This window comes from Coregonus lavaretus (assembly GCF_964263955.1).
Source record: "Coregonus lavaretus genome assembly, chromosome: 2".
NCBI classification, from domain to species: Eukaryota; Metazoa; Chordata; class Actinopteri; order Salmoniformes; family Salmonidae; genus Coregonus; species Coregonus lavaretus.
In genome coordinates this window covers 10,022,556-10,166,734 of record NC_139989.1, presented here as the reverse complement: position 1 = coordinate 10,166,734, position 144,179 = coordinate 10,022,556, and the positions used below count along the sequence as shown (strand labels likewise).

At 41.9% G+C, this 144,179-nt stretch overlaps 3 protein-coding genes across 6 annotated transcripts; all 3 read right to left on the bottom strand.

The window, feature by feature from the left end:
- Nucleotides 1-55,112: 55,112 nt before the first annotated feature.
- On the bottom strand, nucleotides 55,113-72,945 carry LOC311101971 (myosin-7-like; the record flags this gene model as incomplete). Its single annotated transcript, XM_084143200.1, has 36 exons — nucleotides 55,113-55,133; nucleotides 55,451-55,585; nucleotides 55,683-55,778; nucleotides 55,892-55,996; nucleotides 56,141-56,437; nucleotides 58,144-58,347; nucleotides 58,448-58,756; nucleotides 58,844-58,968; nucleotides 59,080-59,245; nucleotides 59,604-59,787; nucleotides 59,966-60,162; nucleotides 62,029-62,147; nucleotides 62,236-62,362; nucleotides 62,470-62,859; nucleotides 62,940-63,030; nucleotides 63,108-63,253; nucleotides 63,369-63,545; nucleotides 63,633-63,875; nucleotides 64,135-64,390; nucleotides 64,481-64,617; nucleotides 65,527-65,650; nucleotides 65,750-65,955; nucleotides 66,151-66,224; nucleotides 67,329-67,638; nucleotides 67,813-67,983; nucleotides 68,066-68,215; nucleotides 68,396-68,514; nucleotides 68,614-68,752; nucleotides 68,846-68,949; nucleotides 69,373-69,471; nucleotides 69,561-69,624; nucleotides 70,374-70,466; nucleotides 70,839-70,990; nucleotides 72,018-72,174; nucleotides 72,256-72,399; nucleotides 72,745-72,945. The coding sequence occupies 36 exons, from the start codon at nucleotides 72,943-72,945 to the stop codon at nucleotides 55,113-55,115; spliced, it is 5,832 nt and encodes a 1,943-aa protein (XP_083999326.1).
- Nucleotides 72,946-87,973: 15,028 nt separating this feature from the next.
- LOC311101939 (myosin-7-like) lies at nucleotides 87,974-114,884 on the bottom strand (the record flags this gene model as incomplete). Of its 4 annotated transcripts, none has more annotated exons than XM_084143179.1 (37): nucleotides 87,974-87,994; nucleotides 90,606-90,740; nucleotides 90,834-90,929; nucleotides 91,040-91,144; nucleotides 91,289-91,585; nucleotides 91,923-92,126; nucleotides 92,236-92,544; nucleotides 92,630-92,754; nucleotides 92,866-93,031; nucleotides 105,143-105,326; nucleotides 105,497-105,693; nucleotides 105,782-105,900; nucleotides 105,999-106,125; nucleotides 106,229-106,618; nucleotides 106,699-106,789; nucleotides 106,867-107,012; nucleotides 107,123-107,299; nucleotides 107,378-107,620; nucleotides 107,851-108,106; nucleotides 108,196-108,332; nucleotides 109,263-109,386; nucleotides 109,486-109,691; nucleotides 109,887-109,960; nucleotides 110,065-110,383; nucleotides 110,558-110,728; nucleotides 110,833-110,982; nucleotides 111,177-111,295; nucleotides 111,724-111,862; nucleotides 111,956-112,059; nucleotides 112,427-112,525; nucleotides 112,616-112,679; nucleotides 113,104-113,196; nucleotides 113,648-113,753; nucleotides 113,845-113,872; nucleotides 113,954-114,110; nucleotides 114,205-114,348; nucleotides 114,684-114,884. In XM_084143179.1, 37 exons carry the CDS (start codon nucleotides 114,882-114,884, stop codon nucleotides 87,974-87,976), a joined length of 5,823 nt encoding a protein of 1,940 aa, XP_083999305.1. The 4 variants fall into 4 exon arrangements, with proteins under 4 accessions (XP_083999305.1, XP_083999306.1, XP_083999307.1 ...); XM_084143180.1 differs by having other exon boundaries at nucleotides 110,074-110,383; XM_084143181.1 differs by having other exon boundaries at nucleotides 109,887-109,951; nucleotides 110,074-110,383.
- A 21,287-nt stretch (nucleotides 114,885-136,171) lies between these two features.
- LOC311100041 (myosin-7-like) lies at nucleotides 136,172-142,513 on the bottom strand (the record flags this gene model as incomplete). Its single annotated transcript, XM_084140783.1, has 9 exons — nucleotides 136,172-137,477; nucleotides 139,046-139,152; nucleotides 140,163-140,236; nucleotides 140,345-140,654; nucleotides 140,829-140,999; nucleotides 141,099-141,254; nucleotides 141,441-141,559; nucleotides 141,666-141,804; nucleotides 142,412-142,513. The coding sequence occupies 9 exons, from the start codon at nucleotides 142,511-142,513 to the stop codon at nucleotides 137,153-137,155; spliced, it is 1,503 nt and encodes a 500-aa protein (XP_083996909.1). The 3' UTR covers nucleotides 136,172-137,152.
- Between the last annotated feature and the right edge of the window lie 1,666 nt (nucleotides 142,514-144,179).

Here is a 144,179-nt window from a genome sequence, read left to right as displayed (position 1 = left end):
AACCAAGAGTTACACAATTTGGCAAGGTCTGTAAAAGCATGTACAGAACATATGGCCAAAATGCTTTTAATTGCTTTTAAGTATCTATCATTCCAGTGTTAATACTAATTGGAATTATTTTGCACTATGGCCTATTTATTGCCTTACCTCCATAACTTGCTACATTTGCACACACTGTATATATATTTTCTGTTGTATTTATGACTTTATGTTTTGTTTTACCCCATATGTAACTCTGTGGTGTTGTTTTTATCGCACTGCTTTGCTTTATCTTGGCCAGGTCGCAGTTATAAATGAGAACTTGTTCTCAACTGGCTTACATGGTTAAATAAAGGTGAAATAAAAATAAATAAAGTAGCCAGATCTGGATGTACTACATGGTGGCGCTATACCAAGTACACATTTGTATCTCTTGACTTGACCCATTTGCCCTAAAGACAGATGATATGTAGTAAGCATGTTCAGTGGTATATCAGCAGTTATTTCAAGAGGCATTGCTCAGGTTGACCTGATCGTGGTTGTCACGTACGTTGAAGGACGGGACAGAACAAGGCGCAGCGTGATATACGTACATGTTTATTAAACCAATAAACACTCGACAAAACAATAAAAACGAAACGTGAAGTCCAAGGTAGCACACACAACATACCTCACAAGGAACAAGATCCCACAACTAGACAGTGCCAATAGGCTGCTAAAGTATGGTCCCCAATCAGAGACAACGAGCGACAGCTGCCTCTGATTGGGAACCACACCGGCCAACATAGATCCACACATACTAGAATACAACATAGAAAACGCACAACAAAGAATATACACACCCTGACTCAACTTATAAGCGTCCCCTGAGTCAGGGCGTGACAGTGGTGTTTTGGTAATATACTGCTTGGACCTGGTAATTGCTGCTGTTTTTCCATCCTGGTCCAACAGGTCTTATTGCTTTTCATCTATTTAAATAATTGACCTTAGTGTGTTATAATCTGTAATGGGTGTGGTCAATGTCCAGAGAGCCCAGGAGTTTTTCAGCTGCCTTCATGTTGTCCATGAACTGGCCATCAGGGGTAGCATTTGGATTGAAGATGTGGTATCTTAACAAAAATTTAAATAAAAAAGGAAATGCATGATTTCTACCTTTGTTTGAAGTCAGCATACAGGATCCTGTTGTGGAAACCCTTTCTGCAGAGCCTGATGCCTCCCAGCACACTGTTACAGTGCAGCTGGTGCATGACCAGAGGATTCTCCATGGCCCCAAATCAAATACAAATCACATTTTATTTGTCACATACACGTGTTTAGCAGATATTATTGCGGGTGTAGCGAAATGCTTGTGCTTCTAGCTCTGACAGTGCAGTAATATCTAACAAGTAATATCTAACAATTTCACAACATATACCCAATACACACAATCTAAGTAAGGAATAGAATTAAGAATATATACATATATGGACGAGCAGTGACAGAGCGGCATGGAGTAAGATACAGTAGAATATTATAGAATACAGTATATACATATGAGATGAGTAATGCAAGATATGTACAAAATATTAAAATGACTAGTGTTCAATTTCTTAAACTGGCGAGTGATTTCTAGTCTATGACTATAGGCAGCAGCCTCTAATGTGCTAGTGATGGCAGGAGTCTTGTTCTCGTTGGGGATGAGGCAACGCACAAAGTGGGGGTGAGTAGACCTCAAATTGGTCATGAGTTTACCCAAGTTCTCCTGTGAGTATGACAAATGTAGAATTTTCCATCAGGGAATGAGTCTCCAAGTACCTCACGATTCACCACAGCATTTAATGCGAACATGCCAATCCAGCACATACTGGCATCTCAAATATAGTGCAAATATAATACATTTGTTAATAATCTTCCATGTGAAAACATCTGAAATATATTGATTTAAGCTCAGATTTACCCTGTGCAATGCAGACACAGTCTGGAAGGAAGAGCCTTTCTTCTTTTTTCCTCCAGCTGCTTTTTCTTCAGGTGCTGTTTGATAATGAAATAACAATTCAAATATACTAATATTACTACTATCATGGCGATTGTTATTTATTTTAGTGGTTTGTAGTCTTTACAGATAGAAACACATAGTACCTCCTTCTGCACCAGCATAGCCCACAAAGAGGTTGGCCAGGAACTTAAGACCTGACTTCTGGAACAGTCCGACCACAGTCTCATTCAGGGGGTCCTCGTTCTTCACCAGCCAGTTACCAATGTTGTAGTCAACAATGCCAGCATAGTGAACCAGGGAATAATGTGCCTCTGGTCTACCCTTAACAATCCTAGGCTTCTGGAAGCATGCATTTTTGCAGATATGCGTATCATACAGCTTAGCTTTGAATGTAGAATCACTGGCCTTGGGGAACATGCACTCCTCTTCAAGGATGGACATGATACCCATGGGCTAGTGGAAGGAATATATTAAAATAAATTAGTGCTAAGGGAAAAGCATAGTGAATAAATATCAGAATAATTTCTGGTTGAAGCACATTTATAAAGATTGCTCTTGTAATGTTTGAAATCTCAAAGAATACTCTGTACACATCATATAAACTACTGCACAACTGAAGACACCAACCCTTTCAATGAGGTCAATGCAGGCAGCCAAGTCCATGCCAAAGTCAATGAACACTTTCAGACGATGCCCTCTTTCTTATACTCTTCCTGCTCCAGCACAAACATGTGGTGGTTGAAGAACTGCTGCAGCTTCTCATTAGTGAAGTTGATGCACAGCTGTTTAAAGGTGTTGAACTGGAAGGGAAGTTCACAGGTACTTTAATTTGTCAGCTGTGATGTTTTAGATTATTTGTTTCATGCTGTGTCCTTTTTTAAAACAAATTTACATCAAACACTCATATCAAAGATCTCAAAGCCAGCAATGTCCAGCACACAAATGAAGAGCTGGCGAGCATTCTTGGTGTCCAGAGAAAGGTTGATTCTTATCACCATCCAGAGGAACATGTTCTCGTAAATGTTCTTTGAACGTGCACCAATAGAGTAGTACACCTACAAAATATTGAGAAAATAAATTACCAAAACATAGCCTCAACAGAAATGCATAGGGACAGTTTCCTAGACACAGATCGGACATAGTCCTGGCCTAAAAAGCATGTTCAATGGGGAATCACAGGCATGAAAATATTAGCAACTCTATACAGAAGTTTTATGTTCACATTTCTTTTAAAGAGTCACCTGGTTGACACTCTGACCTTTGGTGACCCACTCATTTCCTACTTTGACCCTTGGGTGACACAGCCCCTTGATTAGGTCAGCAGAGTTCAGGCTCATCAGATATACGACTTTGTCGACATCTAGAAAGGGAAAGTTTTATGATTGGAAGAGGCATGCTAACTAATTTAGGATTTTTCAGATTCAACTGTATATTGAAGTGAGAGGTTTTAAATCCTCAGCACTCACCCTCAGTGCCATCTGCCTCTGCTTGCTCCTCCCGCTGCTTATTCTTGAACTTCGGGTTGCCGTAGTGCATGATGGCACCAGTCAGCTTATAAATGCCATTCTTCTCCTCTTGGGAGAAGCCCAGCACATCAAAGGCATCCTAGATCCAAAAAGGCCATTGTTTTGTATTGGAGAAAGAGTTGGATACAAGTGGAAAATTATCGTATGTACAGTATGTATATACCGTATTTTCCGCACTATAAGGCGCACCGGAGTATAAGCCGCAGCAGCTAAATTGAATGATATTGAATGATGTGTACATATATAAGCCGCACTGGACTATAAGCCGCAGGTGTTTTAATGTTTAATTACCATATGCAAGGGTTCGTGCACAGAGGGGATTGTCGGGAAAGAGACAAACTGTCTCGCTCTCGTAATGTCTGTCTGTCTTGCTCTCGTTCTGTCTCTCGTTCTGTCTCTCGTACCACTCTCGGTTCCACTTTTACTTTTGCGCGCTACCTGTCTCACTCTTTTCCGGCCTCCAGCTTTTCCTGCTGGAGCCCGCCGCTTAAAGGTGGGAGGCGCGGACCGGTCATAGAGCCCATAGAGTTAAAGTTGGTGGACTGTAACCTGTAAAATCCATAGATTTAGGAGGTCTTCTAGTGGCCGTTAGCTGTAAAAATCCATAGATTAGCCGCACCGTTATATAAGCCGCAGGGTCGAAAAATGGGAAAAAAGGCGCGGCTTATAGTCCGAAAATTACGGTATTTTACTCACATCAGTAGCCATTAGCTCATCTGCATCATTAATGGAAGTTACAGCAATCTCTCCTTGGGAGATGAAGGCATAGTCATAGGGATAGCTGGTGATAAGTAACATCTCTGAAAATAATTGAACAGCACAGTTTAATTTGTGTTTGGGCTGTGGTATAGGTCATAACATAAACAGTTATTTATAAATAGACAGGACGGCAAATTAGTCCTGATCATGTTTTGAAAATGTGGAGATTGTTTTGTGTGCAATGGATCTCAGTGTGGCATTTAAATAATTGCAACTTTATCATGGACAAACTTAGCCTTACGTAAGGCTTTACTTTGGAATGTGTCTCAAAGGAAATGTTACGACATAAATCACTCTATATTGTGTTGTGTGGTTTACGGTGGGGGATAGGGGTAGCACACTGCCTGGGCTGGCTGCACTGCATCATCAGAATTGAATTGGAAACTACAAAAGTTTCATTCAGAATTAACCGCAACCCAATCAGTTCGATGTTTCAATACTCACCCAGCAGTTCTGGTTTCTGTTGGGACAGGATCTGGTAGAAGATGTGATAGTCTCTCTCAGCCTTGAGCTGGAAAGTTACACGTGACTTCTCCAGAAGATCTGAGAAGTATGGAAAAGTTGTTTTGGTATTAATGTGTTCCCTGTCAAATAGATCTGTTCAATGCTGAGCAAATTGAGTATTGTACTCACAAGTCTCAATGTCAGCAGACGAAAGCTTCCCACTGACTCCAAAATGAATTCGGATGAATTGACCCTGTAAGGTATTGTCAAAGCAGAAATTAATGAGCACCCCAGTGGTGGCCGGTGCCGTTTAAGATGAGGGAGGACAATTTTAAAATATATATATATATATATTATGAGCATGGCCTTATTTCTATTACAGCATTATGGATGACTGTCATTCATATTCTATTCACCCAGTTCAATGTAACAGCAATAGGTTTAGGCTACTACATGATACTCAAATTTTCCCTATACCCATCATGAGGTTGTTACAACCTAGCCTATGAATGGAAGTTTACAACGTAGGTGTACACAGGTGGAGAGAAAACTTAGAGGTGACACGGACAGACAGTGAGTGACACATTCAATAATGCCTTGCACACTCTTGCCTGCATCTAGCTGATCTAGGGTGTAATCATTAGTCCAACAGTTGCAAACGAGAGTTTATATTCGACAAATTCAGGTATGTTTATCCCCATTTCATTTGCTTCTGTTTTAGAAATGTTTTTCAACAGAATCGGGGGAATGAATACACCCCTGTTCAAGCGTAAACACAGTTCACTTTTATAGCAGCCACTTTGTATTCCTTCTCGCATCTATGCGCTCTCCTCCTCTCACCTTTCCCATTCGCAATGCACAACACATCAGCAGTATGTGACCAAGGCGGAAAAAAAATCCAAGCCAAACCATATCATAACTGCTACACACAGCCTACATTGTTGTCACCATATTAGCTAAAGTAAAGTCATAGTCAACATAGGTAATAGAACTAACGCGTTAGTAAACCAGCTACAATCATGCAGTAACATTACAGTGTACAGTCAGTAAGCAGTTTAGCACTTACACCGGTGGGCCCCGGTGGCAATACATTTGTAAAACAAAAAGCTTACCTTGACTTGGAAGAGTTCCAGTGTTGTGTTGGATAGTCATAGCCAGCTAGCTAACATAGCATCCCTCTGTTCGAGCAGGGTGTTTGAGTAGGTTAAACTAGCTATCTGTATTTGCTAGCTAAGTAAGTGAAACTGAAAGTGAAGAAAAAATTATGAAATCTCTCTCTCTCTCTCTCTCTCTCGCTCTCGCTTCTCCTTCATTTTAGAAGAAATTAATTTGTTCAAAACTGTTCAACTTTTGTCTTGCTCTCTCTTTGAGTCAACTAATCACCACATTTTATGCACTGCAGTGCTAGCTAGCTGTATCTTATGCTTTCAGTACATTCTCCGATCCTTTGATTGGGTGGACAATATGTCACTTCATGCTGCAAAAGCTCTGATTGTTTGGAGGACATCGTCCGGAAGTTGTTATAATTACTGTGTAAGTCTATGGAAGGGTGTGAGAACCATGAGCTTCCTAGGTATTGTATTGAAGTCAATGTACCCAGAGGAGGACGGAAGCTAGCTGTCCTCCGGCTACACCATGTGCGACCCTACAGAGTGCTATTGAGGCTACTGTGGACCTTAATCAATTATTTGGTGATGTGAATATATTTAATATAGTTTTATCTAAAAAGGATAACTTTTTTAATGTTTTACAATTTGTATTTTTATGAAATTCACTGAAGAAGATGGTCCTCCCCTTCCTCCTCTGAAGAGCTGTCATGCCCTGACTCTGGGGACTCGTATATGTTGAGTCAGGGTGTGTATGTTCTATGTTGTGTATTTCTATGTTGGGTTTCTATTATGTGTACATCTATGTTGGCCGGTGTGGTTCCCAATCAGAGGCAGCTGTAGCTTTTTGTCTCTGATTGGGGACCATACTTAGGCAGCCTATTGGCACTAGTGGGTGGTGGGATCTTGTTCCGTGTTAGGTATGTTGTTTGTGTACCTTGGACTTCACGTTTCGTTTGTTGTTTTGTCGTTGTGTATTCGTGTCAAATAAACATGTATGCATATCACGCTGCGCCTTGGTCTGACCCGTTCCTTAACGAACGTGACAAGAGCCTCCACTGGAGCACCCCAGATCTGGGTCCAATAAGTATTTGTTTTCTTTTTGAATACCTTAGGTGTGCTCGTATAGTGTAATGGAACCATATCTGTTAGGCTCAATCAGGCACTGAAAGTATTATAAATAAAACAAATACTTTCTAAACCCAGTTCTTTTGCACACATACTCCCAAAGGGAAGATTAGCTGATGGACCTGAGAAAGAATAGCTGACGTCATGAGTGACAACTTTTCATTGAGGAAAAATGTACAACGACTGTGATATGTGGTTGTCTCACCTAGCTATCTTAAGATAAATGCACTAACTGTAAGTCGCTCTCAATAAGAGTGTCTACTAAATAACTACAATGTAAAATGTAATGACATCAACTAATGGGGATCCTAATAAAATGCAGATCCTAATAAAATTATAATACTGAAGTTAACAGATAAGATTAACCTTTATGATAAGATTTGAATGATATTTGACTGCAAACAAAGACAAAACTTACGAATCGGGAGGAGTTGTTATTCCTGATGGTCTTGGCATTACCAAAAGCCTCCAGGGCAGGATTGGCCTGGATGATTTGATCTTCCAGGGTCCCCTATAAACCAACAACCATACAGTGTTAACATGCTGCAATGAAAATCAATACTCTATGAACAAAAATTACATTTTGTCAACATATGCTCATCCAGCCATGAAGAATGTTTAATTTAGGATCGATAATAATGAACATTTGCATTCTATTTGACCTTTTTTTCTTCTGCTGCACTTTTCTTTCCACTAACAGCAGCAATACTGGCGAAGTACTGGATGACTCTCTTGGTGTTAACAGTCTTTCCAGCACCGGATTCTCCACTGGGATTGAAAATACAAATGTTGACGTATCAGAATTCCTCTTGATTTGAAATAGTCTCAAATGGATATAACCTTTGGTTGATGTACTTACGTGATAAGGACAGACTGATTTTCCCTGTCTGTTGAAATAGAAGTATCAGTAAATGTGACATTATCCAAATATCATTTGATTTCTGTAGATGAAAAGGAAAAGTGATATTTTACCTGACAACAAGTACTGGTAGGCATTGTCAGAGATAGAGAATATGTGAGGAGGAGCTTCTGTCCTCTTCTTGCCTCTGTATGCATTGACAACAGACTGATCATACACTGGCAGCCACTTGTATAGGTTGACAGTAACACAGAACGGCCCTGAGTAGGTCTGTGGAAGACGAGGGAGTTTGATTTAATGGAGATATCAGCAGGCAGGTCATTACTTTTGTAGATCATCCAGGCTGCGTAACGCTCTTTGAGGTCAAACAGTACAGGGGGCTCGTGCAGGAAGGCGAACATCACCATGTCCTCAATTTTAACGAACTTTGGCAGGTTCTGAGCGTGGACGTCGTCCTCCTTCACAGTAATAGTCGGAAAGAAGAGCAAATAAAAAAATTTTGTATCATTTTCAAGGTGCAGAGGTATTCACTTTGAGACCAATCTTAATGTGAGATTGCACACAATGTTGAATTTTAACAAATCAACTATTTACAGGTAATGCCAGATTTGCATGAAAGTTAAAGATCTCAAGTTAGGATTCTGCTCTTTGTTGTCTCTTGTTAGAAGGATTATAATAGTAAACAGTAAAGCGTTTAACTCAATTTAGTTTATAAATAATTGTTATCCTTGTATAAACATCTAGTCTGGCATTCCATACGCTCCTTGTCTGACTTGCGCAGATAGGAAGCTGCAGCGCCAAACTCTGCCATCAAACTGTCCCCCATTCTTAAATCTGTACTGAACAGAGCATTTAATACATACTTATGTACATCATTTACACACAGTGCCAGGTTTGAGTTAATGCCACCCCAAACTCTGCCATCAACACGTCCCCCATTCTTAAATCTGTGGATCAGAACATTGAATACATCCATGTACATATTACACAAAGTATCAGGTTTGAGATGCATGGGCATTTGACATTTTTTGACTGTTCGAGTACTCTTATTATTATTTGTTTGAGTATTCGAGTACCCGAAAATGCGCCATATACACTGAGTTTAAAAAACATTATGAACTGCTTTTTCCATGACATAGACTGACCAGGTGAATCCAGGTGAAAGCTATGATCCCTTGTTGATGTCACTTGTTAAATCCACTTCAATCCGTGTAGATGAAGGGGAGGAGACAGGTTAAAGAAGGATTTTTAAGCCAATTGAGACATGGATTGTGTATGTGTGCCATTCAGAGGGTGAATGGGCAAGACAAAAGGTTTAAGCGCCTTTGAACGGGGTATGGTAGTAAAAGATTTAAATGCCTTTGAACGGGGTATGGTAGTAAAAATACATGAGTCAAAGCAGAACACCAGTAGGCTACCAGATTTAGAGTCATAGATTAATAAGAGTTTATCTGAACAATATAAAGGTCAGTAAACCGAAAGAACATTGAAAATAAACCAAAACGTGAGGTTCACAGCAGACCAAAAGTTTCTGGGTCCACTGTAGCTGAAATCTACAGCTTGTGATAGTGACGACACCGACAACATAATATTTACATGTAATTACTATATAGGAAAGAGGTGTTATGCAACATAAACAAGTTGATTAGATTAATGAGTACAGACAAGAAAATAAAACACATTAGTATACACATTTGGCAAGTTGTTAAAGTTTTCATGAAACGCATTTAAAGACTTCACGCAAACCACTAGGAGGCGTGTTGTAGAAGCTTTATTTTAGAAGATTATGTTTCTTACCCGATGTTGGTCACCCCTTGGATACATTTGGTAGAAAGAATCTCTACTGAAAATGAAACTGACATACCAATACCAATATCAGTCAACTGACCAGCTACGTGTGGTTATGACTATTGTTAGGTCCTGTAATGATTATCTTTGCCATCCTCAGCAGACTGCCTCTATATGCTTACCTTCAGGATGTCCGGTGCCTTGTGTCTCCCCCTGGTCTGTCTCCCCCTGGTCTCCATCACTCTTTATAAATAGAGTTGCTCAGCCCTATATGGAGATGGACCATTTATTGTAATAAATTAGTCCAATTATTTTTGAAGATCTGTATTTGGAAGTAGAGGTGTGTACCTCAGACCTATCAGCCTTGTTGTAACAACAGGCTATCGATGAGGACGGCGGGGAGCAAAAACCCAGGGTGCATTTAGAGCATCACCCTTTGCTATAACTCCTTTTTGGAGTGTCACTTTATGAGATGGCTATATGACGACATTTTGAAAAGTTTGAGCCCTTTTTAGCACCCTGCTTTATAGGTCAGTTTCCAACAAATATCAAAATTGTATGTTTAATAATATGCCATTTAGCAGACGCTTTTATCCAAAGCGACTTACAGTCATGCGTGCATACATTTTTTTATTTTATTTTTTGTGTATGGGTGGTCCCGGGGATCGAACCCACTACCTTGGCGTTACAAGCGCCGTGCTCTACCAGCTGAGCTACATTGGAAATCCCTTGAATTGAGTATGTTTGTGCAATATCTGTCAGCCTATAAGAAGGAGTTCTCATGATATAGTGAATCCATAAGTAGTGCAGTACATTCTTTATACATGAGAAAGTCTTCTCGTATGGTGTGAAATCATTGAAAGACAACTGCAGCTGTCCTCAGTTGTTCACCAAGGCAAGGTCACTTTCCTTTCCATTGTCACCAAGAGTCCCAGCTACTGTACGCATAACCCTAGGCCACATCTTGTTGACGTGGCATTGTCTCCCTTTTATCCTTGAGGACAAAGATAAACCTGTGAAATTGTTATTGGATTCCTTCAACTGATCATGGGGCACTTCAATGTGCTTGAATGTCTGAGCCTCACCATCTGACATTGTACTAGCTGCACCCTTCTCACATAAATAATTCCAGGCCACAAATGGAAGAACACTTGTCACCTTCCTCAAGCAACTAATTTTAGTCTTTTAAGAAGGGGGAATCCATTTACCTTATGAGTTGTTAAGAAAACTTACACCCAGGCGCATCATGCCTGAGTTGGAAATGTAGAAGATGTTGTTTATTTTACCCATAATTAATTCAAAGATATCCAATTCACTATCAGTGCTCCTTCAAAAATAAAAATGGGTGCATGACGCTTGTATTCGTCCGGCATGTTAGATACTGGTAACACTTTCACTTTCAAAGACAATATCATATTGAAACCTTGGTGAAAAGGCTTTTATCATTGTTTTTACCTCATATTTATTAGCGTCCTCTGTGTAAAGTTTGCATCAACTCAGTCTTAGTATATTGAATTCACAAAAAAACCATGCATAGCCCCTGCTCTTGTAATGTTTGAAATCTCAAAGAATACTCTGTACACATCATATAAACTACTGCACAACTGAAGACACCAACCCTTTCAATGAGGTCAATGCAGGCAGCCAAGTCCATGCCAAAGTCAATGAACACTTTCAGACGATGCCCTCTTTCTTATACTCTTCCTGCTCCAGCACAAACATGTGGTGGTTGAAGAACTGCTGCAGCTTCTCATTAGTGAAGTTGATGCACAGCTGTTTAAAGGTGTTGAACTGGAAGGGAAGTTCACAGGTACTTTAATTTGTCAGCTGTGATGTTTTAGATTATTTGTTTCATGATGTGTCCTTTTTTAAAACAAATTTACATCAAACACTCATATCAAAGATCTCAAAGCCAGCAATGTCCAGCACACAAATGAAGAGCTGGCGAGCATTCTTGGTGTCCAGAGAAAGGTTGATTCTTATCACCATCCAGAGGAACATGTTCTCGTAAATGTTCTTTGAACGTGCACCAATAGAGTAGTACACCTACAAAATATTGAGAAAATAAATTACCAAAACATAGCCTCAACAGAAATGCATAGGGACAGTTTCCTAGACCTAAATTGGGATATGCTTAATACCCCAGCCATCCTACAATCCAAGCTAGATGCCCTCAACCTCACGCAAATTATCAACGAACCTACCAGGTACAACCCTAAATCCTTAAACATAGGTACCCTCATAGATATCATCCTGACTAACATACCCTCTAAATACACCTCAGCTGTCTTCAACCAGGATCTCAGCGATCACTGCCTTATTGCCTGCGTCCGTAACGGGTCCGCGGTCAAACAACCACCCCTCATCACTGTCAAACGCTCCCTAAAACACTTTAGCGAGGAGGCCTTCCTAATTGACCTGGCCCAGGTATCCTGGATGGATATAGATCTCATTCCGTCAGTAGAGGATGCCTGGTTGTTCCTTAAAAGTAATTTCCTCTCAATCTTAAATAAACATGCCCCTTTCAAAAAATACAGAACTAAGAACCGATATAGCCCCTGGTTCTCCTCAGACTTGACTGCCCTTGACCAGCACAAAAACATCCTGTGGCGTACAGCATTAGCATCAAATAGCCCCCGCGATATGCAACTTTTCAGGGAAGTTAGGAACCAATATACACAAGCAGTCAGGAAAGCAAAGGCTAACTTTTTCAAACAGAAATTTGCATCCTGTAGCACTAACTCCAAAAAGTTTTGGGACACTGTAAAGTCCATGGAGAATAAGAGCACTTCCTCCCAGCTGCCCACTGCACTGAGGCTAGGAAACACTATCACCACCGATAAATCTACAATAATCGAGAATTTCAACAAGCATTTTGCTACAGCTGGCCATGCTTTCCATCTGGCTACCACTAACCCGGCCACCAACTCTGCACCCTCTGCTGCAACTTGCCCATGCCCCCCCCGCTTCTCCTTCACACAAATTCAGACAGCTGATGTTTTGAAAGCGCTGCAAAATCTGGACCCCTACAAATCAGCTGGGCTAGACAATCTGGACCCTTTCTTCCTAAAACTAGCCGCCGAAATTGTCGCAACCGCTATTACTAGTCTGTTCAACCTCTCTTTCATAACGTCTGAGATCCCCAGAGATTGGAAAGCTGCCGCGGTCATCCCCCTCTTCAACGGGGGTGACACTCTAGATCCAAACTGCTACAGACCTATATCCATCCTGCCCTGCCTTTCGAAAGTATTCGAAAGCCAAGTTAATAAACAGATCATCGACCATTTCGAATACCACCGTACCTTCTCCGCTATGCAATCTGGTTTCCGAGCTGGTCACGGGTGCACTTCAGCCACGCTCAAGGTCCTAAACGATATTATAACCGCGATTGATAATAGACAGTACTGTGCAGCCGTCTTCATCGACCTGGCCAAGGCTTTCGACTCTGTCAACCACCGCATTCTTATTGGCAGACTAAATAGCCTTGGTTTCTCAAATGACTGCCTCGCCTGGTTCACCAACTACTTCTCAGATAGAGTTCAGTGTGTCAAATCGGAGGGCCTGTTGTCTGGACCTATGGCAGTCTCTATGGGGGTGCCACAGGGTTCAATTCTTGGGCCGACACTTTTCTCCGTGTATATCAATGATGTCGCCCTTGCTGCTGGTGACTCTCAGATCCACCTCTACGCAGACGACACCATTTTGTATACATCTGGCCCTTCATTGGACACTGTGTTAACAAACCTCCAAACGAGCTTCAATGCCATACAACAATCCTTCAGTAGCCTTCAACTGCTCTTAAACACTAGTAAAACTAAATGCATGCTTTTCAATCGAACGCTGCTAGCACCCGCCCACCCGACTAGAATCACCACTCTCGACGGGTCTGACCTAGAGTATGTGGACAACTACAAATACCTAGGTGTCTGGTTAGACTGTAAACTCAACTTCCAGACTCACATAAAGAATCTCCAATCCAAAGTTAAATCTAGGATCGGCTTCCTATTTCGCAACAAAGCCTCCTTCACTCATGCTGCCAAACATGCCCTCGTAAAACTGACTATCCTACCGATCCTTGACTTCGGCGATGTCATTTATAAAATAGCCTCCAACACTCTACTCAGCAAATTGGATGTAGTCTATCACAGTGCCATCCGTTTTGTCTCCAAAGCCCCATACACTACCCACCACTGTGACCTGTACGCTCTTGTTGGCTGGTCCTCACTACATGTTCGTCGTCAAACCCACTGGCTCCAGGCCATCTATAAATCACTGCTAGGCAAATCCCCGCCTTATCTTAGCTCATTGGTCACCATAGCAGCACCCACCCGTAGTCTGCGCTCCAGCAGGTATATCTCACTGGTCATTCCCAAAGCCAACACCTCCTTTGGCCGCCATTCCTTCCAGTTCTCTGCTGCCAATGACTGGAACGAATTGCAAAAATCTCTGAAGCTGGAGACTCTTATCTCCCTCAATAACTTTAAGCATCAGTTGTCAGAGCACCTTACCGATCACTGCACCTGTACACAGCCCATCTGAAATTAGCCCACCCAACTACCTCATCCCTATATTGTTATTTAATTTGCTCTTTTGCACCCCATTATCTCTATTTGCACATAATCTCTTGCACATCTAGCATTCCAGTGTTAATACTATTGTAATTATTCTGCACTATAGCCTATTTATTGCCTTACCTCCATAACTTGCTACATTTGCACACACTGTATATATATTTTCTGTTGTATCTCTGACTTTATGTTTTTTTTTTTACCCCATATGTAACTCTGTGTTGTTTTTTGTTGCACTACTTTGCTTTGTCTTGGCCAGGTCACAGTTGTAAATGAGAACCTGTTCTCAACTGGTTTACCTGGTTAAATAAAGGTGAAATAAAAAAAAAAAAAAGACACAGATCGGACATAGTCCTGGCCTAAAAAGCATGTTCAATGGGGAATCACAGGCATGAAAATATTAGCAACTCTATACAGAAGTTTTATGTTCACATTTCTTTTAAAGAGTCACCTGGTTGACACTCTGACCTTTGGTGACCCACTCATTTCCTACTTTGACCCTTGGGTGACACAGCCCCTTGATTAGGTCAGCAGAGTTCAGGCTCATCAGATATACGACTTTGTCGACATCTAGAAAGGGAAAGTTTTATGATTGGAAGAGGCATGCTAACTAATTTAGGATTTTTCAGATTCAACTGTATATTGAAGTGAGAGGTTTTAAATCCTCAGCACTCACCCTCAGTGCCATCTGCCTCTGCTTGCTCCTCCCGCTGCTTATTCTTGAACTTCGGGTTGCTGTAGTGCATGATGGCACCAGTCAGCTTATAAATGCCATTCTTCTCCTCTTGGGAGAAGCCCAGCACATCAAAGGCATCCTAGATCCAAAAAGGCCATTGTTTTGTATTGGAGAAAGAGTTGGATACAAGTGGAAAATTATCGTATGTACAGTATGTATATACCGTATTTTCCGCACTATAAGGCGCACCGGAGTATAAGCCGCAGCAGCTAAATTGAATGCTATTGAATGATGTGTACATATATAAGCCGCACTGGACTATAAGCCGCAGGTGTTTTAATGTTTAATTACCATATGTAAGGGTTCGTGCACAGAGGGGATTGTCGGGAAAGAGACAAACTGTCTCGCTCTCGTAATGTCTGTCTGTCTTGCTGTGCACGAGATGTTCTCTCCATTAGAATGAGAGAACATCTGATAAGGTGATACAGAGACAAGGGGCATGAGGTCTTGGATTTGTAAGTGTCACACTGTTAAAGATCAAGATATCTGTCAGGGCGCTGTTAACAAGGTGATGATGTACTGGTGACATAGCTGGAAAGAGTGTTACCTCCTTCAAGACCTGTGCATATGACCCCTGTATAGTATACTGTATATTGGAGCCATTTTGATTCCTACAGCTTCACACCTTGCACCTCGCTTCAGCCTTTAGGTTCTGGAATTAGCTTCCAAAGCTGAACATACCATCCCCTTCAATTAAAGGTACCCATTCACCTTAACCTATTCACCTGTCATCCTTTGTCACCATAGATTGACAGACTGCCAGGCCATCTCCACTGCTCCCCCAGGCTAAGACCATATCTTCCCTCACCAAGGCACGTGGGCTCCCTGACAGGGGGTGAAAGAAAGATGTAGGCTAGGTTAGTGATGCAGGATTAGCCTCCACAAATCTTCCTCTAGCAACAGAATCAGCACTGACCAAGGTCAGTGACATTATCTTTAACTCCTACTGATTTGTCAGCATGCAGTATTCAATGTGCAGGTGCAAGGATATGATCTTTAAAGAAATTAGTGTGGGTATTATTAACATTTAGCAAATTAGTGAGTCTCATGGTCTGTATCTGTAAGAATGAGAGAATAGCATTGATTTTACGGAGTAGATCATTTTTGGTGTAGATAATTTGTTGTGAGCTCTGATAACTTACCAGATGTGGCAGGAGAAGCCAGTACAGAGGTGGGGAATGGTACAGCTTATTTTCTACCTTGCCCAAGTGGACAATGTGGGAAATACAGGGAGAACATTCTGAGTTAGCAGCCCATGGGGTCATGTAACACTCCCTGTAGTTTCACCCTTGCTGTCGGACGTGTAGCACAGAATAAATATTAGCTTGTTGTTTCTTAATGTATTAGTCCATTTTTTAAAATAGATATATATTTTTTTAATTAAAGGTAAGTATAACGTTATTATTAAACAAACTAATTGGTCAAGGAAACTTTTGCCGTTCACATTTGTTCACCATTTTCATAATCAATAACGCAAGTTATTGAATACAATTAATTGAGAAGTTAAAAGCAGAGAAAGCCAAGAAATTCAAACAAGCGACACAGCTCTTCACCCATGCACTACCAAGGTTTTCCAGGACACAGCTTTGACACTTGCTACATTACAGTACAGTCCTTACCTACAATAATTACCTACAATAACCTCGGATGCTGACGGGAGAGGTTGTGTTTTCTCTAGCAGGAGGTAAGCTTGGCTTCTTATATGGTGTTGAGTAAAGCTTAAACCATGTATTTAGATTGTAGGTAGGTATTGTAGTTAGGTATTATAGGTAGTTTACTCAGGTAGTTATTGAAGGTTATTGTAGGTAATTATTGTAGGTAAGGACTGTATTCGGCGGACTCCGGCGAAGCACGAGGCTAGCCTACCCACTACTTGGACCAACAAAGCTAGCTAGCTAGCGGGTAGCTACCGGTAACTTTTAGCAACTGTGGTTAGCTGTTTCCAATGTTATTTCACGCTTAAGAGTACCTGTAATTGAGCCAGCTAGCTGCCACCTTCAGCTGTTTTTCTAACCTCATTATCATTAACGTTAGGTGGTTGGTAGCTGCTGTACTTAATTTCGGCTACTGATTGCAGTCTGCCAGTTTGGCTTTATACATAGCTTGGGCTTTGTCGAGTAAGGCTTAAACTATGTATTTAGATTGTAGTTAGGTACTATAGGTAGGCATCGTGGGCTGTATATTATTAAGTAGTATAGGTAGGCATCGTGGGCTGTTGTGGGTAGCTGTTGTGTAGTTATTGTAGGTTACTTTTGTATTTGGCGGTGCCGGATGTAGCACGAAGCTAGCTAGCTAACTCACCTCCTGGATTAGCTGGCGAGTTGCTATTAGCAACGGTTGCAACTAAAAACAATATCCTTTTAGCCAGCTACATTCGTTCGCAGCGACGCCGTTTTTCAAACAAAGTCAACACAGTAGCCATTGCTAGCCAGCCAACACTACCAGCAGGCTGTGGTAGCTAAATACAATATCTTTGTGCTAGCTACCCAACGTTTAATCGTTGCTGCGTTATGAAAGGTAAGCTTGGCTTCTTATATGGTGTTGAGTTAAGCTTAAACCATGTATTTAGATTGTAGGTAGGTATTGTAGTTTGGTATTATAGGTAGCTTACTCAGGTAGTTATTGAAGGTTATTGTAGGTAATTATTGTAGGTAAGGACTGTATTCGGCGGACTCCGGCGAAGCACGAGGCTAGCCTACCCACTACTTGGACCAACAAAGCTAGCTAGCTAGCGGGTAGCTACTGGTAACTTTTTGCAACTATGGTTAATTGTTTCCAATGTTATTTCATGCTTAAGAGTACCTGTGATTGAGCCAGCTAGCTGCTACCATTCAGCTGTTTTTCTAACCTCATCCGAGGCATTAACGTTAGGTGGTTGGTAGCTGCTGTACTTAATTACAGCTACTGATAACAGTCTGCTGTAGTTTACAACAATTCTAATTTCTAAAGTGGAAGTTGGGAGAGTTTTACTCGGGTGGTTCAGTGAAACAATTATAGTTTCTGAGGTGGAAGTTGGGAGAGTTATATATATATATATTTTTTGGTGAGGGAGGCCTGCTCTCTCCTTTCCCTGATGTTTAGTTCATTTCATCCCGATCTCCTCTGCATTATTGTAGCCATCTGCTGCAGCCTGTCAACTATGCCTCTGCCTATCCCTGTTCTCTCCTCTCCGCACAGGCTACACAAACGCCTCACACCGCGTGGCTGCTGCCTCTCTAACCTGGTGGTCCCTGCACGCACCACACACCTGGAGTTCCAGGTCTCAGGCAGCCTCTGGAACTGCCGTTCTGCCGCCAACAAGGCTGACTTCATCCCAGCCTATGCCACCCTCCAGTCCCTCGACTTCCTGGCACTGACGGAAACATGGATTACCACTGAAAACACTGCTACTCCTACTGCTCTCTCCTCGTCTGACCATGTGTTCTCGCATACCCCGAGAGCATCTGGTCAGAGGGGTGGTGGCACAGGAATCCTCATCTCTCCCAAGTGGTCATTCTCAATTTTTCCCCTAACCCATCTGTCTATCTCCTCATTTGAATTCCACGCTGTCACAGTCACTAGCCCATTTAAGCTTAATATCCTTGTCATCTATCGCCCTCCAGGTTCCCTTGGAGAGTTCATCAATGAGCTTGACGCCTTGATAAGTTCCTTTCCTGAGGATGGCTCACCCTTCACAGTCTTGGGGGATTTCAACCTCCCCACGTCTACATTTGACTCATTTCTCTCTGCCTCCTTCTTTCCACTCCTCTCCTCTTTTGACCTCACCCTCTCACCTTCCCCCCCACTCACAAGGCAGGCAATACGCTTGACTTCATCTTTACTAGATGTTGCTCTTCTACTAATCTCACTGCAACTCCCCTCCATGTCTCCGACCACTACTTTGTATCCTTTTCTCTCTCGCTCTCCTCCAACACTATTCACTCTGCCCCTACACAGATGGTAACGCGCCGCCGCAACCTTCGCTCTCTCTCTCCCACTACTCTCTCCTCTTCCATCCTATCATCTCTTCCCTCTGCTCAATCCTTCTCCCTCCAATCTCCTGATTCTGCCTCCTCAACCCTCCTCTCCTCCCTTTCTGCATCCTTTGACTCCCTGTGTCCCCTATCCTCCCGGCCGGCTCGGTCCTCCCCTCCAGCTCTGTGGCTTGATGACTCATTGCGAGCTCACAGAACAGAGCTCCGGGCAGCTGAGCGGAAATGGAAGAAAACTAAACTCCCTGCCGACCTGGCATCTTTTCACTCCCTCCTCTCTACATTTTCTTCATCTGTTTCTGCTGCTAAGGCCACTTTCTACCACTCTAAATTCCAAGCATCTGCCTCTAACCCTAGGAAGCTCTTTGCCACATTCTCCTCACTGCTGAATCCCCCCCCCCCCCCCCCCTCCTCCCTCTCTGTGGATGACTTTGTCAACCACTTTGAAAAGAAGGTTGACGACATCCGATCCTCGTTTGTTAAGTCTAATGACACTGCTGGTCCTGCTCACACTGCCCTACCCTATGCTTTGACTTCTTTCTCCCCTCTCTCTCCAGATAAAATCTTGCGACTAGTGACTGCAGGCCGCCCAACAACCTGCCCGCTTGACCCCATCTCCTCCTCTCTTCTCCAGACCATCTCCGGTGACCTTCTCCCCTACCTCACCTCGCTGATCAACTCATCCTTGACCGCTGGCCATGTCCCTTCCGTCTTCAAGAGAGCGAGAGTTGCACCCCTTCTCAAAAAACCAACACTCGATCCCACTGATGTCAACAACTACAGACCAGTATCCCTTCTTTCTTTTCTTTCCAAAACTATTGAGCGTGCCGTCTTTAGCCAACTCTCTTGCTATCTCTCTCAGAATGACCTTCTTGATCCAAACCAGTCAGGTTTCAGGACTGGTCATTCAACTGAGACTGCTCTTCTCTGTGTCACGGAGGCTCTCCGCACTGCTAAAGCTAACTCTCTCTCCTCTGCTCTTGTCCTTCTAGACCTGTCTGCTGCCTTTGATACAGTGAACCATCAGATCCTCCTCTCCACCCTCTCCGAGCTGGGCATCTCCGGCGCAGCTCACTCCTGGATTGCGTCCTACCTGACCGGTCGCTCCTACCAAGTGGCGTGGCGAGAAGCTGTCTCCGCACCACGTGCTCTCACCACTGGTGTCCCCCAGGGCTCAGTTCTAGGCCCTCTCCTTTTCTCCCTATACACCAAGTCACTTGGCTCTGTCATATCCTCACATGGCCTCTCCTATCATTGCTACGCTGACGATACACAACTAATCTTCTCCTTTCCCCCTTCTGATAACCAGGTGGCGAATCGCATCTCTGCATGTCTGGCCGACATATCAGTATGGATGACGGATCACCACCTCAAGCTGAACCCTGGCAAGACGGAGCTGCTCTTCCTCCCGGGGAAGGACTGCCCGTTCCATGATCTCGCCATCACGGTTGACAACTCCGTTGTGTCCTCCTCCCAGAGTGCGAAGAGCCTTGGCGTGACCCTGGACAACACCCTGTCGTTCTCCGCCAACATCAAGGCGGTGACCCGATCCTGCAGGTTCATGCTCTACAACATTCGGAGAGTACGACCCTGCCTTACACAGGAAGCGGCACAGGTCCTAATCCAGGCACTTGTCATCTCCCGTCTGGATTACTGCAACTCGCTGTTGGCTGGGCTCCCTGCCTGTGCCATTAAACCCCTACAACTCATCCAGAATGCCGCAGCCCGTCTGGTGTTCAACCTTCCCAAGTTCTCTCACGTCACCCCCCTCCTCCGCACACTCCACTGGCTTCCAGTTGAAGCTCGCATCCGTTACAAGACCATGGTGCTTGCCTATGGAGCAGTGAGGGGAACGGCACCTCCGTACCTTCAGGCTCTGATCAGTCCCTACACCCAGGCGAGGGCATTGCGTTCATCCACCTCTGGCCTGCTGGCTCCCCTTCCTCTGCGGAAGCATAGTTCCCGCTCAGCCCAGTCAAAGCTGTTCGCTGCTCTGGCACCCCAATGGTGGAACAAGCTCCCTCACGACGCCAGGACAGCGGAGTCACTCACCACCTTCCGGAGACATTTGAAACCCCACCTCTTTAAGGAACACCTGGGATAGGATAAAGTAATCCTTCTACCCCCCCCCAAAAAAAAAAAAAAAGTATAATTGTAAAGTGGTTATCCCACTGGCTATAGGGTGAATGCACCAATTTGTAGTCGCTCTGGATAAGAGCGTCTGCTAAATGACGTAAATGTGCCCTTGAGCAAGGCACTTAACCCTAATTGCTCCTGTAAGTCGCTCTGGATAAGAGCGTCTGCTAAATGACTAAAATGTAAAAAAAATTAAAGGTTCGAAGTACTGTTGGTTACTGCTGATAACCCAGGTCTAACGTTGCATTCACAACATCTCGTGATTTCGTAAATACCAACATACGACTGGGAAAAATCCACTTGAACACCCCCTCAACTGGTAATTACTGGTGGGAAACTCATCTATCATCCTTATGCTCAGAGTTTCCCGCTTGAATGTCTCTGACGTCATTTGTCAACAAAAATTATACAAGCTGGGTGGTATCTTCAGCAGTTGTTGTTCACGGTAAGAACAAAATACAAATTGTTGATACAAAATTAATTATGTTCATCTTCCTTTTAATGTAGAAAGTGAAAGCAGCACTGGATATACTTTTTATGGGCAAAATAAGAGCAAAACAATCACAAGCCTTCTAATGACCTCCATGTTTGATGGTATTTCCCAGTTCAAAACGTGAATGCACCCAACTCGTATTTCAGACTTCACAACAACTGTTAATCACCACATTCCTACTTAGTTATGAATGCAGCATTAATCAGTCCCTGATTAGAGGGGAAGAATGAAAAAAAGTTGTGGAACTGCCTTTGAGGTCCAGATTTGAATTTGAGGGTACTCTTCTACAAAAATAAAAAAATATTGAATGAAAATATGTTTAAGAAAAAATATTTTATTGTTATGAGCAGTGTAGGCCTTTATGATTTGCGTCTAATTAATTGAACCTTAATTGATTAAGTAACTAAACAGGGAAGGTCTTTTGCAATTAAGTTGGCTTCATTAGTTACCTGCAGAATTCAGAAATCACTGTCCCCAACTATACTTTCCTTAGGAGTTGTAACATGCTGATAGAAACTGTGCTCAGAGCTTGTAGCCTGGTGAAACCAGCCTGATTGCTACTTTCAACAAATATAATGGTGAACACAGCGATCAGGCTGGTTCCACCAGGCTAGAGTGCTTGGCCCCTCTTTCTAAAGTGCACTGTTGTCAGTTTTAGGCCGGGATTCAATCCGATCACAGATTGACGACAATGCAGCTTTTGAAGCCAACGTTCCCTCATTCGCAGAGATCGCATTCACCGTAAATGCTGCAGATGAGGGAGCCTTACCCCCAATCTATCTCGTTAATGCTGATGCCAAGCAAAGACCTATCGGGTCCCATTTTTACAGTCTTTAGTATGACTCAGCAGGGGATTGAACTCCCAACCTTCCAATCTCAGGGCGGACACTGTAATCACAAGGCTACTGAATTGTGATTTGAATTGTAATCCAAATATGTGTAGGAGGTGCTGAAAATCAAACAATACCCCATAATGACAAAGTGAAAACATGTTTTTAGAAATGTTAGCAATTTATTGAAAATGAAATACAGAAATATCTCATTTACATAAGTATTCACACCCCTGAGTCAATACATGTTAGAATCACCTTTGGCAGCGATTACAGCTCTGAGTCTTTCTGGCTAAGTCTCTAAGAGCTTTGTACACCTGGATTGTACAATATTTGCACATAATTCTTTACAAAATGATTCAAGCCCTGTCAAGTTGGTTGTTGATCATTACTAGACAGCCATACCCAAAACATGATGCAGCCACCACCATGCTTGAAAATATGAAGAGTGGTACTCAGTGATGTGTTGTGTTGGATTTGCCCCAAACATAACGCTTGTATTCAGGACATAAAGTTAATTTCATGGCCAACTGTTTCGCAGTTTTACTTTAGTGCCTTATTGCAAACAGGATGCATTATTATGTACAGGCTTCCTTCTTTTCACCCTGTCAATTAGGTTAGTATTGTGGAGTAACTACATCCTCAGTTTTCTCTTATTACAGCCATTAAACTCTGTAACTGTTTTAAAATCACCATTGACCTCATGGTGAAATTCCTGAGTGGTTTACATTTACATTTACATTTTAGTCATTTAGCAGACGCTCTTATCCAGAGCGACTTACAGTTAGTGAATACATATTATTATTATTTTTTTTATACTGGCCCCCTGTGGGAAACGAACCCACAACCCTGGCGTTGCAAACGCCATGCTCTATCAACTGAGCTACATCCCTGCCGGCCATTCCCTCCCCTACCCTGGACGACGCTGGGCCAATTGTGCGCCGCCCATGAGTCTCCCGGTCGCGGCCGGCTGCGACAGAGCCTGGATTCGAACCAGGATCTCTAGTGGCACAGTTAGCACTGCGATGCAGTGCCTTAGACCACTGCGCCACTCAGGTTTCCTACCTCTCTGGAAACTAACTGAGTTAGGAAGGATGCCTGTATCTTTGTAGTGACTGGGTGTATTGATACACCATCCAAAGTGTAATTAATAACTTCACTATGCTCAAGTGCCCTTCTTTGGAATTGGAAAACCTCCCTGGTCTTTGTGATTGAATCTGTGTTTGAAATTCACTGCTCAACTGAGGGACCTTACAGATATATTGTATGTGTGGGGTACAGAGATAGGTAGTCATTTAAAAATCATGTTAAACACTATTATTGCACACAGAGTGAGTCCATGCAACTTGTTGACTTGTTAAGCAAATTTGTACTCCTGAACTTATTTAGGCTTGCCATAACAAGGGGTTGAATATTTATTGACTCAAGACATTTCAGCTGTTCATTTTTTATTAATTTGTAAAAATGTCTAAAAACATAATTCCACTTTGACATTATTGTGTGTAGGCCAGTGACACAAATGTAATCAATTTTAAATCAGGCTGTAACACAACAAAATGTGGAAAAAGTCAAGGGGTGTGAATACTTTCTGAAGGCACTTTATTTTAATTAAAATCGTTATTTTTAGTAATTATTTCATACTATTTAAATCCTTCCACAAGATATAGTCCCGACACAAATCTAGGGTGGCTACCCAAGCCGGCTGGTCATTTGTTCTATCGGTTTCGGTTGCTAGCGACGCGACCCAGTCGTTCGTTCTAAATGTTCCATTGCCATACTGGCTGGCAACGTTCTTATCCATTGCTTGCTTGCTAGCCAACTACGGCTAACTTACAGTCAAAAAGTGCAGTCAGAATGACAGCAAATTTGCCGCATTTGCATTTGTTTAAGCTGTTTTCTAGTTAAATTTATTTGGATACATCCATAACAATGAGCTAATGAGGCGTGATTTCGACTGGCATATAACATGTGCTCACTCGTCAGGACACTGTTGTTCAGAGGAGCTAGCCAACAACACAGCTAACACAATCACTTCAAACTGAAGCTGTTAAGACTGCAAACTAGCTGCACTTCGTTTCGTTTGACCTTTTTTCAATTTACATTTCTTTGTATATATCCATATAAATGATGCCAACTGATTCATGATTTCGACTGGCTGAGAAACGCTGCCTGCCTGTCTGTCTCGTCCTGACTCCCGACAAGTTCATTACTATGGGACAGCTGGAGATCGAATTTGAATATTGAAACAATGTTGCAAATGTCGGAGACAGACAGCAAGGTTTATACAAATCTCCATTGAACGCTAAATGTTAGTCTAAAAGAAATGTGAGATAATGTCTAGATGCTTGTTAGAGTGAAGATCAAGTTTATAAATTGCTTGGCTGGGCTGATGAGACAGAGGATTGCACAGTCAGATGGAACAGAGTAAATAGGCATTTTGACGTCATAGATTCAGCCGGTGGTAACTTGTGGAATAGACACCGGCTGGAATGCGGTTTTAACCAATCTTTTATAATACAAGAGAACCACCTGATGTGTGTGATTTAACCCGAGTTACGGTTTGGGAATGTATATGACAGGAGGCTACAACAACAAGCAAATGGTTAAGTTTTAGGTCAGGGGTTAGTTGCTGCAACGCCACCTTCTTTTAACACCATCTCAATATATATATATATATATATATATATATTATATAAACAAAAGTATGTGGACACCCCTTCAAATTAGTGGATTCGGCTATTTCAGCCACACCGGTTGCTGACAGGTGTATAAAATCGAGCACACAGCCATGCAATCTCCATAAACAAACATTGGCAGTAGAATGCCCTTACTGAAGAGCTCAGTGACTTTCAACATGGCACCGTCATAGGATGCCACCTTTCCAACAAGTAAGTCAGTAAACTTTCTGCCCTGCTAGAGCTGCCCCGGTCAACAGTAAGTGCTGTTATTGTGAAGTGGAAATGTCTAGGAGCAACAACGGCTCAGCGGTGAAGTGGTAGGCAAAACAAGCTCACAGAACGGGACCGCCGAGTACTGGAGCGCGTAGCACGTAAAAATAGTCTGCCCTCGGTTGCAACACTCACTACCGAGTTCCAAACTGTCTCTGGAAGCAACGTCAGCACAATAACTGTTCGTTGGGAGCTTCATGAAATGGGTTTCCATGGCTGAGCAGCCGCACACAAGCCTAAGATCACCATGCACAATGCCAAGTGTCGGCTGGAGTGGTGTAAAGCTCGCCGCCATTGGACTCTGGAGCATTGGAAATGCGTTCTCTGGAGTTATGAATCACGCTTCACCATCTTGCAGTCAGACGGATGAATCTGGGTTTGGCGGATGCCAGGAGAATGCTACCTGCCAGAATGCATAGTGCCAACTGTAAAGTTTGGTGGAGGAGGAATAATGGTCTGGGGCTGTTTTTCATGGTTCGGGCTAGGCCCCTTAGTTTCAGTGAAGGGAAATCTTAATGCTACAGCATACAATGACATTCTAGACGATTCTGTGCTTCCAGCTTTGTGGCAACAGTTTGGGGACGGCCCTTTCCTGTTTCAGCATGACAATGCCCCGTGCACAAAGAGAGGTCCATACAGAAATGGTTTGTCGAGATCAGTGTGGAAGAACTTGACTGGCCTACACAGAGCCCTGACCTCAACCCTATCGAACACCTTTGGGATGAATTGGAACGCCGACTGTGAGCCAGGCCTAATCGACACGTTGCCCGACCTCACTAATGCTCGTGGCTGAATGGAACCAAGTCCCCACAGCAATGTTCCAACATCTAATTGAAAGCCTTCCAAGAAGAGTGGAGGCTATTATAGCATCAAAGGGGGGACCAACTCTGTATTAATACCCATGATTTTGGAATGAGATGTTGGACGAGCAGGTGTCCACATACTTTTGGTCATGTAGTGTATATATATATATATATATATATATATATATATATATATATATATATACCATTAGTTATTCATGTTTCTGTCTAAAGTGTCCACTCAACAGCAGTTTGCGACCTAAGGAACTGTGGAACAGCACCCAGCTGTTCAGACCAGACTCCTCCTCCTATCAAACTGCCTTCAGCCACATTGACTGGCAAAAATTGCCTTCCACACACTACTCGCACTCTGTTGCAGCACTCCGTAACTTCATGCTTGTGTGGCCGTTATTAAGCTGTGCTTCTCCTATTGAAAGAGCAAGATGGTCTGCTGTCCCACTCTCACCTTTTTTTTAATGAATCTGTTTGGTCTGATGCCATTCCTGTAGGTGCACTTCCATTGAGGACCGTAATTCTTATTGAAATCCTGATCATGAGGTGGGTCAACTTTACAAATCCTGTATTAGCCTGTTAATATGGAAAGTAATACATAATGTGTTTTATTCCCTTTTATGTGCATAAAGAAGGCTCAAAACATGGTATCAAACGTTAGACAATTCTATTGAATTCTGTGTGGGGTCAATTCGGAACGCTTTGGTGAACCCACATTCAATTAAAGTCCAGAGGAAAGTCCAGAGGAAGTCCCGTCATGACAGATGCTTCGGTTTACGCACAGAATCTGCCTACAAGAGATTACCTGACCACAAATAGTTAACATTGTGTACAAGATCAAACCTGGCGGTACCTTAGAAATAATTTTATAACAAATTGAATAACAAAATACACAAATTGGCCATGTATGGGTTCTTCAAGGTTGGCATATGTCGTTTCAAAGAAGAAAAATAAAATATGTATTACATTAAATTGAATACCTGAATGACCAACACTGTCTGAATTCCATGGATTATTTGGCTCCACATCACACAATAGTTAGGGGTAGGATCAAATCACAGATTTATAATAATAATAATAATATGCCATTTAGCAGACGCTTTTATCCAAAGCGACTTACAGTCATGCGTGCATACATTTTTGTGTATGGGTGGTCCCGGGGATCGAACCCACTACCTTGGCGTTACAAGCGCCGGGCTCTACCAGTTGAGCTACAGAGGACCAGATTTGAAGGGGTTATGGCAGGTGCATCGAAATGCTTATGTTACTAGCTCCAACAGTGTAGTAGAATGTCTCGCAAATACAATACAAATACACAAACAAACAAAAAATATCTAAACAAGAAATCCAAGTAGATATATTAGAGTGAGCATGTGTGAGAATTCATAATATTAATATGTGATGCATAGACAGTATATCATTTGGAAAATAAAATGGTATGTACAGTAGTAGGTACTGTATACAGTATTAGGATGATGCTATGTCGAGAATACGTGCATGTGTACATACACATAGAGTAAACAACAGTATAAAAACAGTATATGAGGTGACCAGCGTTCAATGAGTCTATATACATGGGGCATTAGTCTCAAGGTGCAGGGATGAGTACTGGGCAGGTAGCCATCTAGTGGTGATGACCTGGTGATAGAAACTGTTTCTCAGTCTCTCGATCCCGGCTCTGATGCACCTGTACTGCCTCTGTCTGCTAGATGGTGGCAGAGTGAACTGACCGTGGCTCGGGTGGCTGAGGCCCTTAAGGTTTGTCAGCAGATAAAGATACACTACGGAAGTTCATTTACTAATGTCAAATTTATGATTGAATGTTGACTGTAATGTTGGTTCACATGTATATATGATATAATAACTACCAACTGGATTACCAACTGGGCTCATTTTGATCCCAAAAATAAACTATTGGAAAAAGCAACAATCATAGAAAAAGGTCAACTTAATTAGTATCAGAACATCATTAGACATGTAAATAATGTTATCTGAATGAAAAAATAACCAAAATTGGCTGTTATTTTAGTTACAGCTCATTTGCATATTCTGTAGCACTAGAAATATACATTTTTCCCGTATATAATGTGCAGCTTTGTCTACTTTAGTACTAAAAAGCTGATTTACCATCATTTGATTATAGTAACATTTAGTTTTTAATTTTAGTTTGTACCCGGAGACTTCCATTAATTGCGCTAAGCTAATTTTAATTATCTATAAACTTCACGCAGAGACATAAAAATGGTATCCATGAGTTCATCTGACTCTGGGTAAGTAGAAAAACGACCGAAATCTCGCAGTATCCTTTTAAAGGGTGTTACTGAACCGACTAGACAGCCTACTGTTAACACTGTACTCAATAAGTCTAGGGGTTCTAGGCTTGCCTAATGGTTCTGTAACCTGAATGAATGTGTTCTTTAATGTGAAAAGTAAGCATATGCGACCAGGTGTTGAATGCATGTACCCAGAAGACAGCAACCTTACCTTGGTCTAGGGCCAGTTCTGTCTCCCTTGACCTCTTGGTCGGCCAGCACAAACAGATTATCGTTGTTCATTTGGTGGTAACGGAAATAAATATGTATAAAAAGGAAACTTCAAACAGACATGCCCAAGTCTCCAGAAACCTGGATTCAAATAACGACTTTTCTGAGAATACACAACAATGCATCTCTCTGTATAGATTCAGAACGTATTTGAGTTGTGTATTGCAGTTCTATCAAATATTTATACCATTGGCAGACTTTGTTTACCATTTGACAGATTTTTATATGCACAAAAAAAGGTACTTGTGGTTTTGTACACAGTCTTATGATATGTGGTATAGAAATGTACATGGGGAGCTATATCTCTGCAGATTATCTGTCTATCTTGTCAAGATCACTGATACAGGTACCCCTCCACCCTCTGGTGGCATGGATAACTTGTTATTAAGTCTCCAGAGAAACCTAGATTATGCAGGACAAACATATCTTCACGATTTCAGTTATATCATCAAATTCAATACATTATAGCACGTTTTTGGGTTCATTCAGTAGTTTTTACCTGATGAAGTACAGGTAGAATCCTGTTGAAAAATAAAAGTACCGTTTATATTCCTAAAACATGAGTTGAATATGATACTGTCGCTGCTTCCTGTTGTTATGATTGTTTGATTTATAGCCGAGTGTCAAAACACAGGTTTTAAATGTCCATATGCGTAATCAATATGCTGAAATAAGACGTGATATTTTGAGGACAATACATAAAAATTACTCCCTACACATGTGTCACACTTGTGTTCAGAAAACGTGTATTTGGCTAAATTAGTACCTTATTACACACACATCTTCCATGCACCAATCCCTTACACGCACCAATATTTACCAAGCTGTCACTCTAGACTGAAAGTGATTTGCTTGTTCTACTGTAATCAATAGCCTGCACAAATTAATCACTCACATTGATATTTGTAATGAAATCTATCAAACTGGGAAAATTACTGCAGTGACATGTACCGTTTGCGCTCTTCTAACAAACAAACCTCAATGAACTCGGGTATACTACATACAGTGGCGACCCATCATTCATTTTCTGGGGGGATTGTTTTACCATTAATTCATGTCCCTTATCAGTTTGCAAACAATTTAAAAGATATTGAGTTAATAAAGCTGCATACAAACATGGTCTCTTTATTGAGTAAGGCAGCTCCAAAATGCAGGTGTTTCAGCCTAGCTCAGTGCTTTCTGTGTTGGAGGGGCAGCCAGCGGAATATACAGAGCATAGGCATTGGTAATCTTCTCTACTTGCGCTGTGATTGGCTCAGTGTTCTGTCACTCATGGGGACAGTACGTCACTGCAGAATCTACAGGGAGAGCTAGGCAGACATTTACATTAGAAGTACCCATCCAAGAAGGCTCAAGGTCATTGGCCACAGATAAAATGATGTAAAATGATGTTATATCTACCGTAGCTTTGATTGGACTGATCATGTTACTTTCAAAATCTTAGCTAGCAAGCTAGACAAGCAGTCATCATCATGAATCACGTCGACAATATACTGGCAAATCCTTTTCAATCCTTGTCATATGAAGATAAATTATAGATAAAAAGGCTCATTGGCCATTGGACATAAACATTACTGAACAAGTCAGGAAAAATCGCAAATTCAACAATGAGTGGTTTGGAAGGAATCAGTGCAAAGCATATACTATTTTGCTTCCCCTGCCTGCTATTCGGTGGAGTGTGGTCCAGGTCTGGGTGTAAGGATTTAAAACATTTGTCTGAAATGGTCTCCTTTCCAAGCTAAAATTATAAACATTCACTCGCAACACCATGGGCCAGAAAAGGTTGAATACATTGGCCATATTGTCAATCTAGCATGACTTCTGCCACGTTCAAAACAACTGGAAACTCGGAACTGGGAAATCTCAGACTTCAATGAGTTCAAGACAACTGGGAACTCTGAAAAAACGAGCTCCGACTGGGAAAATAAGTTTTGAACGGTCATCCAACTCAGAATTCTAAGCCGGGAACTCGGGCCTCTTTCTAGAGCTCTGACCTGAAGATCACTGAGAGTTCCCAAACATTTCTCAAAAGAAGGACCGCCGCGCCACCTTCCTTTTCAAGTGAGCACAGCACAACGGTCCAAAAATGTCTTGAACGCTGCTGAATAAATTAGCTCATGTTCTTTTCTTAACGAGGAGGGGATACTATATAATGTTGTTGGGTCTGTAACCATGTTTGCCAGTGACACAAAGTTCAGCAATAGACTCATGTAATTCCAGTTCATATTGCGAGGGTTGTTTTGTTTGCGCAATGCACTGTCTGTGCGTTGGTATATTGTCTATAAAAGTGGATCCTCGTGATTGTATTTTCCTTCCTTTTTAGACCTCCTAGGCCTAATAAAATACTTCAAATGGTAGGCTATCCGTGTCTCTCTCTCTCTCTCTTACTCTCTCTCTCTCTCTATCTGTGTGGTGACTTAAAGAAGAGTAAAGTTAAGGCCTCAACATCTTGCTGAATTTATCTGAATTACTGTTGGTGTCCATTTTGAAAGTGCTGAACGAATAGGCCTAACTCGTCACAGGCTCGTTTGCTTGCACTTGCTTATACAGTGCCTTGCAAAAGTATTCATCCCCCTTGGCGTTTTTCCTATTTTGTTGCATTACAAGCTGTATAAAATAAATAACGGAAAAGTGGTGCGTGCATATGTATTCACCCCCTTTGCTACGAAGCCCCTAAATATGATCTGGTGCAACCACTTACCTTCAGAAGTCAGATAATTAGTTAAATAAAGTCCACCTGTGTGCAATCTAAGTGTCACATGATCTGTCACATGATCTCAGTATATATACACCTGTTCAGAAAGGCCCCAGAGCCTGCAACACCACTACGCAAGCGGCACCATGAAGACCAAGGAGCTCTCCGAAACAGGTCAGGGACAAAGTTGTGGATAATTACAGATCAGGGTTGGGTTATAAAAAAATATCAGAAACTTTGAACACCCCACGGAGCACCATTAAATCCATTATTAAAAAATTGAAAGAATATGGCACCACAACAAACCTGCCAAGAGAGGGCCGCCCACCAAAACTCACGGACCAGGCAAGGAGGGCATTAATCAGAAAGGCAACAAAGAGACCAAAGATAACCCTGAAGGAGCTGCAAAGCTCCACAGCGGAGATTGGAGTATCTGTCCGTAGGACCACTTTAAGTCGTATACTCCACAGAGCTGGGCTTTACGGAAGAGTGGCCAGAAAAAAAGCCATTGCTTAAAGAGCCATGTGGGAGACTCCCCAAACATATGGAAGAAGGTACTCTGGGCAGATGAGACTAAAATTGAGCTTTTTAGCCATCAAGGAAAACGTTATGTCTGGCGCAAACCCAACACCTCTCGTCACCCTGAGAACACCATCCCCACAGTGAAGCATGGTGGTGGCAGCATCATGCTGTGGGGATGTTTTTCTATCGGCAGGGACTGGGAAACTGGTCAGAATTGAAGGAATGATGGATGCCGCTAAATACAGGGAAATTCTTTCTTTCAGTCTTCCAGAGATTTGAGACTGGGACGGAGGTTCATCTTCCAGCAGAACAATGACCCTAAGCATACTGCTAAAGCAACACTCGTGGTTTAAAGGGAAACATTTAAATGTCTTGGAAAGGCCTAGTCAAAGCCCAGACCTCAATCCAATTCAGAATCTGTGGTATGAGTTAAAGATTGCTGTACATCAGCGGAACCCATCCAACTTGAAGGAGCTGGAGCAGTTTTGCCTTGAAGAATGGGCTAAAATCCCAGTGGCAAATGTGCCAAGCTTATAGAGACATACCCCATGAGACTTGCAGCTGTAATTGCTGCAAAAGGTGGCTCTACAAAGTATTGACTTTGGGGGGGGGGGGGGGGGTGAATAATTATGTACGCTCAAGGTCTGTTTTTTTGTCTTATTTCTTGTATTTCACAAGAAAAAATATTTTGGATCTTCAAAGTGGTAGGCATGTTGTGTAAATCAAATGATACAAACCCCCAAAAAATCAATTTTAATTCCAGGTTGTAAGTCAACAAAATAGGAAAAATGCCAAGGGGGGTGAATACTTTAGCAACCCACTGTACTTAGAGCTAAGTGTTAATGATATAACAAACATTATGAATTTACTGAACATAAATGTAATAATGTTTGAGGATGGTTCAAAAGTCAAAACTCATGTTGGCGTTCGTTATTATTGAAGGACAATGTGGTTCTTATCGACTTACACAAATCCACAAGGAGTCAGTAGAAACCACATTTTTTAAGCAAGTCAGCAATATCAGCTATGGTTTTAAAAAGTCAGTAAATTAAGCTGAATGAACTATTTCGCTGCCAGACGAGGCTCCGCTGATAGCCAGGTGTAGTGGTGTTAAGGATTCACTCCATGGCGCTGAAAGGAAAGCTCCGCTGTCGGGACAGCTTTATGTAGGCCCTTACAGTTTGTGGGCACCGTTTGTCACCGTTATAGTGCAATTAATGTATTGTTTAGTGTTGTGTAGTGGCTTTGCTGCCATACATTTAAAAATATATATACAGTGGGGAGAACAAGTATTTGATACACTGACGATTTTGCAGGTTTTCCTACTTACAAAGCATGTAGAGGTCTGTAATTTTTATCACAGGTACACTTCAACTGTAAGAGACGGAATCTAAAACAAAAATCCAGAAAATCACATTGTATGATTTTTAAGTAATTAATTTGCATTTTATTGTATGACATAAGTATTTGATCACCTACCAACCAGTAAGAATTCCGGCTCTCACAGACCTGTTAGTTTTTCTTTAAGCCCTCCTGTTCTCCACTCATTACCTGTATTAACTGCACCTGTTTGAACTCGTACCTGTATAAAAGACACCTGTCCACACACTCAATCAAACAGACTCCAACCTCTCCACAATGGCCAAGACCAGAGAGCTGTGTAAGGACATCAGGGATAAAATTGTAGACCTGCACAAGGCTGGGGTGGGCTACAGGACAATAGGCAAGCAGCTTGGTGAGAAGGCACCAACTGTTGGCGCAATTATTAGAAAATGGAAGAAGTTCAAGATGACGGTCAATCACCCTCGGTCTGGGGCTCCATGCAAGATCTCACCTTGTGGGGCATCAATGATCATGAGGAAGGTGAGGGATCAGCCCAGAACTACATGGCAGGACCTGGTCAATGACCTGAAGAGAGCTGGGACCACAGTCTCAAAGAAAACCACTACGCCGTCATGGATTAAAATCCTGCAGCGCACGCAAGGTCCCCCTGCTCAAGCCAGCGCATGTCCAGGCCCGTCTGAAGTTTGCCAATGACCATCTGGATGATCCAGAGGAGGAATGGGAGAAGGTCATGTGGTCTGATGAGACAAAAATAGAGCTTTTTGGTCTAAACTCCACTCGCCGTGTTTGGAGGAAGAAGAAGGATGAGTACAACCCCAAGAACACCATCCCAACCGTGAAGCATGGAGGTGGAAACATCATTCTTTTGGGATGCTTTTCTGCAAAGGGGACAGGACGACTGCACCGTATTGAGGGGAGGATGGATGGGGCCATGTATCGCGAGATCTTGGCCAACAACCTCCTTCCGTCAGTAAGAGCATTGAAGATGGGTCGTGGCTGGGTCTTCCAGCATGACAACGACCCGAAACACACAGCCAGGGCAACTAAGGAGTGGCTCCGTAAGAAGCATCTCAAGGTCCTGGAGTGGCCTAGCCAGTCTCCAGACCTGAACCCAATAGAAAATCTTTGGAGGGAGCTGAAAGTCCGTATTGCCCAGCGACAGCCCCGAAACCTGAAGGATCTGGAGAAGGTCTGTATGGAGAAGTGGGCCAAAATCCCTGCTGCAGTGTGTGCAAACCTGGTCAAGACCTACAGGAAACGTATGATCTCTGTAATTGCAAACAAAGGTTTCTGTACCAAATATTAAGTTCTGCTTTTCTGATGTATCAAATACTTATAAAATGCAAATTAATTACTTAAAAATCATACAATGTGATTTTCTGGATTTTTGTTTTAGATTCCGTCTCTCACAGTTGAAGTGTACCTATGATAAAAATGACAGACCTCTACATGCTTTGTAAGTAGGAAAACCTTCAAAATCGGCAGTGTATCAAATACTTGTTCTCCCCACTGTATATATGTTTGCCCCACCAAGATTTACATGCAGAAATTGCCACTGACTACATATACCAGTCAATAGATGAGAAACTGTAGTAGCCATTCATCAACTCATATCTCTGTGAGAATTGTATTTACGTCCGACAGCCAATACGAAGATAACGACACAACACTTTTATGACTAGATAATTTCAACGAATCATCACCTCACATCAGTTTCTAAATTGCAACAGGGGTTGGCTTTCATTTGAATGAAATCCGTGAATGTTTGTGAGGCCAGAGATGTTTTTAGAAGAAGCGTCCACATTTTTCCTTGCCACCTTGGTCTGAAAATCACAGCTGTGTTCTACATCCCACCACAGACAGGTGCATGACAAAAACACTAAACCAAAGATATTTATCTGTTTTAAGAAATCAAATTTGTAAGATCTTGATGAATATAAACTCTTATACTAACATCACCAATCTGAGGTAAAAAGGATGTGTATTTCCTGTCATTCTTGTGGGGTCAAAACGTTAGTTTGTGTAATGCAGTAAGACCATAGGGAAATTAGCGTAATATAAAATAATTCCCAATGTCAAAAGAATTATATATTTCGATTTAAGATGATAGTAATTGAAGCACACTCACAGTTATTTTTTTTTTTACAACATCTATTTCTTACTACTTTAACCGTGGAGAGAGTTTAAAAATGCTCCTAAAAACAATTTAACCGGGCGGTCTAGACTAGAACTTCCATGGTGACTGTGCAGCAGGCTAAACATTTGACGTCTCTACCTAGATTCAAATAAAGGTCATGCCTATTAAATTACTGTAGGCGGAATAAGGTGTTTTTGGCTAGGGCCAAAATGACCCCAAAGGACTTGAAAGTCCATATTGTTACAGAAACACTAAAAAAGTATTTTGATTATCAGATACTCAACAAGAAGGTCTGATTTCATTATTACTGAAACAGGATCCAAGTGGTAAATATAAAGATCCGGGCCATTAAAAAAATTGGAGGCCCCTTACACTTCAGTGTTGTGATGCAAAAATTCTAGCAAAATGCACAGCGCATAGAATTACAAAGGTATTGTCAGATATTATTCATCCTAATCAGACAATACATTGGAGATAATATAAGACAAGTACTGGAAACAATAGAATACTATGAAATCTGGCAAACCATGCCTTAGCTGACTTTGAAAAGGCTTTTGATATAGTTTTGGACAATCTCTTATAAAATGGGTTAAAGTTATGTATAGTGGGCCTCCCGAGTGGCCCAGCGTCATCCGGGTTAGGTAAGGGTTTGGCCAGGGGGGCTTTACTTGGCTCATCGCGCTCTAGCGACCCCTTGTGGCGGACCGGGCGCCTGCAGGCTGACCTCGGTCGTCAGTTGAACAGTGTTTCCTCCGACACATTGGTGCGGCTGGCTTCCTGGTTAAGCGGGCGGGTGTTAAGAAGTGCGGTTTGGCAGGTCATGTTTCGGAGGACGCATGACTCGACCTTCGCCTCCCAAGCCCGTTGGGGAGTTGCAGTGATGAGACAAGATCGAAATTGGGGAGGAAAAGGGGTAAACATTTTTTACAAAAATAAAGTTATGTATAGTAATCCTATGTGTAAATTAGTAAATAATGGCTACTTGTCAGAACGTATTAAACTGTCAAAAGGAGTAAAACAAGGTTGTCCACTATCGGCATATCTATTTATTATGGCCATCGAAAATGTTGCTATTAAAATCAGATCCAACAATAGTATCAAGGGGTTAGAAATCAAGGGCTTAAAAACAAAGGTGCCATTGTACACTGATGATTCATGCTTTCTTTTAAATCCACAATTTGGATCCCTCCACAGCCTCAGAGGATCTAGATACTTTTTCTAACCTCTCTCATTTGTTAAAGAAAATTCTGATAAATAAAAAAGTATACCAGTTTCATTTAAGGACCAATAAATTGACAGCTGTGCCATGTATATTGCAAAATAGTTGGGAAGAGATTTTCGATGTACAGATTCCATGTCACATTGTTTATGAACTGATACGCAAAACAACCCCAGATTTAAAACGTATACTTTTTTTATTTAAATGACTATACAAACTTCTTGCAACCAGTACAATGTTATATATATTTGGAGGATACAACCATCCTAGCTCTGCAGATTTTGCTGTGGGGAGACCGAGTCATTAGATCATTTGTTTTGGTACTGTCCATATGTAGCTTGTTTTTGGTCGCAGGTCCAGGAATGGTTGAAGAAGTGCAACATTTACCTGGAGCTAACTCTGCAGATAGCACTTCTGGGTGATTTGAAAAGTCATAGTCAATCGATCACTAATATAATAATACTTTTAGCAAAAATGTTTATCTTTAATTTCCAATCTGTCGAAACTATGAGAATAGAAAGGTTCAGAACTTTTGTGAAACATCACAGCACAGTTGAAAAATGTATGGGAAATATAAATACAAAATGGATGGTGTTAAGAGATAGATGGGGTTGAGTGGAGCTGAAGGGTGGGGTGGGATTAAAAACAAACAACAAGATAACTATTGTAAAATACATTGTGTCTGTAAAATGTGTATAGTATTTATAAGCTGGAAGTAGAAGCCTAAGTGTTGTTGTCCATTAGTTTACTTCAATTAGGGGAGGGGTGGTAGGGTTAGGGGAAAACAATAAAGGAAAATATATTTTAAAAAGTGCCTTTGGAAAGTATTCAGACCCCTTGACATTTTCCACATTTTGTTATGTTACAGCCTTATTCTAAAATTGATTTAATTGTTTTTCCCCTCCTCAATCTACATACAATACCCCATAATGACAAAGCAAAAACAGGTACAAAAGTAAATAATAATAATAATACATTTACATAAGTATTCAGACCATTTACTCAGTACTTTGTTGAAGCACCTTTGGCAGAGATTACAGCATTGAGTCTTCTTGGGTATGACGCTACAAGCTTGGCACACCTGTATTTGGGGAGTTTCTCACATTCTTCTCTGCAGATCCTCTCAAGCTCTGTCAGGTTGGATGGAAGGAGCGTCACTGTACAGCTATTTTCAGGTCTCTCCAGAGATGTTTGATCAGGTTCAAGTCAAATCAAATCAAATAAAATTGTATTTGCCACATGCACCGAATAAAACAGGTGTAGACCTTACAGTGAAATGCTTACTTACAAGCCCTTAACCAACAATGCAGTTAATATATATATATACAGTGAGGGAAAAAAGTATTTGATCCCCTGCTGATTTTGTATGTTTGTCCACTGACAAAGAAATGATCAGTCTATCATTTTAATGGTAGGTTTATTTGAACAGTGAGAGACAGAATAACAACAACAAAAATCCAGAAAAATGCATGTCAAAAATGTTATAAATTGATTTGCATTTTAATGAGGGAAATAAGTATTTGACTCCCTCTCAATCAGAAAGATTTCTGGCTCCCAGGTGTCTTTTATACAGGTAACGAGCTGAGATTAGGAGCACACTCTTAAAGGGAGTGCTCCTAATCTCAGCTTGTTACCTGTATAAAAGACACCTGTCCACAGAAGCAATCAATCAGATTCCAAACTCTCCACCATGGCCAAGACCAAAGAGCTCTCCAAGGATGTCAGGGACAAGATTGTAGACCTACACAAGGCTGGAATGGGCTACAAGACCATCGCCAAGCAGCTTGGTGAGAAGGTGACAACAGTTGGTGCAATTATTCGCAAATGGAAGAAACACAAAAGAACTGTAAATCTCCCTCGGCCTGGGGCTCCATGCAAGATCTCACCTCGTGGAGTTGCAATGATCATGAGAACGGTAAGGAATCAGCCCAGAACTACACGGGAGGATCTTGTCAATGATCTCAAGGCAGCTGGGACCATAGTCACCAAGAAAACAATTGGTAACACACTATGCCGTGAAGGACTGAAATCCTGCAGCGCCCGCAAGGTCCCCCTGCTCAAGAAAGCACATATACAGGCCGGTCTGAAGTTTGCCAATGAACATCTGAATGATTCAGAGGAGAACTGGGTGAAAGTGTTGTGGTCAGATGAGACCAAAATGGAGCTCTTTGGCATCAACTCAACTCACTGTGTTTGGAGGAGGAGGAATGCTGCCTATGACCCCAAGAACACCATCCCCACCATCAAACATGGAGGTGGAAACATTATGCTTTGGGGGTGTTTTTCTGCTAAGGGGACAGGACAACTTCACCGCATCAAAGGGACGATGGATGGGGCCATGTACCGTCAAATCTTGGGTGAAAACCTCCTTCCCTCAGCCAGGGCATTGAAAATGGGTCGTGGATGGGTATTCCAGCATGACAATGACCCAAAACACAAGGCCAAGTCAACAAAGGAGTGGCTCAAGAAGAAGCACATTAAGGTCCTGGAGTGGCCTAGCCAGTCTCCAGACCTTAATACCATAGAAAATCTGTGGAGGGAGCTGAAGTTTCGAGTTGCCAAACGTCAGCCTCGAAACCTTAATGACTTGGAGAAGATCTGCAAAGAGGAGTGGGACAAAATCCCTCCTGAGATGTGTGCAAACCTGGTGGCCAACTACAAGAAACGTCTGACCTCTGTGATTGCCAACAAGGGTTTTGCCACCAAGTACTAAGTCATGTTTTGCAAGGGGTCAAATACTTATTTCCCGCATTAAAATGCAAATCAATTTATAACATTTTTGAAATGCGTTTTTCTGGATTTTGTTGTTGTTATTCTGTCTCTCACTGTTCAAATAAACCTATCGTTAAAATTATAGACTGATCATGTCTTTGTCAGTGGGCAAACATACAAAATCAGCAGGGGATCAAATACTTTTTTCCCTCACTGTATATATATAGTAAGTAAAAAATAAAAAATAGCAAATAATTAAAGAGCAGCAGGAAAATAAAATAACAATAGGGAGGCTATGTACAGAGGGTACCGGTACAGAGTCAATGTGCGGGGGCACCGGTTAGTTGAGGTAATTGAGGTAATTGTACATGTGTGTAGAGTTAAAGTGACTATGCATGAATAATAAACAGAGTAGCAGCAGCATAAAAGAGGGGGTTGGGGGTGGGGTGGGGGGGGGGGGGGGGGGGGGGTGGGGGGAGGCAATGCAAATAGTCTGGGTAGCCATGATTAGCTGTTCAGGAGTCTTATGGCATGGGGGTAGAAGCTGTTAAGAAGCCTTTTGGACCTAGACTTGGCGCTCTGGTACCGCTTGCCGTGCGGTAGCAGAGAGAAGAGTCTATGACTACGGTGGCTGGAGTCTTTGACAATTTTTAGGGCCTTCCTCTGACACCGCCTGGTATAGAGGTCCTGGATGGCAGGAAGCTTGGCCCCAGTGATGTACTGGGCCGTACGCATTACCCTCTGTAGTGCCTTGCAGTCAGAGGCCGAGCAGTTGCCATACCAGGCGGTGATGCAGCCAGTCAGGATGCACTCGATGTTGCAGCTGTATAACTTTTTGAGGATCTGAGGACCCATGGCAAATATTTTCAGTCTCCTGAGGGGGAATAGGCTTTGTTGTGCCCTCTTCACGACTGTCTTGGTGTGTTTGGACCATGATAGTTTATTGGTGATGTGGACACCAAGGAACTTGAAGCTCTCAACCTGTTCCACTACAGCTCCGTCGATGAGAATGGAGGCGTGCTCAGTCCTCTTTTTTTCCTGTAGTCCACAATTATCTCCTTTGTCTTGATCACGTTGAGGGAGTGGTTGTTATCCTGGCACCACACGGCCAGGTCTCTGACCTCCTCCCTATAGGCTGTCTCATCGTTGTCGGTGATCAGGCCTACCACTGTTGTGTCGTCGGCAAACTTAATGATGGTGTTGGAGTCGTGCCTGGCCATGCAGTCATGGGTGAACAGGGAGTACAGGAGGGGACTGAGCACGCACCCCTGAGGGGCCCCCGTGTTGAGAATCAGCGTGGCAGATGTGTTGTTACCTACCCTTACCACCTGGGGCAGCCCGTCAGGAAGTCCAGGATCCAGTTGCAGAGGGAGGTGTTTAGTCCCAGGATCCTTGGCTTAGTGATGAGCTTTGAGGGCACTATGTTGTTGAACGCTATTGCACTCCACCTAGCATTCTCACGTAGGTGTTCCTCTTGTCCAGGTGGGAAAAGGGTAGTGTGGAGTGCAATAGAGATTGCATCATCTGTGGATTTATTTTATTTTATTATTTTACCAGGTAAACCAGTTGAGAACAAGTTCTCATTTACAACTGCGACCTGGCCAAGATAAACCAAAGCAGTGCGATAAAAAAAAACTACACAGAGTTACATATGGGATAAACAAAACACAAAGTCAAAAATACAACAGAAAATATATATACAGTGTGTGCAAATGTAGCAAGTTATGGAGGTAAGGCAATAAATAGGCCATAGTGCAAAATAATTACAATTTAGTATTAACACTGGAATGATAGATGTGCAAGAGATGATGTGCAAATAGAGATACTGGGGTGCAAATGAGCAAAATAAATAACAATATGGGGATGAGGTAGTTGGGTGGGCTAATTTCAGATGGGCTGTGTACAGTTGCAGTGATCGGTAAGGTGCTCTGACAACTGATGCTTAAAGTTAGTGAGGGAGATGAGTCTCCAGCTTCAGAGATTTTTGCAGTTCGTTCCAGTCATTGGCAGCAGAGAACTGGAAGGAATGGCGACCAAAGAAGGTGTTGGCTTTGGGGATGACCAGTGAGATATACCTGCTGGAGCACATACTATGGGTGGGTGTTGCTATGGTGACCAATGAGCTAAGATAAGGATCTGTTGGGGCGGTATGCAAATTGGAGTGGGTCTAGGGTTTCTGGGATAATGGTGTTGATGTGAGCCATGACCAGCCTTTCAAAGCACTTCATGGCTACAGACGTGAGTGCTACGGGTCGGTAGTCATTTAGGCAGGTTATCTTAGTGTTCTTGAGCACAGGGACTATGGTGGTCTGCTTGAAACATGTTGGTATTACAGACTCAGTCAGGGACATGTTGAAAATGTCAGTGAAGACACTTGCCAGTTGGTTAGCGCATGCTCGGACTATACGTCCTGGTAATCTGTCTGGCCCTGCGGCCTTGTGAATGTTGACCTGCTTAAAAGTCTTACTCACATCGGCTATGGAGAGCGTGATCACATAGTCATCTGGAACAGCTGATGCTCTCATGCATGCTTCAGTGTTGCTTGCCTCGATGCGAGCATATAAGTGATTTAGCTCATCTGGTAGGCTTGTGTCACTGGGCAGCTTGCGGCTGTGCTTCCCTTTGTAGTCTGTAATAGTTTTCATGCCCTGCCACATCCGACGAGCGTCGGAGCCGGTGTAGTACGATTCAATCTTAGTCATGTGTTGACTCTTTGCCTGTTTGATGGTTCATCGGAGGGCATAGTGGGATTTCTTATAAGCGTCTGGGTTAGAGTCCCGCTCCTTGAAAGCGGCAGCTCTACCCTTTAGCTCAGTGCGGATGTTGCCTGTAATCCATGGATTTTGGTTGGGGTATGTCACTGTGGGGACAACGTCATCGATACACTTATTGATGAAGCCAGTGAATTATGTGGTGTACTCCTCAATGCTGTCGGAAGAATCCCGGAACATATTCCAGTCTGTGCTAGCAAAACAGTCCTGTAGCTTAGCATCTGCGTCATCTGATCACTTCCTTACTAACCGAGTCACTGGTGCTTCCTGCTTTGGTTTTTGCTTATAAGCAGGAATCAGGAGTTATGGTCAGATTTGCCAAATGGAGGGCGAGGGAGAGCTTTGTACGCGTCTCTGTGTGTGGAGTAAAGGTGGTCTAGAGTTTTTTTTCTTCTTTTGGTTGCACATTTAACATGCTGGTAGAAATTAGGTAGAACGGATTTAAGTTTCCCTGCATTAAAGTCCCCGGCCACTAGGAGCGCTGCCTCTGGATGAGCGTTTTCCTGTTTACTTATGGCCTTATACAGCTCATTGAGTGCAATCTTAGTGCCAGCATCGGTTTGTGGTGGTAAATAGACAGCTACGAAAAATATAGATGAAAACTCTCTTGGTAAACAGTGTGGTCTACAGCTTATCATGAGATACTCTACCTCCGGCGAGCAAAACCTCGAGACTTCCTTAGTATTAGATTTTATGCACCAGCTGTTGTTTAAAAATATACACAGACCGCCAACCCTTGTCTTACCGGAGTCAGCCGTTCTATCCTGCCGATGTAGCATATATCCCGCCAGCTGTATGTTATCCATGTCGTCGTTCAGCCACGACTCTGTGAAACACAAGATATTACAGTTTTTAATGTCCCTTTGGTAGGATAACCTTAATCTTAGGTCGTCCAATTTATTTTCAAGTGATTGAACATTGGCTAATAGGATTGATGGAAGAGGCTGTTTACACGCTCGCCATCGGATCCTTACAAGGCACCCGGACCTACGTCCACGATATCTCTGTCTCTTTCTCATGCGAATGACGGGGATTTGGGCCTTGTCAGGTGTCTGTAGAATATCCTTCTCGTCCAACTCATTGAACAGGAAATCTTAGTCCAATACGAGGTGAGTAATCGCTGTCCTGATATCCAGAAGCTCTTTTTTGTCATAAGATACGGCGGAAGAAACATTATGTACAGAATAGATTACAAATATTGCGAAAAAACACACATAAAAGTACAATTAGAGGGCTGAAAAACGGCAGCCGTCTTCTCCGGCGCCATTCATGTCCGGGCTCTGGCTGGGCCACTCAAGGACATTCAGATACTTGTCCCGAAGCCACTCCTGCGTTGTCTTGGCTGTGTGCTTAGGGTCGTTGTCCTGTTGGAAGATGAACCTTCACCCCATTCTGAGGTCCTGAGCGGTCTGGAACAGGTTTTCATCAAGGATCTCTCTGTACTTTTCTCTGTTCATCTTTGCCTCGATCCTGACAAGTCTCCCAGTCCCTGCCGCTGAATGATGCTGCCACCACCATGCTTCACCGTAGGGATGGTGCCAGGTTTCCTCCATACGTGATGCTTGGCATTCAGGCCAAAGAGTTCAATCTTGGACTCATCAGACCAGAGAATCTTGTTTCTCATGGTCTGAGAGTCCTTTAGTTGCCTTTCGGCAAACTCCAAGCGGGCTGTCATGTGCCTTTTACTGAGGAGTGGCTTCCGTCTGGCCACTCTACCATGAAGGCCTGATTGGTGGAGTGCTGCAGAGATGGTTGTTCTTCTGGGAGGTTCTCCCATCTCCACAGAGAAACTCTGGAGCTCTGTCAGAGTGACCATCGGGTTCTTTGTCACCTCCCTGACCAAGGCCCTTCTCCCCCGATTTCTCAGTTTGACCGGGTGGCCAGCTGTAGGAAGAGTCTTGGTGGTTCCAAACTTCTTCCATTTAAGAATGATGGAGGCCACTGTGGGACCTTCAATGCTGCAGACATTTTTTGGTACCCTTCCCCAAATCTGTGCCTCAACAGAATCCTGTCTCGGAGCCCTACGGACAATTCCTTCGACCTCATGGCTTGGTTTTTGCTCTGACAACACTGTCAACTGTGGGACCTTATGTAGACCTGTGTGCCTTTCCAAATCATGTCCAATCAATTGAATTTACCACAGGTGGACTCCAATCAAGTTGTAAAAACATCTCAAGGATGATCAATGGAAACAGGATGCACCTGAGCTCAATTTCGAGTCTCATAGAAAAGGGTCTGAATACTTATGTAAGTAAGGTAATTTTGTTTTCTGTTTTTACATTTTAGTCATTTAGCAGACGCTCTTATCCAGAGCGACTTACAGTTAGTGAATACATATATATTTTTTATACTGGCCCCCCGTGGGAATCGAACCCACAACCCTGGCGTTGCAAACGTCATGCTCTATCAACTAAGCTACATCCCTGCCGGCCATTCCCTCCCCTACCCTGGACGACGCTGGGCCAATTGTGCGCCGCCCATGAGTCTCCCGGTCGCGGCCGGCTGCGACAGAGCCTGGATTCGAACCAGGATCTCTAGTGGCACAGTTAGCACTGCGATGCAGTGCCTTAGACCACTGCGCCACTCAGGAGACTTAATACATTTGCTAAAATGTTTTTGCTTTGTCATTATGGAGTATTGTGTGTAGATTGATGATAAAAATTTTTTATTTAATCTGTTTCAGAATAAGGCTGTAAAGTAACAAAATGTGGAAAAGGGGAAGGGTTCTGAATACTTTCCGAATGCATTGTATTTACAAAAAAATCTAGTTTATTTGATGGTTACAACTTTTCATGAAAACACACAAATCCTTAATGTTAGGCAAACAAAATATAATATTTCTCATGGGTGTGGGTAAGTGTTTCCATTTCTGTCTAATGATGTATTTTCAGAACAATATCTCTGTCCATTTAAGGGACCCAATTTGGCTCAGGAGCACCCCAGATATAAAAGCGAGGGAAATGTATCTATTTTCATAATTCTTTGTGAGGTACGTTTCATATCATTGTATGAAAACCAGTGTTAACTTAATTTTGTTAAATAATAGTGAATTCCATTCTTCCAAAATCTAGTCTAGAATTCCTGTTTGTAATGGAATCAAGCAATACACAGAGGGGCTATTTGAATGTACTTTATTCTTTATTCTGCTCATGTTACATGGAGAATAGAGATAAACTAAAGCACTACAGTCAGGAGATTTTCAGAAAGGTCCATCCGAGAGCTTCACTCTTCATCATGTCCTTTCTGTGACAGAAGATGGATGCAGGTTAAAATGTAATAAACCACTGTAAACACTAAAAACATTCTTACAATATTCTGTGTGTCGTCAACTACATATTAAACTTTGGGGCTCATTGTTTGAGTGAATAGAATACACTATAAACATCATGAATAACACCAACTGTGTCTACTAGTAAATTCATGATTTCACTAAATATTTCATGAAGCAACGATGTCCAGTATTTATTGCAATAAATCCATCACATTGTAAGTGACCACTGAAACATATATATCATGCTTTTGCACAATAAAAAAAAAACATGACAGGGAACAATACTTCAATTTATAGTTATATGAATGATAGTATGTTAATGGACATCATGGGTCAATTGCAACGAGCATTGGCAGGCGTACACAAGGTAATCTATCGTTAAACCATCAATACGCAATAAAATCATCCTCACAGCTGATCTCAATTGCATCCATCATTGGCCACTGAATTGTCGCTCCCTAGCGGATGTCAGCGTGAGCTTGTAGCCCTGATTGCTGCCAAAGTCTTTTCATGATATGGTTGCCCTCTGGTGGGTATTATCATTGGAACAAATTAACCCTGCTTTTTCAGAAGCCTTTTTTTTATTTTTTTATTTCACCTTTATTTAACCAGGTAAGCCAGTTGAGAACAAGTTCTCATTTACAACTGCGACCTGGCCAAGATAAAGCAAAGCAGTGCGATAAAAACAACACAGAGTTACATATGGGGTAAAAAACATAAAGTCAAAAATACAACAGAAAATATATATACAGTGTGTGCAAATGTAGCAAGTTATGGAGGTAAGGCAATAAATAGGCTATAGTGCAAAATAATTACAATAGTATTAACACTGGAATGCTAGATGTGCAAGAGATTATGTGCAAATAGAGATACTGGGGTGCAAATGAGCAAAATAAATAACAATATAGGGATGAGGTAGTTGGGTGGGCTAATTTCAGATGGGCTGTGTACAGGTGCAGTGATCGGTAAGGTGCTCTGACAACTGATGCTTAAAGTTAGTGAGGGAGATAAGAGTCTCCAGCTTCAGAGATTTTTGCAATTCGTTCCAGTCATTGGCAGCAGAGAACTGGAAGGAATGGCGGCCAAAGGAGGTGTTGGCTTTGGGAATGACCAGTGAGATATACCTGCTGGAGCGCAGACTACGGGTGGGTGCTGCTATGGTGACCAATGAGCTAAGATAAGGCGGGGATTTGCCTAGCAGTGATTTATAGATGGCCTGGAGCCAGTGGGTTTGACGAGTCTGGAAGTTGAGTTTACAGTCTAACCAGACACCTAGGTATTTGTAGTTGTCCACATACTCTAGGTCAGACCCGTCAAGAGTGGTGATTCTAGTCGGGTGGGCGGGTGCCAGCAGCGTTCGATTGAAAAGCATGCATTTAGTTTTACTAGTGTTTAAGAGCAGTTGGAGGCTACTGAAGGAGTGTTGTATGGCATTGAAGCTCGTTTGGAGGTTTGTTAACACAGTGTCCAATGAAGGGCCAGATGTATACAAAATGGTGTCGTCTGCGTAGAGGTGGATCTGAGAGTCACCAGAAGCAAGAGCGACATCATTGATATACACGGAGAAAAGTGTCGGCCCAAGAATTGAACACTGTGGCACCCCCATAGAGACTGCCAGAGGTCCAGACAACAGGCCCTCCGATTTGACACACTGAACTCTATCTGAGAAGTAGTTGGTGAACCAGGCGAGGCAGTCATTTGAGAAACCAAGGCTATTTAGTCTGCCAATAAGAATGCGGTGGTTGACAGAGTCGAAAGCCTTGGCCAGGTCGATGAAGACGGCTGCACAGTACTGTCTATTATCAATTGCGGTTATAATATCGTTTAGGACCTTGAGCGTGGCTGAAGTGCACCCATGACCAGCTCGGAAACCGGATTGCATAGCGGAGAAGGTACGGTGGTATTCGAAATGGTCGGTGATCTGTTTGTTAACTTGGCTTTCAAATACTTTCGAAAGGCAAGGCAGGATGGATATAGGTCTGTAGCAGTTTGGATCTAGAGTGTCACCCCCTTTGAAGAGGGGGATGACCGCGGCAGCTTTCCAATCTCTGGGGATCTCAGACGTTATGAAAGAGAGGTTGAACAGACTAGTAATAGGGGTTGCGACAATTTCGGCGGCTAGTTTTAGAAAGAAAGGGTCCAGATTGTCTAGCCCAGCTGATTTGTAGGGGTCCAGATTTTGCAGCTCTTTCAAAACGTCAGCTGTCTGAATTTGTGTGAAGGAGAAGCGGGGGGGGCATGGGCAAGTTTCAGCGGAGGGTGCAGAGTTGGTGGCCGGGGTAGTGGTAGCCAGATGGAAAGCATGGCCAGCTGTAGCAAAATGCTTTTTGAAATTCTCGATTATTGTAGATTTATCGGTGGTGATAGTGTTTCCTAGCCTCAGTGCAGTGGGCAACTGGGAGGAAGTGCTCTTATTCTCCATGGACTTTACAGTGTCCCAAAACTTTTTGGAGTTAGTGCTACAGGATGCAAATTTCTGTTTGAAAAAGTTTGCCTTTGCTTTCCTGACTGCTTGTGTATATTGGTTCCTAACTTCCCTGAAAAGTTGCATATCGCGGGGGCTATTTGATGCTAATGCAGTACGCCACAGGATGTTTTTGTGCTGGTCAAGGGCAGTCAAGTCTGAGGAGAATCAGGGGCTATATCGGTTCTTAGTTCTGTATTTTTTGAATGGGGCATGTTTATTTAAGATTGAGAGGAAATTACTTTTAAGGAACAACCAGGCATCCTCTACTGACTGAATGAGATCTATATCCATCCAGGATACCTGGGCCAGGTCAATTAGGAAGGCCTGCTCGCTAAAGTGTTTTAGGGAGCGTTTGACAGTGATGAGGGGTGGTCGTTTGACCGCGGACCCGTTACGGACGCAGGCAATAAGGCAGTGATCGCTGAGATCCTGGTTGAAGACAGCTGAGGTGTATTTAGAGGGTATGTTAGTCAGGATGATATCTATGAGGGTACCCATGTTTACGGATTTAGGGTTGTACCTGGTAGGTTCGTTGATAATTTGCGTGAGGTTGAGGGCATCTAGTTTGGATTGTAGGATGGCCGGGGTATTAAGCATATCCCAATTTAGGTCACCAAGCAGTACGAACTCTGAGGATAAATGGGGGGCAATCAATTCACATATGGTGTCCAGGGCACATCTGGGGGCTGAGGGGGGTCTGTAGCAAGCGGCAACAGTGAGAGACTTATTTCTGGAAAGGTGGATTTTTAGAAGTAGAAGCTCAAACTGTTTGGGCACAGACCTGGATAGTATGATAGAGCTCTGCAGGCTATCTCTACAGTAGATTGCAACTCCACCCCCTTTGGCAGTTCTATCTAGACAGAAAATTTTATAGTTGGGGATGGAAATTTCAGAATTTTTGGTGGCCTTCCTGAGCCAGGATTCAGACACTGCTAGAACGTCAGGGTTGGCGGAGTGTGCTAACGCAGTGAATAACTCAAACTTAGGAAGTAGACTTCTGATGTTTACGTGCAAGAAACCAAGACTTTTGCGATTACAGAAGTCAGCAAATGATAGCGCCTGGGGAGTAGGAGTGATACTGAGGGCTGCAGGGCCTGGGTTAGCCTCCACATCACCAGAGGAACAGAGGAGGACTAGAATAAGGATACGGCTAAAGGCTTTAAGAACTGGTCTTCTAGTGCGTTGGGTACATAGAATAAAGGGGGAAGATTTCCGGGTGTTGTAGAAAAGATTCAGGGCATTATGTACAGACAAGGATATGGAAGGATATGAGTAAAGTGGGGGTAAACCTAAGCGTTGGGTAACAATGAAAGAGATAGTATCACTAGAGGCACCAATTGAGTCGGTCTCTGCGTGTATGGAGGGTGGGACAAAGGAGCTATCTAAGGCAGGTTTAGCTGGGCTGGGGGATCTACAGTGAAATAGTACAATTAGAAATAACCGAAACAACAATAAGCTAACCATGTTTGGGCTGAGGCTAAACATAAACAGGATGTAGTACCGTAAAAAGGAACAGTCCAGCAGACATCAGCTGTATAGCTGAGTTATCATAAGGTCCGGTGAACAGCAATAGGATAGTTCGGAGGCTGCTAAAGCACTAGCAGGTAAGAGGCCACGGCTAGCGTGTGCTAGCGGGCCGGGGCTAGCAGATGGAATCTTCGTGGTCGACGTCGTCGTAACCACATCAGACGATTTCGTCGGCAGGGCGATTTATCTATTTGACAACCATTCTGTACAACTGAAACAAAGTATTTCCTTGTTTACCACGGCAATCTACAGTGCCTTGCAAAATTATTCATCCCCCTTGGCGTTTTTCCTATTTTGTTGCATTACAACCTGTAATTTAAATGGATTTTTATTTGGATTTCATTTAATGGACATACACAAAATAGTCAAAATTGGTGAAGTGAAATGAAAAAAATAACTTGTTTCAAAACATTCTAAGAAGTAAATAATGGAAAAGTGGTGCGTGCATATGTATTCACCCCCTTTGCTATGAAGCCCCTAAGTAAGATCTGGTGCAACCAATTACCTTCAGAAGTCACATAATTAGTTAAATAAAGTCCACCTGTGTGCAATCTAAGTGTTTTATGATCTGTCACATGATCTCAATATATATACACCTGTTCTGAAAGGCCCCAGAGTCTGCAACACCACTAAGCAAGGGTCACCACCAAGCAAGCGGCACCATGAAGACCAAGGAGCTCTCCAAAACAGGTCAGGGACAAAGTTGTGGAGAATTACAGATCAGCGTTGGGGTATAAAAAAATATCAGAAACTTTGAACATCCCACGGAGCACCATTCAATCCATTATTAAAAAATGGAAAGAATATGGCACCACAACAAACATGCCAAGAGAGGCAAGGAGGGCATTAATCAGAGAGGCAACAAAGAGACCAAAGATAGAGATTGGAGTATCTGTCCGTAGGACCACTTTAAGTCGTACACTCCACAGAGCTGGGCTTTATGGAAGAGTGGCCAGAAAAACCCCATTGTTTAAAGAAAAAAATAAGCAAACACGTTTGGTATTAGCCAAAAGCCATGTGGGAGACTCCCCAAACATATGGAAGAAGGTACTCTGGTCAGATGAGACTAAAATTGAGTTTTTTGGCCATCAAGGAAAACGCTACAGTTGAAGTCGGAAGTTTACATACACTTCGGTTAGAGTCATTAAAACAAATTTTTAAACCAGTCCACACATTTCTTGTTAACAAACTATCGTTTTGGCGAGTCGGTTAGGACATCTACTTTGTGCAAGACACAAGTAATGTTTCCAATAATTGTTTACAGACACTAAGTTGACTGTGCCTTTAAACAGCTTGGAAAATTCCAGGAAATGATGTCATGGCTTTAGAAGCTTCTGATAGGCTAATTGACATCATTTGAGTCAATTGGAGGTGTACCTGTGGATGTATTTCAAGGCCTACCTTCAAACTCAGTGCCTCTTTGCTTGACATCATAGGAAAATCAAAAGAAATCAGCCAAGAAAAATTGTAGACCTCCACAGTTTGGTTCATCCTTGGGAACAGTTTCCAAATGCCTGAAGGTACCACGTTCGTCTGTACAAACAATAATATGCAACTATAAACACCATGGGACCACACAGCCATTATACCACTCAGGAGGAGACGCGTTCTGTCTCCTAGAGATTAACATACTTTGGTGCGAAAAGTGCAAATCAATCCCAGAACAACAGCAAAGGACCTTGTGAAGATGCTGGAGGAAACAGGTACAAAAGTATCTATATCCACAGTAAAACGAGTCCTATATCGACATAACCTGAAAGGCCGCTCAGCTAGAAAGAAGCCACTGCTCCAAAACCGCCATAAAAAAGCCAGACTACGGTTTGCAACTGCACATGGGGACAATGATCGTAGTTTTTGGAGAAATGTCCTCTGGTCTAATGAAACAAAAATAGAACTGTTTGGCCATAATGACCATTGTTATATTTGGAGGAAAAAGGGGGTGCTTGCAAGCCGAAGAACACCATCCCAACTGTGAAGCACAGGGATGGCAGCATCATGCTGTGGGGGTGCTTTGCTGCAGGAGGGACTGGTGCACTTCACAAAATAGATGGCATCATGAGGAAGGAAAATTATGTGGATATATTGAAGCAACATCTCAAGACATCAGTCAAAAATTCACCCAACTTTATGTGGGAAGCTTGTGGAAGGCTACCCAAAACGTTTGACCCAAGTTAAACAATTTAAAGGCAATGCTACCAAATAATAATTGAGTGTATGTAAACTTCTGACCCACTGGGAATGTGATGAAAGAAATAAAAGCTGAAATAAAAATTCTCTCTACTATTATTCTGATATTTCACATTCTTAAAATAATGTGGTGTTCCTAACTGATCTAAGACAGGGAATTTTTACTAGGATTAAATGTCAGGAATTGTGAAAAACTGAGTGTAAATGTATTTGGCTAAGGTGTATGTAAACTTCCGACTTCAACTGTATATCTGGCGCAAACCCAACACCTCTCATCACCCCGAGAACACCATCCCCACAGTGAAGCATGGTGGTGGCAGCATCATGCTGTGGGGATGTTTTTCCATCGGCAGGGACTGGGAAACTGGTCAGAATTGAAGGAATGATGGATGGCGCTAAATATAGGAAAATTCTTGAGGGAAACCTATTTCAGTCTTCCAGAGATTTGAGACTGGGACGGAGGTTCACCTTCCAGCAGGACAATGACCCTAAGCATACTGCTAAAGCAACACTCTAGTGGTTTAAGGGGACACATTTAAATGTCTTGGAAAGGCCTAGTCAAAGCCCAGACCTCAATCCAATTGAGAATCTGTGGTGTGACTTAAAGATTGCTGTACACCAGCGGAACCCATCCAACTTGAAGGAGCTGGAACAGTTTTGCCTTGAAGAATGGGCAAAAATCCCAGTGGCTAGATGTGCCAAGCTTATAGAGACATACCCCAAGAGACTTGCAGCTGTAATTGCTGCAAAAGGTGGCTCTACAAAATATTGACTTTGGGGGGGTGAATAGTTATGTACGCTCAAGTTCTGTTTTTTTTTTACTTATTTCTTGTTTATTTCACAAGAAAAAATATTTAGCTTTTTCAAAGTGGTAGGCATGTTGTGTAAATCAAATTATAACCCCCCCCCCCCCCCAAAAAATATATATTTTAATTCCAGGTTGTAAGCCAACAAAATAGGAAAAATGCCATGGGGGGTGAATACATTCGCAAGCCACTGTACTATGGCAATATAGCATACACTACACATTGTATGAATGGAAAAGTCATGTTGGTGTAATCCTTTTAATTTTTAGTTTCCAATTTATGTAATCAATTAATAATTTAACTCTTCTAAATAAAATATGGACATGTTTGTGTGGATAGACGTGATTATTTATTTATTTGTAGATCGTGAAAACACTGAATAATCTTTTCTTACAGGGCTACATTAATTAGGCCAGTCGGCTGTCCTACTGTGGCATATTGTGCTATATTAAAGAAACAATCTCTGAATTGGAAAGAAATGTGGTAGGGAAAGGAATTTTTTATTATTATCTTAAAAGGTAACATGCAAAGGTTTCCCAGTTTTTTTTGTGTGTGTTTTTTTAACCTTTATATAACAGCTAATAACATAATAAAATGATCTGCAATAATATTTCGGTCAGAGTACATTTTGTATCCTTGATTTAACACTAAGAGAGGCATGACCACCTGTCAACATGCTCCTTTGGAATGCTTGGAAATTATGTCATTTCAAGGCATTGTGAAAATTCCATAATCTGAAAAGGTCAAAGTCATCTGATTTAGGTGCACAATTTCACACAATCTCTGAGCTCACATGCTCGATATTGTACACAATTAAAAACAATCAGAACTCTATTTTACGTTTTACATTTGATCCAGCTATTCCAGTGAGGAAATATTCCAGAGCTGGGATTTTGAAGTAGTTTTCACTTACATTTACATTTTAGTCATTTAGCAGATGCTCTTATCCAGAGCGGGTTACAGTTAGTGAGTGCATACATTTTCATACTTTTCACTTGCGCTGCACAGTGAGACCTTCCCGCGTCTAGTTGGATTTATGCTGTAGAATGAGAAGATGCTGTTCTCCATCTAGCTAATTATAATAAACCACTTGAAACGACACTACAGTTTACTGTGATCTTTATGAATGGACAGCGCTAAAATGGTGAGAGTATTTGTGATTGAGAAAAATAATCAAATACATTTTACCAGGAGAGATCATGGGTATAACGTTACTTGGCTAGCTAGCTACTATCTAGCAACACTTGGGCTAGCTATCGTTAGCTAGCTAGCTAACCTTGTGCTCACAGTATATTTAGCAGAACAGGCCTAGCTATATGGTAACATTTAACCAGAAATATCATAACTTAATTATTTTTAATGTGGTAGCTAACTAGTTAGCCACGATTTGGTTAGTTAACTAGCTAGTTAGCTGTCTGCAGAATAAATGGTTGTCTAGCTAGCTAACTTTCTAGCTAGTTAGCTAGTTTACTTCTTGGGAAACAATATTTCTGCTAAGTGTATTAACTTGCTAACATTCATTATAGATGATTTATGTCATACAACAATTTCGTATTACCTCAAAAATGTAGCTAGCTAGTTAGCTAGCTAGTATAAACTGTTTAAATGACAGCCTCATCACATTGATTGGGAATTTACTGACTGGCTATAGCTAGCTAACTAGTCACATATCTCATTATCTGCATATGAGTGATCATTATTGACATAAATGTTTAATCCCCATATATACAAGTGTCCTCTGTAGCTCAGCTGGTAGAGCACGGCGCTTGTAACGCCAAGGTAGTGGGTTCGATCCCCGGGACCACCCATACACAAAAAATGTATGCACGCATGACTGTAAGTCGCTTTGGATAAAAGTGTCTGCTAAATGGCATATTATTATTATTTTATTATTATCATGTCAGTATAATTTGTTTTATTTCTGATCCAGAAAAGCGCTCACAAAAGCCGCATCTGTAGCTTGTGTTGCTTGCAGTAAACCATTGTTGTTTTCTTTAAGCCTTGAAATTATGTCATCCTTGCATTCTGGCCAGAAAATGACATCTTTGAAAAAAATGACAGCCAAAATGTAATGATAGACAAAAATACTGTTGTGGATTATTTAATGAAGCCTACATGAGCATTATTATTAAGAGTTAGGGTTTTTATGGAGAACTTTAGCTTTAATCAATTAAAAATACAAAGTGCTTCATTTTATATTGATATGTAGATTGTCTATCACACATTTTGCTGCAATCCATATCACTTTTGTTTACAATGTTTTAATTAATTAAAAGTTGTTCTTCAGTAACGTTATTTTCGCAGACGAGTAGCCTCGATGTAGGCATCATTTGGGTAAGTAATAGTCTGCAATTAAACATGATAACTACATCATTCTACTACCAGGAGATTCTAGTCTAATCATATTTTTTCAGTTGTTATATGACATTACTCAGTTAAACGTTTTCCTATATAGATTTCGTTGTTCTTGATGTTACTTAATTCGGGTGGGAGTAGTGAACGCAGACAATGGCCATTTCCGCAGTCTAGTATCAAGCTGGCTTGGCGCGGTAAAAACGTAATTTTATCTGGTCTGCTAGTTTATTCCGGTGTTCCTTTCGTTGCAGCCACGGATATTTTAGGGCAGAGCTCCGTGTAATCTCCCGGTAGTATTGTTTTGAGGAAACCAGCGCTAACACAGTGGTACCTGAGAAGTTTAGCTTGTTAGTTGCAATCGACCCTTTATACTTACAAAGCAATTGAGGTTGGGTCTGTCATCATACATGACATAAGGGAGTTTGCAAATTATAACCAACGTAATTATGTTGATTGAAAGAACTGACCTGGGAACCGGCATCACAACTCTTGGCCTCACTCCTCATCCTTTCCCTTCTGTGACAGAGAGGATGGATGGATTATGAGAAGATTAAAATTTTACTGTGTACTGTAAAATATTTTATACTGTGTACTCTGGTTGAAATTTTACAATGGGGAACTTCAACAGGTATGTATAGTTACTTGGTAACAAATTATGCATTTATTACTTATTTTCTTCAGGAATACATGGGTGAATATCGAGAATTGAAATGACCATTAAACAGAGTCCCAGATACCAGACTTTAAAACTATTTAAGGTTGAGGCTTTTGCCATGGGAAGCTGCAAAATTACAACCATTACAACACTGTACATTGACAGCAAATTCACTGACCTTGGAGCCGGCATCACGACTCTTGGCTCTCATCTTGTTGACCTGAGACTCAGCAATATCAGCCCTCTCTTCTGCCTCATCCAGTTCATGCTGAATCTTACGGAACTTGCCCAAATTGGCATTGGCTTGTTCCTCCTGTGAAAAATGTTAAATAGGATTTAAGTTTCTAGCAAACACAACAATTTGAGAATTACAAATGCATCAGTTGGATGATGGAAGGTTTTCTACTTACGGCCTCCTCTGAAGTTCTCTTGTAGGATTTGACCTTCAGCTGCAGTTTGTCCACCAGGTCCTGCAGACGGCTCAAATTCTTACGGTCTTCCTCAGTCTGCACCCAAAAATAATGGAATAAATCATAAGTCATACTGAATACAATATAAATGTTACATTTGATTCTGAACATGTTAATAGTGCACTTTCAACTTAAAGTTTATGATGTACCTGGTATGTGAGCTCCTTGATGCGTCTCTCATATTTACGGACTCCTTTCACAGAATCACTGCTCCTCCTTTGCTCCATTTCCACTTCACTCTCTAGCTCTCTCACCTAGAAAGATATGATCAACGTTAACACACCATTTCCAATTATTTTGTTAGTTACCACTACTTTCAATATTGAAGATAGAAATATGTCTAGAAATATGAAATGTGACATTGAATTAATAGAAAGGAATGTAGCTTAGACACTTACTCTGGCCTCCAGCTTCTGGATCTGCTTCTTGCCACCCTTCATGGCAATTTGTTCAGCTTCATCCAGGCGGTGCTGCAGGTCCTTGATAGTCTGCTCCATGTTCTTTTTCATGCGCTCCAGGTGAGCACTGGTGTCCTGCTCCTTCTTCAGCTCCTCTGCCATCATGGCAGCATCAGTAATGGCCTTCTTGGCCTTTTCCTCAGCATTTCTGCACTCCTGCACAGCCTCCTCCACTTCATTCTGAAGCTGGGATGTGTCGCCCTCTAGCTTCTTCTTCTGGCTCAGTAAGCTGGTGTTCTACATATACAGTGGGGAGAACAAGTATTTGATACACTGCCGATTTTGCAGGTTTTCCTACTTACAAAGCATGTAGAGGACTGTAATTTTTATCATAGGTACACTTCAACTGTGAGAGACGGAATCTAAAACAAAAATCCTGAAAATCACATTGTATGATTTTTAAGTAATTAATTTGCATTTTATTGCATGACATAAGTATTTGATCACCTACCAACCAGTAAGAATTCCGGCTCTCACAGACCTGTTAGTTTTTCTTTAAGAAGCCCTCCTGTTCTCCACTCATTACCTGTATTAACTGCAACTGTTTGAACTCGTTACCTGTATAAAAGACACCTGTCCACACACTCAATCAAACATACTCCAACCTCTCCACAATGGCCAAGACCAGAGAGCTGTGTAAGGACATCAGGGATAAAATTGTAGACCTGCGCAAGGCTGGGATGGGCTACAGGACAATAGGCAAGCAGCTTGGTGAGAAGGCAACAACTGTTGGCGCAATTATTAGAAAATGGAAGAAGTTCAAGATGACGGTCAATCACCCTCGGTCTGGGGCTCCATGCAAGATTTCACCTCGTGGGGCATCAATGATCATGAGGAAGGTGAGGGATCAGCCCAGAACTACACGGCAGGACCTGGTCAATGACCTGAAGAGAGCTGGGACCACAGTCTCAAAGAAAACCATTAGTAACAAACTACGCCGTCATGGATTAAAATCCTGCAGCGTACGCAAGGTCCCCCTGCTCAAGCCAGCGCATGTCCAGGCCCGTCTGAAGTTTGCCAATGACCATCTGGATGATCCAGAGGAGGAATGGGAGAAGGTCATGTGGTCTGATGAGACAAAAATATAGCTTTTTGGTCTAAACTCCACTCGCCGTGTTTGGAGGAAGAAGAAGGTTGAATACAACCCCAAGAACACCATCCCAACCGTGAAGCATGGAGTTGGAAACATCATTCTTTGGGGATGCTTTTCTGCAAAGGGGACAGGACGACTGCACTGTATTGAGGGGAGGATGGATGCGGCCATGTATCGCGAGATCTTGGCCAACAACCTCCTTCCCTCAGTAAGAGCATTGAAGATGGGTCGTGGCTGGGTCTTCCAGCATGAAATGACCCGAAACACACAGCCAGGGCAACTAAGGAGTGGCTCCGTAAGACGCATCTCAAGGTCCTGGAGTGGCCTAGCCAGTCTCCAGACCTGTACCCAATAGAAATTCTTTGGAGGGAGCTGAAAGTCCGTATTGCCCAAGCGACAGCCCCGAAACCTGAAGGATCTGGAGAAGGTCTGTATGGAGGAGTGGGCCAAAATCCCTGCTGCAGTGTGTGCAACCCTGGTCAAGACCTACAGGAAATGTATGATCTCTGTAATCGCAAACAAAGGTTTCTGTACCAAATATTAAGTTCTGCTTTTCTGATGTATCAAATACTTATGTCATGCAATAAAATGCAAATTAATTACTTAAAAATCATACAATGTGATTTTCTGGATTTTTGACTTCGATTCCGTCTCTCACAGTTGAAGTGTAACTATGATAAAAATTACAGACCTCTACATGCTTTGTAAGTAGGAAAACCTGCAAAATCGGCAGTGTATCAAATACTTGTTCTCCCCACTGTATATGAAACGTTATTCGTATATTACCTCTACATACCTCAAGTAGCAGATATTTAAGGAGATCCCTAATTGTTATCTATTACTGTCTTACCTGTGAGTGCAGCAGCTGAACTCTCTCACTAACATCAAGCAGTTCCTGCTCAGCCAGTTTGCGGCCTCTCTCAGTCTGCTCCACCAGGGCTCTCAGCTCATCCAGTTCAGCCTGCATCAGGTTGTTGTGTCTCTCCACAATGGCAATGTTCTCCTTCAAGTCATCACTGACACGAAGAGCATCATCCAGCTGCAGTTGAGAATCCTGTAGAGAGAATTTTACTATATTTATTTTATTGTTACACAGTGTGGCTTTTTTTTAAGGCAAATGCAATGTTTTTAATTCAATGGTGTGGAAATATTACCTTCAGATGGGAATGGAGACCCTTAAGTTGCTTCTGGGCCTCGGATGCCTGCCTGTTGGCCTGGCTGAGCTGGATCTCCATCTCATTGAGATCTCCCTCCATCTTCTTCTTCAGCCTGAGAGCTTCATTCCTGCTGCGAGTCTCTGACTCCAGGGAGCTTTGCAGGGTATCCACAACTCTCTGCTGGTTCCTCTTATTCATCTCCATTTCCTCATCCTTCTCCACCATCTTCCGTTCAATGTCAGCTTTCACCTGATTAAACTCCAGCTGAGCTCTCATGATCTTGCCCTCCTCATGCTCCAGGGAGCCCTATGAGAACACAGCCACCCATAGTTTGTAAAATCTTTAAATGTAATTCTGGTACTTTCACTACGAGTAAATATTTTCCAGTCTCACCTCAGCTTCCTCTAGAGCAGACTGTATCTCAGCCTTCTCCTGCTCCAGCTGTTTACGGATCTTTTCCAGTTCATGGATGTTCTTTCCTCCCTCACCAAGCTGCTCAGTCAGGTCAGAAATTTCCTCTGTGGAAAGACATAATTGTACATCAAAATCTTTTTGTGATAACTGATCTCTATAACATATCAATCTTTAATTGACTAAGATATATAGGCCATTAATTCTTATGCTCTGACCTTGGAGGTTCTTGTTCTCCCTCTTCATGGTCTCCAGATGATCCAGAGACTCCTCATAAGAGTTCTTGAGTTTGAAGAGCTCAGTGCTAAGAGATCTGGCCTCTTTCTGGGAGCTCTCCAACTCAGTCTGAGACTCCTCAAACTTCTGCTTCCACTCAGCCAGGACCTGGAAGTCATACATGTATTGTAGGTAGTTGGAATACAGTGTATGATTAAGATAAGATATACTTTATTGTCCATTAACTTACAGAGAACCGAAATGTGTCTTTATGCTCACAACCCAACCCCCCGTGACACACAGGGGCTGGAAGCAATGGGTCAGCTGCAGTGCAGCGCCCTTGGAGCAATTATTGGGTGTTAAGTAACTTGCTCAAGGGAACAACAGCAGGCGGTGGTACTGTAGGATGTAGTAACTCCGCACCAGGTTTTCCCATCTGAGGGTGTTGGCCCACATCTCTAACCACTAGGCTCCCTGCCACCCCTATCATGTACTATAATTAAGGCTAATATTACTTTTTTCTTACCTTGTCAAAGTTCCTTTGCTTCTTGTCCAGAGAGGCAGCAGCTGCATTGGATCTCTCCACATCCACCATGAGATCTTCAATCTCATTCTGGAGTCTGTGTTTAGTCTTCTCCAGGGATGAACATTTAGCATTTACAGCTTCCACAGCTTCCTCTGCATCCTGCAGACGCTGAGCCAGCTTCTTCCTAGATTGACATAGATGAGAAACACATTTCAGAACGTCTTTTCTGGCTGATATACAATATAATGGTTGATTAACAGCTAATCAATGTATTATTTATTCATCATGTACTTTTGTGTATCGCTCATTCACCCAATATTCAACAGCCTGAAAAGTAAGAGAAAGTAAGAAAACATCCTTACTTTGCATCCTCAAGCTCCTCAGTCTTCTGGATGGCATCAGTTTCATACTTGGTTCTCCACTGAGCCACCTCAGCATTAGCCTTGGACATGCCACGCTGCAGCTCAGCCTTGGCCTCCTGCTCCTCCTCATACTGCTCCCTCAGTAGATCTGAGTCATGGCGAGCAGACTGCACTGCATGGGCAAGTGCATTCTTTGCCTGGTAATGACATAAAAAAAATATATAAATGTGACTTGTTTCAGGAAACTAGGTGTATGTCGCGCGTCACTACTTCACAGGACAGGCATTTTAACCTAAAAGTTTTTTGTGTTTTTATCAAAATGTGTTTTTTGACAGAAATGCCTTCTGGAACATGTGAACTTTCATGTGCCTTAATAACAACGTTGTATGCCATCTGTAAATGCGAGTAAAGTTGTTAAATTACGAGCCTTGTTGATTTAGCCACGGAAAAAGACCGGAACCTTCCCGCTAGCCATGATTGGCTGAGATAATGGATGTGCACGACATGTCGAGAGATGAGTTTGGATTGGTCTGCCATGTAGCATGCTTCTGTCTATAACAAAAGGCTGTTCAGTATGTGTAGGTAATCATTTCTAACACTGCTTTTTTTTTTAAGATATCACGAATAACTGCAAAAGTGTTGCTAATGCTCTTGACTTTCTGGAGGACCAAGTTTTGAAATCAGTGTAATGCCCGGTGGAAGCAGAGTATGATAGCTAAGGAGATGGAGAAATTTCTGGCATTTGATTGCAAATATGCGGATGGAGTCGAAAAGAGAACACCCAGATGGCTGTTGTATAAAACACCTGTCTGGATTATATCTTCAAACTAAGCGCTGCCATGGCATCCGTGACAGAGAGGGAGAAGCGTTCATCCATTTATACGGGTAAGATAATCTAGCTGGCTACATTTTCAGATATTAGACGTTTCTAATTTTGTCAGAAAGCTGTTGTCATTGGAAGTTAAAGCGTACTGTTAACTTGCTAGCTAACGTTACATGTATGAACTGTGTCGTAATATTATTCGTATCTCAGAGCCATTTTTATTGGTAGTTATAGCCTAATGTTAGCTAGCTAGCTAACATTGAATCTAGTTGGTTAGCTACCTGCAGATTCATTCCAGGGTGGTAACGTTATGAGTTGGGATTATGGTTAATTGTTTAGCTAGCTAGCTACATGTCTAAACAAAAGACTCCACTATGCAAGGTACCATTTCACTGTACCGTTTACACCTTCCGTATCCTGTGCATGTGACGAAGAAACGTTGATTTTATTTGATATAGTGTGTGTTTAGCAGAGACCGTAATGTGAAGAACAACATGACCTGCAAGTCAAATTAGGATACAACGTTAGGCCAACGAGACAGTGTCCAAGTTCTAAAATTCTCTGGTAGAATGCCCTGCTTTTAAAGTTGTATTATGTCACACTCACAACCGTAAGCTATTTTCTGTAATTAGCTTGCCATTAACATGTAAATAGTGATCTTGTTGTGAGTTTATTTTCCTGCAATAATAAATAAAATTAGCTAAAGTTAAGACGATGTTCGCTATTTGATGTGGTCATTATTTGAACTGGCAAGCCAGCTAACTTAACATGAGCTACCTAGCTAACAAGCTAGAAACTAACCAAAACATTGTTTAGAAAGTTGCTTTTAGTTGCTTAGTTTGCTCATTTTTAAACGGATGGGTTTATTGGTGTTAAAATACACCAGTTATGCTATTTTGGACCACCAGGCTGCTGATGTCATGCATGTGAATCCTTAAAGAGATGGGTGGGGCTAAGGCTTAAGAGAATGTGAACGATTCTGAATGGGTGTAGACAAAGAAGAGCTCTCCAGTACGTGTACCAAAACATTCAAGGGCCATTTATTTTTCAACTTTCAAAATATAATTACTTTCCCATTGTTTCTCAACTGTAGTGTATGATACACCATTTTCTAGCTCTGAGTCTCTACTTTTATCCAATGTAGAAAACAAAATTTCAAATTTTGCTACATAAAACCGAATCGAGCCGGTTGGTCACAAATGTAGTTAGATAAGGAACACTGCATTATTTGTCTAAATACCTTGACTTCCTCCTCCAGTTGTCTCTTGAGGTCTTCAATCTGCTGAACATTGGACTGCTTACCTCTGGTCAGTTGGGAGACCAGAGAGTCCTTCTCCTCCAACTGTCTGGCAAGTTCACCTGTTTTCATGCAATTCAAATTATATTACTTAATCTGGTTATTTATTGTGGCTGTTTATGTGAATGTCCAGGTTTTTTGTTAATATACCATTCTCAGTTTGAAGCTTTGCTTTCTGCATGGTGAAATCATTGATGGATCGCTGTCCTTCCTCAGCTTTCGTCCTGTATTCACTCATCTGGTCCTCTAGAGTGCGGCACATTTTCTCCAAGTTTGTCTAAAAGCAGATTTGTTTTTGAATGACAGAACAGCGTCACTAGATTGTATCTTTAAAAAGCATGTATAGAAAACATTTTATTTAGATTTACCAATGATACCACATACTTTGGACTTGACAATCTGCTCCATGTTGGAGACCACATCATCCAGCTCCAGCCTGAGCTCACTCTTCTCTTTCTCGAGCTTCTGCTTCACTCTCTGAAGGTTGTCAATCTGTTCTCCCAGGTCAGCTACACTGTCAGCATTTTTCTTCCTCAGAGTTGCAGCTGTAGCTTCATGCTGCAGAGTAGCTTCTTCAAGGTCTCTGCGCACCTTCTGGAACTCAGCCTCCCTCTTCTTGTTCATCTCAATCTGGGCAGCAGTGGCTCCACCAGCCTCCTCCAGCCTCTCACTGATCTCTTCTAGTTCTCTGGCCAAGTCTGCCCTCTGTTTCTCCACCTTGGCACGGGCAGCTCTCTCAGCCTCCAGCTCTTCTTCTAATTCCTCAATGCGGGCCTGAAATGGTAGGAATTCAGTTTGTCTAGTTCAAATGTAACTTTCATGAATAAAATGTTTTAACAATTGTCTTGAATTACCTGCAGCTCCTTCAGTTTTTTCTGAAGCTGGGCACCCAAGGCCTGCTCATCTTCAATCTTGCTGTTGAGTTGGCTCATCTCAAAGTCCTTCCTGTTGAGAAGAATATGCATTTATAGTGTTTTCTATTGAATAATACTTTGTAAAAACTTTTTGATCTGTGATCTTACTTCTTCATTCTCTCCTCCAGCTGCTGCTTGTCATTCTCCAGGTCCATTAGGCTCTCCTGGGTCAACTTCAAGTCTCCCTCCAGCTTTCTCTTGGCTCTCTCAAGGTCCATTCTCACCTTCTTCTCTTGCTCCAGAGATCCTTCAAGCTGATAGAATATTTATTAAACCAATATTCGGAGTAACCAATTATTTCACTGTAGCCTGTTTTTAGGATATTACTAATTTTGTTTTACTTTTTATGAATTCCTATTTCATACTCACGTCATCAACTTGCTGTTCCAGTTTGGCTTTGGCCTTGGTCAGCGTGTTGACTTTGTCCTCCTCACTTTGCAAGTCATCCAGCGTTTGCTGATGAGCCTCCTGCAGAGCCTTCTTCTCCTTGGTCAGCTTGGCAATGATTTCGTCCAGAGCTGCCATCTCCTCAGTAAGGTTTTTAACCTAAGGACACAGAACAGTGTCATTACACTTTTATCCAAACAATTTAATTGTAGTTTTAACATCACAAGAAATAATCATTTATGTTACCTTGTTCTCTGTGGCATGCTTTTCCTTCTCCACTTTAGCCAGAGTGAGCTCCAGATCATCAATGTCCTTCTTGAGTTCTGAGCACTCATCCTCCAGCTTCCTCTTCTTTGCAGTTAGCTCTGAATTCATCTCCTCCTCATCCTCCAGTCTTTCTGTCAGCTCTTTGGCTTTGGCCTCAAGCTGGATTTTGCTTTTGATCAGACCCTCACATCTCTCTTCAGCATCAACAATAGTGTCTTCTTGCTGTCAATGAGTCAATATATTGTAAGTATATAAAATTATCCAATGCTTAGAAGTTTGTTTGGTGGAAAGATATTTGGACACTACAAATGCTCGACAAATGCTCTCCTGATTGTATGTATCTATTTAGCAAATCATGTCTCTTTTCTCTCTGTTTTTCAATTTCTCTTGTTAGCTCTTAGCTAAAAGCTAACTAGAAAGGCAATTTTGACCAAACATGTGACTGTAGCAAAGAAACTGTAGTGCAGTTAAAGTTACTCACAGTTTGGACAGCGAGCTGCAGGTCATTCTTCTCTTGGAGAAGGGACACCATCTTTTCTTCCAGCTCCTTTTTACGGGCTTCAGATTTAGCATAAGCCTCTTTAAGCTTCAGGAATTCTTCCTTCATGTTGGCCATCTCCTTCTCAGTCTCTGCTGACTTCAGCAGAGGTTTGATCTTGAAGTACATCTTCATCCAGGGCCAATTCTTGACACCCATGAAGGCACGAATGTTCCATTGGATCACAAGCAAGGCATCCCTGTGAAATTGTAATAAAATATAGTTAAATACAACCTTTCCTCACCCCTAACATATTGTCTGCAAACGTTTAAGCTATTCTCATTCCTACCTGCGGTCAACAATTTTCTGGAACTCAATTCTGGCAAGTAGACCACGTGATCTGGCCTGGATGCCAGTGATGATAAGAGCGAGACGATCGTCTCTCATCTCCTCAAGTAGACCCAGGAGACCAGCCTTGAAGAACACCTAAAGATACAAAAAGGACATAATGTGGTGCTTAGATGTTCTTGTATTTGGTAGGATTGTATCTTTCTGCCAAATGACCATAAATAACTTGAATGTGGTATCCCCCAGTTTCCCAAAACTTTCTTGCCTCTAGGAAAATGGCACAAATTGACAACAAGTTGGCCCTGTATTGAGCAACTGATTTTACAACTTCCGACCCAGCATGTTGACCAAGAGTTGCTAAATTTGGCAAGGTCTTTAAAAACATGTACAGGAAGTATATCTCAAACAGTATGTCCACTATGCTTTTAATTGCTCACTGTATATCTGGATCTACTACAGTATGGCGCTATAGCAAGTATTTATTTTTATCTTTTGACTTTACCCATTTGCCCTAGAGACAGATGAAATGAGATAAGCATGATCAGTGGTACATCAGCAGTTATTTCAAAAGGCATTGCTCAGGTTGGCCGGCTGGTGATGTATTGTTAATGTAATGCTTGGACCCCGTAATTGCTGCTACTTTTCCATCCTGGAATTTATGCTAAGTTCATAACCAAGTGGTAGGTCGCAATTTACCATTTGAATACATTCACATGCTTTGAACATGTTGAGAAACGCTGATTGGCTAATGGCCATAAACTAAAAGTACAGCTATCATTGCTTGTAAACAAATTATAGTGTTCAAAAACCATATTAATAGATTGCTTTTTATGAATCATATTTTGTCCGATAATGCTGTTATCGAGGTAATTTCCTTAGTAAGGGACGTCAGAGGTCAGCATGTGGGAGAAGTGGGATCTCAGGATGATAGACAAGTTTCCCACTAGTAATTACCAGTTGAAGGGGAGTTCAAGTGGATTATTTAGAGTCGTATGTGGTAAATTCCTACTTTCTACTTGGTTACGAATGCACCATTAGATAATTTACCTTAGTGTGTCCTAATCTGTACTGGGTGTGGTCAATGTCCAAAGTGCCCAGCAATTTTTCTGATGCCTTCATGTTGTCCATGAACTGACCCTCAGGGATAGCATTTGGATTGAGGATGCGGTATCTGAATTTAAATCAGAAAGCAATTATCTTCAAAAATGGAAGACTTGAATAGGTAAAGAGTTGAATTTATTTTGGAAAGGAAATGAAAGACTATTTTTACCTTTGTTTGAAGTCAGCATACAGGATCCTGTTGGGGAAGCCCTTTCTGCAGATCCTGATGCCTTCCAGCACACCGTTACAGCGCAGCTGGTGCATGACCAGAGGATTCTCCATGGCCCCAGGAGTCTTGGTCTCGTTGGGGATGATGCAACGCACAAAGTGGGGGTGAGTAGACCTCAAGTTGGTCATGAGTTTACCCAAGTTCTCCTGTGAGTATGACAAATGTAAAATTTTCCATCAGTGAATGAGTCTCTAAATACCTCTCGAGTCACAACGGCATTTAATGCTAACATACCAATACACAACATACTGGTATTTCAAATTTAGTGCAAATATAATACATTTGTTAATTATCTTCCATGTGAAAACATCAGAAATATATTGATCTAAGCTCAGATTTACCCTGTGCAATGCAGACACAGTCTGGAAGGAAGAGCCTTTCTTCTTTTTTCCTCCAGCTGCTTTTTCTTCAGGTGCTGTATGATAATGAAATAACAATTCAAATATACTATTATTACTACTATCATGTAGATCAGGGGTCTCCAACAGGTCGATAGCTAGCTACCAGTCGCTCGCAGCCAACCTATGAGTTGCTCGCCAAACAATTCTGAAAGTATACGCAATTTTCATATTCCACCGCAAGGTGTCATAAACAAATCTCACAAGTAGGCCTATCAGACACCGCAAGCTCCCAGCTACTACCTAATCAATGGAACATTATCCCACCCCTGGTTAGCCACTATAGGCTTAAAAAGCCAAACCTGACACAATATCTGCCAATTAATTTCCAGCAATATTACCTGTCTGTTTGTGTGGTGCGCGTGTTTGTTTGTCATTCCGTGTGTAGCCAGTTGATGATTACGGTCTTGTGGGTTGACAGAAATACTTTCCCCAAAACCTTCTCAATTAAACATTAACTGCAAAGTAGGCTTACCTGGCAGAAGTATACAGTGTCATGATTAAGTATATAATTTGTATCTATTATTTGCAAACTTTGCTATGAAATGAGCAGCAGCATTGCTAGACCGGCACATTACACTGTACATTCTTCACATGCTAGATGCGCAATTAAAGGGGCCAGATGCGCAATTAAAGGGGAATTAAACTCAAAATTAAAAATGATCTTCTGATATGATTTAAGCATTGACATCGACTCAGAACATCCCATTTCGTTGTTTCTCTATGAACAATTTTAATTTTGGGAGTAAAAAAAGTACAAAATCTAAAACCAGGAAAAATAAAACTGAGAAAACAATTTCAGAAAATATAAACCATAATTAGGGATAAAAAACTGATTTTATAGGGCCCCCCTTATAGTTGTTTTATGAACCATTATTTTACCAGGTATATTGACAGGAAACATAGTGCACTACTTTCTCTTATACACTAAGGACTCGAGGAAGAATTGCAGGGGAGAGGAGAAGAGTGCCTATTTGAAAGCTAGAAAAAAATGATTAGCTCAAAACATGATTCATTTTTTAAAAGTAGCTCTCATAGTAGAAAAGGTTGGAGAGACTCCTGATATAGATTGTTATGTATTTTAGTGGTTTGTAGTGTTTGCAGATAGAAACATATAGTACCTCCTTCTGCACCAGCATAGTTTGCAAAGAGGTTGGCCAGGAACTTAAGACTTGACTTCTGGAACAGTCCGACCACAGTCTCATTCAGCGGATCCTTGTTCTTCACCAGCCAGTTACCAATGTTGTAGTCAACAATGCCAGCATAGTGAACCATGGAGAAATGGGCCTCTGGTTTACCCTTAACAATCCTAGGCTTCTGGAAGCATGCATTTTTGCCCAGATGGTTTTCATACAGCTTAGCTTTGAATGTATTATCACTGGCCTTGGGGAACATGCACTCCTCTTCAAGGATGGACATGATACCCATGGGCTAGTGGAAGGAAAGAATGAAAATAAATTAATACTAAGGGAAAAGCATAGTGAATAAATATCAGAATAATTTGTCATTGAAGCACATTGATGAAGATTGCCCTTGTAATGTTTGAAATCTCAAAGAATACTCTGTACACATCATATAAACTACTGCACAACTGAAGACACCAACCCTTTCAATGAGGTCAATGCAGGCAGCCAAGTCCATGCCAAAGTCAATGAACTCCCAGACGATGCCCTCTTTCTTATACTCTTCCTGCTCCAGCACAAACATGTGGTGGTTGAAGAACTGCTGCAGCTTCTCATTAGTGAAGTTGATGCACAGCTGCTCAAAGGTGTTGAACTGGAAGGGAAGTTCAGTTACTTTATTTTGTCAGCTGTAATGTTCTAGATGACATGTTATAAAATTTACATCAAACACTCACATCAAAGATCTCAAAGCCAGCAATGTCCAGCACACCAATGTAGTGCTGACGAGCGTTCTTAGTGTCCAATGTAAGGTTGATTCTTATCACCATCCAGAGGAACATGTTCTCGTAAATTTTCTTTGCCAGTGCACCAATAGAGTAGTACACCTACAAAATATTAAGAAAATAAAATACCAAAACATAGCCTCAACATAAACACCTAGAAACAGATTAGGCCTAGTCCTGGACTAAAAAGCATGCTCAATGGGGAATGACAGGTATGAACATCTTAGCAACTTTATAGACAAGTTTTATGCTGAATATTAATTACTTTTTTGGGAGACTCACCTGGTTGACATTCTGACCTTTGGTGACCCACTCATTTCCAACTTTGACCCTTGGGTTACACAAGCCCTTGACCATGTCAGCAGAGTTCAGGCCCATCAGATATGCAGCTTTGTCAAGATCTAGAAAGGCCAAGTTTTATGATTGAAAGAGGCAATCTAACAGATTTTTCAGATACTACTTTATAATGAAGTGAGAGGTTTTAAATCCTCAGCACTCACCCTCAGTGCCATCTGCCTCTGCTTGCTCCTCCCGCTGCTTATTCTTGAACTTCATGTTGCCGTAGTGCATGATGGCACCAGTCAGCTTATAAATGCCATTCTTCTCCTCTTGGGAGAAGCCCAGCACATCAAAGGCATCCTAGTTCCAAAAAGGCCATTGTTTTGTATTGGAGAAAGAGTTGGATACAAGTGGAAAATTATTGTATGTACAGTATGTACATATTTTACTCACATCAGTAGCCATTAGCTCATCTGCATCATTAATGGAAGTTACAGCAATCTCTCCTTGGGAGATGAAGGCATAGTCATAGGGATTGCTAGTGATGAGTAGCATCTCTGAAAAGAATTGAACAGCACAGTTTAATTTGTGTTCATGCTGTGGTATAGCTCATAACATAATCTACTCAGTATTAGGGTTGGGGTCAATTAGAAAATTGGCATTGTGTTATATTATAAGTAGACAGGAAAGCAAATTAGTCAGAGTTTCTAAAAACTGCAGCTGGTGATTGTTTTGTGTTCATTGAATTTCAATGTTGTGTGCTTAAATGGCATTTAAATAATTGCACCTTTCTGATGGACAAAGGAAATGTTCCAACATAAATCACCTACATTGTGTTGTGAGTTTTACAGTGGAGGGATGGGGGTAGCACACTGCCTGGGCTGGTTACATCATAAGAATTTTATTGGATTTCATCAGAAATCTTAAGTTTAATCCAGAATTGATCTCAACCCTACTCAGTTTGATGATTCAATACTCACCCAGCAGTTCTGGTTTCTGTTGGGACAGGATCTGGTAGAAGATGTGATAGTCTCTCTCAGCCTTGAGCTGGAAAGTTACACGTGACTTCTCCAGAAGATCTGATCAGTATGGAAAGTGCTTTTGGTATTAATGTGTTTCCTGTCAAAGAGATCTGTTCAAACCTGGGCAAATTGAGTATTGTACTCACAAGTCTCAATGTCAGCAGACGAAAGCTTCCCAGTGACTCCAAAATGAATTCGGATGAATTTACCCTGGAAGTTATTGTCAAAGCAGAAATTAATAATCACATTAGATCTGGGTTCAAGTAGTATTTGTTTTCTTTTTTGAATACCTTAGTAGGTGCGCATGATTGAGCTTGCATGGTGTAATGGAACTGATGGAATAGTCCTAAAAGTTTTAATTCCACCTATCTGGTTCTCAATCAGACACTGAAAATATTTTAAAGAAAACAAATACTATTTAAACCCAGCTCTGTTGCACACATACAGTCCCAAAAGGGAAGATTAGTTGATGGACACGAGGAAGATTAGCTGACGTCATGACATCAACTAATTGTATCCTAATAAATTTCAACCACAGAATATAACAGATAAGATTAACATTTACATTTTTACATTTACGTCATTTAGCAGACGCTCTTATCCAGAGCAACTTACAGTTAGTGCACACATTTTTTATTTATTTTTTATACTGGCCCCCCGTGGGAAACGAACCCACAACCCTGGCGTTGCAAACGCCATGCTCTAACAACTGAGCTACCTCCCTGCCGGCCATTCCCTCCCCTACCCTAGACGACGCTGGGCCAATTGTGCGCCGCCCCATTGGTCTCCCGGTTGCGGCCGGCTACGCCAGAGCCTGGATTCGAACCAGGATCTCTACTGGCAAAACTAGCACTGCGATGCAGTGCCTTAGACCACTGCGCCACTCGGGAGACTTGGAGTGATTAACATGTCTGATAAGATTTAAATGATATTTGACTGCAAACAAAGACCAAACGTACAAATCGGGAGGAGTTGTCATTCCTGATGGTCTTGGCATTACCAAAAGCCTCCAGGGCAGGATTGGCCTGGATGATTTGATCCTCCAGGGTCCCCTACAAACCAACAACCATACAGTGTTAAAATGCTGCAATAAAGATCTGTAGTCAACATATGCTTGTCCAGCCATGAAGAATGTTTAATTTAGGAGAAATAATGATGAAGTGATGCTTTTAGGACTTTTTTCCCGCAGCAGTTGCAGAAAAGTTTTTATTTTGGTGATTATTAGTTCTCAAAGATGATCTTATTAAGAAATATATTGGTCCATTATATTTTCAACATACTTATATCTGGTTTTAATTTATCCCAAAATTATTATTTTTATTACAATTTTTTATAGTGGCGGCCACAATTTAGCAGCAGCGGTGCACCGCTGCTAAATGCATATTGGGAAACGCTGAATGATGAACATTTGCATTCTATTTTACCTTTTTTTCTTCTGATGCACTTTTCTTTCCGCTAACAGCAGCAATACTGGCGAAGTACTGGATGACTCTCTTGGTGTTAACAGTCTTTCCAGCACCGGATTCTCCACTGGGATTTAAAAATACAAATGTTGATGTCTCAGAATTTCTCTTAACTTTAAATAGCCTCAAATCGATATAACCTTTGGTTGATGTACTTACGTGATAAGGATTTTCCCTGTCTGTTGAAAGAGAAGTATCAGTAAGTACATAAAGTGTCATAAAAAAAAAATATATGTCACTGTAGACTAGTGCTGAGAGATTAGTGCTTTTTGAGGTCAGTTCGGTTTTGGTTCAATTATTACATTTGTATTTTATTTTTAAACATTAAATGCATTATGAAATAATGACATTAAAATAATTATAGGTTTTTAATGGAAATTCCAAAGCCAAATAATGATAATTCAGTTGCAAAAACATTGAAAGTATTCCATGTCAGGTCCACATTGGGTAGACATCAATAGAAAAATAGAAAATTGCTATAAAACATATTTCAGTTGTGTAAATTACATTTACACTTTAGTCATTTAGCAGACGCTCTTATCCAGAGCGACTTACAGAATGACTTAGTTTTTATTTAATGAATTTATTATTAATGTATTATTCCTTAAAAGTCATCATCTCATCTCTGCTCAGGCAGTAGCAGCCAACCAGCCAGACAAAGTTCTCTCTGCTCCCAGTACTGTACTGTCTTTAGTCATCCTATTCAGCTAGGATACCCTGCCTAAGCATGGTGAGAGCTGTCTGACGTAATAAAACTTTCACAAACTCTCTCTTTCCCCCGCTATTATCATTGTGTTGTTTACATTCCTCTCTCATGCGGTCTATGCGGTCTGTGTGTATCTAACCTAACGTAACAGGCGCAATGGATGAAGGTCATTGTAGTTAATTACCATGTTTCTGCGCTGAACGAGGTTGAATATTTTCTTAATGAAAATCACAACTCCCTTCAGTCCAGCGTCCCACTCTCTCGTTTTGATTTGATTTCTTTAGAGAAACGGCGCGTTGGGCTCACAAAAAAAGAACGATGGTCAATTAGTTATTTAATAACCCCCCCCCACAAAAAAAAAAAAAAAAAAAAAAAAAATGTTGGTTAATCGCTCAGCACTAATTTAGATGACAAGATGACAAGTTATATTTTACCTGACAACATGTACTGGTAGGCATTGTCAGAGATGGAGAAGATGTGAGGTGGAGCTTCACTCCTCTTCTTGCCTCTGTAAGCATTTACAACCGACTGATCGTACACTGGCAGCCACTTGTATGGGTTGACAGTGACACAGAACAGCCCTGAGTAGGTCTGTGAAAGACGAGGATGCCGCAAATTCATTGAATGAATTATTGATGAAATTGAGATTTCAGCAGACTGGTCATTACTTACGTAGATCATCCAGGCTGCGTAACGCTCTTTGAGGTTAAACAGCACAGCGGGCTCGTGCAGGAAGGTGAACATCGCCATGTCCTCAATTTTATCAAATTTTGGCGGGTTCTGGGGGTGGACATCGTCCTCCTTCACAGTAACAGTCTGAAAGAAGAGCAAATTAAATAGTTTTTTTACATTTTCAATGTGCAGAAGTATTCCATTTGAGACAAATCTTAACTTGAGATTAAACACAGTGTAACATTTTCACAAATCAACCATTTACATGTAATGCCTGATTTGCATGAAAGTTAAAGATCTCAAGTTAAGATTCTGCTCTTTGTTGTCTCTTGCTAGAAGGATTTTAATAGTAAACATTAAAGCGCATAACTCAATTCAGTTTGTAACTAATTGTTAATCAATCGTATAGTTATTCTAGTAGAAAAAAGTATTATCTTGTGATTTTCCAGGTCATATATTTTCAGAAATGTTTTTCACCAAAATATTTACCTTTCCAAACTCCGTATCAGCGGTGACTTTAGCCCCATCTCTGCTGGTGATTGTGGCCTTGACGTACTCAACCTCAGGGTCAGGTACATAGCACTCTCTTTTTATGTCAAAGGGTCTAGTCTGGCATTCCATGCGCTCCTTGTCTGATTTACGCAGAAAGGAAGCTGCAGCGCCAAACTCTGCCATCAAACTGTCCCCCATTCTTAAACCTGTAAAGGTATGTATCTATTATTATTAGGTTGAATTTGCTAAACTTCCCGATTTACATGTGCCAGTTCTCTCTGTTGCCGTGGTTTGTTGAATGCTAGGATTCTCATGACAAACATTTCTCAAACTTAAGAAAGAACAACTATTTAGATATTCATACTTTACAGTATTTTTTTAAGTATCAACCATATTTTGATAGTTTTACATTTTATTCTGTTAATGACAAAGGGAACCATGCATTATTGTGGTAATAATCTTATATCAGTGTAAAGCATTAATATTAAATAACATTAAATACATCAACAACTTTAGGGCTCCTGGGTTGTATTAGTGTTCTCTATGGAACCAGTTTTGGAATGCATAATGTAAATAAAAAATGTGGTCCCAAACATTTTCCACTAAAGACCTAAGTTAATTGGAGAATGGTATACTAGTATCACTATGTATACATGTGTACTGTATATGAGTAGTATATTGTACCATAGCATAATGGTCATGGCAGAACAAAATAACTTAAATATACGCCTAAAATAGACACGAGCGTCGAGGCAGGACAGCAGTAAACTACCAGATTTAGAGTCATAGATTAATAAGAGTTTATCTGAACAATATGAAGGTCAGCCAACCAATAGCACATTCGAAATAAAACAAAACATGTGAGGTTCACAGCAGACCAAAAGTAGCTAGGTCCACTGTAGCTGAAATATACCGCTTGTGTTAGTGATGTCACTGACAACATGTAATTACTGTACAGGAGAGATGTGTTATGCAACATATACAGATCTTAATTTGACCTATATTGTCACCGCAAAATAATCCTACAGTAAAAGGATTTAATCGTCCATAATGTTGCTTGATCGGTGGTTAGGCTATTATTAGCTGGCCAAAGGTAGGCTACATGAAAAGTGCAATACCTTTTATATAAACCGTGTGTTAGTATTGGTTTTCAGTGAATTCATGTAACTCACAAAGCTCATCTGCATTTCCTGCGTTGCAGAAAAATTCATCAACAAAAGAGTGTGTACATCTGTACAAGTTGACTACATTGATGTGTACAGACACTCAAATGTTTGCATTAGTATGCAAATTTGGCAAGCTGTTATAGTTTTCATGAAACACATTTAAAGACTTCACGCAAACCACTAGGAGGCGTGTTGTAGAACCTCTATTTTAGAAGATTATGATCCTTACCTGTTGGTCACCCCTGGGATACGTTTGGTGGAAAGGATCTCGACTGAAAATGAAACTGACATACAAATACCAATATCAGTCAACTGACCAGCTATTTGTGGTTATGAATATTGTTAGATCCTATAATGATTATCTTTGCCCTCCTCAGCAGACTGACTCTATATGTTTACCTTCAGGATGTCCGGTGCCTTGTGTCTCCCCCTGGTCTGTCTCCCCCTGGTCTCCGACACTCTTTATGAAGAGAGTTGCTCTGCCCTATATGGAGATGGTCCATCTATTATAATAAATTAGTCTGATTATTTTAGAAGATCTGTATTTGGGGTAGAGGTGTATACCTCTTTGACCTATCAGGCTGGTTGTAACAACAGGCTATTCCAGGGTGGACAGAGGATGCTTTGAAATGCATTGAAAGCATTACCCATGTTGTTTTACTTCTGAGATTCTCATTGTGAGGTAGCTTTGGATCGACAATAGCAAGCAGCAGGTCTTTACGGCTCCATTTTTGCCACTTCGATCAAATTGCAATCTTAGGCAATGTAGTCATCTAAAAATGCCAACATAAAGTTAAGTAATGGAAATTCTTAAAATTATGTATTTTTGTGCAATGACAAATTGCTAGTTAAAAAACATTTGGAAATGTTATAACATGTACATTTTTAAAATATTTATTTAGTTGTTCTTGTGCTCATTTGTGAACACTTGGGCTTTTGTGCTGTTACTGCTTAACACCATTATGTTGGATTATTAAGGTGACATGAGAAGGTGTTCTTGCTGTGTGTAAGCTCATTTCATAATTGAGTTATTATGATGTAGACAACTGCAGCTGTCCTCCTTTGTTCACCATGGCAAGGTCACTCCCCAATCCATTGTCACCAAGAGTAATAACCCTAGGCCCTGTTGACCCGGCATTGTTTCCTTTCCTTTATTGTTGATGACAAAAATAATCTTGTGAAATTGTTCTTGGATGTGTCTAACATTAGTCCCAAAATGTTTTTTATTTTTATTTTTTAAAGTTGAAACATCCTTATTTAATTTCATAACCGGTATTCAGCTGGTTATTTCAGTTTTTATGGATGTTAATGGTGTGTAATTGGATGTACAGCATAATGCAGTATGATTATCATTGACATATGTCATCACATATTATTTATTCATCAGAGATGTTTGGAATAAAGTTTGACTCCTCTAATGTTCACTGAAGGTGAGCATAGAGAAGCTCAAGGACATTCTGTCACGATCGTCGAACAGAGATGAGGACCAAGGCGCAGCGTTGCAGGCAAACATACTCTTTATTAGAGACACGATCAAAAACAACAAAACGAAAACGTGACAGTTCACGGTCTAACACAACCGACTAGAAACAAAATCCCACAAACACGAATGAAAAACAGACTGTTTAAATATGGCTCCCAATCAGAGACAACCAGCAACACCCGAAACTCGTTGCCTCTGATTGGGAGCCACTCTGGCCAACATAGAAATAGCACCCATAGAAACAAAACACATGATCTACACACCCTGGCTCAACATAACAGTGTCCCCAGAGCCAGGGCGTGACAGTACCCCCCCCTAAAGGCGCAGACTCCGACCGCGTCAACCAAATACCACAGGGGAGGGACCGGGTGGGCACTCCGCCTAGGCGGCGGATCCGGCTCCGGGCCTGATCCCCGCTCCCTCTCCAACCCCCCAAAGTACCCCTGGTCCGGTCTGGCCCCGCTGGCCGGAGCTGGACTGCACACTGATGGAGCGGATTGCTCTAGCTCCGGCGTAAAACATCTGACTAGTGCCGAACCAGGCACCAGTGGAACAGGCACGGGCCGTGCCGGACTGACGACGCCCACCACTGGCCTGGTGTGGAGAACAGGCACGGGCCGTGCTGGACTGACAACGCACACCACTGGCTTGGTGTGAGGAGCAGGAGTGAGCCGAACCGGGCTGACGAAACGCACCACTGACTTGGTGCGGGGAGCAGGAACGGGCCGAGCCGGGCTGACGAAGCGCACCACTGACTTGGTGCGGGGAGCAGGAACGGGCCGAGCCGGGCTGACGAAGCGCACCACTGACTTGGTGCGGGGAGCAGGAACGGGCCGAGCCGGGCTGACGAAGCGCACCACTGACTTGGTGCGGGGAGCAGGAACGGGCCGAGCCGGGCTGACGAAGCGCACCACTGACTTGGTGCGGGGAGCAGGAACGGGCCGAGCCGGGCTGACGAAGCGCACCACTGACTTGGTGCGGGGAGCAGGAACGGGCCGAGCCGGGCTGACGAAGCACACCACTGACTTGGTGCGGGGAGCAGGAACGGGCCGAGCCGGGCTGACGAAACGCACCACTGACTTGGTGCGGGGAGCAGGAACGGGCCGAGCCGGGATGACGAAGCGCACCACTGACTTGGTGCGGGGAGCAGGAACGGGCCGAGCCGGGCTGACGAAGCGCACCACTGACTTGGTGCGGGGAGCAGGAACAGACCGGACCGTACTGGGGACACACACCACTGGCCCTACACCGGGATCTGGAACGGGCCGGACCGGACTGGTAACACACCCCAGTACCTCTCGCCGTGCCTCTACACCTTCCATCCCCTCTTCGACCAGTGGCCCCCGTAACCTGGCGGCCTCCTCTGCCAACCCGCTGGACCGCTCTATCACGGCCTCCTGCTGCCCCGACGTCGTGAGCCCCCCCCTAAAAAATTTCTGGGGGTCTCTCCTCCCCGTGGGCCAGGCCTCTATAGTTCTCGCCCAACTCTCGCTCTTCTGCCTCCAACTCCCGCTATTCAGCTCCTCAATTGGCTTGACCCAGTCGAAGCTCTTCCTCCATTGTTCCCAAGTCCACTCTCTCTGCTCTTCGCTCGGCTTGACCCAGTCGAGGCTGCCACGGAGATCTGCTAGGGATTTCCCTGGCGATGGCTCCTCGACTCGCTGCTTGGTCCAGTTGTGGTGGGATTTTCTGTCACGATCGTCTAACAGAGATGAGGACCAAGGCGCAGCGTTGCAGGCAAACATACTCTTTATTAGAGACACGATCAAAAACAACAAAACGAAAACGTGACAGTTCACGGTCTAACACAACCGACTAGAAACAAAATCCCACAAACACGAATGAAAAACAGACTGTTTAAATATGGCTCCCAATCAGAGACAACCAGCAACACCTGAAACTCGTTGCCTCTGATTGGGAGCCACTCTGGCCAACATAGAAATAGCACCCATAGAAACAAAACACATGATCTACACACCCTGGCTCAACATAACAGTGTCCCCAGAGCCAGGGCGTGACACATTCGTACAGTAATAGAGACATGTGATTACATTTCCTGAGTACTTTCCTCTTGAAAAAGTTATAATAACCTGTGTAATGTGATGGCTAATGTGTTTAGAGTAACCTGTGTAGAATACTTAAAGCTGCAATATGTAACTTTTTGGGCGACCTGACTAAATTCGGGATAGAAATATGTGTTATAAATCTGTCATTCTCATTGAAAGCAAGTCTAAGAAGTGGTAGATCTGTTCTATGGGCACTAAATCTATGCTTCCTGTTCTTAAGTAAAGGTTTTGTGTCTTTTACTTTCAGTTTTGTACACCAGCTACAAACAGCTGTAAAGCAATTTCACAGCAGTTTAGATGGTACGATGATTATCACATTGCTTGTTTTTTCACTAAACTGAAATTAGGCAAACTATTAGAATTTTAGATACCAGGAAATGGCAGAGCGATTTCTGTATATTGCAGTTGAGCCAAGGGGCATAATGTCTTTGATTTGCAACACTCTCTTAAAGGTCGAGGTAACTGTCAATGCATTAGTGTGAAGCTGTCTACAAGCTGTCTACAAGGTGATAATATAGTGTTTGTCATCGCCAAAAAGAGTTCCCCTCCTTAAAGACCTGTGCAGGGGGCATAGAGGTGCCTTACAACTTAACACCTTGGGTCTCCCTTCAGCTGTGATGTTACCTAATTAGCTTCCAGAGCTGAATATATCACATGCTACTCAATGACACTGTTAGGGGTCTAATTCCCAGCTGTCGTGTGTGCGTGCATTAATATGTGATTTGAGGGGAAACATTTGTAGATTTTAATTTAAAAAAACACGTGTGTGAACCTACACTTCCCTACATATTTATTTGGACAATGAAGCAAAAACGTTTCGTTTGGCTCTATACTCCAGCATTTTGGATTTGAGATCAAACGTTTCATATGAGGCGACAGTACAGAATGTCACCTTTTATTTGACGGTATTTTCATACCTATCTGTTTTACCGTTTAGAAATTAAAGCACTTTATGTACATTATAAATGCAAAAGTATGTGGACACCCCTTCAAATGAGTGGATTCGGCTATTTCAGACACACTTGTTGGTGACAGGTGTATAAAATCGAGCACACAGCCATGCAATCTCCATAGACAAACATTGGCAGTAGAATGACTTTACTAAAGAGCTCAGTGACTTTCAACGTGGCACCATCATAGGATGCACATTTCCAACAAGTCAGTTCGTCAACGAGAATTTGCCAGTACGTTCAACTGTACTAAAAAGCGCAGACCACATGTAACCACGCCAGCCAAGGACTGCCACATCGGCTTATTCACCTGTGGGATCATCTGAGACCAGCCACCCGGACAGTTGACGAAACTGAGGATTATTTCTGTCTGTAATAAAGTCCTTTAGTGGGGTAAAACTCATTCTGATTGGCTGGGCCTGGCACCCCAGTGGGTGGGTCTATGCCCTCCCAGTCGCCTGGCGGGTGGTCCCTATAACACAACGCGACGACAGCAAGCGAACAAACGATGAACGAACGGACCCCAACTATGCAGACCGACATTCTGTCTGGTGATTTTTCTCTTTTACAGATGCGGTAAAATATACTAGCACCCTTGTATGATTCACTATTTATTCTAAAATAAGTTGAAATATTATTTTTGGGGGGTGTTTACATCTTTATTTGTTTGATTTACAACTGCACAGGACCATTAAAAAAAATAGCCTGGACTAAATTATTTAAAATTCAATGATTCTTGTTTACTGTGTAATTTCTCACCTGTGGTAAGTAGCAGGTGCCTACAGGGTAAAAATAGCCATTCAACCAGATTTGAAAAAACATAACATTATTCTCCATTGCACTCCTTTGAAAAGTGCAAGGGTGTAGTTAGCTGATGTTATACTACATCTAAACAAATGAATACTTCTATTCACTTGAACAGTCTATTCTAGGCTCAACCTTTCTTTATAGGTCCTCATTCTCAGCTGTCCAGTTTGCTTGTGTTATGAGCACAGACTGAAGGAATGATGGCTGGACACCTTACCACTGTTCTGCTGTTGAAGCGTGTAACCTGACCCTCCTATGTGATTTAAAGATGGTACTATCATTAGGATATCCATGCACCTGTTCTGACTGGAAGTTCATAGAGAACTCAACTCATGTCAGCTGATGACAATTCCGTAGTCATAAGCATGACTTGATTAAGGACACAGAGAGCAAGTCAGAGTCCCCTGCTCTACGCTGAAATATTTTACAAGGAGTACATGTGCTCCTAAGTAAAATGAATATAGGAGCACACAAAGACATTTAGGAGCACAATGAAAAGTATTCAAGGTAGTGTTTTAATGATAAGAATTGTCAGCAATTACAAAATACAGGGTTAAGGAGCACCAGAAAAATATACAGTGAGGGAAAAAAGTATTTGATCCCCTGCTGATTTTGTACGTTTGCCCACTGACAAAGACATGATCAGTCTACAATTTTAATGGTAGGTTTATTTGAACAGTGAGAGACAGAATAACAACAAAAAAATCCAGAAAAATGCATGTCAAAAATGTTATAAATTGATTAGCATTTTAATGAGGGAAATAAGTATTTGACCCCTCTGCAAAACATGACTTAGTACTTGGTGGCAAAACCCTTGTTGGCAATCACAGAGGTGAGACGTTTCTTGTAGTTGGCCACCAGGTTTGCACACATCTCAGGAGGGATTTTGTCCCACTCTTTGCAGATCTTATCCAAGTCATTAAGGTTTCGAGGCTGACGTTTGGCAACTCGAACCTTCAGCTCTCTCCACAGATTGTCTATGGGATTAAGGTCTGGAGACTGGCTAGGCCACTCCAGGACCTTAATGTGCTTCTTCTTGAGCCACTCCTTTGTTGCCTTGGCCGTGTGTTTTGGGTCATTGTCATGCTGGAATACCCATCCACGACCCATTTTCAATGCCCTGGCTGAGGGAAGGAGGTTCTCACCCAAGATTTGACGGTACATGGCCCCGTCCATCGTCCCTTTGATGCGGTGAAGTTGTCCTGTCCCCTTAGCAGAAAAACACCCCCAAAGCATAATGTTTCCACCTCCATGTTTGACGGTGGGGATGGTGTTCTTGGGGTCATAGGCAGCATTCCTCCTCCTCCAAACATGGCGAGTTGAGTTGATGGCAAAGAGCTCGATTTCGGTCTCATCTGACCACAACACTTTCACCCAGTTCTCCTCTGAATCATTCAGATGTTCATTGGCAAACTTCAGACGGGCCTGTATATGTGCTTTCTTGAGCAGGGGGACCTTGCGGGCGCTGCAGGATTTCAGTCCTTTACGGCGTAGTGAGTTACCAATTGTTTTCTTGGTGACTATGGTCCCAGCTGCCTTGAGATCATTGACAAGATCCTCCCGTGTAGTTCTGGGCTGATTCCTCACCGTTCTCATGATCATTGCAACTCCACGAGGTGAGATCTTGCATGGAGCCCCAGGCCGAGGGAGATTGACAGTTATTTTGTGTTTCTTCCATTTGCGAATAATCGCAGCAACTGTTGTCACCTTCTCACCAAGCTGCTTGGTGATGGTCTTGTAGCCCATTCCAGCCTTATTTCCCTCATTAAAATGGAAATTAATTTATAACATTTTTGAAATGCGTTTTTCTGGATTTTGTTGTTGTTATTCTGTCTCTCACTGTTCAAATAAACCTACCATTAAAATTATAGACTGATCATTTCTTTGTCAGTGGGCAAACGTACAAAATCAGCAGGGGATGAAATACTTTTTCCCTCACTGTATTTTTAATATTGATTATATAGCCTACATTGGGCCTCTATGAATCCTAGCTACTTTTGAAGCATATGTCTTGAAGAAGCTATCTCTTTTATTTTTGTTCCACCACATTTTCTCATACAGTACTACTGGTAAAGTTACCAGGTTATTAACTAGCTAAATGCTTTAACATGACTGAACAAGGTTGTTTAAGTTAAGCGGCTCGCAAGTAGTTTTAGAACGTTTATGAATGTAAAATGCGTCCCGCCAATCCGCAATAGAAAGAAAAAAAACGTTGTGCCTGTAATATGGGTCATAACTTTTGAACGGTTTGGCCTTGAAACAAGCCATTTTCGCTGTAGTAATTGTGCAACCATGACGGTCGCGAATCTGCTCTCGATTTATTCTCTATACTAATCAGAGGCTGAGGTACAGCGAAGCCTAATAATTTTATAAGCACACTGATGCTCCCAAATTAATATTCCATGTCTCACTGTACATTTTTTGGGATAACATACAATCATTTGCAATGTAAATCCTTGGTATCTGTCTATAGAAAGTGGAGAACATTATTACTACCTTCACTTAACAATTATGATCTACACACAACAGACCATTCATTGTATTTTGATTCCAAGATATGTTTTACAAATTTACAAACTGACAAAATAGGAATTTGCAGACCATCTAAAGATGCGCTGGGTCAAAGGTTACTTTTCAAAATGGCTTTGCTGCAGAAAAAAATGTTTGCGAAAAACTCTTGTAGGGTGATGCCAAGCGACAAGTTTGTTTGCAGTCTTGTTTTGTTTTGTGCTGCAGCGCAGGGCGACTTAAATCAGCCCAACTGTAGCTATCTACAGGCCAGGCGGGCTACATTTGTTTATTGACAGGCTAATTGTTTACTCTGTCCCACTGATATTTGCAGATATTGAATATTAGACAGTTATGCAGAATTATATCAATCACACTCTTAGTTTTTTAGGGAGGATAACATGCAACCTACACAGAATATGTTTTGTTTGTTATGTTTGCTTTTCCTTTAGTGTTTCTGACTGAAAGTGCTGCACTATGGCTTACTTACAATTAACAGGATGACAGAAGTGTTCTGTTTGGACATAGGCAATTACTGTGTGGTATTTACCTTATTTGTATCAATCATCAATCTCTCCTGCATGTGACTCACAGATGCAGGTCCAGCCTCTTGCATTGGGAGAATTCCTGTCAGGCACAGCAAGCATGACCACACACAAGAGATGGTAAGAAGGTAATAATCTTTGCTAGCATTACATTGTACACTATTAAAATATCTATTGGATTTACAGTGCATTCGGAAAGTATTCAGACCCCTTGACTTTTTCCACATTTTGTTACGTTAGAGCCTTATTCTAAAATTGATTAAATAGTTGTTTTCCCCTCATCAATCTACACACAATAACCCATAATGACAAATCAAAAACAGGTTTTTTAGATTTTTTTTCAAATGTATTAAAAATGAATACATAAGTATTCAGACCCTTTACTCAGTACTTTGTTGAAGCACCTTTGGCAGCAATTACAGTCGCGAGTCTTCTTGGGTATGACGCATCAAGCTTGGCCCACCTGTATTTGGGGAGTTTCTCACATTCTTATCTGCAGATAAGCTCTGTCAGGTTGGATGGGGAGCGTCGCTACACAGCTATTTCCAGGTCTCTCCAGAGATGTTCGATCGGATTCAAGTCCGGGCTCTGGCTGGGCCACTCAAGGACATTCAGAGACTTGTCCCGAAGCCACTCCTGAGTTGTCTTGGTTGTGTGCTTTGGGTCGTTGTCCTGTTGGAAGGTGAACCTTCGCCCCAGTCCGAGGTCCTGAGCGCTCTGAAGCAAAATTTCATCAAGGATCTCTCTGTACTTTGCTCCATTCATCTTTCCCTCGATCCTGACTAGTCTCCCAGTCCCTGCCGCTGAAAAACATCCCCACAGCATGATGCTACCACCAACATTCTTCACCGTAGGGATGGTGCCAGGTTTCCTCTAGACGTGACGCTTGGCATTCAGGCCGAACAGTTCAATCTCGGTTTCATCAGACCAGAGAATCTTGTTTCTCATGGTCTGAGAGACCTTTAGGTGCCTTTTGGCAAACTCCAAGCGGGATGTCATGTGTCTTTTACTGAGGAGTGGCTTCTGTCTGGCCGCTCTACCATGAAGGCCTGATTGGTGGAGTGCTGCAGAGATGGTTTTCCTTCTGGAAGGTTCTCCCATCTCCACAGAGGAACTCTGGAACTCTGAGAGTGACTATCGGGTTCTTGGTCACCTCCCTGACCAAGGCCCTTCTCCCCTGATTGCTCAGTTTGGCCGCGCAGCCAGCTCTAGGAAGAGTCTTGGTGGTTCCAAACTTCTTCCATTTAAGAATGATGGAGGCCACTGTGTTCTTGGGGACCTTCAATGCTGCAGACATTTTTTTCTACGGACAATTCCTTCGACCTCATGGCTTGGTTTTTGCTCTGACATGCACTGTCAACTGTGTGACCTTCTATAGACAGGTGTGTGCCTTTCCAAATCATGTCCAATCAATTGAATTTACCACAGGTGGACTCCAATCAAGTTGTAGCAACATCTCAAGGATGATCAATGGAAACAGGATGCACCTGAGCTTAATTTTGAGTCTCATAGCAAAGGGTCTGAATACTTGTGTAAATAAAGGTATTTCTGTTATTTCTTTTTAATACATTTGCAAAAAAATTAAAAATAAACTGTTTTCGCTTTATCATTATGGGGTATTGTGTGTAGATTCACGAGGACATTTGTTTATTTAATCAATTTTAGAACAAGGCTGTAACGTAACTAAATGTGGAAAAAGTCAAGGTGTCTGAATACTTTCCGAATGCACTGTATTTACCACAAATCAAATTTAATGTTTTACTCTGGACAGCAAGTGTTTTGTTTTAGAATTTTAATCTTTACAGTATGGCTCGGTGTACAGTCGGAGACTCTGTGATGTAATGGAGGATAAACACAGTTTACACACTTTTATTTGGTGAATAGGGTTTATGCACCTTTATTTTATTTTTTGTTAGTCTCATTGAGATAACAATTAGGCAATATCTGCAATCAGAATCAGGGTTACTGTGCAAAGTCAAGTGCAGTGCAATAGTTGTTTATTTGCTTTTATACAATGGGTGGGTCTAATCCTGGATGCTAATTGGTTAAAACCGAATTCCAGACAGTGTCTTTTCCACAAGTTACCACCAGTTAAAGCTATGATGTTGAAATGCCTATTAACTCTATTCCATCTCAATGCGCAATCCACTGTCTCATCAGCCCAGCCAGGCAATTTATAAACTTGATCTCCACTATAAAAGCAGCATTATCTCCCATTTCTTTTAGACTATAGCATTTGGTTTTAACAGCGGAGATTTGTTAAAAACCAACATTTGCAACATTGTTTCAATATTGAAATTTGATCTCCAGCTGTCGCATAGTAATGAACGTGTTGGGAGTCGGTATGAGTGACAGGCAGGCAGCTTTTCTCAGCCAGTCGAAATCATGAATCAGCATCATTGTTATGGACATATACAAAGAAATGTCAATAGAAAACAGGTCAAATGAAACGAAATGCAGCTAGTTTGCAATCTTTCCAGCTTCAGTTTGAAGTGATTGTCTTAGCTGTGTTGTTGGCTAGTTCCTCTAAACAACAGTGTCCTAACGAGAGCGCACATGTTCTATGCCAGGTGAAATTGCGCATCATTAGCTCATTCTTATGAATGTATCCAAATAAATGTCACTAGAAAACAGCTTAAACAAATGCTGTTATTCTGGCTGCACTGTTTGACGTGACTGTAAGTTAGCCGTAGTTGGCTAGCTAGTGAGCAGGGATAAGAACGTTGCAGGCCAGCATGGCAATAGAACATTTAGAAAGAACGACTGGGTCACGTCCGTAGATACAGAATGAAAAGACTTAACGACTGGGTCGTGTCTCTGGCAACCGAACAGATAGAACAAACGACCAGCCGGCATGGATAGCAACCCTAGATTTGTGTTGGGAAAATGTCTTGTGGAAGAATGAAATAGTATGAATAAAATGGAGGATATATTGGCACACCCGAAAGCAGACTGAACCAGGTTTTCTTCTAGGATTTTGCCTGTGCTTAGCTCTATTCTGTTTATTTTTATCCTAAAAACTCCTTAGTCCTTGCCGGTGACAAGTATACCCATAACATGATGCAGCCCCCACCATGCTTGAAAATATGAAGAGTGGTACTCAGTGATGTGTTGTGTTGAATTTACTTCAAACATTTGTATTCAGGATTCAGCTTTGTATTCAGGACAAAAAGTTCATTTGTTTGCCACATTTTTTTGCAGTATTACTTTAGTGTGTTTCTTTAGTGCCCTATGGACATTTATCCTATCATTGTTACAGTTGTAAATATTAATATATTATTATTTTATTATTGTTTCATTGACTTCTCACTTCCCCCAATGCTGCTCCCCCTATTGACATTCTACCCCCCCATGGCATTTACCCTGCCCCTGCCCCAACCCCCCAATATACTTTTATAATTGTTACAGTTGTAAATATGTATATATTGTTATTATTTTATTATTGTTTCATTCACTTCTCATTTTGACCTACACTGTTGGAGCTCGGAGCTTAAGAATTTCACTGCACCCTGCAATTACATCTGCGACCCTGTGCATGTGACTAATAAACTCATCTAATCTAAACTATAGAAGTACCTGCCCTGAGACCACCTACATCAAATACTTGGATGAAACTTTTATTCTTGACACATCCAATTCTGGAAAGTTTGACCTCCGGTGTAAGAAGAACTTCCTTGAACATCCAAAGACCTCATCATCAACTTTAGGAAGGTACCTTCAGCTCCAGAGACCAGAGCATAAAATAGGTGGAGGAGTACAAACAAGTACCTCGGCTCAATAACAAACTTGGGACCCAAAGGTGGGCGAGTGTAGTAAAACATTTCAATCCATACTGTATTTGCACAAGCTAAGAAGGTTAAATGTGAATCAATCCGTTTTGCAGTCCTTTTTATAAATGTCTGATTGAGCTTGTCATCACATTTACTATAGTTGTCTGGTTTGGCTCGCTCACATGGGCAAGTCAAAATATATTGAGAGATGTGCAGGTCAGTGGAAAGATTGTAGGAGGAAAAGCGCTCGCAAGAGGGGGAAAGAAATAGCTTTGGATTTTTACCGGCATCAGTATGGCTGTTACTGTACATCTGTTATATATTTACTATAGTTTTGCTACAACTGAAGTTCCTTCTGAGAAACTTAAAGTGATTCTATTTAATCTGTCTTTTTATTCCTTGTAGGCCTAAGTTTTTCCTCAATTTGATGTTACATTTTACTTTACTCATCTCTTGCTTATTCCTTTTGCTTTCTTCCCTCTGCACAGCAGCATATTTCAAAGTATCTTGTCTGATAGTTCTCTCCATGTGTCCTTAACTTTGAATTGAACCAAGTATACTTTTAGTAACTGCATACAGATCAGGTACCTGCTTTTATTGGGTATAGGCATCTATGCATGTAAAACATTTCTCCTTGTTTTTGACATCATTGCCATGGGACATTGTATTGGCCAATAATTGTCTATTTGCAATCTGGTTAAGGTAAAGACAGATCAACCAAATTACAACCAGCTGAAGATGTCTTTTTCATGACTACATCAAGACTGGACCTCTATACCAGGCGGTGTCAGAGGAAGGCCCTCAAAATTGTCAAAGACTCCAGCCACCCTAGTCATAGACTGTTCTCTCTGCTACCGCACGGCAAGCGGTACCGGAGTGCCAAGTCTAGGTCCAAAAGACTTCTCAACAGCTTCTACCCCCAAGCCATAAGACTCCTGAACAGCTAATCATGGCTACCCGGACTATTTGCACTGCCCCCCCACCCCATCCTTTTTACGCTGCTGCTACTCTGTTAAGTATTTATGCATAGTCACTTTAACTCTACCCACATGTACATATTACCTCAACTACCTCAACTAGCCGGTGCCCCCGCACATTGACTCTGCAACGGTACCCCCCTGTATATATAGCCTCCCTACTGTCACTTTATTTTACTGTATATATAGCCTCCCTACTGTCACTTTATTTTACTTCTGCTCTTTTTTTCTCAACACTTTTTTTGTTGTTGTTTATTCTTACTTTTTTTGTTTAAAATAAATGCACTGTTGGTTAAGGGCTGTAAGTAAGCATTTCACTGCAATGTCTGCACCTGTTGTATTCGGCGCATGTGACCAATAAAATTTGATTTGATTTGATTTGATTTGATTTGACTCCCGGGATACGGGAGTCATATTTTGATTGTTATCTGGGTTGTTTTGTCCACTGTTCAGAATCAAATAATTAAAAACATCTTTCTAGAAATGTATAAAAATGACTTATTTTCTATATATCCTGACTATGATGGCATTAACTCCCAATTAGGCCTAGGGACAACTAATACTCACAGCACTGAAATGATGAAAGATCCCTTTCAGTAAGTATGTCAACAGATACGCAATTTGATATGATGCAGGTACTAGTGGGCAAGTCACTTTCTGTCCAGCATGCCTCTGGGCCAGGTGATTATTAGTCAATTTGAGATAAATAACCAATTTAGATTATGGAACATTAAATGTCCTTTTCGTTATGTAGTTCCTGTTTGTAATGGAATCAACAACAACCCTGACGTCTATACCAGACATGGAAACAACTTTGGCATACAGGTAACATGTTACAAGCAATACACAGAGTGGCAATTTAAATTGACTTTATTCTTCTCATGTTGCATGGAGAATAAAGAAAGGCTAAAGCACTACAGTCAATAGATTTTCAGAAAGGTCCATCCGAGAGCTTCACTCTTCATCATGTCCTTTCTGTGACAAAGAAGATAAATAAAGGTTGAGAAAATGTTCTTCTGTATTTTCTGAAAAATGTCTGATTAAATACTGTTCTTCATGTAAATCTTACCATCAACTATTCCAATAAATCATTTATAAAAAACAATTTTGCTTGCCATAGTACAGAAAGTGACCACTGAAACCAAGATATGCTTTTGAAATTATGTTTCTGAACAATAATCCAATTAATATTTGATCCTGTCCTATACAATATTCCAAAAATATATATTGAATGTGAATAATAGTATGGCTGTTGGACATCAAATACTTACAGAGCTATTGAGGTAGAGGCGGTTGTCATACCGAGGGAATTTACAAATTATGAATATTTTCATTAAAATAACTGACCTGGGAGTCAGCATCACAACTCTTGGCCTCACTCCTCATCCTTTCCCTTCTGTGACAGAGAAGATAGATGGATTATTAGAAGATTTGAATACTACTGTGTAAAGGAAAATATTTTATCCTGCCATATACTGTGTCCTTAAAATATACGATGGGAAACTTCAACAGGTATGTGTATTATGGTATGGAATACACTATGAACATCATGCTGTCCCCATACAGATACTAAACATGTATTCGCTGCTCTGGCACCCCAGTGGTGGAACAAGCTACCCCATGACGCCAGGACAGCGGAGTCACTGACCACCTTCCGGAGACACTTGAAAACCTACCTCTTTAAGGAATACCTGGAATAGTATAAAAGTAATCCTTCTACCCCCCCCCCCCCCCCCCCCCCCCATTAAAAAAAGTAATAATAATAATTATTATTATTATTATTATTTGGGTGGTTGTCCCACTGGCAATCATAAGTTGAATGCACCAATTTGTAAGTCGCTCAGGATAAGAGCGTCTGCTAAATGACGTAAATGTAAATGTATCTGATTCTCTTTACTGTGTAATAGCCAACTCTAAGAGTTTACCAAATGTTTAAAAGGAGCAATAACGTCCAATTAAATAATTAAAAAAACACTAATACATTTTGCTCTTCAACTACAGTATTACAGAAATGAGTTACAACTGTTAAAGCTGTTTGCCGCACAGATTCAAGGAGTGATCTAAAACAATTCTAGATTTAGCCACAATTAAAAGGGAACTCCTCTCAAAAAACATTATCAGCTATGTTGGTCCTCGTCCGGAGGTATTATTGATATCATTTTTCTATATTTTAAATACAACGATTTAGCCAAAATGTTCATGGAAAATAAATCCATGACACCATTCTGACTATTAGCATTCAATGAAAATGTCCCTTGATCTTGTCCTGTATAGTTTTAGAACACAATAGATGGCAGCAAATGAATAAACATGCATTGTTATCAATTATGAATAACAATATATATAATGATAATATGAATAGCTAGTTGATGAAATATGCCTTAACGCTTTTCAAAGTTAAGGCTTTTTTCGTGTACAGTGCCTTGCGAAAGTATTCATACCCCTTGGATTTCTTCACATTTTATTGTGTTACAAAGTGGGATTAAATTAGATTTTTTATTAATACAAATTGTATACTAAAATATAGTTGTGGCATTAATATTCAGCCCCTTTGTTTAGGCAAGCCTAAATCATTTCAGGAGTAACATTGTGAAATAGGGGTTGACATGACGTTTTTTAAGACTAACCCTTCCTCTATCCCCCATACATACATCTGCAAGGTCCCTCAGTCAACTATTGAATTTCAAGCACAGATTTAACTACACAGACCAGGGAGCTTTTCGAAAGCCTGCTAAAGAGGTGCAGTAATTGGTAGATGGGTAACAATAACAAATCAGACATTGAATATCTCTTCAAGCATGGTCAAGTTAATATTTTATGCTGTGGATTATGTATTAAACCATCCAGACACATCAAAGTCGTCCTTCTGAACTGAGCTGCAGGACAGGAATGAAACAGCTCAGGGGTGTCAACATTTGGCCATAGGTGATTTAAAACAAGTTACAGAGTTCAATGGCTGTGATGGGAGAAAACTGAGGATGGATCAACAACATTGTAGTGACTCCACAATAATGACATAAAAGAAAAATACAAATATACAGAACAAAATGAATACTACAAAAATAAAAAACACAGCAAAGGAATATACTTTTTTTGCCTAAATGCAAAGCTGTATGATTGGGGCAAGTTACAGTTTTGACTTAAATCGGCTTGAAAATGTATTGCAAGACTTGAAAATTGCTGTCTAGCCATGATCCCTAACATCTTGACAGAGCTTGAATAATTATGAACAGAATAATGGGCTAATATTGCACAATCCAGGTGTATAAAGCTCTTAAAGACTTACCCAAGAAGACTGACAGCTATAATCCCTGCCAAAGATGTATTGACTCAGGGAGCTGAACACTTCCATTTCTATTCATCTTTGACATTACAGAGTATGCATAGATTGTGTGTGTATTTTGTGCAGATCCTTGACAAAAAATTACAGTTAAATCTATTTTAATTCCACTTTGTAACACAATAAAATGTGAAGAAATCCAAGGGGTATCAATACTTTTCCAAGGCACTGTACATTGGGACACTACAGTACAAGGGAAGTCTGCAAATGATCCTTTAGGACTCTTGAAAAAGTAACTTTACTGACCTTGGAGCCGGCATCACGACTCTTGGCTCTCATCTTATTGACCTGAGACTCAGCAATATCAGCCCTCTCTTCTGCCTCATCCAGTTCATGCTGAATCTTACGGAACTTGCCCAAATTGGCATTGGCTTGTTCCTCCTGTGAAAAATGTTAAATATAATTAAAGTTTCTAGAATACAAAACAATTTGAAATTTACAGATGCATCGGTTGGATGATAGAAGGTTACTTACAGCCTCCTCTGAAGTTCTCTTGTAGGATTTGACCTTCAGCTGCAGTTTGTCCACCAGGTCCTGCAGACGGCTCAAATTCTTACGGTCTTCCTCAGTCTGCACACAAAAAGAAGGGAAAAAATAGTAATACTGTATATGTATCTTACATGTGATTCTGAGCATCTTAAAGTTAATTGTGCACTGTCAACTTAAAGTTTATGATGTACCTGGTATGTGAGCTCCTTGATGCGTCTCTCATATTTACGGACTCCTTTCACAGAATCACTGCTCCTCCTTTGCTCCATTTCCACTTCACTCTCTAGCTCTCTCACCTAGAAAGATATGATCAACGTTAACACACCATTTCCAATTACATTGTTAGTTACCAGTACTTTCAATATTGAAGCTAGAAATATGACTAGAAATATGAAATGTGACATTGAATTAATAGAAGAGAATGTAGCTTAGACACATACTCTGGCCTCCAGCTTCTGGATCTGCTTCTTGCCACCCTTCATGGCAATTTGTTCAGCTTCATCCAGGCGGTGCTGCAGGTCCTTGATAGTCTGCTCCATGTTCTTTTTCATGCGCTCCAGGTGAGCACTGGTGTCCTGCTCCTTCTTCAGCTCCTCTGCCATCATGGCAGCATCAGTAATGGCCTTCTTGGCCTTTTCCTCAGCATTTCTGCACTCCTGCACAGCCTCCTCCACTTCATTCTGAAGCTGGGATGTGTCCCCCTCCAGCTTCTTCTTCTGGCTCAGTAGGCTGGTGTTCTACACATGTTTATGACAAATTATTTGTATATTACCTCTACATACCTCAAGTAGCAGACATTTAAAGATGGAATCCGTAGTAGGGGAAACAGCGGCAACCGCCATTGTTATTGTTTTTGTTTTGTTGACAAAGCAGAGTAGAGGAGCGTCACACAACATGTTACAGTACATTTTCTGCTGTTTTATCGTGCTTGCAATGATATCCAAACGGAAAAAAACAGTGTTTGTCATTTGCAGTAACTTTTGTTGTTGTAATATCGCAAACAGACGTGGCAGTTTCACCATTAAGGATTCCAGCTTTAAGGAGAACACTAATTGTTCTATGTTACTGTCTTACCTGCGAGTGGAGCAGCTGAACTCTCTCACTAACATCCAGCAGTTCCTGCTCAGCAAGTTTGCGGCCTCTTTCAGTCTGCTCCACCAGGGCTCTCAGCTCATCCAGTTCAGCCTGAATCAGGTTGTTGCGTCTCTCCACAATGGCAATGTTCTCCTTCAGGTCATCATTGTTACGAAGAGCATCATCCAGCTGCAGTTGAGAATCCTGTAGAGAGAATTGATTTTACTATATTTATTGTATTGTTTCACAGTGTGGTTTGGCTTTTTCTGAATGCACAAGCAATGTTTTTAATTCAATGGTGTGGAAGTAATACCTTCAGATGGGAATGGAGACCCTTAAGTTGCTTCTGGGCCTCGGATGCCTGCCTGTTGGCCTGGCTGAGCTGAATCTCCATCTCATTGAGATCTCCCTCCATCTTTTTCTTCAGCCTGAGAGCTTCGTTCCTGCTGCGAGTTTCTGACTCCAGGGAGCTTTGCAGGGTATCCACAACTCTCTGCTGGTTCCTCTTATTCATCTCCATTTCTTCATCCTTCTCCACCATCTTCCGTTCAATGTCAGCTTTCACCTGACTGAACTCCAGCTGAGCTCTCAGGATCTTGCCCTCCTCATGTTCTAGGGAGGCCTATGAGAACACAGCCACCCATAGTTTGTAAAATCTTGGTTAAATTCTGGTACTTTCACAATCTGTAAATGTTTTCTATTCTCACCTCAGCTTCCTCTAGAGCAGACTGTATCTCAGCCTTCTCCTGCTCTAGCTGTTTACGGATCTTCTCCAGCTCATGGATGCTCTTTCCTCCCTCACCAAGCTGCTCAGTCAGGTCAGAAATTTCCTCTGTGGAAAAATATAGTTGTACATCAGAATATTTTTGGGATAACTGATCTCTATAACATATAAATATTTTATTGACTAAGTTATATAGGCCATTAATTATTATGCTCTAACCTTGGAGGTTCTTGTTCTCCCTCTTCAGGGTCTCCAGATGATCCAGAGACTCCTCATAAGAGTTCTTGAGTTTGAAGAGTTCAGTGTTGAGAGATCTGGCCTCTTTCTGGGAGCTCTCCAGCTCAGTCTGAGACTCCTCAAACTTCTGCTTCCACTCAGCCAGGACCTGAAAATCATACAGGTATTTTAAGTAGTTTGAATACAGTGTATGATTAAGTACTTTATTGTCCATTAACTTACAGAGAACGAAAATGTGTCTTTATGCTCACAAGCCAACCCCCTGAGACACACAAGGGCTGGAAGCAATGGGTTAGGGGGTTAAGTGCCTTGCTCAAGGCCACAACGGCAGGTGATGGTAGGATGTAGGATGATGCCAGCAATCCTACGGCTGCCAGCTCACTCCGCACCAGGTTTTCTGGCTAGATTCTCTAACCACTGGGCCAGTGGTTCCCAACCTTTTTTGAATCATGGCACACTTTGACGGGATAAAACATTCTGCAGCCTCCCGAGTGGCTCAGCGGACTAAGGCCCTGCTTCGCAGTGTTGTGGCATCACTACAGCCTTGGGGTTCGATCCCAGGCTGTGTCACAACCTGCCGTGATGGGAGTCCCATAGGGCGGTGCACAATTGGCCCAGCGTCATCCGGGTTAGGGGAGGGATTGGCCGGGGGGGATTTACTTGGTCATCGTGCTCTAGCGACTCCTTGTGGCGGGCCGTTTCTTGTAGTTGGCCACCAGGTTTGCACACATCTCAGGAGGGATTTTGTTCCACTCCTCTTTGCAGATCTTCTCCAAGTCATTAAGGTTTCGAGGCTGACGTTTGGCAACTCGAACCTTCAGCTCCCTCCACAGACGTTCTATGGGATTAAGGTCTGGAGACTGGCTAGGCCACTCCAGGAACTTAATGTGCTTCTTCTTGAGCCACTCCTTTGTTGCCTTGGCCATGTGTTTTGGGTCATTGTCATGTTGGAATACCCATCCACGACCCATTTTCAATGCCCTGGCTGAGGGAAGGAGATTCTCACCCAAGATTTGATGGTACATGGCCCCGTCCATCGTCCCTTTGATGCGGTGAAGTTGTCCTGTCCCCTTAGCAGAAAAACACCCCCAAAGCATAATGTTTCCACCTCCATGTTTGACGGTGGGGATGGTGTTCTTGGAGTCATAGGCAGCATTCCTCCTCCTCCAAACACGGCGAGTTGAGTTGATGCCAAAGAGCTCGATTTTGGTCTCATCTGACCACAACACTTTCACCCAGTTCTCCTCTGAATCATTCAGATGTTCATTGGCAAACTTCAGACGGCCCTGTATATGTGCTTTCTTGAGCAGGGGGGACCTTGCGGGCGCTGCAGGATTTCAGTCCTTTACGGCGTAGTGAGTTACCTATTGTTTTCTTGGTGACTATGGTCCCAGCTGCCTTGAGATCATTGACAAGATCCTCCCGTGTAGTTCTGGGCTGATTCCTCACCGTTCTCATGATCATTGCAACTCCACGAGGTGAGATCTTGCATGGAGCCCCAGGCCGAGGGAGATTTACAGTTCTTTTGTGTTTCTTCCATTTGCGAATAATCGCAGCAACTGTTGTCACCTTCTCACCAAGCTGCTTGGTGATGGTCTTGTAGCCCATTCCAGCCTTTTGTAGGTCTACAATATTGTCCCTGACATCCTTGGAGAGCTCTTTGGTCTTGGCCATGGTGGAGAGTTTGGAATCTGATTGATTGATTGCTTCTGTTGAAAGGTGTCTTTTATACATTAACAAGCTGAGATTAGGAGCACTCCCTTTAAGAGTGTGCTCCTAATCTCAGCTCGTTACCTGTATAAAAGACACCTGGGAGCCAGAAATCTTTCTGATTGAGAGGGGGTCAAATACTAATTTCCCTCATTAAAATGAAAATAAATTTATAACATTTTTACATTTTGTTGTTGTTATTCTGTCTCTCACTGTTCAAATAAACCTACCATTAAAATTATAGACTGATCATTTCTTTGTCAGTGGGCAATCGTACAAAATCAGCAGGGGATCAAATACTTTCTTCCCTCACTGTACTCATTCAAGGGTTTTTCTTTATTGTTACTATTTTCTACATTGTACAATAATAGTGATGACATCAAAACTATGAAATAACACATATTGAATCATGTAGTAACCAAAAAAGTGTTAAACAAATCAAAATATATTTTAGATTTGACATTCTTCAAAGTAGCCACCCTTTGTCTTGATGACAGCTTTGCACACTCTTGGCATTCTCTCAACCAGCTTCATCAGGTCGTCACTGGGAAGCGAGCTGGGAAGCGAGCTGCCCAGTGACACAAGCCTACCAGACGAGCTAAACCACTTCTATGCTCGCTTCGAGGCAAGCAACACTGAAGCATGCATGAGAGCACCAGCTGTTCCGGACGACTATGTGATCACGCTCTCCGTAGCCGATGTGAGTAAGACTTTTAAGCAGGTCAACATTCACAAGGCCAGAGGGCCAGACGGATTACCAGGACGTGTACTCCGAGCATGTGCTGACCAACTGGCAAGTGTCTTCACTGACATTTTCAACATGTCCCTGACTGAGTCTGTAATACCAACATGTTTCAAGCAGACCACCATAGTCCCCGTGCCCAAGAACTCTAAGATAACCTGCCTAAATGACTACCGACCCGTGGCACTGACGTCTGTAGCCATGAAGTGCTTTGAAAGACTGGTCATGGCTCACATCAACAGCATAATCCCAGAAACCCTAGACCCACTCCAATTTGCATACCGCCCCAACAGATCCACAGATGATGCAATCTCTATCGCACTCCACACTGCCCTTTCCCACCTGGACAAGAGGAACACCTACGTGAGAATGCTATTCATTGACTACAGCTCAGCATTCAACACCATAGTGCCCTCAAAGCTCATCACTAAGCTAAGGATCCTGGGACTAAACACCTCCCTCTGCAACTGGATCCTGGACTTCCTGACGGGCCGCCCCCAGGTGGTAAGGGTAGGTAACAACACATCTGCCACACTGATCCTCAACACGGGGGCCCCTCAGGGGTGCGTGCTCAGTCCCCTCCTGTACTCTCTGTTCACCTATGACTGCATGGCCAGGCACGACTCCAACACCATCATTAAGTTTGCCGACGACACAACAGTGGTAGGCCTGATCACCGACAACGATGAGACAGCCTATAGGGAGGAGGTCAGAGATCTGGCCGTGTGGTGCCAGGACAACAACCTCTCCCTCAACGTGACCAAGACAAAGGAGATGATTGTGGACTACAGGAAAAAAAAGAGGACTGAGCACGCCCCCATTCTCATCGACGGGGCTGTAGTGGAACAGGTTGAGAGCTTCAAGTTCCTTGGTGTCCACATCACCAACGAACTATCATGGTCCAAACACACCAAGACAGTCGTGAAGAGGGCACGACAAAGCCTATTCCCCCTCAGGAGACTAAAAAGATTTGGCATGGGTCCTCAGATCCTCAAAAAATTCTACAGCTGCACCATCGAGAGCATCCTGACTGGTTGCATCACCGCCTGGTATGGCAACTGCTTGGCCTCTGACCGCAAGGCACTACAGAGGGTAGTGCGTACGGCCCAGTACATCACAGGGGCAAAGCTCCCTGCCATCCAGGACCTCTATACCAGGCGGTGTCAGAGGAAGGCCCTCAAAATTGTCAAAGACTCCAGTCACCCTAGTCTTAGACTGTTCTCTCTGCTACCGCACGGCAAGCGGTACCGGAGTGCCAAGTCTAGGTCCAAAAGACTTCTCAACAGCTTCTACCCCCAAGCCATAAGACTCCTGAACAGCTAATCATGGCTACCCGGACTATTTGCACTGCCCCCCCACCCCATACTTTTTACGCTGCTGATACTCTGTTAAGTATTTATGCATAGTCACTTTAACTCTACCCACATGTACATATTACCTCAACTACCTCAACTAGCCGGTGCCCCCGCACATTGACTATGCAACGGTACCCCCCTGTATATATAGCCTCCCTACTGTCACTTTATTCTATTGTATATATAGCCTCCCTACTGTCACTTTATTTTTACTTCTGCTCTTTTTTTTCTCAACACTTTTTTGTTGTTGTTTTATTCTTACTTTTTTGTTTAAAATAAATGCACTGTTGGTTAAGGGCTGTAAGTAAGCATTTCACTGTAATGTCTGCACCTGTTGTATTCGGCGCATGTGACCAATAAAATTTGATTTGATTTGATTTGATTTCAATTAACAGGTGTGCCTTGTTAAAAGTTAATTTGTGGAATTTCTTCTTTCTTAATGCGGTTGAGCCCATCAGTTGTGTTGTGACAAGGTAGGGTTGGTATACAGAAGATAGCCCAATTTGGTAAAAGACCAAGTCCATATTATGGCAAGAACAGCTCAAATAAGCAAAGAGAAATGACAGTCCATCATTACTTTAAGACATGAAGTTCAGTCAATCCGGAGAATTTCAAGAACTTTGAAAGTTTCTTCAAGTGCAGTCGCAAAAACCATCAAGCGCTATGATGAAACGATTAGTTACCGGAGTGTAACTCCAGTTCTATGAGTGGAGCGGAGCCCCATAGGGGAGCTCTGCTCCTATTGGTTTACCCACTGCCCTAAGGCAGCATCAGCCTGAGACAAAATTATGCACACACCTGCAGCCAATAGGAGTACAGGTGTCCCTATAAGAGGGGATGCCTCCCCTCAATCAGCCTCCCGAGATATTTATCTTCAGCGAGACTAGAGAGGGTCGACAGGGCCTTAAGTCCTATGAGGCTCCGCTCCACTCATAGAACTGGAGTTACACTCCGGTAACTAATCGTTCTATATCGTGGAGCTCCGCCCCATAGGGGAGCTCTGCTCCTATTGGTTTAAGGCGGAGCGTAGCGCTCCAAAATGTACTCCCTGCCGAGCCCAACACTTCCCATCGAAATGAAAAGGTCAGGCCTAGCAATGGCTGCAAACCAAGTCCCGCAGTACTGTGACCACTGTAACCTTACAAGTGTCACCATATACTGCGTCATCGGTTAAAAACCCGCCCCACCTAGTCCAATGGCAACACCAATGACTAGTGGGCAGATCACCAGAATATAAGCCATACTAATCTGTACTAGCAGATAGATGGTACCTCATATCCTGTTACAATACTACCGACCACTAATGGAATGACACAACGTGTCACTCTACATTGTGTATACGGTAGGCCGCCTCACTCAATCAATGGAACTCCAGAGATTAGTGGGCAGTTCCCAGAACATGATTCATACTAATCTGAACCAGCAGATAGATGACATCACATTCCGTCAAATAAACATGACCGGTCTAATAGCATCGTAACCAAGTTACTACTATTATCCCTCATCATGCCGCCCCACTCCAGTGAATCACTGGTGGGCAGATCAATACATGCCCTCTACTGTACTGAAACCTGTCAGTCAGGAGTCATGCCAAAAATATGTCCTTCTATCAGAAGCGGACCTGATAGAGACCTTGTCTCTACAGTCCTGCATTCCTCTCCATTTAGCTCAAAGTCTCCCTTCAGCCACGCTGAGTACAGACTGAGCCAAAGAGTTAGAAGACATATCCAAGAGATAGAAACTGATAAATGGAGACGGTGTTGACCATGACGCCGCTCTACATATATCCTCTACCCCTGTTCCTCTGAAAAGGGCAGTAGAAGCTGCTACTTCACGAGTGGAGTGAGCTCTGATACCCTGAGGCAATTGTCGCCCCGCTGCCTCGTAAGCTGTCTTAATGCCCTCACAAAGCCAATGAGACAGACGCTGTTTCGAAAGTGGTCTCCCTAGTGCAGCCGCACCGTGACACACAAACAGCTGAGACGATGACCTAATCGCTGCTGTGCGCTCGACGTAACACGCCAAGGCGCGTACCGGGCACAGGCGATGGAGCCTTTCCTCACTCCTCTCTCTATGAGGAGGAGGAGAAAAGGCCCACAGCTCCACGGTCTGTGATCTATATGAACTCCTAATAACCTTCGGCACAAATGCCGGGTTAGGACGTAACACCGCTCTGCTCAGATCGCCATTAATGGCTAGGCAGTCGGGTCTCGTCGAAAGAGCAAACAAATCACTAACACGCTTAGCCGTAGTCAAAGCGAGCAACAGTGCTGTCTTAATAGACAGCATCTTGAGGGGTATTTGATTCAATGGCTCGAACGGCGACTTACATAGCGCTTCGAGTACCAAAGCCAAATCCCACTGAGGAAGCGTGGCTCTAGGTGTTGGCCTAAGCCGCCGCGTTCCTAAAAGGAAACGTTTCACTAGAGGGTGGCTAAAGACATTGTCTCTGCCAAACCCCTCATGACAAGCTGAAATCGCCGCGAATAGATCCACCTCGGCTCTCCCGAACTGTTCCCAAATTTGGAGAAGGTTGATGTGGCGACTCGAAGGAGGCCACACACCTCCTATCGCTTGGGTCTGACATGTCCCTCCCCATCCCGTCAGAGACGCATCTGTGAACACTGGGATGTAGGAGGACACTTTGCCTATCGGGACTCCGTGCGTGAGAACGCGCGAGTTTCTCCAATAGTTCAGATCTGCACTGAGCGAGAGGGGAACCACCACCAACCGATGACGTTGATGCACTGGGTCTAGTCTTAGTTGGGCGAACCATCGCTGTATCCTGCGCATGTGCAGGAGTCCCAGCAGAACCACAGAGTGGGCTGACGACATGAGACCCAAGAGTGACATGATCGACAGCGCCGTCACCGTGTGATTCGGACGACACTTCCTCAGGGCTAGCAACAAGGCTACCCTTCGAGGGTCCGAAATTCGAGCCCTCATCGTTACAGTGTCTAGCTGTATCCCCAGGTAGACAATCTGATGACTGGGCCAGGGGGCGCTCTTTTTCCAATTCACAGCGAACCCCAGACGTGTGAGATGAATCACTGTCTGTGTTGTGTGAGTGAACGCCAGCTCTGCTGACGGGGCGAGAACCAGTAGGTCGTCTAGGTAGGCTAATAGCCGTATTCCCTGACGACGCAACGGTTCCAATGCCGCCTCCACACACTTGGAAAATGTGCGAGGTGCCAGGGCGTACCCAAATGGCATCCTCGTGTATTCGTACGCCACCCCTTGAAAGGCGAATCGCAGAAACTTCCTGTGACGCGGCTGTACCGGCACATGAAAGTATGCGTCCTTTAGGTCTATGCTCGTTTCAAAAGTCTCCCTTCTGGACACATTCCAGTAGACGTTTTGTCGTTAGCATTCGAAAGGGCATTTTGGTTACGCTCTCGTTGAGAATGCGTAAATCCAATATCGGCCTCATTCCCCCCGTCTTTTTGGGCACCAGGAAGTAGGGCGAATATAGCCCCTTGTTCCTTTGCTCATGGGGAACCACTGTGACCGCCTCCTTCGCCAAAAGTTCCGTAATCTCTGAAACCAGAGCGGCCACTTTTTCTGGCGTTTTCATCACCGTCTCCACCACTCCCCTGAACGGGGGTGAGGTCCGATGGAATTGGAGAGCATAACCCTTCTGCAACGTCTGTTCTAGCCAGCGTGAGAGGGTGCAGCTTCGCTGCCACTGCCAGCAATGCAGAGAAAGTGGCCGAGCGCGAAGCTGTGGTACATTCAGTAGGAAGGACCTGTATTCCTCTATGGCCCTTGCCGCCGCTGTTCCTCGACACTGAGGAGGTGGAACAGCCCAAGGCGGGCCTCCCATGAAAGGGAGAGGAAACATTGGTGCGTTCTGAACCCAAAGGGGGGGCAGAAACGTCGGTTAATCTCGTAACCGTCGAATTCCTGCCCTCCGTGAACGCAGCACAGGTCTGAATTGCACTGACCGAGGCCACAGCCTGCGACAGGGCACCATCCCCAGTAAGCGATTGCGTCATCGTAGATGTCTGCAATTCGCTATTAGAGCCCCTCACTACAACACTCCTAGGAGTCTGTAATATGAGGTCTCTATGAGGTAACCCAAGGCGGCGCCTTGATACCTTCTTAGTCTTCACCTTCTGTGTGTGTTCAACTCTGCACCTCTGGTGGGTTGAATCACTCTCAGTGTGAGTATTAGCGCGTTCTGTGAGAAGTGGGGGCTCAGATACGTCAGTTATTCCCGTAACCTTCGAAATCCGGCCCTCCGTGAACGCAGCGTGGGTCTGAATCGCACTAACCGAGACCCTAGTCTGCGATAGTGCGCCATCCCCAAACCGTGGCTGTGTCCTCATGTCAACTGACTGAGGCTGTAGCCTGCTATGAGAGGCACTCACTACAACACTCCTTGGAGTCTGTAATGTGAGGTCTCTTTGAGATATACCAAGACAGCGTCTCGGTATCTTTTCTCCTTTCACCTCCTGTGTGCGTTCAGCTCTGCACCTTCGGTGGGCTGAACTACGCTCAGTGTGGTGAGTGATGGCGCGTTCAGAGAGAAGTGGGGGCGCCGATACACTGGGCACCGTCGTGACCGTGGTAATCGGGCCCTCCGTGAACGCAGCATGGGTCTGAATCGCACTAACAGAGACCTTGGTCTGTGATAGTGCGCCATCCCCAAATAGCGACTGCGTCATCATGTCAGAATCTGACAGAGACTGCTGTCTGCTCTGTGACGCACTTCTTATTGAAGTGTTATGTGTACCTACTCTAACTGCCTGTTCAGCAACGCACCCCTGGTGGGCTAAACGGCGTTTAGAGTGGTAGGTGAGAGAGGGTGAGATTTGAACGCTCTCGGACGTATTATGGAAAAGGGGCTCTTTTTTGACAAAGTCAGGTGGAGCCAACTCTTTATTACATACATCAACAACAGCATAAGCATCATCACCCATCCCTTCAACCGAAGGGTGGGGGGAAACAGTGGTCGCGTTCAAAGATGACGTGACCTCCATCCGCTCCCCCGCGTCCCATCATGTGCGCCTCCTCTTGTGGCCTCCCTTGGGGGCCCAGGTCGGCGTCTTCACCACCTCCCTTGCCGGCTGCAACGGGGCCACCGTGGCTACTGGGGGGGCTGGGCCCGCTCTCCTGCCTCCTGTGGCTGCCGACTGGTGCCGGATACGCCGCCTCGCCGTAGACCCTTGTCTACTCTGGGGGGCGGAAGTCGATGGTCCTTGTGACGGCGCAGGGCCTAACCTCCTTGCCAATGGCAAGTGTCTGGCCAACTGCTTCTTCTCCTCGTCCAGTCTTGAAAACCTCTCCGTCGCCTCCTTGACGGCGACTCCGAAAAGTCTGTCGTCAGAGAGGGGGGCGTTCAAGAGGGACGTCCTGTCTGCTTCCTTCATGGTCGTCAAAGACAACCAGAGGTGTCACTCCGCGACCACCGAGGTGGCCATGGACCTCCCCGAGCAGACGGCCGATGCCTGTGTTAGGTGTAGGATGGCGCCAGAAATCCTGGATGCCTCCTCCACCTCCTCTGGCTCCAGCTCTGTCTTACCCGTGGTTAAACGGGACAGAGCGGCTGCCAAGAGGGCAATATTGTTAGCTGCTGCTACAGCTTGGGCTCCCAAATTAAAGGACTTCTCTAACAGCTGCGCTGTGAGGCGGTCCTTTTGAGATGGCAACATGGCTTTTTTGGAAGAGGGCCAAGGACTCGAACCCGGTACGAGATACGCTGCCATGGCGCTCTCTAACCTGGGGATTCCTTTGTTTTGGCCCTGGAACCTTCCCTCCACTCTAGTGAATGGGAGGTACGTTTTAGCCGGCGAACGCGCCGCTAAAGGTGCCTCCCATGAGCCCTCGACGTATTTGGCCAATGTAGGCATGGCAGGAGCCAATGGCTCTGCCGCTCTTCTTGGCCTGGAGTACGGGCCGCCCTCCATTAAATCAACCTCCGGGGCGGAGGGAATAGGGGGCAGCGGTATCTCCAACCGTCTGGCAGCTCTCTCTATGAGACCCGGAAAATCCGCTCTCAGAGATGCTGCAGCGAAGGACAGGGCTTCTGATTTCTCAGAGCCCGTGTCGTCATCGCCATAGGAACTACCAGCCCTCTCTCTATCCAAAGGATAGGGGGGCTTGAAGGTATGAGGGACGGGGTCTGACTGTTCCATTAGAATGTCAGCCTCATCCTCAAAGTCCCTATCGTCCCCTGAGTCTGCGCGGTCAGATGACGCCTCTGAAGCAGAGGCTAAAATCGACAGCACGTCCTCTAGGGGGATATCCTCCCTAAAAAACGCCCAACGCTGCTTCCTCTCCTTTACAGAAAGGAGGGCGCAGGAGGCGCAATTAGGGGGACTGCAGACGCCCTCTTTGGCATGCAGGGACCCTAAACACATGAAACATAAGTCGTGGGAGTCACCGGCCGCCATGGAGGAGCATCTGCATTGAGCTCTGTAAAGAGCTTTTGGGGGTGGAAAATCTCCTGGTGTGCTCATTCTAGGACGACGTCGATGAACTGGAAAATCGACGGCGTATCTTTGTCCTGAGTCTTTTCTTCGTGTCTTCTTGGCTTCTTCAGTCTAGTCCAGTCGCTGAAGATAAAGGGAGGCTGATTGAGGGGAGGCATCCCCTCTTATAGGGACACCTGTACTCCTATTGGCTGCAGGTGTGTGCATAATTTTGTCTCAGGCTGATGCTGCCTTAGGGCAGTGGGTAAACCAATAGGAGCAGAGCTCCCCTATGGGGCGGAGCTCCACGATATAGAACTGGCTCTCATGAGGACCGCCACAGGAAAGGAAGAAGCCGAGTTACCTCTGCTGCAGAGGATAAATTCATTAGAGTTAACTGCACCTCAAATTGCAGCCCAAATAAATGCTTCACAGAGTTCAAGTAACAGACACATCTCAACATCAACTGTTCAGAGGAGACTGCGTGAATCAGGCCTTCATGGTCTAATTTCTGCAAAGAAACCAACACTAAAGCACACCTATAAGAAGAAGAGACTTGCTTGGGCCAAGAAACACGAGCAATGGACATTAGACCGGTGGAAATCTGATGAGTCCAAATTTGAGATTTTTGGTTCCAACTGCCGTGTCTTTGTGAGACGCAGAGTAGGTGAACGGATGATCTCCGCATGTGTGGTTCCCACTATGAAGCATGGAGGAGGAGGTGTGATGGTGTGGGGGTGCTTTACTGGTGACCACACTCAATGAACTGTATAAGGCAATAAGCAAACAGGAAAACGCTTATCCAGAGTGGCCAGGGACTTTAATCGACGGGGCTGTAGTGGAGCAAGTTGAAAGCTTCAAGTTGTGGTCCTCTGTAGCTCAGCTGGTAGAGCACGGCGCTTGTAACGCCAAGGTAGTGGGGTCGAACCCCGGGACCACCCATATACAAAAAAAAAAAATGTATGCACGCATGACTGTAAGTCGCTTTGGATAAAAGCGTCTGCTAAATGGCATATTATTATTATTTAAGTTCTTTGGTGTCAACATCACCAACAAACTATCATGGTCCAAACATACCAAGACAGTCGTGAAGGGGCACGGCAAAGCCTATTCCCCTTCAGGAGACTGAAAAGATTTGGCATGGGTCCTCAGATCCTCAAAAGGTTCTACAGCTGCATCCTGACTGGTTGCATCACTGACTGGTATTGCAACCGCACATTGACTCTGTACCGGTACCCCCTGTATATAGCCTCGCTACTGTTATTTTACTGCTGCTCTTTCATTATTTGTAATTTTTACTTAACTATTTTTGACTTAACACTTATTTTGTAAGTAAGCATTTCACTGTAAGGTCTACACCTGTTGTATTCGGCGCATGTGACGAATAACATTTGATTTGATTTGAAATCTACGGTGGAGTTGCTTACCAAGAAGACAGTGAATGTTCCAGAGTGGCAGAGTTACAGTTTTGACTTAAATCTACTTGAACATCCTGAAAATTGTTGTCTCACAATGATCAACTACGAATTGAAAGACCTTGAATAATTTTGAAAACAGTAATGGGCAATGTTGCACAATCCAGGTATGGAAAGCTTTTACACGTACCCAGAAAGACTCACAGCTGTAATCCCTGCCAAAGGTGCTTCTACAAAGTAGTGACTCAGGGGTCTTAAAACTCATTTAAAGGAGATCATTCTGTATTTAATTTTCAATAAATGTGCAAACATTTCTAAAAACAAGCTTTCACTTTATTATTATGGGGTATTGTGTGTAGATGGGTGAGAAAAAAAATCTAATTCATCCATTTTGAATTCAGGCTGTAACACAACTAAATGTGGAATAAGTCAAGGGGTATGAATACATTCTGGAAGCACTGTACTCCCAAGCCAAAATTCCATGTGCATTCCAAAGGACACGTTTATAAGTGAGTGTTCCAAAAACGTACCAGTTGAAAACCACTGCACTAGGCTACCTGCCGCCCCTCATGTACTATAACGAAGGCTAATAGGACTTGTGTATTACATATGTTTTTTTCTTACCTTGTCAAAGTTCCTTTGCTTCTTGTCCAGAGAGGCAGCAGCTGCATTGGATCTCTCCACATCCACCATGAGATCTTCAATCTCATTCTGGAGTCTGTGTTTAGTCTTCTCCAGGGATGAACATTTAGCATTTACAGCTTCCACAGCTTCCTCTGCATCCTGCAGACGCTGAGCCAGCTTCTTCCTAGATTGGCATAGATGAGAAACACATTTCAGAACAGCTGACTTTTTTTCTGTCCAAATGGTTGTATAACAGGTAATCCATGTATTATTCATCATGTACATTTGTGTATCGCTCTTTCAGCCAAGGTTCAATAGCCTGAAAAATAAGAGAAAGTAAGAAAACATCCTTACTTTGCGTCCTCAAGCTCTTCAGTCTTCTGGATGGCATCAGTTTCATACTTGGTTCTCCACTGAGCCACCTCAGCATTAGCCTTCGACATGCCACGCTGCAGCTCAGCCTTGGCCTCCTGCTCCTCCTCATACTGCTCCCTCAGCAGATCTGAGTCATGGCGAGCAGACTGCACTGCATGGGCAAGTGCGTTCTTTGCCTGGTAAGGAAATTTGAAAAAGGATCTGTAATTATGCTGGAAGATAAATGTGGTTAGATAAAGGACACTGCATTCTTTGTCTAAATACCTTGACTTCCTCCTCCAATTGTCTCTTGAGGTCTTCAATCTGCTGAATGTTGGACTGCTTACCTCTGGTCAGTTGGGAGACCAGAGAATCCTTCTCCTCCAACTGTCTGGCAAGTTCACCTGTTTTCATGCAATTTAAATTATTTTAAATTATATTACTTAATCTGGTTATTTATTGTGGCTGTTCATGTGAATGTCCAGGTTTTTTGTTAATATACCATTCTCAGTTTGAAGCTTTGCTTTCTGCATGGTGAAATCATTGATGGATCGCTGTCCTTCCTCAGCTTTCGTCCTGTATTCACTCATCTGGTCCTCTAGAGTGCGGCACATTTTCTCCAAGTTTGTCTAAAAGCAGATTTGTTTTTGAATGACAGAACAGCATCACAAGATTAAAAAGCATGTTGAGAAAAAGCATACATTTTCTAGATTGTTCAATGATACCACATACTTTGGACTTCACAATCTGCTCCATGTTGGAGACCACATCGTCCAGCTCCAGTCTGAGTTCACTCTTCTCCTTCTCCAGCTTCTGCTTCACTCTCTGAAGGTTGTCAATCTGTTCTCCCAGGTCAGCTACACTGTCAGCATTTTTCTTTCTCAGAGTGGCAGCTGTAGCCTCATGCTGCAGAGTAGCCTCTTCAAGGTCTCTGCGCATCTTCTGGAAGTCAGCCTCCCTCTTCTTGTTCATCTCAATCTGGGCAGCAGTAGCACCACCAGCCTCCTCCAACCTCTCACTGATCTCTTCTAGTTCTCTGGCCAAGTCTGCCCTCTGTTTCTCCACCTTGGCACGGGTAGCTCTCTCAGCCTCCAGCTCTTCCTCTAATTCCTCAATGCGGGCCTGAAATGGTAGGAATTCAATTTATCTATTCAAAATGTAACTTTAACAAGTAAATTTTTTCAACAATTGTCTTGAATTACCTGCAGCTCCTTCAGTTTTTTCTGAAGCTGGGCACCCAAGGCCTGCTCATCCTCAATCTTGCTGTTGAGTTGGCTCATCTCAAAGTCCTTCCTGTTGAGAAGAATATGTATTTTTAGTGTTTTTTATTGAATAATACTTTGTAAAAACTTTTTGATCTGTGATCTTACTTCTTCATTCTCTCCTCCAGCTGCTGCTTGTCATTCTCCAGGTCCATTAGGCTCTCCTGGGTCAACTTCAAGTCTCCCTCCAGCTTTCTCTTGGCTCTCTCAAGGTCCATTCTCACCTTCTTCTCTTGCTCCAGAGACCCTTCAAGCTGATAAAATATATATTGAACAATATTCAGAGTAACCAATTTACTGTAGCCTATTTTGAGGATATAACTAATTTTGTTTTAATTTTTATGAATTCCTATTTGATACTCACATCATCAACTTGCTGTTCCAGTTTGGCTTTGGCTTTGGTCAGCGTGTTGACTTTGTCCTCCTCACTTTGCAAGTCATCCAGCGTTTGCTGATGAGCCTCCTGCAGCGCCTTCTTCTCCTTGGTCAGCTTGGCAATGATTTCGTCCAGAGCTGCCATCTCCTCAGTCAGGTTTTTAACCTAAGGACACAGAACATTGTCATTACACTTTCTAAAAACTAATTAATTTGAGTTTTAACAACACAAGAAAGCGTTTACCTTGTTCTCTGTGGCATGCTTTTCCTTCTCCACTTTAGCCAGAGTGAGCTCCAGATCATCAATGTCCTTCTTGAGTTCTGAGCACTCATCCTCCAGCTTCCTCTTCTTAGCAGTTAGCTCTGAATTCATCTCCTCCTCATCCTCCAGTCTTTCTGTCAGCTCTTTGGCTTTGGCCTCAAGCTGGATTTTGCTTTTGATCAGACCCTCACATCTCTCTTCAGCATCAACAATAGTGTCTTCTTGCTGTCAATGTGTCAATATATTGTAAGTATGTCGAATTCTCCAATGCTCAGAAGTTTGTTTGGTGACACTACAAATGATCGACAAATGCTCTACTGATTGTATGTATCTATTTAGCAAATCGTGTCTCTTCTCTCTCTTGTTAGCTCTTAGCTAAAAGCTAACTAGAAAGGCCATTTTGACCAAAGATGTGACTGTAGCAAAATAACTGTAGTGCAGTTAAAGTTACTCACAGTTTGGACAGCGAGCTGCAGGTCATTCTTCTCTTGGAGAAGGGACACCATCTTTTCTTCCAGCTCCTTTTTACGGGCTTCAGATTTAGCATAAGCCTCTTTAAGCTTCAGGAATTCTTCTTTCATGTTGGCCATCTCCTTCTCAGTCTCTGCTGACTTCAGCAGAGGTTTGATCTTGAAGTACAGCTTCATCCAGGGCCAATTCTTGACACCCATGAAGGCACGAATGTTCCATTGGATCACAAGCAAGGCATCCCTACAAAATTGTAATAAAATATAGTTAATATAGCCATTCCTCACCCATAACATATTCTCTGCAAAAGTTTAAGCTATTCTCATTTCTACCTGCGGTCAACCATTTTCTGGAACTCAATTCTGGCAAGTAGACCACGTGATCTGGCCTGGAACGCAGTGATTATAAGAGCGAGACGATCGTCTCTCATCTCCTCAAGTAGACCCAGGAGACCAGCCTTGAAGAACACCTAAAGATACACAAAGGAGATAATGTGGTGCTTGGATCGTCTTGTATTTAGTAGGATTGTATTTTTCTGACAGTTGACCATAAATAATTTGAATGTGGTATCCCCCAGATTTACAAATCTTGGCAGTCATGTTTAGATTGCTGATTTCTTGCTTCTGTAAGAAAATGGCACATATTGACCACTATTTTCCCTGTACTGAGCAATTGATTTTACAACTTCAGACCCAGCATGTTGACCAAGAGTTACTAAATTTGGCAAGGTCTTTAAAAGCAGAAAGTCCATCTCAAACAGGATGGCCACTAGGCTTTTAATTGCTACTGTAGATCTGGATCTACGACGTTGAGGCCCTATACCAAGTATAAATGTATATATCTTGACTTGACCCATTTGCCCTAGAGACAGATGACATGAGATAAGCATGATCAGTCATATAGCAGCAGTTATTTCAAGAGGCATTGCTCAGGTTGGCTGGATGGTGGAGTATTGGTAATATACTGCTTAGACCCCATAATTACTGCTACTTTTCCATTCTGCAATTTATGCTGCTTTCGTAACCAAGTGGGAGGTGTGAATTTACCAGTTGTGAAGTCGTAAATACCAGCAGTTGGATGCACGTGCTTTGAACTCATTTAGAAACGCCAAGTGATTAATGGCCTACAAGCTGCGTAATCCATAAACTAAAAGTAACATCCATATTATTAGATTGTTTTTTATAAGTAATGTTTTGTCCGAAAATGCTGTTTTCGAGGTCATTTCCTTAGTAGGTGACGTCAAGAGGTCAGCATATGCAAGAAGTGGGAGCTCAGAATGATAGACGAGTTTCCCACTAGTAATTACCAGTTGGAGGGGAGTTCAAGTGGGTTATTTAGAGTCGTATGTGGTAAATTCCCACTTCCCAGTTGGTTACGAACGCACCATTAGATAATTTACCTTAGTGTGTCCTAATCTGTACTGGGTGTGGTCAATATCCAAAGAGCCCAGCAGTTTTTCTGATGCCTTCATGTTGTCCATGAACTGACCCTCAGGGATAGCTTTTGGATTGAGGATGCGGTATCTGAATTTAAATTAGAAAGCAATTATCTTCAAAAATGGAACACCTGAATAGGTAAGCAGTTGAATTTATTTTGGAATGGAAATGAATAATTATTTTTACCTTTGTTTGAAGTCAGCATACAGGATCCTGTTGGGGAAGCCCTTTCTGCAGATCCTGATGCCTTCCAGAACACCGTTACAGCGCAGCTGGTGCATGACCAGAGGATTCTCCATGGCCCCAGGAGTCTTGGTCTCGTTGGGGATGATGCAACGTACAAAGTGGGGGTGAGTAGACCTCAAGTTGGTCATGAGTTTACCCAAGTTCTCCTGTGAGTATGACAAATGTTGAATTTTCCATCAGTGAAGGAGTCTCCAAGTACCTTACAAGTCACAGTGGCATTTAATGCTAACATGCCAATCCACAACATACTGTCATCTCAAATATAGTGCAAATATAATACATTTGTTAATAATCTTCCATGTGAAAACATCCGAAATATATTGATTTAAGCTCAGATTTACCCTGTGCAATGCAGACACAGTCTGGAAGGAAGAGCCTTTCTTCTTTTTTCCTCCAGCCGCTTTTTCTTCAGGTGCTGTATGATAATGAAATAACAATTCAAATATACTATTATTGCTACTATCATATACTGTGGATTGCTATTTATTTTAGTGTGTTGTAGTCTTTGCAGATAGAAACACATAGTACCTGCTTCTGCACCAGCATAGTTTGCAAAGAGGTTGGCCAGGAACTTAAGACTTGACTTCTGGAACAGTCCGACCACAGTCTCATTCAGGGGGTCCTTGTTCTTCACCAGCCAGTTACCAATGTTGTAGTCAACAATGCCAGCATAGTGAACCATGGAGAAATGGGCCTCTGGTTTACCCTTAACAATCCTAGGCTTCTGGAAGCATGCATTTTTGCCCAGATGGTTTTCATACAGCTTAGCTTTGAATGTATTATCACTGGCCTTGGGGAACATGCACTCCTCTTCAAGGATGGACATGATACCCATGGGCTAGTGGAAGGAATGAATGAAAATAAATTAATACTAAGGGAAAAGCATTGTGAATAAATAAAATAATAATTTGTCATTGAAGCACATTTATAAAGATTGCTCTTGTAATGTTTGAAATCTCAAAGATGACTCTGTACACATCATATAAACTACTGCACAACTGAAGCCACCAACCCTTTCAATGAGGTCAATGCAGGCAGCCAAGTCCATGCCAAAGTCAATGAACTCCCAGACGATGCCCTCTTTCTTATACTCTTCCTGCTCCAGCACAAACATGTGGTGGTTGAAGAACTGCTGCAGCTTCTCATTAGTGAAGTTGATGCACAGCTGCTCAAAGGTGTTGAACTGGAAGGGAAGTTCAGTTACTTTATTTTGTCAGCTGTAATGTTTTAGTTAAATCATTTCATGATGTGTCCTTTAAAAAAATCAAATTTACATCAAACACTCACCTCAAAGATCTCAAAGCCAGCAATGTCCAGCACACCAATGTAGTGCTGGCGAGCGTTCTTAGTGTCCAATGTAAGGTTGATTCTTATCACCATCCAGAGGAACATGTTCTCGTAAATTTTCTTTGCCAGTGCACCAATAGAGTAGTACACCTACAAAATATTAAGAAAATAAAATACCAAAACATAGCCTCAACATAAACACATAGGGACAGTTTCCTAGAAACAGATTAGGCCTAGTCCTGGACTAAAAAGCATGCTCAATGGGGAATGACAGGTATGAACATCTTAGCAACTTTATAGACAAGTTTTATGCTGAATATTAATTACTTTTTTGGGAGACTCACCTGGTTGACATTCTGACCTTTGGTGACCCACTCATTTCCAACTTTGACCCTTGGGTTACACAAGCCCTTGACCAGGTCAGCAGAGTTTAGGCACATCAGATATGCAGCTTTGTCAAGATCTAGAAAGGCAATGTTTTATGATTGGAAGAGGCAATATAACAGATTTTTTTGATTTTCGGATTTTTCAGATATTACTTTATAATGAAGTGAGAGGCTGAGTGGCGCAGTGGTCTAAGGCACTGCATCGCAGTGCTAACTGTGCCACTAGAGATCCTGGTTCGAATCCAGGCTCTGTCGCCGCCGGCCGCGACCGGGAGACTCATGGGTGGCGCACAATTCGTCCAGGGTAGGGGAGGGAATGGCCGGCAGGGATGTAGCTCAGTTGATAGAGCATGGCGTTTGCAACGCCAGGGTTGTGGGTTCGATTCCCACGGGGGGCCAGTATAAAAAAAATATGTATTCACTAACTGTAAGTCGCTCTGGATAAGAGCGTCTGCTAAATGACTAAAATGTAAATGTAAAAATGTTGTATATCCTCAGCACTCACCCTCAGTGCCATCTGCCTCTGCTTGCTCCTCCCGCTGCTTATTCTTAAACTTCATGTTGCCGTAGTGCATGATGGCACCAGTCAATTTATACATGCCATTCTTCTCCTCTTGGGAGAAGCCCAGCACATCAAAGGCATCCTAGTTCCGAATTAAAGGTAATTGTTTTGAATTGGAGAAGGGGTTGGAATATTATTGGATATACAGTATATAGTATGTACATATTTTACTCACATCAGTAGCCATTAGCTCATCTGCATCATTAATGGAAGTTACAGCAATCTCTCCTTGGGAGATGAAGGCATAGTCATAGGGATTGCTGGTGATGAGTAGCATCTCTGAAAATAATTGAACAGCTCAGTTTAATTTGTGTTCATTGGCATTGTGTTATATTATACATAGGCAGGTCGACAAATTAGTCCTAATCGAGTTTAGAAAAACTGCAGCTGGAGATTGTTTTGTGTGCATTGAATTTCAGTGTTGTGTGCTTAAATGGCATTTAAATAATTGCACCTTTCTCGTGGACAAAGGAAACGTTCCAACATAAATCACCTATATTGTGTTGTGAGTTTTACGTTGGGGGATGGGGGTAGCACACTGCCTGGGCTGGCTACATCATAAGAATTTAATTGGATTTAATCAGAAATGTTCAGTTTAATCCAGAATTGACCTCAACCCTACTCAGTTTGATGATTCAATACTCACCCAGCAGTTCTGGTTTCTGTTGGGACAGGATCTGGTAGAAGATGTGATAGTCTCTCTCAGCCTTGAGCTGGAAAGTTACACGTGACTTCTCCAGAAGATCTGATCAGTATGGAAAGTGCTTTTGGTATTAATGTTTTTCCTGTTTAAAGAGATCTGTTCAAACCTGGGCAAATTGAGTATTGTACTCACAAGTCTCAATGTCAGCAGACGAAAGCTTCCCAGTGACTCCAAAATGAATTCGGATGAATTTACCCTGGAAGTTATTGTAAAAGCAGAAATTAATGAGCACATTACATCTGGGTTCAAGTAGTATTTGTTTTCTTTTTGAATACCTTATAACACATAATTGATCTTGCATGGTGTAATGGAACTGATGGAATAGTCCTAAAAGTTTAAATCCCACCTATCTGGTGCACTATGCATGCTCAATCAAACACTGAAAGTATTTAAAAGTAAATAAATACTATTTAAACCCAGCTCTGTTGTACACATACAGTCCCAAAAGGGAATATTAGCTGATGGACCTGAGCCAGATTAGCTGACGTCATGACATCAAGTAATTATATTGAAATAAAATCCAGATCCTAATAAAACTCAAACACAGAAGATAACAGATAAGTTGAACATGTTTGATAAGATTTAAATGATATTTAAATGCAAACAAAGACCAAACTTACAAATCGGGAGGAGTTGTCATTCCTGATGGTCTTGGCATTACCAAAAGCCTCCAGTGCAGGATTGGCCTGGATGATTTGATCCTCCAGGGTCCCCTACAAACCAACAACCATATAGTGTTAAAATGATGCAATAAAAATCTGTATGAACACATTTTTTATTTTGTCAACATATTCTCATTCAGCCATGAAGAATGTTGGGGGAGTGGCAAATGGCGTGGTTTTAGAGATTCAAAGCAAATTTCCTGCAATTCTATACATTTTGCCATGTGGCTGAGATTATTATTTATTCAGTTTTAAAGGTAATTTCCTTCAACAATTCTACACATTATGCCATGGCTTATGCCTTGTTCTTATGCTATCTGAGTGACTCAAACATTATTTTAAAAAATCAATGAGGGCCCCATGACATGACATTTTGGGAATTTTAGATTCTCCCTGATTATTTCGTTTTTATTTTAGTGATTGTTAGTTAAAAAGTCAACAAAAGAAATTGTGGTGGCCACGATTTAGCAGCAGCGGTGCACACATTTGCATTCTATTTTACCTTTTTTTCATCTGATGCACTTTTCTTTCCACTAACAGCAGCAATGCTGGCGAAGTACTGGATGACTCTCTTGGTGTTAACAGTCTTTCCAGCACCGGATTCTCCACTGGGATTGAAAATACAAATGTTGATGTCTCAGAAATCCTCTTAATTTGAAATAGCCTCAAATGGATATAACCTTTGGTTGATGTACTTACGTGATAAGAACAGACTGATTTTCCCTGTCTGTTGAAAGAGAAGTATCAGTAAATGTGTCATTTATAAATGTCATTTTTGATGTCAATGTAAATGGAAAGTATATTCTACCTGACAACATGTACTGGTAGGCATTGTCAGAGATGGAGAAGATGTGAGGTGGAGCTTCACTCCTCTTCTTGCCTCTGTATGCATTGACAACAGACTGATCGTACACTGGCAGCCATTTGTATGGGTTGACAGTGACACAGAACAGCCCTGAGTAGGTCTGTGGAAGACGAGGGGGATGCTGCAGATTTAGTTTCATGCATTGAATGAAGGTTTGATTTAATGGAGATATTAGCAGACTGGTCATTACTTACGTAGATCATCCAGGCTGCGTAACGCTCTTTGAGGTTAAACAGCACAGCGGGCTCGTGCAGGAAGGTGAACATCGCCATGTCCTCAATTTTATCAAACTTTGGCGGGTTCTGGGGGTGGACGTCGTCCTCCTTCACAGTAACAGTCTAAAGGAAAATAAAATGAAATTGTTTTGTTACATTTTCAAGGTGTAGAGGTATTCCATTTGAGACAAATCCTAACTTGAGATTGATAACACACAGTGTTGAATTTTCACAAATTATTCATTTACATGTAATGTCTGATTTGCATGAAAGTTAAAGATCTCAAGTTAGGATTCTGCTTTTTATTATCTCTTGTGAGAATAATTTGAATAGTAAACATTAAAGCGCATAACTCAATTCAGTTAATAAATAATAGTTCATCAAAACATAGAGTTATCCTAATAGCAAAAATGTATTATCTTATGATTTCCAGAAATGTTTTTCACTAAAATATTTACCTTTCCAAACTCAGTATCAGCAGTGACTTTAGCCCCATCTCTGCTGGTGATTGTGGCCTTGACGTACTCAACCTCAGGGTCAGGCACATAGCACTCTCTCTTTATGTCAAAGGGTCTAGTCTGGCATTCCATACGCTCCTTGTCTGACTTACGCAGATAGGACGCTGCGGCGCCAAACTCTGCCATCAAACTGTCCCCCATCCTTAAACCTGTAAAGGCAGGAACAGAGCATTGAATACATACATATGTACATATTACATACAGTACAAGGATTGAGTTAACGCAGCCCCAAACTCTACCATCAACGCGTCCCCCATTCTTAAATCTGTGCAGGTATGTATCTATTATTATTAGGTTGAATTTGCTAAACTTCCTGATTTACATGTGGCTGTCCTCTCACTGTTGCCATGGTTTGTTGTATACTAGGATTCTCATGACAAATATTTCTCAAACTTAAGAAAGCACAACCATTTAGATATTCATACTTTACAGTATTTTTTACAATATCAACCACATTTTGATAGTTTTATATTTTTATTCTGTTAATGACAAAGGGAACCATGCATTATTGTGGTAATAATCTTATATCAATGTAAAGCATTAATATGAAAGAATATTAAATACATCAACAACTTTAGGGCTCCTGGGCTGTATTAGTGTTCTCTATGGAACCAGTTTTGGAATGCATAATGTAAATAAAAAATATGGTCCCAAACATTTTCCACTAAAGACCTAAGTTAATTATAAAATGGTATGCTAGTATCACTAAGTATACATATATTGTATATGAGTAGTATATTGTACCATAGGATAATGGTCATGGACCAAACAATAGAACTTTAAAATATAAGCCTAAAATAGTGATGACACTGACAACATGTAATTACTGTACAGGAGAGATGTGTTATGCAACATATACAGATGGAGGATCTTAATTTGACCTATATTGTCAAAGCAAAACAATCCTGTAGCAACAGTATTTTAACGTTTAGTCCATAATGTTGCTTGATCGGTGGTTAGGCTGTTAGCTGGCCAAAAGTAGGCTACATGAAAAGTGCAATACTGTTAATATAACCGTCTGTTAGTGTGGGTTTTCAGTTAAATTATGTAAATCACGAAGCTCTTCAGCATTTCGTGCATTGCAGGAAAACTCATCAACAAAAGAGTCTGTACATCTGTGCAAGTTGACTAGATTGATGTGTACAGATACCAAAATGTTTGCATTACAAATTTGGCAAACTGTTATAATTTTCATGAAACACATTTAAAGACTTCACTCAAACCATTATGAGGCATGTTGTAGAACTTATTTTTTAGAAGATTATGATTCTTACCAGTTGTTGGTTACCCCTTGAATACGTTTGGTAGAAATAATTTATACTGAAAATGAAACTGACATACAAATACCAATATCAGTCAACTGACCAGTTATGTGTGGTTATAAATATTTTTAGGTCCTATAATGATTATCTTTGGCCTCCTCTGCCTCTATATGCTTACCTCCAGGATGTCCGGTGCCTTGTATCTCCCCCTGGTCTGTCTCCCCTGGTCTCCATCACTCTTTATAAAGACTATTACTCAGCCGTATATGGAGATGGGCTATGTCATGACATAAATTAGACAGCTTATTTCAAAATATCTGTATTTGGGGCTAGAGGTGTATACCTCTTTGACCTATCAGGCTGGTTGTAACAACAGGCTATTCCAGGGTGGACAGAGGATGCATTGAAAGCATTCCCCATGTTGTTTTACTTCTGAGTTTCTTATTTTGAGGTAGATTTGGATTGACAATAGCAAGCAGCAGGTCTTTACAGCTTCTTGGATGTACTTTCTTAGTGTACCATTAGTCCCAAAATGCTGAAAGATAAGTTACAATATCCTGATTTAATTTCATAACCTGTTTTCAGATAGTTATTTCAGTTTTTATGGACTTGAATGGTGTGTAATTGGATGTACAGCATAATGCAGTATGATTATCATTGACATATGTCATCACATATTATTTATTCATCAGAGATGTTTGGAATAAAGTTTGACTCCTCTAATGTTCACTGAAGGTGAGCATAGAGAAGCTCAAGGACATTCGTACATTAATAGATACATGTGATTACATTTCCTGAGTACTTTCCTCTTGAAAAAGTTATAATAACCTGTGTAATGTGATGGCTAATGTGTTTAGAGTAACCTATGTAGAATACTTAATAAGGAGTTGAGCCTAAGGGCATAAGGTCTTTGATTTGTAGTAACACTCTCTTAAAGGTCGAGATAGCTGTCAATGCATTAGTGTAAAGCTGTCTACAAGCTGTCAACAAGGTGGTAATAAGTAGTTGTCATCGCCAGAGAGAGTTCCCCTCCTTAAAGACCTGTGCAGGGGGCATAGAGGTGCCTTACAACTTAACACCTCGGATCTACCTTCAGCCGTGGTGTTACCTAATTAGCTTCCAGAGCTGAATATATCACATGCTACTCAATGACACTGTTAGGGGTCCAATTCCCAGCTGTCGTGTGTGTGTGTGTGTGTGTGTGTGTGTGTGTGTGTGTGTGTGTGTGTGTGTGTGTGTGTGTGTTAATATGTGATTGGAGGGGAAACATTTGTAGATTTGAATAAAAAAAATGCCTGCATGAACCTACACTCCACCACGTAAGTATTTGGACAGTGAAGCTAAAACTTTTCATTTGGCTCTATACTCAAGCATTTTGGATTTGAGATCAAATGTTTCATATGAGGCGACAGTACAGAATGTCACCTTTTAATTGATGGTATTTTCATAAATATCTCTATTATCGTTTAGAAAAGAAAGTACTTTATGTTTCTAGTCTCCCTGTTTGAAGGTGTCATAAGTATTTGGTCAAATTCACTTACATGTTAATTAAAGTAGTCAAAGTTTAGTATTTGGTCCTAAAAATAGCCATTCAACCAGTTTAGAAAAAACTGAACATTCTTCTCCATTGCACTCCTTTGTACCGGTCAAGGGTGCCAATATATTTGACCGCATCTGTAGCTAGTTAGCTGCTGTTATTCTACATCTAAACATATGAATACTTCTATTCACTTCTATAACACTTCTATAACAGTCTATTTTAGGCTTAACCTTTGTTTATACGTCGTCAGTCTGCTTGTGTTATGAGCACTGTCTGTCAGACTGAAGGAATGATGGCTGGGCACCTTACCACTGTTCAGCTGTTGAAACATGTAATCTGACCCTCCGATGGGATTTAAAGACTGTACTATCATTAGAATATCCATGCACCTGTTCTGACTGGAAGGTCATAGAGAACTCAACTCATGTCAGCTGATGATAATTTCCAAATTCATAAGCATGACCTGATGTGCTCCTAAGTTTAACATTTTAGGAGCACACAAATACATTTAGGAGCACAATGAAAATTATTAGAGGTAGTGTTTTAATGCTAAGAATTGTCGGCAATTACAAAATACAGGGTTAAGGAGCACCAGAAATAAACATTGTTAAGATTGATAATATAGCCTACATTAGGCCTATATGAATCCTAGCTACTTTTGAAGCAAATGTCCTGAATAAGCGAGTAGTTTTAGAACTGCCCATGACATGGTTTATGAATGTAAAATGCGTCCTGTCAATAGAAAGAAAAAGAAAACGCTATGGCTCATAACTTTGGAACGGTTTGAGCTAGAAACAAGCCGTTTTCTCTGTAGTAATTGTTCTATATACTACTCAGAGGTTGAGGTACAACGAAGCCTAATCATTACAACAATCATTATCTGGGTGGGGGGTTTTCTAGGCGCACTGGTGCTCCCAAATAACAATTCCAGGTCGCAGAGTAAAATATTTAGGAACATATGTGACCATTTGCAATATAAAGCCTTGGTATCTGTCTATAGAAAGTGGAGAACATTATTACTACCTTCACTGAACCAAATAATAAAAACCAAATATCTACACACGACAGACCGCTCAGTGTATTTTGATTTCAAGATATATTTTACACATTTTCAAGCTGACAGAATTAGGAATTTGCAGACTAGCTAAAGATGCGCTGGGTCAAAGGTTACTTTTCAAAATGCCTGTGCTGCTGAAAATAAAAATGGTTTATGTGAAAAACTCTCGCAGGGTGACGCCAAGTGGCAAGTTTGTTTGCAGTCATCTAAAAATAAGCTATAAAATGAAATGCATAGTTTTGAAATATGCCCCTGACAGTGTAGTTGTGTCCACTTTGCAGCACTTAAAAAATCCTGTGCTGGAGCGCAGGGAGATTTAAATCAGCCCAACTGTAGCTTTCTACAGGACATGTGGCTAGCTACATGTGTTTATTGACAGGCCAGGTGGCTAGCTACATTTGTTCATTGACATGCTAATTGTTTACTCTGTCCCACTGATATTTTCAGATTTTGAATAGTAGACAGTTATGCAGAATTAATCAATCACACTGTGTTACTTTTGTAGGGGGTCAAACATGCAAACTACACAATATAGTTTGCTTTCCCTTTAGTGTTCCTGACTGTTGGAAAGTGCTGCACTATGCCTTACTAACAATTAACAGGATGACATAAGTGTCCTGTTTGGACGCAGGCAGTTACTGTGTGGTATTTACCTTATTTGTATCAATCATCAATCTCTCCCCCCCCCCATGTGACTCACTGATGCAGGTCCAGCCTCTTGCATTGGGAGAATTCCTGTCTGGGACAGCAAGCATGACCACACACAAGAGATGGTCAGAAGTTAACACTCTTTGGTAGCATTAAATTTAACACAATTAAAATATTTATTGGATTCATTTAGCACAAATAAAATACTTTTTTTGACTGTGCAAGTTTTTAGTATTAGAACTGTCATCTTTACAGTATGGCATGGTCTCTGTGATGTAATGGAGGATAAACACAGTTTACACACTTATTTTGTGAATAGGGTTTCAGCAACTTTATTTTATTGTCTAGGTTAGTCTCATTTAGATAACAATTAGGCAATATCTGATATATTGCAATATCTGCAATCAGAATCAGGGTCGCAGTGCGAAGTCAAGTGCAGTGCAATAGTTCTTTATTTGCTTATGTTTTAATCCTGACCTGAAGTGTTCTGTAAGATTTTTGATGACACTTTAAAATGTATGTTTCTACTGTACCTCATTAAACTGTTCTGTTGAATTTTCTTTATCTGATGTTGATAGGGTTTTCAAACGAATATCAGTGAACCAAGCTACTAGCCCAAACAACATCATTAACCATGATCTGAAATCATGTCATAAGGAATTATCAGGTGTGTTCTGTGAGCTGTTCAATCCCTCCCTGAGTACCAGCTTTGTGGCAATTTTGTAATTATAATTATTTTGGCAATTCAAGTTTTATCTCATTGCTGCCAGGTGGGGTGGTGCCCGAGCGCCCTTTAGAACAAGGTTTGAGACATATAGTGCTTTCAGAAAGTATTCACATCCCTTGACCACATTTTGTTGTGAGATTCCACTGCAACTCCACTGCTGCTGACCGCAAGGCTCTACAGAGGGAGGTATGCTCAGCCAAACACACCATTGGGGGAACACTGCCTGCCCTCCAGGACACCTACACTCTACGAAAAATAGAGTTCCAAAAGGGTTCTTCGGCTGTCCCCATAGGAGAAACCTTTTTGGTTCCAGGGAGATTTATTTTTGGTTCCATGTTGAACCCTCTGGGGAATGGGATCTACATGGTACCCAATAGGGTTCTACCTGGAACCGAAAAGGGTTCTTCAAAGGGTTCTCCTATGGGGACAGCAGAAGAACCCTTAAAGGTTCTAGATAGCACCTTTTTTTCTAAGAGTGTACAACACCAGGTGTTGCAGGAAGGCCAAGCAGATAAAGGGCCTCAGCCACCCGAGCCAAGGCCTGTTCCCACGGCCTGTTTACAGTTGTAAATATGTATATATTATTATTTTAATTATTGTTTTCATTCACGTCTCTTTTTGACCTGCACCGTTGGAGCTCATAGCATAGGAATTTCACTTTAGCCTGCAATTACATCTGCGACCCTGTGCATGTGATTAAAAAACTCTAATCTAATCTAAACTATAGAAGTACCTGCCCTGAGACCACCTTCATCAAATACTTGGATGACACGTTTATTCTTGACACATTCAATTTTGGAAAGTTTGACCTCTGGTGTAAGAAGAACATCCTTGAACATCCAAAGACCTCTTGCAAGAGGGGAGAAATACATTAATTTGGATCAAATACACATCTACTGAATAATCAATATGTAATAGTACTTCCTTAAGGGTGTAGTTTTCAGGTCTTTACCTCTTAAAACCAAGAGAGCCACTAACAGTTTTTTACCGGCATCAGTTTGGCTGTTACTGTACATCTGTTATATGTTTACTATAGTTTTGCTACAACTGAAGTTCCTTCTGCGAAACATAAAGTGATTCTATTTTATCTGTCTTTTTATTCCTTGTAGGCCTAAGTTTTTCCTCAATTTGATGTTACATTTTACTTCTCATCTCTTGCTTATTCCTTTTGCTTTCTTCCCTCTGCACAGCAGCATATTTCAAAGTATCGTATCTGATAGTTGTCTCCATGTGTCCTTAACTCTGAATTGAACCAAATATAGGCCTCTATGTATGTAAAACAATTCTTGTTTTTTTACATCATTGCCATGGGACATCATAATGGCCAATAATTGTATATTTCTGGTTAAGGTAAAGACAGATCACCCAAATTACAACCAGCTGAAGATGTACACTACCATTCAAAAGTTTGGGGTCACTTAGAAATGTCCTTGTTTTTGAAAGAAAAGCCATTTTTTGTCCATTAAAATAACATCAAATTGATCAGAAATACCGTGTAGACATGGTTAATGTTGTAAATGGCTATTCTAGCTGGAAACGTCTGATTTTTCATGGATATATCTACATAGGCGTACAGAGGCCCATTATCAGCAACCATCAATCCTGTGTTCCAATGGCACATTGTGTTTGCTAATCCAAGTTTATCATTTTAAAAGGCTAATTGATCATTAGAAAACCCTTTTGCTATTATGTTAGCACAGCTGAAAACTGTTGTGCTGATTAAATAAGCAATAAAACTGGCCTTCTTGAGACTAGTTGAGTATCTGGAGAAACAGCAATTTTGGGTTCGATTACAGGCTCAAAATGTCCAGAAACAACTTTCTTCTGAAACTCGTCAGTCCATGTGAGAAATTGCCAAAAAACGAAAGATCTCCTACAACGCTGTTTCCTACTCCCTTCACAGAACAGTGCAGACTGGCTCCAACCAGAATAGAAAGAGGAGTGGGAGGCCCCGGTGCACAACTGAGCAAGAGGACAAATACATTAGAATGTCTAGTTTGAGAAACAGATGCCTCACAGGTCCTCAACTGGCAGCTTCATCAAATAGTACCCGCAAAACAGTGAAGGGGCGACTCCTTCTAGGCAGAGTTGCAAAGAAAAAGCCATATCTCAGACTGGCCAATAAAAAGAAAAGATTAAGATGGGCAAAAGAACACAGACACTGGAAGATTGGAAAAAAGTGTTATGGACAGACGAATCGAAGGTTGAGGTGTTCGGATTACAAAGAAGAACATTTGAAAAGATGATGGAGTGCTTGATGCTATCTGTCAAGCATGGTGGAGGCAATGTGATGGTCTGGTGCGTAATGTGCGCGTAATGTCACGATCGTCGGGGAGAGAGGACCAATGCGCAGCGTGGAATGTGAACATCCTTTAATTATTATGATCACACGAACAAAACAACAAACGATAACGAAACGTGAAGTCCTTGGCTACAATATAAACCATACGGAACAAGAAACCACACCAAATGAATGCCTAACGGCTACCTAAGTATGGCTCCCAATCAGAGATAACGAGCTACAGCCGTCTCTGATTGGGAGCCACCCTGGCCAACATAGAAATACAAAACTAGACTATCACACTAGCACACAAAACACAAAGAAACAACACACCCTGGCTCAACATAACAGAGTCCCAGAGCCAGGGCGTGACAGTGGTAAAGTGGGAGATTTGTACAGGGTAAAAGGGATTTTGCAACACCATACCATTTTTTTTATTTCACCTTTATTGAACCAGGTAAGCCAGTTGAGAACAAGTTCTCATTTACAACTGCGACCTGGCCAAGATAAAGCAAAGCAGTGTGATAAAAACAATAACACAGAGTTACATATGGGGTAAACAAAACATAAAGTCAAAAATACAACAGAAAATATATATACAGTGTGTGCGAATGTAGTAAGTTATGGAGGTAAGGCAATAAATAGGCCATAGTACAAAATAGTTACAATTTCGTATTAACACTGGAAAGATAGATGTGCAAAATATGATGTGCAAATAGAGATACTGAGGTGCAAATTAGCAAAATAAATAACAATATGGTGATGAGGTAGTTGGGTGGGCTAATTTCAGAAAGGCTGTGTACAGGTGCAGTGATCAGTAAGCTGCTCTGACAACTGACGCTTAAAGTTAGTGAGGGAGATAAGAGTCTCCAGCTTCAGAGATTTTTGCAGTTCGTTCCAGTCATTGGCAGCAGAGAACTGGAAGGAATGGCGGCCAAAGGAGGTGTTGGCTTTGGGGATGACCAGTGAGATATACCTGCTGGAGCGCAGACTACGGGTGGGTGTTGCTATGGTGACCAGTGAGCTAAGATAAGACAGGGATTTGCCTAGCAGTGATTTATAGATGACCTGGAGCCAGTGGGTTTGGCGACGAATATGTAGTGAGGGCCAGCCAACAAGAGCGTACAGGTGACAAAACAGATGGCACTGTGATAGACTACATCCAATTTGCTGAGTGGAGTGTTGGAGGCTATTTTGTAAATGACATCGCCGAAGTCAAGGATCGGTAGGATAGTCAGTTTTACGAGGGCATGTTTGGCAGCATGAGTGAAGGAGGCTTTTTTTGCGAAATAGGAAGCCGATTCTAGATCTAACTTTTGATTGGAGATGCTTAATGTGAGTCTGGAAGGAGAGTTTACAGTCTAACCAGACACCTAGGTATTTGTAGTTGTCCACATACTCTAGGTCAGACCCGCCAAGAGTAGTGATTCTAGTCGGGTGGGCGGGTGCAAGCAGCGTTCGGTTGAAGAGCATGAATTTAGTTTTACTAGTGTTTAAGAGCAGTTGGAGGCTACGGAAGGAGTGTTGTATGACGTTGAAGCTCCTTTGGAGGTTTGTTAACACAGTGTCCAATGAAGGGCCAGATGTATTGTGTGTCGTCCGCATAGAGGTGGATCCGAGCGTCACCAGCAGCAAGAGCGACATCATTGATATACACAGAGAATAGAGTCGACCCAAGAATTGAACCCTGTGGCACCCCCATAGAGACGGCCAGAGGTCCAGACAACAGGCCCTCCGATTTGACACATTGAACTCTATCTGAGAAGTAGTTGGTGAACCAGGCGAGGCAGTCATTAGAGAAACCAAGGCTATTTAGATTGCCAATAAGAATGCGGTGGTTGACAGAGTCGAAAGCCTTGGCCAGGTCGATGAAGACGGCTGCGCAGTACTGTCTTTTATCGATCGCGTTTATAATATCGTTTAGGACCTTGAGCGTGGCTGAGGTGCACCCATGACCAGCTCGGAAACCGGATTGCATAGCGGAGAAGGTACGGTGGGATTCGAAATGGTCGGTGATCTGTTTGTTAACTTGGCTTTCAAATACTTTCGAAAGGCAGGGCAGGATGAATATACACAGTGGGGAGAACAAGTATTTGATACACTGCCGATTTTGCAGGTTTTCCTACTTACAAAGCATGTAGATTGTAGACCTGCACAAGGCTGTAGACCTGCACAAGGCTGGGATGGGCTACAGGACAATTGGCAAGCAGCTTGGTGAGAAGGAAACAACTGTTGGCGCAATTATTAGAAAATGGAAGAAGTTCAAGATGACGGTCAATCACCCTCGGTCTGGGGCTCCATGCAAGATTTCACCTCGTGGGGCATCAATGATCATGAGGAAGGTGAGGGATCAGCCCAGAACTACACGGCAGGACCTGGTCAATGACCTGTAGAGAGCTGGGACCACAGTCTCAAAGAAAACCATTAGTAACACACTACGCCGTCATGGATTAAAATCCTGCAGCGCACGCAAGGTCCCCCTGCTAAAGCCAGTGCATGTCCAGGCCCGTCTGAAGTTTGCCAATGACCATCTGGATGATCCAGAGGAGGAATGGGAGAAGGTCATGCGGTCTGATGAGACAAAAATAGAGCTTTTTGGTCTAAACTCCACTCGCCGTGTTTGGAGGAAGATGAAGGATGAGTACAACCCCAAGAACACCATCCCAACCGTGAAGCATGGAGGTGGAAACATCATTCTTTGGGGATGCTTTTCTGCAAAGAGGACAGGACGACTGCACCGTATTGAGGGGAGGATGGATAGGGCCATATATCGCAAAATCTTGGCCAACAACCTCCTTCCGTCAGTAAGAGCATTGAAGATGGGTCGTGGCTGGGTCTTCCAGCATGACAATGACCCGAATCTCTGGGGATATCAGACGTTACGAAAGAGAGGTTAAACAGGCTAGTAATAGGGGTTGCGACAATTTCGGCGGCTAATTTTAGAAAGAAAGGGTCCAGATTGTCTAGCCCAGCTGATTTGTAGTGGTCCAGATTTTTCAGCTCTTTCAGAACATCAGCTGTCTGAATTTGTGTGAAGGCGAAGCGGGGGGGGCATGGGCAAGTTGCAGCGGAGGGTGCAGAGCTGGTGGCTGGGGTAGTGGTAGCCAGGTGGAAAGCAGGGCCAGCCATAGCAAAATGCTTGTTGAAATTCTCGATTATTGTAGATTTATCGGTGGTGACAGTGTTTCCTAGCGTCAGTGCAGTGGGCAGTTGGTAGGAGGTGCTCTTATTTTCCATGGACTTTACAGTGTCCCAAAACTTTTTGGAGTTAGTGCTACAGGATGCAAATTTCTGTTTGAAAAAGCTAGCCTTTGCTTTCCTAACTGATTGTGTATATTGGTTCCTGACTTCCCTAAAAAGTTGCATATCGCGGGGGCTGTTTGATGCTAATGCAGTACGCCACAGGATATTTTTGTGCTGGTCAAGGGCAGTCAAGTCTGAGGAGAACCAGGGGCTATATCTGTTCTTAGTTCTGAATTTTTTGAATGGGGCATGCTTATTTAAGATTGAGAGGAAAGCACTTTTAAAGAACAACCAGGCATCCTCTACTGACGGAATGAGGTCAATATCCATCCAGGATACCCGGGCCAGGTCAATTAGAAAGGCCTGCTCGCTAAAGTGTTTTAGGGAGCGTTTGACAGTGATGAGGGGTGGTCGTTTGATCGCGGACCCATTACGGACGCAAGCAATAAGGCAGTGATCGCTGAGATCCTGGTTGAAGACGGCGGAGGTGTATTTAGACGGTAAATTTGTCAGGATGATATCTATGAGGGTGCCCATGTTTACAGATTTAGGGTTGTACCTGGTAGGTTCGTTGATAATTTGTGTGAGATTGAGGGCATCTAGTTTAGATTGTAGGTTGGCCGGGGTGTTAAACATATCCCAGTTTAGGTCACCAAGCAGTACGAACTCTGAGGATAGATGGGGGGCAATCAGTTCACATATGGTGTCCAGGGCACAGCCATACCCTGTGGACGGCGCTTGATTGGAGCCAATTTCCTCCTACAACTAGACAATGTCCCAAAGCACAGCTCCAAACTATGCAAGAACTATTTAGGGAAGAAGCAGTCAGCTGGTATTCTGTCTATAATAGAGTGGCCAGCACAGTCACCGGATCTTAACCCTATTGAGCTGTTGTGGGAGCACCTTGACCGTATGGTACGTAAGAAGTGCCCATCAAGCCAATCCAACTTGTGGGAGGTGCTTCAGGAAGCATGGGGTGAAATCTCTTCAGATTACCTCAACAAATTGACAACTAAAATGACAATGGTCTGCAAGGCTGTAATTGCTGCAAATGGAGGATTCTTTGACGAAAGCAAAGTTTGAAGGACACAATTGTTATTTCAATTAAAAATAATTATTTAGAACCTTGTCAATGACTACATTTCCTATGCATTTTGCTATATTTCCTATTCAAACTCATTTCATGTATGTTTTCATGGAAAACAAGGACATTTCTAAGTGACTCCAAACCTTTGAACGGTAGTGTATTTTTCATGATGCCCGGGAAAATGTCATATTTTGATTGTTACCTGGGTTGTTTTGTCCACTGTTCAGAATCACATAAAACTGTAATTAAAAACAAGTCACTTTCTGTCCAGCATTCCACTGATTATAAGTAAATTTGAGATAAATAACCAATTTAGATTATGGAACATTAAATGTCCTTTTTGTTATGTAATTTCTGTTTGTTCTGGAATCAACAACAACCCTGATGTCTATACCAGACATGGAAAACCTTTGTCATACAGGTAATGTTACAACCAACACAAAGTTACAGACCATGGGACTAAACACCTCCCTTTGCAACTGGATCCTGGACTTCCTGACGGGCCGCCCCCAGGTGGTAAGGGTAGGTAACAACAAATCTGCCACGCTGATCCTAAACACGGGGGCCCCTCAGGGGTGCATGCTCAGTCCCCTCCTGTATTCCCTGTTCACCCATGACTGCATGGCCAGGCACGACTCCAACACCATCATTAAGTTTGCCGACGACACAACAGTGGTAGACCTAATGACTAACCACGATGAGACAGCCTATAGGGAGGAGGTCATAGACCTGGCCGTGTGGTGCCAGGATAACAACCTCTCCCTCAACATGATCAAGACAAAGGAGATGATTGTGGACTACAGGAAAAAACGAGGACTGAGCACGCCCCCATTCTCATCGACGGGGCTGTATTTGAACAGGTTGAGAGCTTCAAGTTCCTTGGTGTCCACATCACCAACAAACTATCATGGTCCAAACACACCAAGACAGACGTGAAGAGGGCATGAAAAAACCTATTCCCCCTCAGGAGACTGAAAAGATTTGGCATGGGTCCTCAGATCCTCAAAAGGTTCTACAGCTGCACCATTGAGAGCATCCTGACTGGTTGCATCACCGCCTGGTATGGCAACTGCTCGACCTCCGACCGCAAGACACTACATAGGGTAGTGCGTACGTACGGCCCAGTACATCACTGGGGCCAAGCTTCCTGCCATCCAGGACCTCTATACCAGGCGGTGTCAGAGGAAGGCCCTAAAAATTGTGAAGGACTCCAGCCACCCTAGTCATAGACTCTTCTCTCTGCTACTGATACCGCACGGCAAGCGGTACCGGAGCACCAAGTCTAGGTCCAAAATGCTTCTGAACAGCTTTTACCCCCAAGCCATAAGACTCCTGAACAACTAATAATGGCTACCCGGACTATTTGCATTGCCCCCCAACCCCCTCTTTTACGCTGCTCTTACTCTGTTTATTATTTATGCATAGTCACTTTAACTCTACCCACATGTACATATTACCTAAATTACCTTGACTAACCGGTGCCCCCGCAAATTGACTCTGTACTGGTACCCCCTGTATATAGCCTCCCTACTGTTATTTTATTTTACTGCTGCTCTTTAATTATTAGCTTTTTTTTTCTTTTTTTTTACTTATCTATTTTTTACATAACACTTTTTATTTTCTTTCTTTTTTTCTATTTTTTCTTAAAAACTGCATTGTTGGTTAAGGGTTTGTAAGTAAGCATATCACTGTAAGGTTTACACCTGTTGTATTCGGCGCATGTGGCAAATAAAATGTCATTTGATTTGGAGAATAGAGATAAACTAAAGCACTACAGTCAGGAGATTTTCATCTGAGAGCTTCACTCTTCATCATGTCCTTTCTGTGACAAAGAAGATAGATAAAGGTTGAGAAAATGTACTTCTGTGTATTCTGGAAACATTTGTATTAAATACTGTTCTTCATTTAAAGGAGCAATTAGGTCTAAGGGCTGTATTCAATATGTATCACTGAAGCGTTACAGATTGCACAATAGAAATGTAAAGGTAATTTCCGATTGACTCGACATATGCAGCGTTTACCGTGAATGCAGTCTCCGCTAACACTGGAACATTGCCTTTAAATTTCAATCCCGTTGTAACGCTGACCGCTCTGAATACAGCCCCAAGTCTTACAATCACATTTTTACGATAAATCATTTATAAAAACAGTTTTGTTTGCCATTGCACAATTAGTGACCTTTGAAATGAAGATATTATTTTGAAATAATGTTTGTGAACAATAATCCAATTCATATTTGATCCTGTCCTATTCAATATTCTTTATAAAAAAAAGATCTCATGTCAATAATAGTATGGCTGTTGGACATCAAATACTTGCAAAGCTATTGAGGTAGAGGCTGTCGTCATACATGAAATGAAGGAATTTGCTAATTACTGTGTCCTTAAAATATATGATGGGAAACTTCAACAGCTATGTGTATTATGGTATGGAATACACTATGAACATCATAATGTCCCCATACAGATACTAAACATGTATCTGATTCTATTTACTGTGTAATAGCCAACACTAAGAGCAATATTGTCCAATGAACACTAAAAACATTTTGCTCTTCAGTACAGTTTGTATTACAGAAATGAGTTACAACTGTTAAAGCTGTTAGCGGCACACATTCAAGGAGTAATCAAAAATTCTAGGTTTAGCCACAATTAAAGGGGAAGTCCTCTCAAAAAACATTATCAGCTATGTTGATCCTATCCTATTATTGACATCATTTGACTATATTTTAAATACAATGATTTTCCACACTTTTTCATGGATCATAAATCCATGAAGCCATTCTGACTATAAGCAGTAAATAAAACATTCACTGGATCTTGTCCTGTACAGTTTTAGAACACCATTGATGGCTGCAAATGAATAAACATGCATTGATATTCATTATAAATAATCAAATATTCATTTCCGAATGAAACCATGCTCATAATTATCCTTAAGGCCTATATGTTGGAGTTCAGGATTTATTTGAAATGTGTAAGTAGGAAATTGTATGAATTTTGACCATTACAGAGTAGCATGCCAAGTCTTAAAAAAGGCTTTATAGTCAATCGTATTTCATGGCTTTTAGAAAGAGCTCACAGCTGTCCCCCAGTGTTCATTACGAAGATGACATGTTAGGGAAGCAGTAGAGACCAAATTGAAGTGTCTTGAGTTTTGCTTGCATGGTTCACAATATTGTAATGATAGGGGGGTGACTGGGATAGGAAATGTAACATCATACCGTTTTTAGGAAAAGTTTTTGTACAACATGCAACTTACATGGGATCATCTTGAAAAGTTATCTGTACAGGTAACTTTCATCAAGGTTTTATATGGTCTATAATTTAAGAGTTTATTTCCAAAACACTATATATACATTTTCAGAAATGTTGGTAAATTAGTTTTTATTGTTTTAAGAAATTATGAAAGCGATTGTTGTGTTTTTACATGGCATGGGGTAGTTCAATGACAGACATGTATTTGTTTAAAATCTATCACTTGATGGTTTCAGTTTTTTTTTTTGCTAAACGCTATATATCCACCTCACTCTCAGAGAAATAAGTAGTACTGCTAGGTTTTACACAAAATGTAACAAATAACTACATTTTTAATAAAGAACTGTTTAATGAAACATTTGTGACATCAATATACAGATTACACTAACGGTCAAAAGTTTTAGAACACCTACTCATTCAAGGGTTTTTCTTTATTTTACTATTTTCTACATTGTAGAATATAGTAAAGACATCAAAACTATGAAATAACACATATGGAATCATGTAGTAACCAAAAATTCTAAATATATTTGATATTTGATATTCTTCAAATAGCCACCCTTCGCCTTGATGACAGCTTTGCACACTCTTGGCATTCTCTCAACCAGCTTCATGAGGTAGTCACCTGGAATACGTTTCAAGTAATAGATGTGCTTTCTTAAAAGTTAATTTGTGGAAATTCTTTCCTTATTAATGCGTTTGAGCCAATCAGTTGTGTTGTGACACGGTAGGGGGGGTATACAGAAAATAGCCCTAAGTCCATATTATGGCAAGAACAGCTCAAATAAGCAAAGAGAAACGACAGTCCATCATTACTTTAAGACATGAAGGTCAGTCAATACGAAACATTTCAAGAACTTCAAACGTTTCTTCAAGTGCAGTCGCAAAAACCATCAAGCGCTATGATGAAACTGACTCTCATGAGGACTGCCACAGGAATGGAAGACCCAGAGTTACCTCTGCTGCAGAGGGTAAGTTCATTAGAGTTACCCGCCTCAGAAATTGCAGCCCAAATAAATCATTTTCAGAGTTCAAGTAACAGATGTTACAGGAGGGGGTCGCAGTTCCGGAGTGACCCACTAGGTGTCAACCTCCGACAACCTTAGGCACCTCCTCACTCACAGTCTGGACTAATCATTATCCTATTGGTGTCACCTGTGTCTACCTGTTAACCTGTGTATTTATGCCCTCACTTCCCTGTGTTCCCTTGCTCTGTTTTCTCTGCTAGTTTCTCGATGCCAAACAGTACTAATCAGTGTCTGATCGCGAGATGTATGTACAGGTACTTGAGAAGTGTTCTCCTTGTTTCATTGTTGTTTTCAGTCATAGTTAGTATTTCGTATGTTTGCTGTCAGCCTGTTTTTGGACATTTGCTCCTCCTTTATTTTATCATGACCAGTCCGTTATTTTGTATCCTATACTTGTTTCACCATCTCTGCCTACTGCCTACTGTCTATCCTGCACCGCACCTGGGTCACACCTCACACCAACCGTTACAAACAGATACATCTTAACATCAACTGTTCACAGGAGACTGTGTGAATCAGGCCTTCATGGTCAAATTGCTGCAAAGTAACCACTACTAAAGGACACCAATAAGAAGAAGAGGCTTGCTTGGGCCAAGAAACATGAGCAAAGGATATTAGACCGGTGGAAAGTTGTCCTTTGGTCTGGAGTCCAAATTTGAGATTTTTGGTTCCAACCGCCGTGTCTTTGTGAGATGCGTGTGGGTGAACGGATGATCTCTGCATGTGTATTTCCCACCGTAAAGCATGGAGGAGGAGATGTTATGGTTTGGGGGTGCTTTGCTGGTGACACTGTCTGTGATTTATTTAGAATTCAAGGCACACTTAACCAGCATGGCTACCACAGCATTCTGCAGCACTACGCCATCCCATCTGGTTTGGGCTTAGTGGGACTATCATTTGTTTTCCAAAAGGACAATGATCCAACACACCTCCATACTGTGTAAGGGCTATTTTACCAAGAAGGAGAGTGATGGAGTGCTGCATCAGATGACCTGGCCTCCACAATCCCCCGACCTCAACCAAATTGAGATGGTTTGGAATGAGTCAGACCGCAGAGTGAAGGAAAAGCAGCCAAAAAGTGCTCAGCATATGTAATAACTCTTTAAAGACTTTTGGAAAAGTATTCCAGGTGAAGCTGGTTAAGAGAATACCAATAGTGTGCAAAGCTGTCATCAAGGCAAATGGTGGCTATTTGAAGAATTTCAAATATAAAATATGTTTTGACTTGTTTAACACTTTTTTGGTTACTACATGATTCCATATGTGTTATCTCATAGTTTTGATGTCTTCACTATTATTCTACAATGTAGAAAATAGTAAAAATAAAGAAAAACCCTTGAATGGGTAGGTGTTCTAAAAGTTTTGACCGGTAGTGTATATTTTTCTATAATTATTAAACACAGTAGTATGAGATCTGTATGTAAAATATTTACATTTGACATTATAGTCATTTAGATGCTCTTATCCAGATCGACTTAGACTTCCATTCCATTCCAGCTAAACAATGGATATACAGTATAGTATAATGCTTAGCAAAAAAACAAAACATATTTTAATTCACATCTAAAATGTTTGAATAAAAAATGTGAGAACAGTAATATTTTACACACACATGAAGGTACCCGTAAGCAATCATTTCTGATGAAAAAACACAAATGTGAAAAATTGGTGGACGTAGCGTTTTGAAAATAAACTCTTCAATTGGTTTCTCTCTTTTCATTGTCAGTATCCTTTTCTAGCGTTATGATATCCATAACAATCATAACGGTGGTGGATGTGATGGATAATAATGGATCATATGTTAGCTTCAGAAGCGTGTGCATTCACCACATTTATTGTGCTTGTTCTCCGATGTATTCTTTAGACTTTTACTGAAGCTATTGTTGATTTATGATGAAATGCATTTCTCATACATGGCAGTACTATTTTCAGATAGATAGATGAGAACAGTATTCATCAACAATGTGAATAGTCCTGGAGTGTTTTTGTTTCTTCTCATCCAGTGTCCAGAAAAGTGGACTGGCAGTATAGGCACATGTATATTATCTCATTTGCATATTTTGGACAATTGTAATACAAAAAAATGGTACTACATTAAAAATATATATATTTGTGTCTACATTCAACTGATAGAGGTTCATTTTGATATCTATAAAGATTTTTTATAATGACCTATTAGGGTGTGGTGCGTACTATACTATTCAGGCTACCTGTAATTATGTAATCCTAAGGTACTATGCCTTGTGCTGACATTTTTAAAACATTCCAAATTAAAACAATTGTGTTCTGATAGATTTTGATCAAGACATATATAAGATTTGAATGTCTATTTCAGACTCTAACGTCCGTAACGGAGGTTGAAACATTGGTAACGGTCGTTTTTGCTTTCTAAAGTAAGAATGGAAATGACAATCTTTTTAAAATAATTATTTTTGTGTTCAGCCAAGCCTTTCCTTCGAAACTCACAGACATTTGCTTACAAACTCACAGACATTTGCTAATATTTTCACCCCACAAAGCTTGTCCATTTCATGCAACATTGACAACTCTACTAATTTGCTTGATTACTCCAACATGCCAATATTTAGAAGTCCGCTTTTTGGGGTATACACTCCCACCAAGAGGTATTATAGACACACAAATCAAAAGTTTCATTTCCATTTTTGTTTGTCCATTCTGTGAGATGAAAGTTGAAATTTTGAGTGCAAATGTAATGTCCATAATGCTGTAAGCGCCCATATATAACGATATGAATAGCTATTTTATGTAATGTGCCTTAAAGCTATTCAAAGTTGAAACTTTTGCCATCTGCATGGGGACACAAAAGTTCATGGGAAGTCTGCAAATGATCCTTTAGGGCACTTGAAAAAGTGTCTTTACTGACATTGGAGCCGGAATCACAACTCTTGGCTCTCATCTTGTTGACCTGAGACTCAGCAATATCAGCCCTCTCCTCTGCCTCGTCCAGTTCATGCTAGATCTTGCGGAACTTACCCAAATAGGCATTGGCTTGTTCCTCCTGTGAATTTGTTTTTATATAAATGAAGTTTCTAGCAAACAAAACAATTTGAGAATTACAGATGCATCCGTGGGATGATAAAAGGTTACTTACAGCCTCCTCTGCAGTTCTCTTGTAGGATTTGACCTTCAGCTGCAGTTTGTCCACCAGGTCCTGCAGGCAGCTCAGATTTTTACGGTCTTCCTCAGTCTGCACTCAAAAAGAAGGGAAACAACATTATATGTATCTTACATTTGATTCTGAGCATTAATTGTGCCCTGTCAAATTAAAGTATATAATGTACCTGGTAGGTGAGCTCCTTGATATTCACAGACTCCTTTCACAGAATCACTGCTCCTCCTTTGCTCCATTTCCACTTCACTCTCTAGCTCTCTCACCTAGAAAGATATGATTGATGTTAATATCATGGCAGTATCAGTAATGGCCTTCTTGGCCTTTTCCTCAGCATTTCTGCACTCCTGCACAGCCTCCTCCACTTCATTCTGAAGTTGGGATGTGTCTCCCTCTAGCTTCTTCTTCTGTCTCAACAGGCTGGTGTTCTACACATATGACAAATTACTTTTAATATGACCTCTACATACCTCAGGTAGCAGATACTGTATTTAATTGTTATCTATAGAGCTCGCCAGTTTGTAGTCCTAAAAAACGGAAATGAGTTACCTGTGGTCCTCTGTAGCTCAGCTGGTAGAGCACGGCGCTTGTAACGCCAAGGTAGTGGGTTCGATCCCCGGGACCACCCATACACAAAAAAATGTATGCACGCATGACTGTAAGTCGCTTTGGATAAAAGCGTCTGCTAAATGGAATATTATTATTATTATTATTATTGGTTCGTTCAGCCATTCCTATGGGCGAAATGAATGGGAAGATATTGGGGTTTGGGATAGCTGAAAATAAGGTCTGAGGTTAAGACAGGTTTAGGAGATCTTATATGTTTTGTTCCATGAGATAATATCAGTTGGTTAACCTGCCCTTTATGAATTATGAAGCCTTTATGTGCTTTATGTATTTGTTTTGATTACATAAATGCTTAATAAGTCACAAAAGGTGACGTTAGCTGATGAAGATTATCTCAGAGAACAAAACGTATAAGATCTCCTAAGCCTGTGTTTACTACAGACCTTATTTTGCCGTTTATCCAAAAACACTCCAAAAAAAACATTACTTTTCCCATAGGCTTTGGCCAACGAGCCATGACGGAGTTAGTGCCTACAAAAAGATGACATTACTATTGCTCCTCTCTATTACTGTCTCACCTCTCTGGCCAAATCTGCCCTTTGTTTCACCACCTTGGCTTGAGCAGCTCTCTCAGCCTCTACCTCTTCCTCCAACTCCTCAATGCGGGCCTGAAATTGAGGGATTTCAGATTTCCTGGTAAGAACACAACAGTTGCAACAGAAATATTCCCTTTTCAACAATGCTATTGAAATACCTGCAGCTCCTTCAGTTTTTTCTGAAGCTGGGCACCCAAGACCTGCTCATCCTCAATCTTGCTGTTGAGTTTGCTCATCTCAAAGTCCTTGCTGATGAGTAAAGGACACATTTTAGCGCTTTCTGTAAAATAATTATTCATTCGATTTTTGTGGGTTGTGATCTTACTTCTTCATTCTCTCCTCCAGCTGCTGCTTGTCATTCTCCAGGTCCATTAGACTCTCCTGGGTCAACTTCAAGTCTCCCTCCAGCTTTCTCTTGGCTCTCTCAAGGCCCATTCTCACCTTCTTCTCTTGCTCCAGAGACCCTTCAAGCTGATAAAATATGTATAAAACAATATTCGGAGTAACCAATTTACTGTAGCCTATTTTTAGGATATAACACATTTTGTTGTAATTTTTATGAATTCCTATTTGATACTCACATCATCAACTTGCTGTTCCAGTTTGGCTTTGGTCAGCGTGTTGACTTTGTCCTCCTCACTCTGCAGGTCATCCAGCGTTTGCTGATGAGCCTCCTGCAGAGCCTTCTTCTCCTTGGTCAGCTGGCAATGATATGTGCTGGATTGTGCTCTTGATCCTCACATCTCTCTTCAGCATCACCAATAGTGTCTTCTTGCTGTCAATGTGTCAATATATTGTAAGTATATACAATTCTCCAAAGTTCCGAAGTTTGTTTGGTGGAAAAATATTTGGACACTACAAATGATCGAAAAATGCTCCACTGATTGTATGTATCTATGTCACAAGAATTTCTATCTCAATGTTCAAACTGAACTATTTTATAACTCCATCTGTATCCTAGAGGTTGTAAGGCTCTAGTTATGAAAACAGACAGAATCCCAGCATACAATGATCAGTTCTTTATTCAGAGAGCGCTCTGCCCCCAAAGTGCAGAGCAAGTCCTTTTATTCACACACACAAATTCTTATCATAGGCTACTCCCTGCTTAGACAGGCTGTATTTTTCCATTAGGCCTCTACATGGTTATATCGTCTACAAGTCTCTCGCTTCCCCTCCCTAGGTGGGGACATCTGGTTTCCCATCCGACCCCTGCATGTATAGCTGCAAAAGACCACAATGTCCTATTTCTAAGTCTAACTAAGCTACACACATCATCAGATTATAGTCTTATGATTCTAACACATTTCACACAGTTATACAGTTTCGGGGTGGAATACTTTAGTCATTACTTTAAACATTTAAAATCTTCTATCAATCCACCCTTTGACTAAATAATACACACATACAATAAATGTATTTCTTGATAAAATACATAATATTAAATCATATCATGCTAACAAACTCTACTTCCAATCATAACTCTTCTTGTTAGGATTTTCGTTATGATCTTCATTGAAAGGATAGCATACTAAACATTAAAAATGGTCTCATTCAATGCAGGTTCATCAGGATTAAAATCTTCTGCATCATCAACCAAAACTGGAGGCATGTATCGTTCATCCCATTGGTCTGAATTCGGGAGCGGACTGTATCTCACCATCTGCTGGGACACAGCTTTCTCCAGAGTCCTAGAAACAAGACCTCTCACACAAGGGATTAGACAACATCCACAGAGTACCAACATTCCCATGCAGGCTATAGCCACCCCCAGAACAGAGGCCACAAAAATTTTCTAACTAAGCTACACACATCATTAGATTATATTCTTATGATTCTAACACATTTCACACAGTTATACAGTTTCGGGGTGGAATACTTTAGTCATTACTTTAAACATTTAAATGCTTCTATCAATCTATTTAGCAAATCATGTCTCTTTTCTCTCTGTTTTTCCATCTCTCTTGTTAGCTCTAAGCTAAAAGCTAACTAGAAAGGCCATTTGGACCAAAGATGTGACAGCAGCAAAGTAACTGTAGTGCAGTTAAAGTTACTCACAGTTTGGACAGCGAGCTGCAGGTCATTCTTCTCTTGGAGAAGGGACACCATCTTTTCTTCCAGCTCCTTTTTACGAGCTTCAGATTTAGCATAAGCCTCTTTAAGCTTCAGGAATTCTTCCTTCATGTTGGCCATCTCCTTATCAGTCTTTGCTGACTTCAGCAGAGGTTTGATCTTGAAGTACAGCTTCATCCAGGGCCAATTCTTGACACCCATGAAGGCACAAATGTTCCATTGGATCACAAGCAAGGCATCCCTGTGAAATTGAATAGAATTAGCTTTTTACACAACCTTTTCCACCTTCACCATATTGCCTGAAGAAGTTTGATCTATTCTTATTCCATCCTGCGTTCAACTATTTTCTGGAACTCAATTCTGGCAAGTAGACCACGTGATCAGGCCTGGAGGCCAGTGATGATAAGAGCCAGATGATTGTTTCTCATCTCCTCAAGGGTAACCAGGAGACCAGCCTTGAAGAACACCTAAAGATACACAAAGGCCATAATGTGGTGCTTGGCTCGTCGTGTATTTGGTAGGATTGCATTTTTCTTCCAGTTGACCATAAATAACTTTAATGTGGTATCCCCCAGATAAAAAATAAACTTGGCAGTCATGTTTAGATTGCTGATGTCTAGCCTCTGTAGGAAAATGGCACAAATTGACCACAGGGTGGCCCTGTAATGAGCAATTGATTTTACAACTTCAGACCCAGCATGTTAACCAAGAGTTACACAATTTGGCAAGGTCTGTAAAAGCATGTACAGAACATATGGCCAAAATGCTTTTAAGTATCTATCATTCCAGTGTTAATACTAATTGGAATTATTTTGCACTATGGCCTATTTATTGCCTTACCTCCATAACTTGCTACATTTGCACACACTGTATATATATTTTCTGTTGTATTTATGACTTTATGTTTTGTTTTACCCCATATGTAACTCTGTGGTGTTGTTATCGCACTGCTTTGCTTTATCTTGGCCAGGTCGCAGTTATAAATGAGAACTTGTTCTCAACTGGCTTACATGGTTAAATAAAGGTGAAATAAAAATAAATAAAGTAGCCAGATCTGGATGTACTACATGGTGGCGCTATACCAAGTACACATTTGTATCTCTTGACTTGACCCATTTGCCCTAAAGACAGATGATATGTAGTAAGCATGTTCAGTGGTATATCAGCAGTTATTTCAAGAGGCATTGCTCAGGTTGACCTGATCGTGGTTGTCACGTACGTTGAAGGACGGGACAGAACAAGGCGCAGCGTGATATACGTACATGTTTATTAAACCAATAAACACTCGACAAAACAATAAAAACGAAACGTGAAGTCCAAGGTAGCACACACAACATTCCTCACAAGGAACAAGATCCCACAACTAGACAGTGCCAATAGGCTGCTAAAGTATGGTCCCCAATCAGAGACAACGAGCGACAGCTGCCTCTGATTGGGAACCACACCGGCCAACATAGATCCACACATACTAGAATACAACATAGAAAACGCACAACAAAGAATATACACACCCTGACTCAACTTATAAGCGTCCCCTGAGTCAGGGCGTGACAGTGGTGTTTTGGTAATATACTGCTTGGACCTGGTAATTGCTGCTGTTTTTCCATCCTGGTCCAACAGGTCTTATTGCTTTTCATCTATTTAAATAATTGACCTTAGTGTGTTATAATCTGTAATGGGTGTGGTCAATGTCCAGAGAGCCCAGGAGTTTTTCAGCTGCCTTCATGTTGTCCATGAACTGGCCATCAGGGGTAGCATTTGGATTGAAGATGTGGTATCTTAACAAAAATAAAAATGCATGATTTCTACCTTTGTTTGAAGTCAGCATACAGGATCCTGTTGTGGAAACCCTTTCTGCAGATCCTGATGCCTTCCAGCACACTGTTACAGTGCAGCTGGTGCATGACCAGAGGATTCTCCATGGCCCCAAATCAAATACAAATCACATTTTATTTGTCACATACACGTGTTTAGCAGATATTATTGCGGGTGTAGCGAAATGCTTGTGCTTCTAGCTCTGACAGTGCAGTAATATCTAACAAGTAATATCTAACAATTTCACAACATATACCCAATACACACAATCTAAGTAAGGAATAGAATTAAGAATATATACATATATGGACGAGCAATGACAGAGCGGCATGGAGTAAGATACAGTAGAATATTATAGAATACAGTATATACATATGAGATGAGTAATGCAAGATATGTAAAAAATATTAAAATGACTAGTGTTCATAAAATGACATGTCTCCTGAGTGGCGCAGTGGTCTAAGGCACTGCATCGCAGTGTTAACTGTGCCACTAGAGATCCTGGTTCGAATCCAGGCTCTGTCGCAGCCGGCCGCGACCGGGAGACTCATGGGCGGCGCACAATTGGCCCACCGTCGTCCAGGGTAGGGGAGGGAATGGCCGGCAGGGATGTAGCTCAGTTGATAGAGCATGGTGTTTGCAATGCCAGGGTTGTGGGTTCGTTTCCCACGGGGGCCAGTATAAAAAAAAAATGTATTCACTAACTGTAAGTCGCTCTGGATAAGAGCGTCTGCTAAATGACGTAAACGTAAATGTTCAATTTCTTAAAGTGGCCAGTGATTTCTAGTCTATGACTATAGGCAGCAGCCTCTAATGTGCTAGTGATGGCAGGAGTCTTGTTCTCGTTGGGGATGAGGCAACGCACAAAGTGGGGGTGAGTAGACCTCAAATTGGTCATGAGTTTACCCAAGTTCTCCTGTGAGTATGACAAATGTAGAATTTTCCATCAGGGAATGAGTCTCCAAGTACCTCACGATTCACCACAGCATTTAATGCGAACATGCCAATCCAGCACATACTGGCATCTCAAATATAGTGCAAATATAATACATTTGTTAATAATCTTCCATGTGAAAACATCTGAAATATATTGATTTAAGCTCAGATTTACCCTGTGCAATGCAGACACAGTCTGGAAGGAAGAGCCTTTCTTCTTTTTTCCTCCAGCTGCTTTTTCTTCAGGTGCTGTTTGATAATGAAATAACAATTCAAATATACTAATATTACTACTATCATGGCGATTGTTATTTATTTTAGTGTGTTGTAGTCTTTACAGATAGAAACACATAGTACCTCCTTCTGCACCAGCATAGCCCACAAAGAGGTTGGCCAGGAACTTAAGACCTGACTTCTGGAACAGTCCGACCACAGTCTCATTCAGGGGGTCCTCGTTCTTCACCAGCCAGTTACCAATGTTGTAGTCAACAATGCCAGCATAGTGAACCAGGGAATAATGTGCCTCTGGTCTACCCTTAACAATCCTAGGCTTCTGGAAGCATGCATTTTTGCAGAGATGCGTATCATACAGCTTAGCTTTGAATGTAGAATCACTGGCCTTGGGGAACATGCACTCCTCTTCAAGGATGGACATGATACCCATGGGCTAGTGGAAGGAATATATTAAAATAAATTAGTGCTAAGGGAAAAGCATAGTGAATAAATATCAGAATAATTTCTGGTTGAAGCACATTTATAAAGATTGCTCTTGTAATGTTTGAAATCTCAAAGAATACTCTGTACACATCATATAAACTACTGCACAACTGAAGACACCAACCCTTTCAATGAGGTCAATGCAGGCAGCCAAGTCCATGCCAATGTCAATGAACTCCCAGACGATGCCCTCTTTCTTATACTCTTCCTGCTCCAGCACAAACATGTGGTGGTTGAAGAACTGCTGCAGCTTCTCATTAGTGAAGTTGATGCACAGCTGCTTAAAGGTGTTGAACTGGAAGGGAAGTTCACAGGTACTTTAATTTGTCAGCTGTGATGTTTTAGATTATTTGTTTCATGATGTGTCCTTTTTTAAAACAAATTTACATCAAACACTCATATCAAAGATCTCAAAGCCAGCAATGTCCAGCACACAAATGAAGAGCTGGCGAGCATTCTTGGTGTCCAGAGAAAGGTTGATTCTTATCACCATCCAGAGGAACATGTTCTCGTAAATGTTCTTTGAACGTGCACCAATAGAGTAGTACACCTACAAAATATTGAGAAAATAAATTACCAAAACATAGCCTCAACAGAAATGCATAGGGACAGTTTCCTAGACACAGATCGGACATAGTCCTGGCCTAAAAAGCATGTTCAATGGGGAATCACAGGCATGAAAATATTAGCAACTCTATACAGAAGTTTTATGTTCACATTTCTTTTAAAGAGTCACCTGGTTGACACTCTGACCTTTGGTGACCCACTCATTTCCTACTTTGACCCTTGGGTGACACAGCCCCTTGATTAGGTCAGCAGAGTTCAGGCTCATCAGATATACGACTTTGTCGACATCTAGAAAGGGAAAGTTTTATGATTGGAAGAGGCATGCTAACTAATTTAGGATTTTTCAGATTCAACTGTATATTGAAGTGAGAGGTTTTAAATCCTCAGCACTCACCCTCAGTGCCATCTGCCTCTGCTTGCTCCTCCCGCTGCTTATTCTTGAACTTCGGGTTGCCGTAGTGCATGATGGCACCAGTCAGCTTATAAATGCCATTCTTCTCCTCTTGGGAGAAGCCCAGCACATCAAAGGCAACCTAGTTCCAAAAAGGCCATTGTTTTGTATTGGAGAAAGAGTTGGATACAAGTGGAAAATTATCGTATGTACAGTATGTATATACCGTATTTTCCGCACTATAAGGCGCACCGGAGTATAAGCCGCAGCAGCTAAATTGAATGATGTGTACATATATAAGCCGCACTGGACTATAAGCCGCAGGTGTTTTAATGTTTAATTACCATATGTAAGGGTTCGTGCACAGAGGGGATTGTCGGGAAAGAGACAAACTGTCTCGCTCTCGTAATGTCTGTCTGTCTTGCTCTCGTTCTGTCTCTCGTTCTGTCTCTCGTACCACTCTCGGTTCCACTTTTACTTTTGCGCGCTACCTGTCTCACTCTTTTCCGGCCTCCAGCTTTTCCTGCTGGAGCCCGCCGCTTAAAGGTGGGAGGCGCGGACCGGTCATAGAGCCCATAGAGTTAAAGTTGGTGGACTGTAACCTGTAAAATCCATAGATTTAGGAGGTCTTCTAGTGGCCGTTAGCTGTAAAAATCCATAGATTAGCCGCACCGTTATATAAGCCGCAGGGTCGAAAAATTGAAAAAAAGGCGCGGCTTATAGTCCGAAAATTACGGTATTTTACTCACATCAGTAGCCATTAGCTCATCTGCATCATTAATGGAAGTTACAGCAATCTCTCCTTGGGAGATGAAGGCATAGTCATAGGGATAGCTGGTGATAAGTAACATCTCTGAAAATAATTGAACAGCACAGTTTAATTTGTGTTTGGGCTGTGGTATAGGTCATAACATAAACAGTTATTTATAAATAGACAGGACGGCAAATTAGTCCTGATCATGTTTTGAAAATGTGGAGATTGTTTTGTGTGCAATGGATCTCAGTGTGGCATTTAAATAATTGCAACTTTATCATGGACAAACTTAGCCTTAAGTAAGGCTTTACTTTGGAATGTGTCTCAAAGGAAATGTTACGACATAAATCACTCTATATTGTGTTGTGTGGTTTACGGTGGGGGATGGGGGTAGCACACTGCCTGGGCTGGCTGCACTGCATCATCAGAATTGAATTGGAAACTACAAAAGTTTCATTCAGAATTAACCGCAACCCAATCAGTTCGATGTTTCAATACTCACCCAGCAGTTCTGGTTTCTGTTGGGACAGGATCTGGTAGAAGATGTGATAGTTTCTCTCAGCCTTGAGCTGGAAAGTTACACGTGACTTCTCCAGAAGATCTGAGAAGTATGGAAGAGTTGTTTTGGTATTAATGTGTTCCCTGTCAAATAGATCTGTTCAATGCTGAGCAAATTGAGTATTGTACTCACAAGTCTCAATGTCAGCAGACGAAAGCTTCCCACTGACTCCAAAATGAATTCGGATGAATTGACCCTGTAAGGTATTGTCAAAGCAGAAATTAATGAGCACCCCAGTGGTGGCCGGTGCCGTTTAAGATGAGGGAGGACAATTTTAAAATATATATATATATATATATATATATTATGAGCATGGCCTTATTTCTATTACAGCATTATGGATGACTGTCATTCATATTCTATTCACCCAGTTCAATGTAACAGCAATAGGTTTAGGCTACTACATGATACTCAAATTTTCCCTATACCCATCATGAGGTTGTTACAACCTAGCCTATGAATGGAAGTTTACAACGTAGGTGTACACAGGTGGAGAGAAAACTTAGAGGTGACACGGACAGACAGTGAGTGACACATTCAATAATGCCTTGCACACTCTTGCCTGCATCTAGCTGATCTAGGGTGTAATCATTAGTCCAACAGTTGCAAACGAGAGTTTATATTCGACAAATTCAGGTATGTTTATCCCCATTTCGTTTGCTTCTGTTTTAGAAATGTTTTTCAACAGAATCGGGGGAATGAATACACCCCTGTTCAAGCGTAAACACAGTTCACTTTTATAGCAGCCACTTTGTATTCCTTCTCGCATCTATGCGCTCTCCTCCTCTCACCTTTCCCATTCGCAATGCACAACACATCAGCAGTATGTGACCAAGGCGGAAAAAAAATCCAAGCCAAACCATATCATAACTGCTACACACAGCCTACATTGTTGTCACCATATTAGCTAAAGTAAAGTCATAGTCAACATAGGTAATAGAACTAACGCGTTAGTAAACCAGCTACAATCATGCAGTAACATTACAGTCAGTAAGCAGTTTAGCACTTACACCGGTGGGCCCCGGTGGCAATACATTTGTAAAACAAAAAGCTTACCTTGACTTGGAAGAGTTCCAGTGTTGTGTTGGATAGTCATAGCCAGCTAGCTAACATAGCATCCCTCTGTTCGAGCAGGGTGTTTGAGTAGGTTAAACTAGCTATCTGTATTTGCTAGCTAAGTAAGTGAAACTGAAAGTGAAGAAAA